Genomic DNA, 144,179 nt, shown 5'->3' on the forward strand with positions numbered 1-144,179 from the left:
CAGGATAATTTCACTAGACATACAATTTCAGGTCAAAGCAACTTTAATATGATCTTGGAAGAATTTGACTCCAACTATTGTGGATGACTTTTTGAGGGCTTCAAGACTTCAGTGGAGGAAGTAACTACAGATGTGGTGGAAATGGCAATACTGCTAGAATTAGAAGTGGAACTTGAAGATGTGAATAAATTACTACAATCTCATACAACTTTAATGAATAAGGAGTTGCTTCCTACAGATGAGCAAAGAAAGTGGTTTCTTGAGAGGGAAACTACTCCTGGTGAAGATGCTATGAAGATTGTTGAAACAAAAATAAAGGATTTAGAATATGACATAAACCTATTTGATAAAGCAGTGGCAGGGTTTGAGATCGACTCACATTTTGAAAGAATTTCAACTATGAGTAAAGTGCTATCAAACAGTATCACGTGCTATAGAGAAATCATTCATGAAAGGAGTAGTCAATTGATAAAGCAAACTTTATTGTTGTCTTATTTTAATAAATTGCCGCAGCAACCCCAACCTTTAGCAACAAGCACCTTGGTCAGTCAACAGCCATCAACCTTGAAGCAAGACCCTCCACCAGCAAAAAGATTAGGACTCATTGAAGGCTCAGATGATGGTTAGCACTTTTTAGCAATAACGTATTTTTTACTTAAGATATGTACATTATTTTTTAGACATAATGCTATTTCACACTTAATAGACTCCAGTATAGTTTAAATATAACTTTAATATGTACTGGGAAACCAAAAAATTTGTGTGACTTGCTTTATTGTGATATTCACATTATTGCAGTGGTCTGGAACTGAACCCGCAATATCTCCAAAGTATGCCTGCAATACATGGGATCAAAAAAAAAAAATCTCAAGGATGGTGTCAAGATGGTGATATAGGATGACTCTGAACTCACCTCCTGCCATGGACACAGCAAATTTACAACTACTTTTGGGAAAATTACCCCTGAGTGAGAACTGAAAATTGGGGAAAAAAAGACCCTTGCAACAAGGGACAGTGCTGACTGAGGTGGAAGAGGCAGAAATTCCTTTCTGGAGAGAAAAAAAAGCCACCTTAGTGAGCCACAGCACTTCACAGCTGGCCAGGAGAAATCCTAAGGTACAAAGCCTTTCCCAGAGGAGCAGGGGGTCTGAGCAGGGGAGCCTTAGCCCTATAAGCAGCTTTTGGACTCAGCACAACTGAGATGAGTGTCATAATATCTGGCTTTTCAGGCTACTAAGCATAATAGGGAATACCTCCAGACAAGCTATCAGACATAAGGGAAAAAAAAGCCTGCACTTAAAGGACCCATGCACAAATTCACCCATTTTGGAAAGCAACCTAAAATCACCAGAAAGAAAAGTGGACAATCCTTTGGTGAAAAGAGAACCACTTGAAAGGCTCTGGTGCATCTCAGTGAGAGGTGAACTTCTCCAGGGTCTGAGACGTTGGTGGCAGCCATTATTGTGACCTCATACAGGCATGCTGACACAGACACTGGCAGACGCCTTTGGAGTTCTTCCCCTGGCCTGTTAGCACAGGGTCTGCCCCACCTTCTAGAGCACCAATTTAATCCAGCTCAGCCAGGGCAAGCAGCCCACTCTAGGGACCGGCCCCACCCAAAAGCAAGCCCTCAGGCAACTTGTCGGATCACATAGTCAGGGTGCCAGGAACCTCTGCAACTGGTGAGTGGGTCTGCCTCTGTGGGTAGGGTGTGCACGAAGAGCAGGTGGAGTGTGTAGGACATTGGTGGGGTTTGTGGGGCCTCTGCATTGGGGTGACTGGTTCCACTTCTGTGGGGTGGGGTGTGTGCATGAGTCAGGACTGTGTTGATGGGGTGTGTAGCCTTGTGGGCAGTGGGACTTGTCAGCTGCAGCACACTTGTGTTTCTCAAAAACCACATAGGGAATTGACCCCACCTTCCACAGCCTGAAACAGTTGGGTGCTTCAATGCCTAGGGATGGCCCCACTCAGCTGCAATCCTGAGAGAGCTGACAACAGCCTCTCAGGCTGGAGGCCTACAGAAATTTTAAGCCCCTGAGTCAAGTGAGCAGCTCTGCTGGGGGCCTATTCACATAACAGAAAGACTGCAACAAGAATGTGCTCTTAGACCTTGCAGCCAACTGTGCTGGGGCTCCCCATGCCTGATAAAGTGACTGAAGTATCTATAGCAGACACTCACAGCTGAGCATTACAACCAGATAGCCAGGTGGACAGCCTAGCCTCCCCTGGCACCTGCAGCAAGATAAACCCTGACACAACAGAAGGACACATGTAGCCCACACAGGGGACACTCCTGGAACATTTGGAACTGGTAATGAGAGGGAAGCACACTGCCAGACCTCATAAGGAATTTCTTACATAAGGCCACCTCTCCAAGATTGGGAGATGTAGCTGACCTACATAATACATAGATATAAGCACAGAGAAAGAGGCAAAACAAGGAGACAAAGGAATATGTTCCAAGTAAGGGAACAGGACGAAACCCTAGAAAAGGAACTAAATGAAAAAGAAATAAACAATTTACCTGACAAAGAGTTCAAACAAAAAGTCATAATGATGCTCACTGATCTTGGGAAAAAAATGGATGAACTCAGTGAGAATGTCAACAAAGAAATGGAAAATATAAAAAATAACCAATCAGAAATGGAGAATACAATACTGGAAGTGAAAAATTCATGAGAGAGACTCAATAGCAGAGTAGATGATACAGAAGAATGGATCAGTGAGATGGACAAAAGACAAGAGGAAATCACCCAAGCTGAACAGATTAAAAAAAATAATTAAAAGGAATGTGGACAGTCTAAGGGACCTCTGGGACAACATCAAGTGCACTAACATCCATATTATAAGTGTCCCTGAAGGAAAAGAGAGAGACAAAGTGGCAGAGAATCTATTTGAAGAAATAATAGCTGAAAATTTTCCTAACCTAAGTAAGGAAACAGACATCCAGATACAGGAAGCACAGAAAGTAACAAACAAGAGAAACCCAAAGAGGCCCACACCAAAACACATTATAATCAAAATGTCAATAACTAAAGATAAAGAGAGAATCCTAAAAGCCATAAGAGAAAGACAACAAGTTACATATAAAGGAAAACCCATAAGCCTATCTTCTGACTTCTCAGCAGAAAGCTTGCGGGCCAGAATAGAGTGGCACAATACATTTAAAATGCTGAAAGGAGAAAACCTACAGCCAGGAGTACTCTACCAGACAAGGTTATCATTCAGATTGGAAAGAGAGATAAAGAGTTTCCCAGACAAGCAAAAACTAAAGAAGTTTATCGTCAGGAAACTAGGCTTACAAGAAAGTCTAAAGGGACTTATGTAAGTGGGAAAGAGAAGACCACAAATAGGCATAAGAAAATTATCAAATAAAGAAAGCAGAAAAATCACTGGTAATGGCAAATATACAGTAAAGGTAGCAGATGAACTACCTATGAAGATGATATGAAGGTCAAAAGAAAAAAGTACTAAAATTATCTATTTCCAAGACAAGAGGGTAACAGATACACAGGCACAAAAAAAGAAGTTAAATATGACATCAAAAACATAAAATGTGGGAGGAGAGGAGTAAAAGAGTGGAGCTTTTAGCAAGAGGTCAAACTAAAGAAACCATCAACTTAATACAGACTGCTATATATGTAGATTGTTATGTATGATCTTCATGGTAATCACAAACCAGAAACTTATAAGAAATACACAAAAAATTAAGAGAAAGCAACCCAAACATAGTATTAAAGAAAACCATCAAACCACACGGGAAGAGAGCAAGAGAAGAAGAAAAGAACAGAGAAGAACTACTAAAATACCCAGGAAAAAAGTAACAAAATTGCAATAAATACATACTCATCAATAGATACTTTATAATTTTTTTATTTATTTCTTTTTCTCCCAAAGCCCCAGTAGACAGCTGCATGTCACAGTTGCACATCCCTCCAGCTGCTGCACATGGGAGGCGGCCCCAGCATGGCCAGAGAAGCGGCGCGTCTGGGATCCGAACCGGGCCACCAGCAGTGGAGCACACGCACTCAACCGCCAAGCCACAGGGCTGGTCCAATAGATACTTTAAATGTCAATGGATTAAATTCTCCAATCAAAAGGCAGAGGGTGGCTTATTGGATAAACAAACAAGACCCATATATATGCTGCATACAAGAGACACACTTCATATATAAAGATATTCACAAACTAAAAGAGAAAGGATGGAAAAAGATACTCCATGCAAATGGAAATGGAAAGAAAGCTGGACTAGTAATACTTAGATCAGACAGAATAGACTTTAAAACAAAAACTGTAACAAGAGACAAAGAAGGGTACTACATAATGATTAAGGGAACGATCCAACAAGAGGATATAACACTTGTAAATATCTATGAATCCAACATAGGAACACCTAAATATATAAAGCAATTGTTAACAGATATAAAAGGAGAAATAGACAGTAAGACAATAATAGTAGAGGACTTTAACACTCCATTTACACAAATGTATGTCAATAAGGAAACATTGGCCTAAAATAACATATCAGATCAGATGCACTTAGTAGATATATATGGAACATTCATCCAAAAACCACAGAACACACATTTTTTTCAAATGCACATGGAACATTCTCTGGGACTGATCACATATTAGGCCATAAAACAAGTCTCAATAAATTTCAGAAGATTGAAATAATGCCAAACATCTTTTCTGAGCACAATGGTATGAAACTATAAATCAACTACAAGAAGAAAATCAGAAAAGCCACAAATATGAGGAGATTAAACAAAACGCTATGGAACAATGATTGGGTCAATGAAGAAATCAACAGAGAAATAAAAAAGTACCTGGAGAGAAATGAAAATGAAAATAGGACATACCAAAATTTATGGGGCACTGCAAAAGTGGTACTAAGAGGGAAGTTTATAGCAATACAGGCCTATCTCAACAAACAAGAAAAATCTCAAAGGATTTGCACCTAAAGGAAATGGAAAAAGTGCACCTAAAGGCATTGGAAAAAGAGGAACAAATGAATCACAAAATGAGTAGAAGGAAGGAAATAGTAAAACTCAGAGCAGAAATAAATGAAAAAGAGACTAAAAAAACAAGAGAAAAACATCAATGAAACTAAGAGCTGGTTCTTTGAAAAGATAAACAAAATTGACAAACCTTTAGCTAGACTCACCAAGAAAAAAAGAGAGAAGGCTCAAATGAATAAAGTCAGAAATGAAAGAGGAGAAATTATAATGGACACCTCAGAAATCCATAAGATTATAAGAGAATACTACAAAAAGCTATATGCCAACAAATTGGATAATCTAAAAGAAATAGATAAATTCTTAGAATCAAACAACTTGCAAAACTGAATTAAGAAGAAATAGAGAATTTTAATAGACCAATCACCAGTAAGGAGATTGAAACAGTAATCAAAAACCTCCCCAAACATAAAAGTTCAGGACTAGATGGCTTCTCTGGTGAATTCTACCAAACATTGAAAGAAGATTTAATATCTATCCTTCTCAAACTCTTCCAAAAAATTGAAGAGGAGGAGAAACTTTCTAACTCATTCTACCAAGCCACCATCACCTCGATAGCAAAACCAGACAAGGACAACACCGAAAAAGAAAACTACAGGCCAATATCACTGACGAACATTGATGCAAAAATCTTCTACAAAATTATAACAAATCAAATACAACAATATATTAAAAAGATCATACACCATGATCAAGTGGAATTTATTCTAGGGATGCAGGGATAGTTTAACATCTGTAAGTCAATCAACGTGATACACCACATTAACCAAATGAAGAATCAAAATCACCATCATCGCAATAGATGCAGAGAAAACATTTGAAAAGATACAGCATCCATCTATGATTAACACTCTGAATAAAATGGGTATAGAAGGCAAATACCTAAACATAATAAATGCCATATATGACAAACCCACAACAAATATCATTCTCAATGGTGAAAAAGTGAAAGCTATCCCTCTAAGAACAGGAGCCAGACAAGGATACCCACTTTAACCACTCTTACTTGACACATTATTGGAAGTCCTGGCCAGAGCAATCAGGCAAGGAAAAGAAATAAAAGGGATCTCAATTCAAAAGGAAGAAGTGAAACTGTCACTATTTGCAGATGACCTGATTTTATACAGAAAGAACCCTAAAGAATCCACCAAGAAACTTTTACAAATAATAAATGAATACAGTATTGTTGCAGGATATGAAATAAACATATAAAAATCAGTTGTTTCCATACACTAACAACGAAGTAGCAGAAAGAGAAATTAAGAATACAAACCCATTTACAATCGCAACAAAAAGAATAAAATACCTAGGAATAAACTTAAACAAAGAGATGAAAGATCTGTACAGTGAAAACTGTAAAACATTGTTGAATAAATAGAAGAGGACACAAAGAAATGGAAAGATATTCTGTGCTCTTGGATCGGAAGAATTAACATATTAAAGTGTCCATACTTCCTAAAGCAATCTACAGATTCAATGCAATCCCTATCCAAGTTCGAACAATATTTTTACAGAAATAGAACAAAGAATCCTAAAATTTATATGGAACGACAAAAGACCTCAAATAGCCAAGGCAATCCCAAGAAAAAGGAACAAAGCAGGAGGTATCACACTCCTTGATTTCAAAATATACTACAAACCTATAGTAACCAAAACAGCATGGTACTGGCACAAAAACAGACACACAGATAATGGAACAGAATCGAGAGCCCAGAAATAAACTCACACATATATGGACAGCCAATTTTTGATAAAGGGGCCAAAAATATACAATGGAAAAAGGAAAGTCTCTTCAATAAATGATGTTGGGAAAACAGGACTGCCACATGCAAAAGAAGGCAAGTAGACCATTATCTTATACCATACACAAAAATTAACTCAAAATGGATTAAAAACTTGAATGTAAGACCCGAAGTCATGAAACTTCTAGAAGAAACAATAGGCAGTATTCTCTTCAATATTTGTCTCAGCAGCATATATTCAAGTATCATGTCAGACTGGGCAAGAGAAACAATAGAAAAAATAAACAAATGAGACTACATCGACCTAAAAACCTTCTGCACATCAAAAGAAATCATCAACAAAGTGAAAAGATAATCTAACAGTTGGGAGAAGATATTTGCAAACCATGTATCGGATATGGGGTTGATAACCAAAATATGTAAGGAACTCATACATCTCAACAACAAAAAAAAACCAAACAACCCAATTAAAAAATGGGCAAAAGGCCTGAACAGATATTTCTTCAAAGAAGATACACAGGTGGCAAATAGGCACATGAAAAGATGTTCAACATCATTAACTATTAGGGAAATGCAAATCAAAACTACAATGAGATACCACTTCACTCCTGCTGGAATGTCTATAAATAACAAGACAGGAAATAAATGTTGGAGAGGAAGTGGAGAGAAGGGAACACTCATACACTGCTGGTGGGAGTGCAAACTGGTGCAATCACTATGGAAAACTGGATAGAGATTTCTCCAAAAATTAAGAATAGAACTACCATACAATCCAGCTATTCCACTGCTGGGTATTTATCCAAAGAACATGGAGACATGAATGTGTAAAGATATATGCACTGCTATGTTCATTGCAGCATTATTCACAATAGCCAAGACTTGGAAGCAGCCTAGGTGCCATTCATCAAGGGACAATTGGGTAAAGAAGATGTGCTACATATACACAATGGAATAATACTCAGCCACAAAAAACAACGAAATCTTGCCATTTGTGACAACATGGATGGAACTTGAGGGTATTACGCAAAGTGAAATAAGTCAGAGGAAGAGGGTCAAATACCATATAATTTCCTTCATTAAGTAGTAGATAATAACAACAATAAACAAACACAGAGAGACAGAGATTGGATTGGTGGTTACCAGAGGGGAAGGGAGGATGGAGGAGGGCGAAAGGGATAATTCGGCACATGTGTGTGGTGATGGGTTGTAATTAGTATTTGGGTGGTGAACATGATGTAATCTATGCAGAAATAGAAGTATAATGATGTACACCTGAAATTTATACAATGTTATAAACCAATGTTACTGCAATAAACAAAAAATTTAAAAAAATAAATAAAAAAATAAAGTGACATTCTAATTAGAAAGATTTCATAAAAAAAATAAGAAAACAAGATGTATTCAGCTCTGATGAAGAATTACTAAAGTGTGTTTTTTCTGAACGTGGATGTTTCCTCATAGATTCCAAGTGTTTTCAATAGTGTTTTCTTTTCTTGATCCTAATGTTGCACTCTGGGATTGTATTTAAATATGTCATTTCATTTTCTTAAATCCTACAAAAGGTCATAGTGGCAAGTTGCTTAATTATTTAATAGATTTGGGGCAATGAATATTTTTCATCTGAATGAAGAAATTCAAATATCAGTGAGGAACTGAGTCTATAATTTGGCTGCGTTAGATTATTATTTCCATATTCACCAGAAAAAAAAATTGTGGACCTAGTGTTATGTTTGATTTGAAGGCTTCCAGATTCAAGATGCATAATCATCATTGTTTTGTAGTCATTGCTAATAGTTTTGACTAAAGATTAACTTCCCAGGTAACACACAGAAGTTTCAATGCTCTAGCCTATAAAGCTTTGTCCTTATTTGCTTGGTATAACCTTTGGAAAAGGTCTATATTGCTCTTTCCATCTATATTCATGTAACTAAATATAGAATTAAACTGATATTTCACTTTAATATAAAATATAAATATTTGTGAACATAAAATTTACAAAGCACAAATTACTCCAAACTCCAGTGACATTATAGCAGTGTTCATGCCTACAAGTATTAGGATGTCAGAAATTTAACATGGTTTGACTCTATAAAGCCCCAAAGTATTGTAGTTAAAAAGAAAATTTATAATGTATTTGAACTTAATGTTTTAATTCATACTTTATTGCACACTAACTCTTTCTCCCTTTTATCTAGTAAACCTCTTGTGAGCCATTGAGAAAATATTAATTTTTTCAGTGGGGCATAATATAAAATGAATTTTCACATTTATTGGATTGCTTCTTAGCCTATGTGGTCATTCATTCTTATGAGTGTTTTGTATAGTACCAACTAGCCATAATGACTATACTAATACAGTTTCTAATGGCAGCTTGCATTAGGACAGTGTCCAAATTAAGTAGCTACAGTAGCGCTATGTTTTTATGTATTTTATCATCCATTTTAAACTTGAAAAAAGTCATATAGTCCCAAGTTCAATCCTTTTCTCTTTGTCTCTTTTTGTAAATGTACTGAAACACAGAAAAAATATCTATAGGGAAGATATAGCATTAGGGTTTTAATTTAGTCATGTTGCAAATTATAGACCATGATTTGTTATACAAATTACACATAATTTAGCTAATTACTAAACTATTTAATCCTCATTTGCTTATTGACAATATATAATCTTTATATATTTACATAAATTAATGTAAAAACATAAAACTAGTGAAGGTAATATTATGGAAAATTGAAATTGGAGTAGATCTTTGCTAAAAAAAATCCTTTTTGGTTAAGCTCATAAACTTATTTACATTTAATATATCTCAACTTAACATATATTTTTCAAATGTTGCATGCTTTGGTATTTAGAGAAGTGATTAGATGATAGTCTTTCAAATATATGGATAACATGGATATATGGATAATTGAAAATTAATTCAGATCAGTTGATGTGGTTAGTCCTAATTAGTGACATGTATAAATTATATAATTCATGTAAAAGTTAGGTTTTTTTATAAATTATAATTAAGCTCTAAATATGTGCTAAGCACTCTTATAAGCATTTTTGCATATATTATATAATTTAACCTGCAGAAAAACTCTAGAAGGTGGGCATCATTATTTATGTTTCATAAATGAAGAAATTAAGATTTAGAGAAATTTGATAACTTGTTTAAAATTATTTTGTGATAGAGGTAGGATACGAATACACATTTTTCTATATATGTCACTTCTTTCTGTCAATCAATCAATACATTTTGATCCTTACTATGTGCCTAGTGCTAAGACTGAAGCTGAGAATGAGACAAAGAAAATCCCTGCCTTTAGATAATGTATATTCTAGTGGAGAAAAATAAACATGCAAATAAATCTGTAGAATAATTTCAGTAACTAAATGTTATGAATAAAATAAAATAATATAATATGGCAGAGATTGACTGGCTGGGTAGCATGGCCAATAGGGCCATTCATCGAGTCATTTCAGGGAAAATGTTTCTGAAGAGTTGACATTTGATTTTAGACTTGAATGATGAGAAGGAATCAGTCAAGTAAAGTTTGAGTGGAAGAGCATTCCAAGCAACAGAATTAGAAAATTGTAAAGCCCTTTAATAAATACCTAAAGAAATCCTTTAAGTCTGAAACTTATGGAAGCAAGGAGAGAAAGAGGGACACAATTAGAAGATGTATGCTGGGGCAAGATCATATAGTGATGTGCAGACCGTGGTATGGGTATTGGATTTTATTTTGAATGCAACGAGAATCCATTGTAGAGTGTTAAGTAGGGAGAGTATGATTTGAGATTTTTAAAGATAACTCTGACTATTATGTGGAGATCTCATCTCAGGATACAAGTTGGATGGAGGGAAACGTTTTCATTCACTGAGATAGATAGAAAATATTTTCATGGTCATATTTGAGAATGAAATTATAGTTCTGTTTTAGCATTGTTGAGTTTAAGATGCCTATTAGAAATGTAAGTGGAGATCTTGGGTAAGTAGTTGCATATAATATCCAGAGAACAGGAAGAGGTCAGCAAACGAATTGTATTTGAAGCTATGGGACTGGATAAGGTAACCCAGGAAAAATGTCTAAATAGAAAAAAAAAGTCAAGGGAGTAAAACACTGAATCATTTCTAAGAATTTTGCTTGCTTATCCCGGGAGCACTCTTTTGCAAATTGGGCAAACTCATTCCCTCTAGGCAGGTGTCTAGTGTGGTAAGCAGAAATCAAATAGAGAAAATATGTGTCCCAACTTTAGGAGGAGACAGTCATGAGGGCATAGGGTTTGGCTAGCAGAATTCCATGCTTCCAGGCAGGAGTAGCTAGAGGAGGATTTGGATTCAAGGTAGTAGTAGTAGTAGTAGTAGTAGTAGTAGTAGTAGTAGTAGTAGTAGTAGTTGTAGTGTGTTTTAAAACAAATAATATGGAGGCATAAATATATGCTGATAGAATTGATTCAGTAGACAGAGAAATTGATGATAAAGAAGTGAAACGGGATAAATGAAGAAATGAGGTTCATTAAGAAGATAGGAAGGTGAGGAATTCAGGGAAAAGTGGAAAAGTTAGCTTAAATAGGAGAAGGAACAATTGTTCTACTGTGTTAGAAGGAAAGGGAGAGTATATGGGCATAGATGTGGGAAAGCTGGTGGAATAGATAATGTTAAGGCCACTGTCATTATAACCTGACTACATCTATTATTTTTCTATGAAGTTTATGTTAAGATCATTAGTGGATGTAGGTTGTTCTGACTAGATCTTTGAGGAGAAAAAAAGGATTAAAATCTTAAAATAGTTGACTTTGAGAGAGGGAAATTAAATTTTGGGGGAAGTATTGTAGAATTTTTGTCAGTGTTGAAATGATTTCACTAGAGAAATGATTTCATAAATTTGCAGTAAATCCAATCAGTGTGGTTGCGTGATTTTTCTCCAACATCTTGCAGATATTTGGTGTATCCATGGAGTTAGTAGTTGTCTGTAACGGTCCAAAAAGTTTAAAGCTGATAGTGTAGAATAGGACCATGAGATTGGGGAGCTGAAGTGGGGTGGAAGACAAGATCATTGGACGAGAGGAGGTGAAAAGCATTAGAAGCTAGGGTGCTGGGTTGCTTGTCCACATGGATGAAGAAGTTTTGAATGATAATGGAGAGGGATACAGTGATCTAAGTGTTGAACTGAAATATTTCATGAATTATGGATTGTGTCTAGATTGATAGATGTTAACAACATAGAGCAGTTGCAAGTAGTAAAATCTGATATATTTTAAAGGAGATTGTTTTTTTAAGGAAAGGAGAAAAGTTTGGAAGTGGTAGTTGGAAACAAGGAATCTGTCTATCTTACCACGAAGCCCTGACGTGATGTGGTTGAGATGGGAACTCTACTTGAGAGAGTTGCAGAAAAGGCTTTATTTTTAGGGGTGAAATAAAGTGAAAAGAGTATTCAAAGTAGAGTTGGAATATGTAGAAGTGCTCTCTGATGATTACTTTTCAGCTCCAGAAATAAAAGTGAGACATTTGGAAAGAATGTGTATGGGTGTGTGGGTGGGTCTAGTCAGATTTGATGATTTATGGACCAGTATGGGATTGACTGTCCGTAGAATGATGGTGACTAATGTATGGTGGAATTAGATATGGAAGTAGGAACAAGCAGAACACAAAAATATTGAAGTCACAGCTGGAACTACTCATAATTTCACTTATTTTCCAATAAGTTTTACTGCCTTCAAATAGGCTAAAGATGATTTTCTGGTCCTTTAAAGCTGATCTATGGAGCAAAAATTTTGGAGATAACTTTGGAGATATATATATATGTCATTTGCAAAAAGAATGTGAATTATATATAAACAATATTTTTTTACAATTGTTAAGGGTATTTGAATAATGAATTCTTGAATATTTTATACATTGGTCTTACAATTATATGTACTCAATTAATGTGCATACTTCTTGAAGGAAAGGTTTGTTAACCAAAGGCAAACTGGAGATCAGCTTCTATCCAACTTTCTTAAATGCTTCATTAGAAGATTTCAAACTAATTGCATTGATTTATTCACTTACTTTCACTCTGCATGTATATATGATTAATTTACATGTAAATTTATGTACTGGGGGCTGGCTCAGTGGTGTAGTGGTTAAGTTCATGTGCTCCACTTTGGCAGCCCAGGGTCTGGAGGTTCGGATCCTGGGCACCAACCTACACACCACTTATCAAGCCATGCTGTGTCAGGCATCCCACATATAAAGTAGAGGAAGATGGGCATGGATGTTAGCCCAGGGCCAATCTTCCTCAGCAAAAAGAGGAGAATTGGCAACAAATGTTAGCTCATGGCTAATCTACCTTACCAAAAAGAAAAATAATAAAATAAAATAAAATAATTTACTGAATGTTTGGGAATGCAGTATCAAAAGTCTCAAGAGTATTTATAATTTGGAAAAGTTTTGCATAATTACTCCTGTTTGAAATATTGTTACAACCCCAAAATTAGATGCATTTAGCTATGATAATTCTAATTCGTATGTGACAATACCTTGTTTTGGTTATATGATAGCTAACATACATTGAGTGCTTAGTAGATGACAGATGTTTATGTGTGTATTAATGCATTCATTCATCACAACCACCCTATGAGTCAGTTACTATATTTTATCTCAGTTTTAAACTCTCAGGTAAACTGAAACATAAGATTGTTAAATAACTTGACTAAGGTCTCCTCATCAACACTTGTTATTTATTTATTCATTTATTTTGATAATAGTCAATCTAACATCGTGATATGGTATCTCATTGTGTTTTGTTTTTAATCTTTTTTAATTGTAGTATAGTTGACTTACAATATTACATAAGTTTCAGGTGTACAGCATAGTGATTCAACATTTATATACATTACAGAATGATCACCACAAGAAGTCTAGTAACCATCTGTCACCATACAAAGTTATTACAATATTATTGACTATACCCCATATGCTGTACATTACATCCTCGTGACTTATTTATTTTATAACTAGAAGTTTATACTTCTTAATTACCTTCACCTATTTCACCCATCTCCCAACCCACTTTCCTCTCAAGACCAGCAGTTTTTTCTTTTTATCTATGAGTTTATTTCTGTTTTGTTTATTTGTTTTGTTTTGTTTTTTAGATTCTACATATAAATTAAATTGTGACATTTGTCTTTCTCTGTCTGACATATTTTACCGAGCATAATACCCTATAGGTCCATCCATGTTGACACAAATGGCAAGATTTTATTCTTTTTTATGACTGAATAATATTCCATTGCATATACATACCATATCTTTTTTATCCCTTTCATCTATCGATGGACACTTAGGTTGCTTCCATATCTTGGCTATTGTAAATAATGCTACTATGAATATGAACACAGGAGTACGTATATCTCTTTGAATTAGTGTTTTTGTTTTCTTCAGATAAATACCCAGAAGTAGAATTGCTGGATCGTATGTTAGTTCTATCTTGTTTTTTTTTGAGGAATTTCCATACTGTTTTCCATAGAGGCTGCATCAATTTACATTCCCACAAAAAGTGTTTGAGGATTCTCTTTTCTCCATATCCTCACCAGCACATGTTATTTGTTGTCTTTTTCATAGTAGCCATTCTGACAGGTGTGAAGTGATTTCTCTTTGTGGTTTTGATTTGCATTTCCCTGATGATTAGTGATGTTGAGCATTTTTTCGTGTGTCTGTTGGCAATCTGTATGTCTTCTTTGGAAAAATGCCTATTCAGGTCTTCTGCCAATTTTTTAATCAGATTGTCTGTTATTTTTTTATATTGAGTTGTTTGAGTTCTTTATATATTTTGGATATTAACCCCTTATCAGGTATATGATTTCTGAATATCTTCTATTCAGTAGGTTGCCTTTTCGTTTTGTTGATGGCTTTCCTTGCTGTGCAAAAGTTTTTTTAGTTTGATGTAGTCCCATTTTTAATTTTTTTTCTTTTTTTTTGCCTTTGCCTAAGGAGACAGATCCAAAAATATGTTTCTAAGACTGATGATGTCAAAGAGCTTACTGCCTATGTTTCCGTATAGGAGTTTTATGGTTTCAGGTCTTACATTTAAGTCCTTAATTTATTTTGAGTTTACTTTTGTATATGGTGTAAGAAAGTGGTCCAGTTTCATTCTTTTGCATGTAGCTGCCCAGTTGTCCCAACACCATTTATTGAAGAGACTACCTTTTCCTTGTTGCATATTCTTGCCTCCTTCACTGTTTATTAATTGCCCATATAAACATGGGTTTATTTCTGGACTCTCTGTTCTGTTCCATTGACATGTGTGTCTGTTTTCGTGCCAATACTATACAGTTTTGATTACTATAGCTTTGTAGTATAGTTTGAAATCAGGGAACGTGATACCTGCAGCTTTGTTCTTCTTTCTCAAGATTGCTTTGGCTATTTGTGGCTTTTGTGGTTCTGTACAAATTTTAGGATTATTTGTTCTAGTTATGTGAAAAATGCCATTGGAATTTTGATAGTGATTGCATTGAATCTGTAGATTGCTTTGGGTAGTATGTACATTTTAACAATATTATTCTTCCAAACCATGAGAATGGTATATTTTTCCATTTATTTGTGTCATCTTCAATTTCTTTCATCAATGTCATGTAGTTTTCAGAGTACAGATCTTTCACTTTAATTAAATTTATTTCTAGGTATTTTATTATTTTTGATGCAATTGTAAATGGGATTGCTTTCTCACATTTCTCTTTCTGATTGTTCACTATTAGTGCATAGAAACATGAAAGATTTCTATATATATTGATCTTGTATCCTACAACTTTACTGAGTATTTTTATTAGTTCTAATATTTTTTTGGTGGAGTCTTTTGGATTTTCTATATATAGTATCATGTCATCTGCAAATAATGACAAATTTTCTTCTTCCTTTGCAATTTGGTGGATTTTTATTTATTTTTATTACATAATTGCTCTCACTAGGATTTCCAGTACTATGTTGAATAGAAATGGGGTGAACTGAAATCCTTGCCTTGCTCCTGATCTTAGAGGGATAGCTGCCATTTTTTGATGTCTGGTGTTAGCTGTAGTCATATGTGGACTTATGTTGAAGTAATTTAATTCTATTCTCTATTTATCCAGTGTTTTTATCAAAAAATGGTATTGAAATGCTTCTTTCTGCATCTATTGAGATGATCATGTGATTTTTATTCTTTGTTCTGTTAATGTCATGTATAAGAGTTTGAAAAAAATTGGCATTAATTCTCAGTGAAGTCATGTGGTCCTGGGCTCTTCTTTTTTGGAAAGTTTTTGATTCCTGATTCAGTATCCTGTTTCTAATTCTGTTCAGATTTTCCATTTCTTCATGATTCAATGTTGGTAGGTTATATGTTTTCAGGAATTTATCCATTTCTTCTAGGTTATCCAATTTTTTGGCAAATAATTGTTCATAGTAGTCTCTTTCATTCCTTTATATTTCTGTGGCATCAGTTGTAGTGTCTCCTCTTTCATTTCCGATCTCATCTATTTGAGTCATCTCTCTTTTTTCTCAGTTAATCTAGGTAAAGATTTGTCAATTTTGCTGATCTTTTCAAAAATCCAACTTTTAGTTTCATTGATTTTTTTCTATTTGTTCTTTTTTTATATTTCTTTCCTTCTGCTATCTTTGGACTTAGTTTCTTCTTTTCTAGTTTCTTGAGGGGTAACGTTATGTTTTTTATTTTAGATACTTTTTTTTAATGTAGGCATTTATGGCTATTAACATCCCTCTTAGAACTGCTTTTGCTGCATCACATGAGTTTTGGTTTTGGTTTGGCTGTGTTTCCATTTTCATTTGTCTCAAAATATTTTCTAATTTCTCTTTTAATTCTTTAATCCATTTATTGGTCAAGAGTGTTAATTTCTAATTTTTTGTATGTTTTTCAGTATTTCTTCTGCAGTTGATGTCTAGTTTCATTCCACTGTGGTTGGAAAAGATACTTGGTATGGTTTCAATTTTCTTACTTTTTTTTAATACTTGATATGTGGCCTAACATGTAATCTATCCTGGAAAATGTTCAACATGTTCTTGATAAGAATTTGTATTCTAGTGTTGATGGGTAGAATGTTTTATATGTCTGTCAGTTCCATTTGGTCTATAGTGTTACTCAAGTTCCTGTTTCCTTATTGATATTCTGTCTTGTTTTTCTATCCATTATTGAAAGTGGGTGATTGAAATATACTATTACTGTGCTGCTGTCCATTTATCCCTTCAGTTATTTCAATGTTTGCTTTATATATTTGAGGGCTCTGATGTTAGGTGCATATATATTTATAATTGTTATGTGTTCTTGGTGAATTGACACATTTATCATTAAATAATGTTCTTCTTGTCTCTTGTGACAGTTTTTCCTTAAAGTCTAGTTTGTTTGCAGTGAATATGGCCATGAATGCCCTTTTTTGGGTACCATTTTCAAGGAATATATTTTTCCATCCTTTCTCTTTCAGCTCATCTGTGTACTCAAATCCAAGATAAGCCTGTTGTAGACACCATGTAGTTGGATCTTGCTTTTTTATTATTATTATTATCCATTCAGCCACTCTATGTCTTTAGATTGAGAAGCTTAATACATTTACATTTAAAGCAATTACTGATGAGAAAGGTCAGAATATCACCATTTTGTTCATTGTTTTTTGCCTGTTTTGTGGCTGTTTTGTCCTGTTTTTCATCTCTTGCTGTTTTCCTTTGTGTGTCCTTGATATTTTGTAGTAAAATGAATTGATTCTTTTCTCATTTTCTTTGTGTATATTCTATAGATATTTTGTAGTAAAATGAATTGATTCCTTTCTCATTTTCTTTGTGTATATTCTATAGATATTTTCTTTGTGGGTACCTTTGAGTTTACATAAAACATCATATAGATATAATCTATTTTAAGCTGATAACAATTTAGCTTCAATTGCATGCAAAACTTCTACTCTTACTCTTCTCCCCAACACTTAACATAATTGATGTCACAAGTTACTGCTTTTTATACTGTGTTCTATTAACATATTTTTATAGTTATATTTTTATTTTTGCCTTTTAATTTCCTTTTTTTTAAATTTTCTTGTTTATTGCAGTAACATTATATAAATTTCAGGTGTACATCATTATACTTCTATTTCTGCATGGATTACATTGTGTTCTCGTGTTCACAACCCAAATACTAATTACAACCCATCACCACACACATGTGCTGAATTATCCCTTTCACCTTCCTCCCTCCTTCCTACCCTTCTGGTAACCACCAATCCAAGCTCTGTCTCTATGTGTTTGTTTGTTGTTGTTATTATCTACTACTTAATGAGTGAGATCATACGGTATTTAAACTTCTCTCTCTGACTTATTTCACTTTGCATAATACCCTCAATGTCCATCCATGTCGTCACAAATGGCTGGATTTCATCATTTTTTATGGCTGAGTAGTATTCCATTGTGTATATATACCACATCTTCTTTATCCATTCGTCCCTTGATGGGCACTTAGGTTGCTTCCAAGTCTTGGCTATTGTGAATAATGCAGCAATGAACACAGGGGTGCATGTATCTTTACGCATTGCTGTTTTCAAGTTCTTTGGATAAATACCCAGCAGTGGAATAGCTGGATCGTATGGCAGTTCTAGCCTTAATTTTTTGAGGAATCTCCATATTGTTTTACATAGTGGCTACACCAGTTTGCACTCCCACCAGCAGTGTATGAGAGTTCGCTTCTCTCCACATCCTCTCCAACACTTGTTGTTTCCTGTCTTGTTAATTATAGCCATTCTGTCAGGTGTGAGGTGATATCTCATTGTAGTTTTGATTTGCATTTCCCTGATAGTTAATGATGTTGAACATTTTTTCATGTGCCTATTGGCCATCTGTATATCTTCTTTGAAGAAACGTCTGTTCATACCTTTTGCCCATTTTTTAATTGGGTTGTTAGTTTTTTTGTTGTTGAGATGCATGAGTTCTTTATATATTTTGGAGATTAAGCCCTTATCAGAAGTATGGTTTGCAAATATCTTCTCCCAATTGTTAGGTTGTCTTTTCATTTTGTTGATGGTTTCCTTTGCTGTGCAGAAGCTTTTTAGTTTGATGTAGTCCCATTTGTGTATGGTTTCTATTGTTTCTCTTGCCTGGTCAGACATGGTGCTTGAGAACATGCTCCTAAGACTGATATGGAAGAGCGTACTGCCTAAGTTTTCTTCTAGAAGTTTCATGGTTTCAGTTCTTACATTCAAGTATTTAATCTATTTTGAATTAATTTTTGTGTATGTTGTAAGGTAATGGTCTACTTTCATTTTTTTGCATGTGGCTGTCCAGTTTTCCCAATACCATTTGTTGAAGACACTTTCTTTTCTCCATTGTATGTTCTTGGCTCCTTTGTCAAAGATTTGCTGCTCATAGATGTGTGGGTTTATTTCTGGGCTTTCGATTCTATTCCATTGATCTGTGTGTCTGTTTTTGTGCCAGTACCATGCTGTTTTGGTTACTATAGCTTTGTAGCATGTTTTGAAATCAGGGAGTGTGATACCTCCAGCTTTGTTCTTTTTTCTGAAGATTCCTTTAGCTATTTGGGGTCTTTTGTTTTTCCATATACATTTTAGGATTCTTTGGTCTATTACTGTGAAAAGTGTTGTTGGAACTTTGATAGGGATTGCATTGAATCTATAGATTGCTTTAGGAAGTATGGGCATCTTAACTAAGTTAAGTCTTCCAATCCAAGAGCACAAAATATCTTTCCATTTCTTTGTGTTTTCTTCAATTTCTTTCTGCAATGTGCTATGGTTTTCAGTGTATGGATCTTTCACCACTTTGGTTAAGTTTATTCCTAGGTATTTTATTCCTTTTGTTACAATTGTAAATGGAATTCTCTTCTTAATTTCTCTTTCTGCTACTTCATTGTTAGTGTATAGAAATGCAACTGATTTTTGTATGTTGATTTTGTATCCTGCATCTTTACTGTATTCATTTATTACTTCTAAAAGTTTTTTGGTGGATTCTTTAGGGTTTTCTATGTATAAAATCATGTCATCTGCAAATAGTGACAGTTTCATTGCTTCCTTTCCAATTTGGATCCCTTTTATTTTTTTTCCTTGCCTGATTGCTCTGGCTAGGACTTTCAATACTATGTTAAATAGGAGTGGTGAAAGTGGGCATCCTTGTCTGGTTCCTATTCTTAGAGGGGTAGCTTTCAGTTTTTCACTATTGAGGATGATATTAGCTGTGGGTTTCTCAAATATGGTCTTTATTATGTTGAGGTACTTTCCTTCTATACCCATTTTATTCAGAGTTTTTATCATAAATGGGTGTTGTGTCTTGTCAAATGCTTTCTCTGCATCTATTGAGATGATCATGTAATTTTTATTCTTCATTTTATTAACGTGGTGTATCACACTGATTGATTTGCGAATGTTGAACCATCCCTGCATCCCTGGAATAAATCCTACCTGATCATGGTGTACAACATTTTATTGTATTGTTGTATGCAATTTGCTAGTATTTTGTTGAGGATTTTTGCATCAATGTTCATCAGTGATATTGGCCTGTGATTTTCTCTTTTTATGTTGTCCTTGTCTGGGTTTGGTATCAGGGTAATGTTGGCTTTGTAGAATGAGTTAGGGAGCTTCCCCCCTCCTCAATTTTTTAGAAGAGTTTGAGAAGGATAAGTATTAAGTCTTCTTTGAATGTTTGGTAATATTCACTAGGGAAGCCTTTTGCTCCTGGACTTTTATTTTTGGGGAGGTTTTAGACTACTGTTTTGATCTCCTTACTGGTGATTGGTCTATTCAAATTCTCCATTTCTTCTTGATCCAGTTTTGGATGGTTGTTTGATTCTAGGAATTTATCCATTACTCCCAGATTTTCCAATTTGTTGGCATATAGCTTTTCATAGTATTCTCTTATAATCTTTTGTATTTCTGAGGTTTCCATTGTAATTTCTCCTCTTTTATTTCTGATTTTACTTATTTGTACCTTCTCTCTTTTTTTCTTGGTGAGTCTAGCTAAAGGTTTGTCAATTTTGGTTATCTTTTCAAAGAACTAGCTCTTGGTTTTATTAATTTTTTCTATTTTTTTTTTAGTCTCTATTTCATTTATTTCTCTTCTGATTTTTATTATTTCCTTTCTTCTACTGATTTTGGGCTTTGTTTGTTCTTCTTTTTCCAGTTCCTTTAGGTTCATTGTTAGATTGTTTATTCGAGATTTTTCTTGTTTGTTGCAATACACCTGTATTACTATAAATTTCCTTCTTAGAATGGCTTTTGCTGTATCCCATAAATTCTGGCATGTCGTATTTTCATTTTCATTTGTCTCCAGGTATTTTTTGATTTCTCCATTGACTCATTCGTTGTTCAGTAGCATTTTGTTTAATCTCCACATATTTGTGGCTTTTCTGATTTTCTTCCTATAGTTGATTTCTAGTTTCATACCGTTGTGGTCAGAAAAGATGCTTGCTATTATTTCAATCTTCTTAAATTCATGTAGACTTGTTTTGTCGCCTAATATGTGATCAATCCTGGAGAATGTTCCATGTTCATTTGAAAAGAATGTGTATTCTTTGGTTTTTGGATGGAATGTTTTGTATACATCTGTATAGGTCCATCTATTCTAGTGTGTCATTTAAGGCCAATGGTTCCTTATTGATCTGTTTGGATGATCTATCTGTTGATGTAAGTGGAGTGTTAAAGTCCCCTACTATCATTTTGTTGCTGTCTACTTCTCTTTTTATGTCTGTTAATAATTGCTTTATATATTTAGGTGCTCCTATGTTGGGTGTATAGATATTTACAAGTGTTATATCCTCTTCTTGGATTGTTCCCTTGACCCTTATGTAGTGCCCTTCTTTGTCTCTTGTTACAGTTTTTATTTTAAAGTCTATTTTTGTGGTATGAGTATTGCTACCCCAGCTCTCTTTTCATTGCCATTTGCATTGAGTATCTTTTTCCATCCCTTCACTTTCAGTTTGTGAGCGTCTTTAGGTCTGAATTGTGTCTCTTCTATGCAGCATGTATATGGGTCTTGTTTTTTTATCTAGTCAGCCACCCTATGCCTTTTAATTGGAGCATTTAGTCCATTGATGTTTAACGTAGCTATTGATAAGTACGTACTTACTGCCATTTTTTAACTTTTTTTCTCAGTGTTTTAGTAGTTCTTCTCTCTTCATTTCTTCTTCTCTTGCTCTCTTCCCTTGTGGTTTGATGGCTTTCTTTAGTATTATGTTTGGGTTCCTTTCTCATAGTTTTTTTGTGTATTTATTATAGGTTTCTGGTTTGTGATTACCATGGGGTCCATATACAATAACCTAACTATATAGGAATCTATATTAAGTTGCTAGTCTCTTTAGTTTGACCTCTGTCTGAAAGCTCTACTCTTTAACTCCCCTCCTCCCACATTTTACATTTTTGATATCATATCTAACCTCTTTTTTGTGCGTTTGTATCCATTACCCTCTTTTCGTGGAAATAGATAATTTTTTCCTGTTTGTGGTCTTCTCTTTTCCCCTTAAATAAGTCCCTTTATCATTTCTGGTAGTACTGGTTTCTTGGTGACAAACTTCTTTAATTTTTGCTAGTCTGGGAAACTTTTTATCTCTCCTTCCATTTTGAATGATAACCTTGTCACTAGAGTATTCTTGGCTGTAGGTTTTTTTCCTTTTAGAACCTTAAATCTATCGTGCCACTCTCTTCTAGCCTGTAAGGTTTCTGCTGAGAAGTCAGCTGATAGCCTTAGGGGGTTTCCTTTGTATGTAATGTGTCTTTCCCTTGAGACTTTTAGGATTATCTCCTTATCTTTAATTCTGGACATTTCAATTATGATGTTTCTTGGTGTGGGCCTCTTTGGGTTTATCTTGTTTGGTGCTCTCTGTGCTTCCTGTACTGGGATGTCCGTTTCCTTCCTTAGGTTAGGGAAGTTTTCATCTATTATTTCTTCAAATAGATTCTCTGCCCCTTTGTCTCACTCTTCTCCTTCTGGAACATCTATAACATGGATGTTAGTGCACTTGATGTTGTCCCAGAGGTCCCTTAGATTGTCCTTACTCTTTTTAATTCTTTTTTCTTTAAACTGTACAGCTTGGGTGATTTCTAGTCTTTCATCTGGCTCACAGATCCATTCTTCTGTATCCTCTACTCTGCTTTTGATTCCCTCTGGTGAATTTTTCATTTCCAGTATTGTATTCTTCATTTCTGATTGGTTCTTTTTTATATCTTCCATTTTTTTGTTGACATTCTCACTGTGTTCATCCATTCTTCTCCCCAGATCAGTGAGCATCCTTAACACTCTTTGTTTGAACTCTCTGTAGGGCAAGTTGCTCATTTCTGTTTCATTTAGTTCCTTTTCTGGGATTTTGTCCTGTTCCCTTACTTGGAACGTATTCCTTTTCCTCCTCATTTTGCCTCTTTCCTTGGGCTTGTGTCTATGTATTAGGTAGGTCAGCTATGTCTCCTGCTCTTGAAGAGGTGACTTTATATAAGTGATGCCTTATGAGGCTCACAGTGTGTTTTCCTCAGTTCTGAATGTTCCTGAAGTGACCCCTATGTGGGCTATGTGTGCCCTTCTATTGTGGCGTCATTGTTCTTCCTTTAGGTGCCCAGGGAGGCTGAGCTGTGCCCCTGAACAGCTGTTGAAATGCTTAGCTACTTGTAGTTATTGTGGGCCCTTCAGTCTCTTTATTGGTTGTGGGGAGCCCCAGCACAGTTGGCTGCAAGTTCTAATAGCACATTTGTGTTGCAGTATTTCTATTAAGTGAGTAGTCCTCCAGTGTGTGACAGGTTGTTAGGTTCAGGGGCTTATAATTGCTATAAGCCTCCAGCCTTTGGGTCTCTTGTCAGCTCTCTGAGGGTTGCAGCTGGGTGGGACTGGCCTCAGGCATGTAAGCACCCAATTGTTTCAGGCTTTGGAAGGTGGGGCAAACCAGCTGTATGGGTCTTTGAGATGCACAAATCTTCTGCAGCTGACACGCCTCACCACCCACGGGTCCACACGCACAGTCAACACAGTCCTACCCTGTGCGTGTGCCCCAAACTCCTGAAGTGGATCCAGTCTGTTCAAGGTGAGAGTCCCACACACTCCATCACCACCCCACACTCTCCACCCACTCTTTGCACACGCCTTGCCCCACAAACGTGGACCCACTTACCAGTCTATGGTGAATCCAGGCAGCTCACTTAGCAGGCCCACAAGTTGCTGGAGGGCTTGTTGTTGGGTGAGGGCAGTCCCTAGTGTGGGCTGTCCGCCCTGGCTGAGCTGTATTAAATCCGTGCTCTAGTAGATGGGGCAGACCCTGGGCTAGCAGGCCCCAGGGAGAACTCCAATGGTGTCTTCCAGCATCTGTGCCAGCATGCCCACGCCAGGCCACAACAATGGCTGCCACCAATGTCTCAGTCCCTGGAGAGGTCTCACCTCTCACTAAGATGCACTCAGAGCCTATCAGGTGAGTCTCTTTTCACCAAAGCACTGTGCACCTTTCTTTCTGGTGATTTTAGGTTACTTTCTGAAATGGGTGAATTTGTGCGTGGGCCCTTTAAGAGCCAGTTTTACTTTCTTTGTGTACCAGCTTTTCTGGAGGTACTCCCCAATGTTTTAGTAGGAGGCAACATCAGATATTATGCCACTCGTCTCAATTGTGTTGGGACCAAAAAATGCCTACAGCAAGAACGCTCCCTGGCTCAGGGCCTCACTCCTCCAGGGAGAGCTGTGTACCTTTGGGCTGCTCCTGGGCAGCCATGAGGTGCTACGGCTAGTGAAGGTGACATTTTTCCTCTCCAGAAGGGAGTTTCTGCCTCTTACACCTCAATTAGGATTGTTGTTTGTTGCAAGAGTTCTGCTTATCCAGTTTTCAGTTCTCTCTCAGGGGTAATTTTTCCACGAGTAGTTGTAAATTGGCTGTGTCTGTGGGAGGAGGTGAGTTCAGAGTCTGCCTGTGCCACCATCTTGACTTCTCTCTGCCTTTTAATTTCTAAACTTTAATTTTATAATTAAAAGCAATTCACACACTGCCATTATAGTATTATGATGTTCTGTTTGTCTATATGTTTATCTTTACTAGTGAGCTTTATACCTTCATATGCTTTTGCTTTGTTACCTAGCATCCTTTGATTCAACTTGAAGGACTCTCTTTAACATTTCTTGTGAGTCAGGTCTAATGGTGATGCTCTCTCTCAGCTTTTGTTTATCGTAGATAGTCTTTATTTTATTGTATTTTTTTTATTTTGAAAGGACATTATGTTATGTCAGATATATTGTTCTTGGTTGGCAGTTTTTTCTTTCAGCACTTTGATTATATTATCCCACTCCCTTTGGCCCCCATGATTTCTGGTAGTAATCCAATCATTATATTATGGAAGCAGTCTTATATTTGAAAAGTCACTTTTCTCCAGCCACTTTCAAAATTCTCCCTTTTTTTTTGACTTTTGATAATTTGATTTAATGTGTCTTAGGTGGACTTCTTTGGATTCTTCCTAGCTTCAGTCTATTGAGTTTCTCGAAATGCGTATCAATTTCCTTCCCCAGATTTGGAGATTTGAGGGTGTTATTTCCTCAAATAAGTGTTCCAGTTCTTTTTCTCTCTCTTCTCCATCTGAGACTACCATAATGTTTATATGGATCTTCTTACTGTTATCTCATAAGTCCCTTGGGCTTTTTTCACTCTTTTTCACCCTTTTTTTTCTTTTTGTTCCTCTGACTAGTTTATTTCAAATTATCTGTCTTCAAGTTCACTAATTCTTTCTTCTTGATGACCATATTTGATGTTGAAACCCTCTAATTTTAAATTTTTCAGTTCAGTTATTGTAGTCCTCAGTTCCAGTTTCTTTTTGCTTCTTTCTTATGTTTTCTATCTCTTTATCGATATTCTCATTTTGTTCATTCCTCATTTTCCTGAGCTCTTTGAGCATCCTTATTATAGTTATTTTGAATTCTTTATCAAGTAATTCATATACTTCTGTTTCTTTAGTATTGGTTTGTATAGATTTATTTTGTTCTTTTGATTTGGCCATGTTTCCTTGTTTCTACATGTGCCTAGTAACTTTATGTTGAAATCTGTGCATTTGAAAAAAGAGCCACCTCTTCCAGTCTTGATGGATTATCTTCATACACAGACAGGCCTTCACCAATTACTCTGCGTAGAGATTCTAGGGGCCTCTGAAAACTTTTCTGTGTATGCATCTTCTCTGGACTTGTACATCAAATAAACAATTAGAATTATTTGCTTGTTTCTTTTTTTAGCAGCTCACAATCTCTTACTCCTTTTTGTATTTGTCTTTGTTACAGGTTTTTTGGAGCTGCTGTAAGACACCCAGCTCTCTTTTGTTTTCAATGTTTCCAGTCTTCTAGAGTATACAAGATCTCATCAGTTCTCTGAGTCAGATGAGACAGAAAACAGTCCCTCGGGAAGCCTCCTGGAAAGCTGGAACATTGTACACGTGCTACAATATTTTCTTTTCCTTGAGGGAGAGGTCAGGAAGCTATATCAGCCTCTGTCTGCTATACTACATGTCCTCTGTAGTAGCAGCTAGCTGCTTAGATTTCTTTTGTTCTCAGAGGCTCCCAGGCACCAAGAATATGCTGGATCTTGTCAGTGCCTCAAGACAGATGTGACATAAATCAGTCCCACAAGTAGTCCCCCAAAAGTCAGACCATTGCACCCGTGCTCCAACTCTTTCCCTCCCCATGGAGATACTTGGAGTTGTAGGTTTTATCCTACTCTTTCTGTTAATACACAGGAGGAGGGACTATGGCAAGTTAGTGCATGCTAGTACAAATGGTTGCCTTTGTTTTCAGCAGCCCCTAACCTGAAACTATTTCCTGTCAGTGCTTAGATTGCGGCAAGTTAAAACCAGTACTTTGGGCAGTCATATGAACAGTCTGAATGTTGGACATCTATTTCAGTCTTCTCTTTCCCTCACCAGGGAGAAGCCAGGAACTGGGAATTTTCTCCCAATCATGATGTGAACTCGGGAGGGACTATGGCATGTGAATATGTGCTTATCCAAACCATTGCCTTTATTCTTAGCAGCCCACATCCTGATGCTCTTTCCTTTAAGTACTTAGATTCAGGCAAGTCAGAAACCAGTCCCTTGGGCCACTGCCAAAAAGTCAGAGCATTGGACATACTGTCCAGCCTTCTCTTTCTTTCCCCAGGGAGAAGCTAGGAGCTGGATGAGTTTCTAATCATGTGGTGCTGAACTGGGGAGAAGACTATGGCAAATGGATGCCACAAATTTTCCCACCAGCTTTTCTGCACTGGTTTCATGCTTGTCTAGGGTGCAAAAGCCTCTTATTTGCTTTCTGCATTTATCATGAAGGGAACTGATCTGTGTTTTGCTGATATCTCCTTTGGGGGAAGGATAGTCTGGAGCTTCCTATTCACCATCTTGCTGATGTTGTCTCCTCTTTGTGTATATTTTATTTTAGTAGAGTTTGTAGATTAAATTTTTGCTTCTAAAATGTAAAGCCCACTATATATGAAATAAATTACCAATGCAAACTCCTTTTATAAAGAAAAAAATTAAATCAATTATCAGCAAAACATGTACTTCTGTTACTTTGCTGGGAACGGCTGTATGTTGGTCTCTACATTGCATCATTTACTATTGTTTCTTAAATCCTAGATCAAATACCATATCCTGTGTGAATATTTTCTCTACTTTCAAAAGCAGATTAATTGCTTCCTCTTCAATATTTTGGTTGCAGTTGATTTATAATGCTAGTATGAAACATCTATTTACAAAGCAGGTATACATATGTATGCACACAACTCTTCCATCACAGCCGTGGGCTGCACATTATAAAATGTTGTTTGAGTTGGCTAAATGAGAATTTTCTTATAAGAGATAATTTTGTAGGTTAAACCTATTTTAAAAACAATTAGGGAAGTAGCAATAATTTTGAAAATAGTATAAACATTTTGTAGGTTAAATATAAAATCACAGTATATGGTTGTTTTTAGTTTATACTTTATAGGAAAATTTGTTATATACACTGATAGTTATAAAAATCCTATCCTAAACTTTGCCATTAAAACATTTTGAGTTTAAGGGCTCAAAGTTCTAGCATACTAAATAATAGCACATAAAGCAAATCATTTATATGTTAAAATAAGTTATAGTAGTCCTAATCTTCTGGAGCAGATAGTGTGTCTTTGTGTGCTTACTTGAAAAAAAAAACCTGCCAAATTTTGTGTAAAGCCCTAGGTTTAGATAAGAAAGGCAGGGATTCATACTATTAATTCTGTTTCCTTTTGTATTTTTGAGACTTCAGTAAAAATATTTTTTTTCTCCAGCACATAAAAAAATCTATTTCATGGGAATGAAGGATAATTTTGGAAAAATGACTGTTTTCTTCAATCTTTGAGATAAAATTTTAGCAAAGGCTTTGACACATTACATCGGTTTTATTTCATACATTGTTCATAGATAAGTTAAAACAATAAAATGTGGTTAAACTGACTTAATTAAAATTTAATTGAATTAATACAAACTGTTCCTTTTGGGTTTAGATTAATCAAGGTTTATAGATTTTTTTTTATTGTTTTTCAGTAGAATTTCCCCATTTGTATGACTAACTACTTTTTTACTACTTTCATTAATTTTTAATGTTATTCTCTGTCAAGGCCATAAATTTCCACCTATCTCTGAAAATAGTACACCTTGTCTATCCTTCAATGACTAGACAAGATTCCTTGTTTCCTATCAGCCTCTGTATTGACAGGATTTCAGTTAGCTGCAATGAACAGCATACTTGATTAATACTGGATTAAATAAATAAGGGGTTTTAATTTCTCTTGCAATAAGAGGCATAAAGTTATTCAACACAGGTAAGCATTACAGTTTATTAAGAGAATTAAGGATGTAGGTGTTTTCTTTATTCCTACTCTGCCATCCTTAGCATGTGTACTTTATACTCACGGTTGCAATATGTCTGCTTCATCTTCAGCCATCATTTCTGCTTTCCAGACAGGAAGAAGGGAAAGAGGACTATGGAAAAGAAGTCAAAGTATTAAACCTTTTAAAAAAGTTTTCCTGGAATCCATATTAATTACTTTTTCTTATGTTTTATGAACCAAGCTGGATGTTATAAATGACCTTAGCTGCAAGTGAGTCTTAGAAGTTAAGTATTTAGCTTTCTATATTCTATAGAAGAATAAGTCAAAGAAAATAGGGATAAGGGAATTATGCAGGCTAGCCAATTCAAATTGCTTACCACACCTTCTCTTATGTTCTTCCCATTTGAATTTGGAAGTGATCTTTCCCTCTTGTGATTCCTACATGTATGTTATGACAATTGTCATAATAAATCTTAGTACTATTTATTCAATTCTTACCAAATGACAGAAAATACCTGAGTTATTTTGAATTCACTTAGTCTTAACAAAAGCTGTGTGAATCTATTGGATTATTATCTAGGTTATATTGAGGAGAAAATGAAGATTCAGAGCGAAAGAAATTTTCCTAGCACTCTTAGCTAGTAAGTAACAGAGCTAGGACATTTTGCCAAGCCAATCTAACTCCATAGCCCATGTTTTTAATAATTATGATATATTTGCTCCTTACCTAGCTGAGTTTTATTTACATTGTGTATCTGTATCTATCTTAACTAATAGCTCATTAAAGGTGAAACCCAGATTCATTCAACTGTATTCCAGGGTATAACCTAGTCCCATGAAGATAATAGAACTTTTGATTAAATAAATAAAATTTTTACCAGAAAGTATCTTTTGCAGTCGTTCTGATTATCTATTGCTGCATAGCAAATTAACCCAAAACTCAGAGGCTTATTAATATAATAGTCATTTGTTACATTTCACAATTTTGTAGGGAAGGAATGTCAAAAATAAACAAAGTTTGACACTAGTTAATGTGGTAAGAACAGGTTATTATCAGTAATAAATATTACAATAAGGAAAAGAGTTCAGCATGAACTGAATTCAAATTTGATCTGTGTAGGTGTGATTGAATGTTTTAAAAGGAGAATGAAAGAATAGCAAGGAGGAATGTGAGAGGCTTGAGCAAGGTCAGAGAAGTGGAAATTTACAAGAAATGGAAAGAAAGTGGATCAATTAATGTTGGCCAAGGTTGAGGCCTAGTTAAGAAGAGGGCTTAGAGGAGCCTGACTAGAGTTTGGTCAATGAGAGTCTTTGTTAGGAATTCAAGCATGGATAAGCTGGGTGATTCTTCTGTTTCATGTGATGGTTACTGAATTCACTTAGTTGTATTCAGCTGACAGATGGACTGGCATAGAATGTCCAATATATCTTCACTCATATGCCTGATATTTTGGCAGGATGGTTGAAAGGCAGCACTCAGGTTCAACTGTTGACCAGTGTGCCTATATGTGACCTCTCCAGTATGATGGTCTTATTTGATGGTTCAGGTCTCCCAAAGAGAATGCTACCAGAGATAGGAAATGAAAGCTTCCAGTCTCTTAAGACCTGGACCAGTAACTGGCCCAAGATCCCTTCCACCATATATTGTTGGTCAAATCAGTTTTAGAACCCACCCACAGCCAAGGGAAAGGAGTATAAAACCCACTTCTTTATGGGAGGAGTAGGCCATTTTTAATTTCCTTCACCAGCATTGGGAAGTTACAAAAAAAATCTTGTGTAGCGAAAGCAGCATGGTAGCCTAAAATATTTTGTCTTACTACCACGTACACCTTCTTAAAAAGACCCTGCCTACTTTATTGAGTGCTAAAAGTTTATATTTTATGATTCCTCTGATTAAAATGTTCAATTCTCTAAAGAATTTTAATGGTCAAAATATATGTTACTCACTCTAGATGAAATTATCTAAACTTTCTATTTGACAGTTGATCATGTTTGAAATAAGATAAAATTCCCAGTGATTTCTGAGTGGCCCTATATAGTATATGAATATATCATTAAAGTGGAAACATCAAACTGCATAATTTATTAGAGTTCTATACTATCTCTAGAGGAAAACACATGTTGCTTTAAAGGACTTTTCTCTGCTCTCACTGACTACATAAATGGAATGGAGATGTTTGATTACAAACTCAAATACCACTTAGCAATCAAACTGTCATAGCTGTCTATTCAGGAAATAGAACTTAAATTCAGCTCATCCCCACAAGAATTATAATCCACCAAGTTCAAACAATTAATAAATGGAATAATTTTGTTTTCAAACTGTGATATTGTAAGCAATATTATCAATCTCTCAAATATATAGTGTGAGGACCTTGATTCATTAGCAAATTAATAGTGAAAACTTATTTTATAAAAAAGTTATCTTTAATCAATATGGATAAACCAGAAATAACAGTAAGTAGTTTCTCCATCAAATTCATTCAAGTGGTAAAAATATCCCCTGGATTTTTAAACATTGGATGATTTCTTCTCAATAGTTGCACATTAGCATTTTAGAAATAATCTCCAAAATAATTCTTAAAGATTCATTATCATTTTGTATGGAAGATTCTCAGAGACAGACAAATTGTGGTTGGGTTTACAATGTTACTGAGTGAAAATTTTGCCTGAATGAGGAAGACATTATATCACCCATTAATGCAAGATATTGGGTTAAGCCTAGGAAATAGATTTTATAATTGCTGGTGTATGTGTAAGTTTATAGAAATTAATAAAACCACAATTAAGCTCTCCTGATCCTTAGAAAACTGTTTATTATATGTGGCTAAAAAGATTGTCATTGATCAAACAGATATTTTTAAAAGAATTGTTATCATTTTGTTGGAGCTCTGTATGTATATTTTATACTCACTAGAAATTTACAACATTGATTCTATGATGGAATATCCTTAAAATGATTCCTTATGATTTTCATTCATTTCAATCTGTACCAGTGCCAATAAAAATCTAAAAAATAAATAAAGATAGAAAATTCCCCCTAGGTCCACAGGCTTAAATCAATCATACACTTCAGTTTAAGGCACATTTTTCCATTGGTCTGGTTAAGGTCTCTCTCTTGTTTCATTCATCCATTAATTCATTCATTCATTTCATTTTACATTTTTCTCCATGTTTATTCTTTCTCCTATGGTAACCATTCTAATGTGTTAATTTTGGAACTTTTCTTTGAATGCATACCTGCAAAATAGATATCATATTTTGTGAACATATTTTTAATTTATGAAAACTGCACTATATTATAGATTTCATTCTGGTTTCCTAGTTCTTACTTTTTTTCAATTTAGGCTATGACTTGAAAAGGCATTGGTGTTGCAATGTGTACATCTAATCTATTGCTTCTAACTGCAGAATGGTACATGTGAAAGCTATTTAACTGCCGCTGTGACCCATTTCTTCCGAAGCAGCCAATTCAAGTGAGCAATAAAGGATGCCCCAGAGAGCTGAGCCAAGAGGTACAGAGAACAAGGCCCACTGTACTGAAAACCATCCTTCTCTGGAACACTTTCTTCCTTTGGAAGACTGCATTCCTGGGCTAGTCCTCAGCTTGGCTCAAGTAAAACTCACCTTGACTTTCTTCTCTATATAGTGGTTATTGTTTTTTTTGCATTGATATTTCTTGGCATAGTCAGCAGGATTTCAGGGAAAGCCACCTGAAACCACCTGGAAGCTACTTTGAACTGGTGTTTGGTACTGGCTCAGGCCCCAGATTTAGATCATCCTAATTTCAACTTAACATAAGTATTCTTTTTCTGTTAGTCAAATCATTCAATTATCCCAACAATTTGCAATTAAACAAAAGAAACCAGATATTACAGTGAGAACTCTTGGAGGTTTCACACAGATCTGGGATGGATACATTTGGCTTACTCCTAGCTATGGATCTTTAAGTATACCAGCACCTTTATGTTGGGAACAAAGAAATCATTCCAAACAAAATCTACTGAATTGCACTTGAAATATGGAATGGATATCCCACGAGTCATTTCAAAATACTATCATAATTAAGGAAAGTGATTGGATGGGAACAGACCGGTCTCAAAGGCCAGGCATTTATTGGGTGGTTCCTAATGGAATTCAATAGTCACATGAAACAAACATTTGGGCTTGGCTACTGCCCAGATGGCTAGGACACTGCCAAGGGAAACACTAGGTTTCCCTTGGATATGGGGAAGGATTCACCCTGAGCTAACAACTGTTGCCAATCTTCCGCTCCTTAAGACCAGATGGACTTGTTCAGTGTTCCACCTAGCAGCTCTATTTGTTCCTTCTTTATGGTTAAAAGATGTCATATCACACATAGAAGCCCTGATTAAATATATTCAACAAGCTCTTAATGATAGTCAAACCGGAATAGACTTATTGAATACTGAAATGTCTTTAATGAGAAAGGTTGTCCTTCAAAATAGAATGGCCTTAGATATTCTAACTGCATCCCAATGTGGTACATGAGCAATCATTCAAAATGAATGCTATATTTTTATACCTGATGAATCTTCCAATGTGTCATCTCTGCTAAAGCATGTGAAAAAGCAGGTGAACACCCTAAGTGATCCCACACTTAGTCTTGATTTGTTTAGTTGATTCCTTTCAGGTATAGGCAGTGTTCTGAGATCCAGATTGCAATTCCTATTTCTGTTACTCCTTGGAATTCTTATATTAATGATAATGTTCTAACTAATCACAGTTTTCTTTACTCAATGTTGTAAGACAGGCATGTAGGATAGAGTGATGATTGCTCAGTGACTTGAGATGGTCAATTGATCTTAGAACTTTGGACAAATCTCTTTTCCTGATAAAGACTATGTCTAAAACTCATTCTTCTAAACTAATCATTTTGAGTATTAAATTTATTAACATTGTTACTATATCCATCCTATATTTGTCGTAAATAATGTAATCATAAGAAGTCATGTAAAAGTGCAAGTACAACGTTTGTGTGACAATCTAAAAATAATTGACAAACTACATAACCTATGACATGCTTCCCCTGTCAGTATATACATTAATGCTTGTCCACTACATCTATTTCCCTCCAATGTGGATAACTTGGCAAATAAATGAAATAAAAGCCTAGCATTGAGGGACATGATGGACCCAGGGCAGGCAGCAGCCACCCTGACACTGAAGGACAATATCTTGATCATAAATGCTTTATATCAAAATATTATCCATCAAAAGGAGGAAATGATAAGAAATTTTCACATATTGAAGTATATGAGGAAGCTATTCTGGTTTAAACCTAATTTGGCCTGGACTGTATGTGAACCAAAGAAGCCTGACTTATGGCCTGTCAGACATACATTGTACATCTGCTTTAACTATTAAAGTAAAGGATGCACTAAGCATTATCCTAAAGTGAAGGATGCACTCTTTGAAGACATGGATGCATACTTCCTTTCCTAAGATGCCGATATCAGTACTTCTTTGAAGATATATTTCTTTTCCCAGATATCAGGGTCATGTTGACCAGCTACTCTGTAAATAAATATCTCTTTGAAATTTTGGGAAATATGTATCCTGAACATGTTTGCTGTACATTCTTTGTTCTAAAAAGGTATAAAACTGTACTGAACACCATGCTTCTCCAGAACACTTTCTTCCTTTGTGGAGACTTACAGACAGTTCTCCCTTGCATACAACTGTGTATCCAAAAGTATTTGTAAGTTCTTGAGGCTTATGTTAATTTTCTTCATTTTTTACATCAACTACTTCACGCAACATCCAATTTTCTAGAGTTCTCTTTTCAAGGTACACTAACAACCAGATTTGTGTCTACAATCAACTTTCAATTTTCTGCTAGCAGATTTTCTGCATTATAGCTCATCTTTAACAAATCTCACTTTAGCTTCTTAGAGACATTATCAACTCCACTGCTTATTCTGTTTGTTTTTTTCTCCACATTTAGGCCACATCCCAGAAAATACTGGAAGAGGAGAAATTATGTTATCCCTCATTATTCTCAGTCCACACATTCTCAAGCTTAACAAGCACAAAATGTTTAAGTATCAAAACATGTAATTACCTTCATCTGTTCTCAGGCTAAATGTGATCAATCTACGAGAAAATATTTAAAGATAAAAAAGAATTCACAGAACTATTCTTTCTGAAAGAGTAGCACACATCAGTTTGAGAAATTGTTTTTCCACAGTATGGCACGAGAAGTATGCAAATATAAGGATAGTAAAGAAAAAAAAGATGTCAGAATTTGAGTTTTATACCAAATGCAATTTATATTATCTTGTTTTAAACAAATATTGTCCTTATCATCCAGGGGAATATTAACAAATTCACTTAAAGGATAATCCAACTTTGTTGATAGACTTGATTCAACCAATGCTCTCTGAGTTACAATGTAAAGTTGCATAGTGCCACTCCAGAATATTTATTTACTTTTGATAAAAGTAGATCCAGTCCTTACTGTCTCTTCATTTTATATTTTGAATATTAAACTAAAAAATTCTCCAGAGATGCAATCCCTGATTTTACCATATTTCTATTTTTATACTTTTATATAGTTGGGCTTATCATGAAGGTGAAGCCTCCTCATAGCTAATGATAGTCAGAAAAAAATGAAAACCTTGCCAATAGATTCAAGTGTTCATTTTACTGACCAAATGAGTAAGTTTTTGGGTCATATTGGCTAAATTCTATATCTTCAAAAGATGGCAAGGCCAATTATAGCAGATCACATAGGCTCTAGGTCATTCCAAACATTGGTTGCAATAGGGTGGTATCCCCAAACTTTTCTGGGACAGGGATGAAGGATACTCATACAAGTTTCTTAGCATCCTGGGAAGTGACAGGCCAGAATTTCTCTTATCCAATGGAGTGCATTACTTTTTGAACTTCTATGTCCACAAGGATCAAGTAGGCACAGTTGTATATTACATGCATAAGCTTTGGCCAGAAAATACTTTTGTCATTTTCTGTGGAACTAACGAAGACCAAAATGTACGGTTCTCCTATCCAAGAAATTTAACATGGATTACTTGGAAATTTAGGTGCTTAGTAGGAGACATAGATCATCTTAGCAAGTTCAATGTGTTCACAGAAAACAGGAATTACTTTCTGTGTTCAGTAAAGAGATTGAGAAATTTGACTAAATTGGAGAGTGTTTACTTTAGGTTTGTATTCTACAGAACAATCTATTTCCATTTATTTTCCCTTAAAGTTGTCCAGCAGCGGGTTCCAAATAAGTAGGTTCTTATATTTCTCATTACAGTCTCTGATGACTTTTTATTTAGTAATCTAAAGAGGCTATTTCATTGGTCTTTTTTTCAAATGTCATTTTTCCTACATCCTCACATTTGAGAGCATTTCAACTAAGGGTAAAGGTTTCCCTTTACAAAGGCTTCTCTGAAAAACAATCTGCTTATCACTACATATTTGGTAACATGTCACCAGCACACTTCTTGTCTTTATATTGACATATCTCCTAACCGTTACATTCAAAATGGAATTTGTTCAGAAAAACTCCATAGCATATTTTTAATATCTGCAGGATCTTTAGCAATTTCTCTTCTTTAATTCCTGATATTGGCAAATTGTGCCTCCAGGGTTTTTTCTTAATTAATCTAGCCAGGGTTTACCAATGTTACTGATTTTAATAAAAAACAGCTTTTGTTTAATTGATTTTTTTGTTTCTTTTCTACTTTATTAATTTCTACTCTTATCTTTATTATTCACTTTGGGTTTAATTTCCTCTATTTCTAATTTCTTGAGGTGCAAATATTGATCATTGTACATCTTTCTTTTTTTGCTTCTATAAGCATTTAATCCTAAGAATTTCTCTCTATGCAATGTTTTAACTGCATTCCTAATTTTTGGTATGTTGTATTTTTGTTATCATTAATAGGATAAAATAAAATACAGTGACTGATTTCTATCTTTTTAAATTTATTGAGAATTTTTTATGGCCATTGTATGATCAATCTTGATGAACACAATATGTTTTTTTGAAAGGAACTTGTATTCTTCCTTTAGTGACTGTAGTGTTCTACAAATATCAATTAAGCCAAACTAGTTCATAGGTTTTCAGATCTTTGCCTTTGCTGAGTTTTCATCTTGTTGTTCTACCAAGTGCTGAGAGAAGGGTGTTACATTTTTTAATTATGATCACAGAATTCTCTATTTCTTTCTATATTTCTGTCAGTTTTTCTTTCATGTATTTTGATGCTCTGTTATTAATTGCAAACACATTTATGACTCTCTGTCTTCCCAATAAATTGATATGTCTATCATTATGAAATATACTGTCTCTCATAATTGTTTCTTTATTCTTTAAAATCTATTTTTCTGATACTAACACAGCCATTCCAGCATTCTTATGCTAATTTTTTGCACGGTTTGTCATTTTTCACCTCTTTCTTTTCAATGTAACTTTATTTATATTAAGTTTCTCATCTCAGAGATGATATATAGTTGGGCCTTGTTTATTCATTTGAAATATCTTGGCTATTTGATTCAGTTTTTAGTCCGTTCTTGATATGTTTGGATTTTTGTATGTCTTTTGAAATTGATTTTTATTTCTTGCATGTGTTTCTTTGTTCCTATATTCCTTCTTTAATGCCTTCATTGGATTATTTGAATATTGTATAAAATATTATAAAATTCCATTTTAATTTTATTGACTTTTTATTTATATTTATCTGCATTAATGTATCAGTGATTGCTCTATAGAGTATAACATAAATCCATAACATTTCACAGTCTAGTTACTTTTAATATTGTTCTACCTTATATAAAATGTGGAAAATTTATAACATTATACATTCATATACTTTCACCTCATCATCCATTATTTTATAGTAGTATTTTATATCTCCATATGTCATAAACCCATGTCAGTGTTATAATTCTTGCATTTAATAGACATATGTATTAAAAAGAAATTAGGAAAGAAGTATTTTGTATTTACTACAACATTTAACATTTCCAATGCTAAAGTTCCAATTGTCTAATTGGTATACTTTTTCTAAGCCAAGGGACCTTTAATTATGATACTTATTGTTCAAGTTTGCTGAAAACAGACTTTCTTAGTTTTGTTTTATCTGAAAATTTCATTTCATTTTCATTCTTGGAGAATTTTTTTCAGTCTTTTAAAGGAGTTATTCTACTCTCTACTGCCCTTCATAGATTCTAGTGAGAAAGCAGCCATCAACCAAATCAAATCTTTGTTCCTTTAATATATAATTTCTCATTTTCTTTCTTTCTTCCTTCTTTCCTTCCTTCCTTTCTCTCTTTCATCTCTCACTTTCTTTTCGTTTGGTTTTGGTTTACTTTTTACATTTTTTTTAGATTTGCTATCTATCTTTGGTTTTAAACAGTTTTACTACTATATACATTCGTATAGATATCTTTGTTTCATTCTGCTTAGTGTTTTTTGAGTCCCTGGAATCTGTATTTACTTTTTTTATCAAATTGAAAAAAAAATCCACCTTTATATCTTTAAGAATTTCTTCTTTGCTCCATTTTCTCTCTTCTCTATTTTTGGAATAGCAATTACATGTATTTTAGACTGATATTATCTAAAAAGTCTCGTGTCTATGTTCATTTCTTTTTTCTTTTCTTTCTTTCTGTTCTCTACATTGAACAACTTCTAATTTTCTACCTTCAAGTTCCCTTCCTCCTTTCTTTATTATTCCTATCATCTTCTTAAGCTTATCTAGTGTGTGTTTTTTAAATTTTCATTTCAGATATTGTATTTTCAGTTCCAGAATTTCCATTTAGTTTTTTTTAATCATTTCTGTTTCTCTGCTGATATTTACTAACAACTTTTAATTCATTGCAAGTATATCTTCTTTTACTCTAATAAGGATAGTTAAAATAACTGCTTTAAAATTTTTATCTGCTGCTTCCAGCATCTGGTCCACCTCAGGGTTAGTCTCAATGTCATTTCTCTCCCCCCTGCCACCCTTTTTGAGAATTTTCTATTTTCTTTGTTGGTTGTTGGACAATTTTGGATTCTGGTTATTTCCAATTACGTCTTGCTTAAAATAATGTTTAGTGAATATCTTTGTAAATTTATCTTTGCATATTTATGCACTTCTGCATAAATACTACAATAAGTATGAACATATTAAAATTTTTGATAGATATTGCCAAGTTGCTGTCCCAAAAGATCTTATCATTTTACTTTCCCACAAACTGTGCATATGAAGGGTGTTCATTCCCAGCCTTTTGGCATAGTAAGCTATTATTAACTTTTTAAAAATCTCCCAATTTATAGGTGAAAGTTGATATTTCATTGCATTTTATTTTGCATGTTGTGAGCACTAGAAATGTTATGAATATTTTTATATGTTTACAGTACATTCACATTTCTTATGTGAATTTCGTGGTCATATATTTTCCTCATTTCCAAACTTTTGCTTTTTATTATCAATTCTAATATCTTTATGTAAGGCAATAATGTTAGCCACGTGTCTGTTGTTCACACAATATTATCTATCTTTTGATTTTATGTTTTTGTATTTTGATTTACTGTCCATAAGTTTAAACTTTTATAGTCATCCAATGTATCAATTTTTTTAAAAAGATTTCTGAGTGTTATATCATGCTGATAATGATCTTCCTCAGTCTAATATTATGAAAATAAAATCTACTAAATTTTTGCTACTGATTTTATGATTTCAGTTTTACATTTATATACTTAATCTATAGATACGTTATTTTATTTGATTGTGGTTGGTAGGTGTGGTAAGTAGAATAGCCCCCCTTAAGATTTCCATACCCTAATGCCTAGAATCTATGATTAAGTTAGGTTGCATGGCAAAAGAGACTTTATACTTTTAAGTTTACAAAGGTTGGGCTAGGGAGATTATCCAGATTATTTGATAAACCTAATCCACTGGATAATCCAGACACAGTCATGTACCACATAAAAATATTTCAGTCAATGACATACTACATATCTGATAGTGGTCTCATAAGATTAGTACCATGTAGTCTAGATGTGTGGTAGGCCGTCTACACACACTATCATCTAGGATTGTGCAAGTGCTATAGGGGAGGAAGAAATTTTCCTCTATCCTTCTAGGTTCTTCCAGCTGATCTAAGAATTAAATTGACATGAAATAGATTAACAGGAGAAAAACAAACAAAAGTTTAATAACATATATATATATATATATGTATATGTTATAACATGTTATAACATATACATATATATATATATATATGTTTATATATGAGAGAAACCCAGGAAAACTGAATAATTCACCAAAATGGCTAAAGCTCTCACCTTAAATACCATTCTGAGCTAAAGACAAAAGAAGAGTTGGGGTGGGGAGAGTCAGAGACTTCAAAGGGAAGGAAGGCAATTCACAGGGAGGTGAAAAGGAGCAAACATTTGGAAAACAAGCGTTTAGCCACACAGAAACATAAGAACACAGAAGGGAGCCCAACAGTCAGATTTTTCTAGGATCCTTCCTGTCTACCACCTATTTCATGTTATGTTAAGGTGATAGCTCACTTCCTGAGACAGGTTTTTTTATTTGAATTCTTTTAGGCAGTTGGGGGGGTGTAACAAGAAAAGCTTTCTGAGTCTTTTCTTTCTTAAAAATAGCCTAAGATACAGGCATATCTCAGTTTGTTGTGCTTTGCTTTATTGCACTTCTCAGATATTGCATATTTTACAAATTGAAGATTTGTGGCAATCCTGTGTCAAACAAGGCTATTGGCACCATTTTTCCAACATCTGCTCACTTTGTGTCTCTTTGTCACATTTAGTAATTTTCACAATATTTCAAGCTTTTTCGTTATTATTATATTTCTTATTATGGTCTGTGATCACTAATCTTTGATATTACTATTATAATTGTTTTGGGGTGCCACGCACTATGCCCATATAAGATGGAGAACTTAATAAATGTGTGTATTCTGACTGCTCCACTGACTGGCCATTCCCTACTCTCTCTCCATCTCCTAAGGTCTCCCAATTCCAATTAATAACCATATCATCGCCTCTAATTGTTCAAGTGAAAGGAAGAGTTGCATATCTCTCACTTTAAATCAAAAGCTAAAACTGATTAAACTTAGTGAAGAAGGCATATCAAAGACCAAGACAGGTTGAAATCTAGGCCTCTTGTGCCAAACAATTAACCAAGTTTTTAATGCAAAGGAAAAGTTCTTAAAAGAACTTAAAATGCTACTACAGTGAACACATGAATGATAAGAAAGCAAAACACGTATTGCTGATGTGGAGAAAGTTTTAGTGGTCTGTATAGAAGATCAAACCAGTCACAACATTCTCTTTTTTTTTTTTGTGGAAGATCAGCCCTGAGCTAACATCCATGACAATCCTCCTCTTTTTGCTGAGGAAGACCGGCCCTGAGCTAACATCTATTGTCAATCATCCTCCTTTTTTTCCCTTTTTATCTCCAAAGCCCCAGTAGATAGTTGTATGTCATAGTTGCACATCCTTCTAATTGCTGTATGTGGGATGCCGCCTCAGCATGGCCGGGCAAGCAGTGCGTCGGTGCGCGCCCGGGATCCGAACCCAGGCTGCCAGTAGTGGAGCCTGCGCATTTAACCGCCAAGCCACAGGGCCGGCCTGCCACAACATTCTCTTAAGCCAAAGTCTAACTTAGAGCAAGGTCCTAACTCTCTTCAATTCTATGAAGGCTGAGAGAAGTGAGGAAGCTGCAGAAGAAAAGTTTAAAGCTAACAGAGGTTGGTTCATGAGGTTTAAGGAAAGGAGCCACCTTTGTAACATAAAAGTGTAAAGTGAAACAAGTGCTGAAGTAGAAGCTGTAGCAAGTTATTCAGAAAGTCTAGCTAAGAAAATTAATGAAGGTGGCTATATTAAATGAGATTTTCAATGTAGATGAAACAACCTTATCTTGGAGGAAGATGCCATCTAGGACTTTCTTAGGTAGAGAGAAGGCAATGCCTGAAATCAAAGCTTCAAAGGACAGGCTGACTCTCTTATTAGAGGTTAATGCAGCTGGTGACTTTAAGTTGAAGCCAATGCTCATTGACCATTCTGATAATCCTAGGGCCCTTAAGAATTATACTGAATCTACTCTGCTTGTGCTCTATAAATGGAACAGCAAAGCCTGGATGACAGCATATCTATTTACAACATGATTTACTGAATATTTTAAATCCACTATTGAGACCTACTACTCAGAAAAAAAGATTTCTTTCAAAATATGACTGCTCATTGACAATGTACCTGGTCACCCAAGAGCTCTGATGGAGATGTACCACAATATTAATGTTATTTTCATGCTTGCTAACACAATATCCATTCAGCAGCCCATGGATCAAGGACTAATTTTGATTTTGAAGTCTTATTATTTAAGAAACGCATTTCATGAGTCTATAGCTGCCATAGTGATTCCTCTTATGGATCTGAGGAAAGTAAATTGAAAACCTTCTGGAAAGGATTCACTATTCTAGATGTCATTGAGAACATTCATGTTTCATGGGAAAATGTCAAAATATCAACATTAACAGGGGCTTTGAAGAAGTTGATTCCAACCCTCAAGGATGACTTTGAAGGATTCAAGACTTCGGTGGAGGAAGTAACTGCAGATGTGGTAGAAATAGCATGAGAACTAAAATTAGAAGTGGATCCTGAAGATGTGACTGAATTGCTGCAATCTCATGATGAAACTTTAATGCATGAGGAGTTGCTTCTTATGGATGAGCAAAGAAAGTGGTTTCATGAGATAAAATCTACTCCTGGTGAAGATGCTGTGAAGATTGTTGAAATGACAACAAAGAATTTAGAATATTACATAAGTTTACTTGATAAACCAGTGACAGGGTATGATAGGATTGACTCCAATTTTGAAAGAAGTTCTGATATGGTTAAATGCTATCAAACAGCATCGCATGCTACAAAAAAAAAATCATTTGCGAAGGAAGAGTCAATGGATGCAACAAATTTCATTATTGTCTTATTTTAAGAAATTGCCACAGCCACCCCAAACTTCAGCAACCACCATCTTGATCAGTCAGCAGCCTTCAACATCGATGCAAGACCCTCCACCAGCAAAAAGATTAGGACTCACTGAATGCTTAGATGATGTTTATCATTTTTTAGCAATAAAGTATTTTTTAGCAATAAAGTATTTTTTTATGAAGGTATGCACGTTGTTTTTTAGACATAATGCTATTGCACCCTTAGTAGACTACAGTATAGTGTAAACATACTTTTATATGCACTGGTAAACCAAAAAATTTGTGTGACTAGCTTTATTGCAATATTTGCTTTATCACAGTGGTCTGGAACCAAACCTGCAATTTCTGAAGTGTGCCTGTAGTCATCATGTTACAGAGACCCATTTTGGAGCGGCAAATTTTGTTCCCCTTCAGTACACTCTATGATGTTCACACAAGGAAATTTCCTAATGACACATTTCTCCCAATGTATTCCTGTCATTAAGTGATGCATGTCTGTACTTAAAAGATCATTTAAAAGAAGAGAACCTTCTCCAGCTAGAAGAAGAGAGATGTAGCAGAAGGGAAAGTTAGAGATTCCAAGTAGAAGGATTTGAAGTGCTGTTGTTGACTGTAATATGTACAGGCCCGCAGTCAAGGAGTGAAAAGAAGATTCTAGGAGCTTAGAACAGCCCCTAGCTGTTAGCCAGCAAGGAAAGGGTACATTAGTCATACAGCTTCAAGGAATTAGATTCTGCCACTTACCTGAATGAACTTGGAAGCAGATTATTCCAAGAGATGCCCAATAAGAGCCTTGTAAAACCCAGAGCAGTTAACCAGCTGAGGCTGCCAGATTTCTAATGTACATAAATGTGAGCTACCAGTGCATACATAGATGTTGTTTTAAGCCACTAAATTTTTGGTAATTTGTTATGACAGCAATAGAAAATTAATACAGTATGTCTTAATTTTTTTCTTCTCCATATAGTAAAAGAAAATCCACTTCATTAATTTGGGATTCCCTCTTTTATTTTTAATTTGATGTACTATACTTTTTTAATGGAAAAGGAAACTTCAGCCATGATCATCTTGAAGCCAGATGTTACAATGCTAAATTTAGAGCCTATGTACTGAATTTAATTATGAAATGATATTAAAGGAATTGTGAGTGGAAAGTAATGTCTATATACTATCCCTCCTCCTTTTATGTTCTTTTGTTATCAGAGTATATAAAATTCTTCACAGCTGATCTCAGATACTTAGCAGGCAAGCCATCCTTCACCACTAAAACAATGCAACAAAAAATAGAAGAGCTAACACAAAAAAGGAGCTGATGTTTAGAGTAAAATCAGTTCTCTTATTAACAACAGTGGTAGCTCTATATACACAAATCACAAATTTTGTAAAATTGGGGACAAAATATTTTGACAAACATTCTGAGGAAGACATTTATAAACACTTGGAAAATCATCATACCATCTTTAGGCCAAAAAATGACTATTATTTATGTGGATACCTTAGCCGTGTTAATTTTTTGTATAAGGCAGAATGATCTAAATAAAAATAATTGGTACTCAAAAAAATATTGATAACACTAATAAAGTGGCTATAAGTTATGGGTTAAAAATTAGACCTTTGAATCTTAGAGGATACATGTTATATTTCATTGAGCAAATGTTTTTCTTTAAACCTTAGAACCATTGAAAATTTAGTGAGTGTCTTAAAATTCCAAGCTTAAATATGTTGAATAGTTTTGTGGGATAAGAATTTGATTGGTAATTAAATAAATATGTGTAAATTGAGTCACTCTTCCACAAGATTTGATCTTTATAAGACAAAAATTGGATATAAAAATATGATTACACTGGTAAATTTCTGATCCATGTTTCTAATTAATTTATGTTTATCTCATAAACCCTCTCCAATTTCAATCATTAGTGTCTTATTAATTTAGGCACATTGACTCTTCAGAATGCCCAAATAGACTTCTGTTAAATAAATACTTGTCATGAAGGAAAGCTTTTCAAATCATCTATTGAGTGTCATAAAGGCAGCAATGGTTATTTGGCTGGATTGGCCCTTTTTAACTGATTGTGTTTTCTAAGTTATGAACACATATCATGTCTGTTTCTTTGATTATATTTTTGACAATATCATTGTAGCTTAAAGCATCTTGTTTCTGTCCTCCACAATTGAGATGTAAAATTTCTTCCAAGTTGAGATTAAAGGCATCATAGTAACCTGATTTTTAAAGATCTCTTTCATTCAGATTTGAACAAAGTCTATTCCATTCCTAAAAACGGTTTCTCAATTATGCCAAATCTTTTTATTTATTCAGGCTTGTGCTGAGAGGATGACATTGGTTCTGGGAGATAAATTCTCAGCTTTCATACATGACAGCTAGTTTAATGCATAGTAAAACAACTACTGTGACTACTGATTTTGTTCCTAAGTATAACCATAAAAATATTCTGTGACAGAATCATATCAGAGAAATACACCATTGTATTGATAGATATTCTAGAGCATATTAAACAAATCTGTGCATCTATTTCTCACCTAAAATAAGATTTAAGAAAACTTACTTCATTTGCTCTGTATTACTTTAGTCTCATAAATTCTTATTAATAACTCAGATACTTTTATGCTTGAAAAATTCATTTAATTTCTAAATGTAGGGAAGAACACTTAGAAGAGCAAGAAGAGATGACAGAATATTGTTAAAAAGTTATAATATCTTCAGACACATGTGCTACCATCACGGGAGCAATGTGTTGCAAGATAAGTAAATTACTGAAGGCATGGAATAACCAGAATAAAAAAGATATTTAAAACTATAATTTTCCATTAGTTTTATAGACAGAAGATCTAAGATGACTTCTCCAATGCTGAGTAGATTTTAAAATATATTTTTCTGTGGAATTATCTTTATTTAAAAATATTTTTCTGCAATTTCTTTTTTAATAGTCTGCAAACACTTTATTATTTGCCATAAATATTACTCTGTGAAGCACTAAAGAATATTGCAATGTGGAGATGTTTCAAAAACCTGAGGCTCACAAATATATTGTAATACATAAGATTTAATTGAGACCTCATAATAGAAAGCAGAAACAAAATTATATTCATGTTATTAACACATGAATATTTCAAAAATACATCGTTTTTAGAAATTATATAAACTGAAAATTCTTGTGATTGAACACCCTGAGAACCACTTAAAATTACCCCTCAGAAGCATAGCTTTAAATGTTTTATTCTGCTACTGATTAATCTTGAATGATATCACAGTTATGGCCATCAGTGACGGAAGAGCTATTTTAACGGATTCTACAGTCAATTGGAAAATGCTTGTAGGCTGGAAATATGAGGCTCAGCCTTTATAGTTTAGAGAGTATTACACTGTTGTTGCAATGAAATTATCTTTACTTCCTAATGTGCATACCTTTGTTGTTTAGATTAAACTGATGTATTTAGTTTACATGCAGAGCCTAAAAATGTAATTAAGTCTTTTCTGTCCCTAGTGTCTCAGTGAAATAATAGCGGCTGTCAAGATGAGTTTAGATTTCTTTTTGCTGTTACAATATCGTATGTTCACTCTTAATCCTAAATGACAGCCTGAGAAAGAAGTGAGAAAAAAGAGGAAGCTTTGTCAGATTGGGCAGAAGTGCTGTAATTCATTAGACATCAAGTTTTCATAATTTATATTTCACCGTAAATTACTAATTTGTACATTTCTCTCTTCATATTGTAAATCAAGGCTAGATTTAAAAGAGACTCACAGGAAAGAGAAAAGCCTAAGTATCAAGAATATAACCTAGCAATGTTAGGGCATTATTGCTAATTACAGTGAAACATATGGTTGCTATAAGATAAAAAATGTGTTAAACTTGCTACGTGCAACTTAGGTCTTTAACAAGTTCTCCTTATCTTGTACTCCACTTATGCTGTTTTCCATCTTGGAGTTTTAATGACTGAAAAAGAGATTCATTAATATACACATTAACATTAATATGTAGCTAACACAGCCATTAGTGTCATAGCTCAGGTGTTTGAAGAATTCAAGTGTAGTATCATATCATATCATCCAAATTAAGAGTAGGACAAAGTTAGTTATCTCAGCAGCAATTCTGATGTTTTGGCAATTTTTTTGAAAGGCATATAAAATAGTAAACCAAGCTTTTGATCAAAATCAAGCTGTCATGGGTGGCATATTGTTTTGCAGGTTACCTTTTCCTGCTTTGATGTTTAGACAATGCTATAGAAGGTACAGTTTTTTTTTTTATAATAATTGCATTTGACATAGAGTATCTTTCTGTCATTGCTTGAGGAGACTGACCTGCCCCAATTTTACAAAGAAAAATTTTTCATCTGTAGTTTCAAACACATTTAAAATATAACATCATTGGGCCGGCCCCGTGGCTTAGCGGTTAAGTGTGCGCGCTCCGCTACTGGTGGCCCGGGTTCGGATCCCGGGCGCGCACCGAAACACCGCTTCTCCGGCCATGCTGCGGCCGCGTCCCACACACAGCAACCAGAAGATGCGCAACTATGACATACAACTATCTACTGGGGCTTTGGGGAAAAATAGGAGGAGGATTGGCAACAGATGTTAGGTCAGAGCCGGTCTTCCTCAGCAAAAAGAGGAGGATTAGCACGGATGTTAGCTCAGGGCTGATCTTCCTCACACACACACACAAAAAAATATATATATATAACATCATTAAATAATACATAATTAGACTACTGGTTACAGGATTCTGACAAAAATATTTACATCATTATAAAGTACCTAGAACTTCTTAATAGAAAGAAATCTTAGAGATGACGTTCTAGATAGGTGCTTATTTTTGACCTTATTGAAACTCTCATAAGATGACATGAAATTAGCATCTGATAATCTATGGCAAATTTAAATTTTAAATTTTCACAAATTGAACTGAATGGAAGGAACATTAGGCTAGTCTGAATTTCTGTAAACTAAGATATCTACACATATATATGTGGGTATATACCATACTAAATATCCATAGGATTTATTTTATTTATATTATTCATTCAATAAGAAATTGAGGGTATTAATAAGTACCTAGTATATGTCAGACATTGTTCTGATACAGAGGATACATTGGGATCAAAAGACACAAATTTCCCAGCCTCATGGAGCTTGTATTTTAGTGGAGGAGTTGGACAATAACCAAACACATAATATTGTGTCTGGTAGTGATAAGTGGTATATGACAGATGTAAGGTGAATAAATAAAGAATGAACATGGTCATATTGTAGACAGCAAGACAGTGGAAGTTCTCTATGGGGAGGTAACATTTGTACAGACACCTGAGTAAAATGAGAGAGTGCTATAGAAAATAAAACAAATAATAAATCAAGCTGCCACAGGGTTGGCATGTACAAATCATGTTAATCTGTTTTGTACAGTATAGTTTATATGCATATGAGTGATGTAAAATATTTTGTTCCCTTAAGAGGTTTAAAAATTGCCTCTGCAATCTTGTTTGTGTAGTCAATTTGTTATAGGTTCCTTTTCACGACTAAAAGACTAGAAGACTAAAAAAAATACAAATTGTATTTAAATATTGCATTTACATTAAAAGTTTTCTATTTATCTTAAGATCACAGAGTATGGAAGTTGAAAGAGACCTTTAGGACTTTAGAGATAATCTAATCCACTCCTCTCCTTTCACAGAGTGGAGCTCAGATAAACGTGCATGTGTGTGTGTGTGTGTGTGTGTGTGTGTGTGTGTTCTTGCCCTTGTTTGAAAAGAATGCTGTTTATTCTGGTGAGACTTTCCTTTTCATACTGTGTATCATGAACTTTGTCTTAGTTTACAGAACTACTCTTGAACATAATTCAGTTTCTGTTTATGGTTTTGCCACTTTTCCTCACTAACTCAAGAATATCTCTTTTAGCAAAAGCCCAAACCTCCCTACTGTGGTAGGGGCTTATTAAAAGCAGCATGTTAGCTGTGGCTCAGGAAATTGAATCCTGTTGCAATGTGGTGTCCAAACAGTAGATTTCTATGTCACACCATTTGAACTTGAAGTTCAGAGGGATATTATTTTTCTTTTCATCTTTTTGCAAAGGCATTCTTCCTTGAGATATAGGTCTAAGTTTTCCTAGTTTATAAAGAATTCTTTTGTAAAGATCCCTATAAAATTTCCATGTGCCTTCATATGTTAAGCAGAATTTCCAAAATGACTGCCCAGGGATATCCTACGTCAATTCTCAGAACCTGTGAATATGATATCACTCCCATTATTATGTTGTATTATATGGCATAGTTGCCCTTAAAATAGGGAGATTATCCTGGATAATCTGGGTGGGCCCATTATAATCACATGAGCCTTTAAAAGAAAAGAGCTTTCTCAGACTGGTGACAAGAAAAGCAAGCCAGAAAGATTTATAGTATTAGTGAGATTCAACACACCATTTCCGGTTTGAAGATGGAAGAGGCCATATAAGAAGGAATGTGAGCAGCACTAAGGAGCTGAGGGAGGACCCTGGGAGGCAGCCAGCAAGAAAAAGGAACATCTGTCCTATAATCACAAGGAACTGAATTCTGCCAACAGTTAGAACGAGCTTGGAAGTGGATTTCCCACCAGAGCCTCCATATAAGAACCCAACCTTGTCGACACCTTGATTTGAACTGTGTAATATCTTGAGCACAGAAGCCAGTCACACTTATGCCCTTGAGAACTCTGAGCTAATAAAAAGGTGCTGTTATAAGCTGCTAAATTTGTGGTAATTTGATACACAGCAATAGGAAACTAATATATTTCTCAAAATATTACTACTTTGCATAAAAATCAGTATATATTCTGGAAGACTGGCAAAATAAATATTTGTTGAGCAAGCACTGTATACTAGATACTTTCAAGTAGAGATTTCAAAGTTCCTTATCACAGTCACATTATTTCTGTTTAGTTCTCTTCAGACAGGAAGAAGCATTAATGGTGACTGTGTAGTAGCATCTGCTAGGATAAAGTATTGGTGGTGCAGTTAGAAGCGATTGTTTAAGTGTTTTCCACTTGAAATGTACACTGGTCACTTTGGTGATATTTCTGCTTTTTAAATATTAGCTATTGTTTTCTTTGGCTTATTTTCTGCTAACCATTTACAATTGCTTCTAAGTGAATGACAACTTGTTGCCACAAAGAATGGCCTCTAAAATAGAGGAGATTTTAGTTCTTTATAAACTTGGCAGGTACCTTTGAGCATATCTATTTTATCCTTGGACAACATATAGCTATTGACAAAAATTGCCTTTAATAAATCCTGCATTTCTCCTTCTCATTTGCCAATGTTTCCTTTACTGAATCACCAGTGTTAAGAGAAAAAGATTACTTGTTGATATTTTGAAGTAAGATCATATTCTCTTGCTGCTATAGATTGAATGTTTGTGTCTTCCAAAAATTCTTATGTTGAAATCCTAATCCGCAATATAATGGTATTAAGAGGTGGGGCCTTTGGGAAGTGATTAAGTCCTGAGGGCAGAGCCCTCATGAATGGAATTTAGTGTCATTATAAAAGAGATTCCAGAGACCCGCCCCCCGCACTTCTTCCACCACATGCCACAGCCAGAGGACAACCATCTATGAACTAGGAAGTAGATTCTCACTAGACATCAAATCCTCCAACACCTTCATCTTGGACTTCTCAGCCTCCAGAAGTGTGAGAAATAATTTTCTGTTGTTTATAAGCCACTCGTTTATGGTATTTTGTTATAGCAGCCTGAACAGAGTAAGGCACTTACAAATAAATTATGGCTTATAAACAATATTAAGAGATATTTACTCAGAAAATACAAATGTAAATAAATGTGTGGGTCATGTCCCTTTTGTCCAATCAGAAGAGTTTTCTTAGAAGATGATCATTTTCTTCAATTTCAACTAAACCTCTAAAAATATTAGTGTTTAACTTCAGTTTGAATTGATGGAAAACTTGCTTCTAGTGTTTTAACTAATTTTCGCTAAATTTCAATTGACACAGTGTGAAACTCTTAAACTAAATTGCTTGAGGACTCTTGAAGTTTAAGTGATCTAATTTGCACATCTCATTCTGGCAGAGTTATATATTATCATCAAGTCCATTTGAAATTAAGTTAATGACACTTTTATTATTTGCCTGTACAAAATGTGTATAATAGTATCATCTTTCATTTAAATGTTTTATATTGTGTATATTCTGTATGAGTATATATAATAAAAACATATAGATACATACTCATAATTTATTAAGCAATATGTGATCAACCACAGCAAGTAAGCAAAAATACCACTAAAATATTTTTATTTTATCCTAACTTATCCAACTTTATCCAAACTTTATTCCTAAAGTTTGATAACTGCAGTGAATAATAAATGAAATTAGTGTAGTAGTTTATTCCATCATTAATTATCTAAAAACATCTCTTATTAGACATTTAAAAAAAAAGCAAAAAAACTATACACCCTCAAAATTGTAATTGAAATGTAAGCACAGTTAAAGGACAAGACTTATACTGAATGAAATTTCCTGACAGTGCAGTCTGTTTTCTCCATTAAAAAGTTCTACCTAGATTTATTTATCCCATTCCAGCTTAGAATTTTCTCCCATATTTTTTTTTATCTTTTCCTTAGAAAACTCTTACTATGAAGCTTGCCAATTTTTTTCTGTCATTCTGAAATTCAAATTTTAATCTATTAAACACCTTAAGGAGAGGATGGTTATCAGTTTCCCTTAGAATAATCTGAAGGACTCCATATTCTCTCACTTTAGCCTTCATTTCTTGGTAATCTCTGAATACTACATAATTATATATGTATATACATATCATTTATATACTTTTTGTTTGTTTTTGCAATTGTATTGGGATATGAGGTATCTGGGATTTTAAAAAATTATTGAGATATCATAGACGTATAACATTGTGTAAGTTTAAACTGTACAACTTGTTGATTTGATAAATTCATATATAGCAATAAGAATTAGCTAACACCTCTATCACATCACATAATTATCATTTCTTTTATATGGTGGGGAAAATTAAGGTCTAGTCTCTTACCACCTTTGAAACTTATAGTTTGTTGTCTAATGCTGTGCATTAGGTCTCCAGAACTTTTTAATCTACTGGTTGCAAGTTTATACCCTTAATATCTCCCCAATTCCCCCAATCCCTAGGCCCTGGTAACCACCATTCTACTGTTTTTATGATTTCAGCTTTTTTAGATCCCACATTTAAGTTATGTCATACTGTACTTTGTCTTTGTTTGAAATATCTCATTTAGCATATGCTCTCAATTTCCATCCATGTTGTCACAAATGACAGAATTTCCTTCTTTCTCATGGCTGAATAATATTCCATTGTGTGTGTGTGTGTATATATATATATATATATTTGACATATTTTTTATCTATTGATCTGTTGATGGACACCTAGTTATTTCCTTATCTTGGCTATTGTGAATAATGCTGCAATAAACATGGAAGTACAGATATCGCTTCTATTTCCTGTTTTCATTTCTTTTGGATATATACCTAGAAGTGGAATTGCTGGATCATAAGGTATTCTACTTTTAATTTTTTGAGGAACCTCAATACTGTTTTGCATAGTGGCTGAACCAATTTGCATTCCCACCAACAGTGTACAAGGGTTCCCTTTTCTCCATATCCCTGCCAACACTTGTTATCGCTTGTCTTCTTGATGATAGCCATTCTAACAGGTCTGAGGTGATATCTTATTGTGGTTTTGATTTGCATTTCCAAGATGATTAGTGATGCTGTGTGTCTTCTCAGGTACCTGTTGACCATTTGGATGTCTTCCTTGGAAAAATGTCTGTTTAATTCCTCTGTCCATTTTTTAATTAAATTGTTTTTTCTGTTATTGAATTGTATGTTTATATATTTTTGATGTTAACTCCTTATCCAGTAATTGTTTGCAAATATTTTCTCCCATTCAACTGGTTGTCTTTTCATTTTTTGATTGTTTCTTTTGCTGTACAGAAGCTTTTTAGCTTGATGTAGTCCCACTTGTTGATTTTTGCTTTCGTTGCTTGTGTTTTTGGTGTCATATCTAAAAAATCATAGTCAAAACCAGTTTCAAGGATCTTTTCTATGCTTTCTTCCAGGAGTTTTATGGTATTAGATCTTATGTTTTTTTTTTTTTTTTTTTGTAAGAAAGATCAGCCCTGAGCTAACATCCATGCTAATCCTCCTCTTTTTGTTGAGGAAGACCGGCTCTGAACTAACATCTATTGCCAATCCTCCTCCTTTTTTTTCCTCCCCAAAGCCCCAGTAGATAGTTGTAAGTCATAGTTGCACGTCCTTCTAGTTGCTGTATGTGGGACATGGCCGGAGAAGCAGTGCCTCGGTGCGCACCCGGGATCCGAACCCGGGCTGCCAGTAGCGGAGCGCACGCACTTAACCGCTAAGCCACCAGGCCGACCCTAGGTCTTATGTTTAAGTCTTTAATCCATTTCGAGTTAATTTTTGCTAGTGGTGTAAAATAGGGGTCCAATTTCATTTTTCTTCATGTGGTTACCCAGTTTTCCCAACACCATTTTTTGAAGAGACTATTCTTTCCCCATTAAGTGTTCTTGTCTCCCTTGTCAAATACTAGTTGACCATAAATGCTTGTGTTTATTTCTGGGCTGTCTATTGTTTTCCATTAGTCTATATGTCTATTTTCATGCTAGTACCATACTGTTTTAAGTATTATAGCTTTGTAGTATAATTTGAAATGAAGAACTGTGATGCCTCTGGCTTTGTTCTTCTTTCTCATGATTGCTTTTACTATTCAGTGTCTTTTGCAGTTCCATACAAATTTTGGGAATCTTTTTCTATTTCTGTAAAAAATGCCATCAAAATTTTGATAAGGATTGCATTGAATCTATAGATGGCTTTGGAAGGTGGATATTTTAAAAATATTAATTTTTCTGATCTATGAACACGAGATATTGATCCATTTGTTCATGTCTTCTTCAATTTCTTTCATCAAAGTCTTATAGTTTTCAAGGTACAGAACTTTCACTTCTTTGGTTAAATTTATTCCTAAATATTTCATTGTTTTTGATGCTATTTTGAATGGGATGGTTTTCTTTATTTCTTTTTCAGATGTTCCATTGTTAGTGCATAGAAATACAACTGATTTCTGTGTGTTGATTTTATATCCTGCAACTTTACTGAATTTGATGATTAGTTCCAACAGGTTTTTGGTGGAGTTTTTAGGGTTTTCTATATAATATTATGCCACCTGCAAATAATGACAATTTTACTTCTTCCTTTCTGATTTAGATATCTTTTATTTCTTTGTCTTACCTAAATGTTCTAAGACTTCTAGTACTATATTGAACAAGAAGTGAAAATGGGCACCCTTGTCTTGTTCCTGATCTTAGAGGAAAAGCTTTCAGCTTTTCAATATTGACTATAATGTTAACTGTGGGTTTGTCATATGTGGTCTTTATTATGTTGAGGTATGTTTTTTTCTATGCCCAATTTGTTGAGGGTTTTTATCATGAAAGGATGTTATATTTTGTCAAATGCTTTTTTCTGCATCTATTGAGATGATCATATAATTTTTATCTTTCATTCTATTAATGTGGTGTATCAAATTTATTGATTTGCATATATTGAAAAATCTTTGCATCACAGGGATAAATTCCACTTGGCCTGGGTGTATAATTCTTTTAATCTGTTGTTGAATTCAGTTTGCTAATATTTTGTTGAAAATTTTTGCATCTATATTCATCAGGGGTATTGGTCTATAGTTTTCTTGTTTTATAGTATCCTCATCTGACTTTGGTATCAGAATAATACTGGCCTTGTAAAATGAGTTTGGAAGTGTTTTCTCTTCTTCAATTGTTTGGAAGAGTTTTAGAAGATGTGGTATTAATTCTTCTTTAAATGTTTAATAGAATTTGCCAGTGAAGCCATTTGGTCCAGGGCTTTTCTATGTTTGGAGTATTTTTATTAAAGATTTAGTCTCCTTACTCATTATTGGTCTGTTCAGATTTTGTGTTTCTTCCTGATGCAGACTTGGTAGGTTGTATGTTTCTAGAAATTTACTCATTTCTTCTAGGTTATCCAGTTTGTTGGCATGTAATTGTTCATAGTAGTCTCTTATGATCCTTTGTATTTCTGTAGTATCAATTGTAATGTCTCCTCTTCCATTTCTGATTTTCTTTATTTGCATATTCTCTCTTTTTTTCTTAGTTAGTCTAGCTGAAGTTTTGTGAATTTTGTTTATCTTTTCAAAAACTAACTCAGGTTGATTTTTTTCTATTTTTTTTCTGGACTCGACCTCATTTATTTGTGCCCTGATCTTTTTTATCTCCTTCTTTCTGCTAACTTTGGGTTTTTTTATCTCATTCCTTGAGGTTTAACGTTAGGTTGTTTATTTGTGATCTTTCTATTTTCTTAATATATGCATTTATTGTTACAAACTTCACTCTCAGAACCAATTTTACAGCATCCTGTAAGTTTTGGTATATTGTATTTCCATTTTCATTTGTTTTGAGATTTTCTAAATTTCCTTTTTGATTTCTACTTTGATTCATTGGTTTTTCAGGAGTGTGTTGTTTAATTTCCACATATTTGTAGATTTTCCCATTTTCCTCTTGTTGATTTCAAGTTTCATACTACTGTGGTCAAAGAAGTACTGATATTTCAGTCTTGTTAAATTTTCTAAGACTTATTTGGTTTCCTACCATATGTTTTATTCTGGAAAATGTTGTGTGTGTATTTGAGATCAATGTATATTCTGCTTCTGCTGGATGGTATGTTCTATAAATGTCTGTTAGTTCCATTTGATCTAATGTATGTTTCAAGTCCAATATTTCCTTGTTGATTTACTCTCTGGATGATCTATCTATTGTTGAAAGTGGGGTATTGAAGGCCCCTACTATTAATGTATTGTTGTCTATTTCTCCCTTTAAATTTGTTAGTATTCACTTAATGTATTTAGGTGCTCCTATGTTGGGTGCATATATAATTATGATTGTTATATCTTCTTGATGAATTGTCCCCTTTATGATTGTATATTGACCTTCTTTGTTTCTTGTTATCATTTTTGGCTTAAAATTTATTTTGTCTGATATAAGTGTAATTATCCCCACTTTTGTTTGGTTTCCACTTGCCTGAGATACCTTTTTCCATTCCTTCACTTTGAGCCTAAGTGTGTCCTTAAAGCTGATGTGAGTCTCTTATAAGCAACATGTAGTTAGGTCTTTTGTAATCCATCCAGCCACTCTGTGTCTTTTGATTGGTGAATTCAACCCATTTTCATTTAGAGTTATTGATATATAAGGACTTGTTAATGCCATCTTATTTATTGTTTCCGGTTGTTTTGTATTTCCATTGTTTCTTTTTCCCTCTGTTTCATCCTACCTTTGTAAATTGATGATTTTCTGTGGTGGTATGCTCTTTCTTTATTCTTTGTGCATCTACTCTACATTTTTGCTTTGTGGTTACCATGAAGCTTACATAAAGACGTCTCATAGATAAAACAGTCCAATTTACCCTGATAGAAACTTAACTTTGATCCTGTATAAAAGCTTGACCCTTTTACTCCCCCTTTTCATATTTTTGATGTCATTATTTACTTCTTTTATATTGTGTATTTGTTAACAAATTATAGTAGCTATAATTATTTTAAATATTTTTTGACCTTTATATTATAGTAAAGTGGTTAACACGCCATCCTATTACATAATTGGAGTTTTCTAAGTCTGACTGTATATTTATTTTTACCGGTATACTGTATACTTTTGTATGTATGTTTTTATGTCAGTGTTAGCATCTTTCATTTCAGCCTGGAGAACTCTTTTCAACTTTTCTTGCAAGGAAGGTCTAGTAGTAATTGACTCCCTCAGCTTTTGTTTGTCTAGGAAAGTCTTTATTTCTCCTTCAATATGAAGGATAACTTTGCCAGATAAAGTATTATTGGGAAGTGATTTTTTTTTTTCTTTTAACACTTAGAATGTGTCATTCCGCTCTCTCTTGCCCTGGAGGGTTTCTGCTGAAAAATCTGCTGATAGTCTAATGGGGGTTCCTTTGTAGGTTACAATTATTTTCCCTGACTCTATTTTAGAGTTATTTTTTTATACTTGATTTTTGACAGTTTTATTATAATGTGTCTTGGAGAAGGTCTTTTAGCATTGAGATGACAAGGTAATCTATTAGCATTGTGAACTTGGATGTTCAAGTCTCTCTCCAGGTTTGGGAGGTTCTTATCTATTATTTCTCTAAATAAACTCTCTGCGTTCTTCTTTTACTCTTCTTTTGGAATATTAATTATTCTAATATTTGTTCTTTTGGTGGAATGCCATAGATCATGTAGGATTTCTTTGCTCTCTTTCATTCTTTTTTCTTTGTTCTCCTCTAACTGGGTTATTTCAAAATTCCTATCCTCTAACTCACTTATTCTATTTTTATTTGCTCTACTCTACTGCAGATACTCTCTATTGCATTTTTCACTTTATTCATTTGTTCTTCAGCTCCAGAATTTCTGCTTGATTATTTTTTGCTATTTTTATCTTTTTGGTAAATATCTCTTTTTGAATTTGTATTTTTTTCAAAATTTTGTTGAATTGTCTTTCTGAGTTTTCTTGTAGCTCATTGAGTTCCTTCAAAATAGCTATTTTGAATTCTTTATCAGGTAGATTGCAAAATTCTGTGCTTTTGGGCTCAGTTATTGGAGAATTATTATTATTATTATCTTTTGGTGATGACATGTTACTTTGATTTTTCATGTTCCTTATAGTTTTGTGTTGCTACTTTCACATTTGAAGTAGCAGACACCTTCTGAAATCTTTGGTAGTTGTGGTGTTCTGTTTGTTGGTGGTGTTATTGTCTGAGGTTTTGTTGCCTTTGTATGGGTACTCTTGTTCCACTCTTCTTACTCTCCCTTGTGGCAGAATTCTTAAACTGGTATGTTGTCTTGGGTTCTTACAACTCACCAAACTGGCTACTGACATTCTCTTTTTTGTTTTCCAGAAGGTGGTGCTATAGCTCTAGTTTGTAGTTTCTCCCTTGCCCACAGACCCTGGCCTATTTTCTGAGCACACTCACTGTCTATTGGGGTTTGCTCTCCCCACCACTCTCAGGAGTACTCACAAGGAGCCAGCCAAAAGGAGGTTTGGTTTTAGCATTCTAGGCATTGGAGGTGCCTGCAGACCCAATAGGGAGATCCTTGGGTGTGGTACTCCCAGAGGCTCATGGGTGGACTTCCTGTTTAGCATAATCAGCAAATACCACAGTGCTTTTAATGCCCTTTGATAATCTTATCTGCCTCTTTCTTGATCTCCTCTCTCCTCCAAGTTATTGAGGTCCTGCCTCAGTACTCTGGGTGCTGCTGCAGAGAAACAGGTTTCTCCAGCTGTCCCCCACACCACTAGAGTAGCTGAGCACTTACTGCTCTCTTTTTCTCCTGTGGGAGATGTCACTGCAGTCTGATAGTTCAGCCTGGGCAGTGTTGTCTTGGGAGAGGGAAGTGGTGCTGGTAAAGTTCTTACTGTCTCCAATGGGTCCAAGCTCATTTTTTTTTTTTGCTCCAATGACATGCTGGAACCTTCCCTCAGGAAAGCTGGACTTCTGCTATTTTTCTCTCATCTGTGAGTATCTGCCCAGGTCAACACTCTTCAGCTTTTCTCCTGACCGTGATGAGAGGGGTTAGAGCAGGTTCACTGCTCTGCTGGTTCCACAGCCCATATCAAGGTCTGTCTGCCTATTACTGGATGCAAAGGTGGATGAGACTCCTCCCAAGTCCTTTGGCATATGGTGCTGGACCCACAGCTCCCAAAACAGTGCTTTTGTTTATGGATGTAAGTCTAATTCTTTGTTGATAAAGGAGGAGAAAAAGGAGAAATATCTTATGCCACTCTGAGATGTGAGCTATACAATTTAAATATGTATAGTTTTTATTACATAATATTTTTAAAAATTTTATTTCTCTCTCCTCAATGTACTCAGCCCTGATGTGTCATTCATTAACTCTATAAACAATTATTACAGGATGGGGAAATAACTCATGTGTTGGGGTTTCTTGTGATGGACTTCATGTGTGTCTGGGCATATCTAGGAAACTAATAGAGTAGCCAGGCAGTGTGGAGGAGTCTTCCATAAGGAAACTAAGCCTACAAGAAAAATTAAGAGAAGAGGCTCTCATGTTTGCTACAGCAGCATAATCTGGCAAAATAGGAAAGACTACATGAGAGTAAAATATTTGTGAAGTGTCATGTGAGCTTTCCTTAGCCTATTCCTAAGAATACTGAGTGAGAGGTACTTTCCAGGATTGTAATGTCTTATATCAACTTTTTAGAGTTACAGGACCAGAGAAATTATGTTTATGAAGATTAATATTTCCTTTTTTATTGACACAAGGCCTGTGTAATATGGTTGTTAGTATAGGTCTGTAAACGAGTGGTCAAATTTTTGTTGCAAGAATAATATCTACAGCTGTATGAAAAATAGACTAGAGAAAAAAGAATTGGTAGCAGAAATATAATTTATGAAGTTATCATAGTTTATAAGAAAAAATGAGGGCCCAAACAAAGAAAATGACAGTGTGAGTAGAAAGGAGAGTGAAAGTCAATAGACATGTCTAAGATTTATCCAGAGCACTTGGTAACCAACTGGATAAGAAAGTAAAGAACAGGAAAATGAATATGGTGGGTTATGATAAGAATTAACTCAAATACTGTGTGCAAAGTACTAAGCAGATTGCTTGGCATATAGTAGTACTTCAATAAATACCTGTAATAGTAATAATTATTGTTATAAATATAGTTATTGAAATAAATACAAAAATTATATTTGTTGGTGGTGGGATGACATTAGGTAAAGAGAAGGGGACGTAAGGATATCCTTAAACATCTTGTCACTGTTGCCCTAGCAATATGAAATACTTGCGTCTTCCTGAGAAACATTCCAGACTCAAAGATAGAAAAACAAGTGAAGATCAGGATATGATCAATAATTGAATTTCCTTTGCTTACTTAGATCTTCCTTCCTTTTCTTCTATCATTGCATCATTATTCCTGGTTGCCACTTTCCTTTGTTTCTGCTTCTGCTTGCATTTTTCTCCACGGTGAAGGTTCCTAACCAAAATTCCTATTGCTGCTTAATCACCATTATTTTCTTTGCATAATAAAAATATTGCGGAGGACAATTTTTGGAATTTTGCATTTGCCACTAATTATCCTAGTTGAGAAAGATCAAAATTTTGTTTTCATTTTTTCCTAGAAAAATATATCTTCATTTAAATTGCCCTCTGTAATTGGTTTCAGAGTGATTTTTTAAAAAACAACCAACAAAATGACTTCTATTCTCTATCTATAATCTGCAACATAAAGTCCAAATTTCTTCTGTGCCATATAAGACCCCTTCAGTAATATGAAAACCTGACTTATTTGCCCTATCTTCAAATATTGCCTCCGTTGCACCTCCTGCCCCAGCTACAAATAATTCTTTCCTGTTCTCTGAAAAAGTCATATTCTTTAATGATCTACTCTTTGCACATGCCATTTGTCTGCCTGGGAAGCCCTTCTCAAACTTATGTATTGCAATCTAATTCTGGTACCTCAGCCAAACTAAATACCATTTCCTTTGAGATGTCTTCTTATTTCTTCAAAGCGTGAGAGTTTGTCTTGCCATAGAGCTTTTTCAAATCTCTATCATAAAATTTTTCATACTGTAGTTATTTGTGGACGTGTCTGTCTCTTTAAGATTGAACTACTAGAAAGAAAGGATGGCATTCTGGTCATTTATATATTCCCTGGAGCACTCGTCAGCATGATTGACAAGTAGAAGTTGCTTAGTAAATGTCTGGAAGTAGGAAGAGTGAATGAGTGAATGAATGAGTAATTTAATGAAGCCTTATGACTGACACTATGATAGACACTAGGCTTTCTGTGCTGCTCTTTCAGTGCATAGTCCACTTTCTGTGTAGGGCATAATTGTTATTAAACTGAAAAAATATGTAGGGACATCTAAAATAGCCAATAAATCCTTCCAAGGAGATCAAAGAAATATTCTTATTTAGGGCCTAGGTGAAATGCATGAGACTGGAAGAATGATGAAATGAGAAGATCAGTCAGCCAAGTGTGGGGAAGAGTAAGTAGGGCTGGCGAAGAGTGGCACTATTAGAATAGAGAAGATTGGATTGGAGAATATTAAGCGTTTAGAAAATAAAAAGATTATGGCAGGAATACTTTATCAAAGTCGAGAGGGAGAGAAATTATAGACTAGGACTGAGTTTATCATAGCTCAAGACAAGGAGTAGGGACAGACTATAAGCAACAGTATTTATCGAGTCCCTACTGTGTGTACCAAGAGAAGAGTATAACTAGGCACTGGATAACAAAGAAAGAAATGATCATGTTAGCTGACAAATAGCAACAAAACTCTAAAGATTTAATTTGACTTATCTTGCACACAGGCTTTGCAGTAGCCCCAAATGTAATTTTTTCAGAACTGATTTGTGGCAAAATATGGTCTTGTTCTTTGTAGTTACAGATATCGCTACTGAGAATAATTTCCTGTGCTGAATTTATCTTTGCCCGTCCCAGAGCTTTAGAAAAATGAGTATTTGTTGTTTCTAGATGGAGTTGGGTGTGGAGCAGAGACTAACACTATACTCACCTGCAAATTTTAAGTGCTAATGAAAGAAAAGCTCTTTGAGGGAATTACCACACTCTACTGTCTATCATTTGTCCTTTTAGTTTAAGGCAAATATTTTTTAAACCCCTTCTAGGAGCTATTCAGAATAATAGTAGGTATATCAGTGCCCCCATCAACTGTGAAATAGAGATCCACATTCAAAATTTAGCCTAAATTGCTTAGAATTCTATTATTTGCTATTGTGAACACTGAGACACAACATAGATATATCCTGCTTAGGAATTCTCATATTCAAGTATCTAAATTTAGAGATTATGAGAAGAAAACTGTGGATATTTTCCCATTATAGAAGGAGTGTTAGCTGTGCAAAAGCATTCACTAATGAGTGTCTTAAGCTCCCTGAGTGCATTTGAAAGATATGTAACAAACATTACACAAACTATACACAATTTTCAAGGAGCATATATTCTACAAAAAAGGACTATCTATCTGTAATAATATATACACTAACTAAAGCATCAGCATGAATTGATACCAGAAAATTCCAGATTATACTTTTAGTCAGGCAATTTTTTCTATAAGGAGAATTGAGCTGAAAGAGTAAAGGAAACATAATTGCCATGTTATGTGATATCTATTAGGTGATGTCCTCTTGAATTAATAGCGCTTACATGGCAGCAGTGAAGCTGAAAACAGGGAAAATGCAAGCAGGTTGTTAAAGTTGGTATATCTGGGGCTGATGAAGAGATCGATGAAGAAGAGCCAGGAAACAGATAAAGTAAGTGGACACTGTTTTAGAAGCAGTGATCTGTGCTCTAAGGCCTTCTTGAAGGATCAACAGCCTTACTCACACAGGCATGCCATCCTTCATTGGTATTAAAGGTGCATACCTGGGACTTGACATGGATATTTGAGAAAGATAATTTGATAATAATTGTAAGCACTCAAAAATTGGTTTTGTAAGCTTCTATTTTTAATGATTCCTGGATAGAAACCATTGCTGCTCTTTTTTTTTCACTGAATATGTTAAGAAATTAATGGAAATGTTGTTTGAACAACAGTTTGCTACACCTTAAATCTAATTAAAAGCATTCTTTCATCACATATGTTCACTTGATCCTGAAAGATGATTCTCATCTTTACAGATAAGCAAAAAGCACACAAAAGAAAATTAGATGACTGCCAATGTACATCAGAGGTAAATTACTTTCATCAAGAATTACTATAAAAGAGAACAAACATTGTGTAGTTAAATATTTAGCTTTTCATTTATCTTGAAATACCAGTGAATTTCTTTTCATTTTGGCACAAAACTTGATCATCTCTTCTGGCTTCTAAGAATAGAGCATGCACTGATATCCATTGATTCTTGTTAGTATTCTTTAAAGCAGACTATTATTTGAAAGCATTCTGATAATTGTCAAGTACAATTAAAATTATTTTGGTTCACTTTGCAGTGGAAAAGGAAATGCTGTACTAGAGTATTTGGAAAAAGAAAAGTAAAAAGTGGTAAGAAAGCACTTTTATAACAATGAGTGTTAATTTCAACAAGATTATGAATAAAATGAGCATGCCAGAAGAAAATTTAAAATAGGCATCAAGTGTCAAGATCTAGGTTATAAGAAGCTCTTCTAGTTCACCAGCTTCACCAGTTCTTGTCTGTGAACACCACTTACCACCAGATGTAAAACATCACATCATTTATCAACTCTACCGTAGAAAATATTGAATTCCCTGGATGCCCCTTCCCATTCTAACATTAAATTTTGAGGAAAGAAGGGAGATTTGTGACTTTTACTTCAAAATGAAGGCATTTTCCTTAAAAAATAGTTTTTCTTAATCAGGGAGGCCTTTCTGAGGTGTCTCTGTATGACCCCCATAAATTGCACATATCTTCGCCTCCCCAACTTCTGAACAAACTGAGAAATATAGACACTGCTGTTTAAGAACCAAAATATCACCTTTTATAGCTGATAAATCCCAAAATTGTAGATGCAGTTTAGCATAAAATCCTACTCAACCTCAGGACTAGAGAGATTTACCTAGCCAGTGGCAAGCAGTATTGGAACAGGGCCTTCCTGATATGTGTTAAGGAAGGGACTACTTTGGAAGAGTAGTGAAATTCCAGGCGGAAAATAATTTGAAACTAAGTTATTATTCTCAATTTTACTAGTTAGTTAAATCACTCCACATTGCCTGGTGGGGCAGAGCAAGGAAAGGAGCAAGTCAGTGCTAGAATTGTGTTTAAAAACAATGTGGAGAGGGATTAGCAAAATAAATAATTTGAGAGAAGGGTAGGATCATCTAATGTTTAATAGAAATAAAGTTTCCTGAGACATTTGTGGTCCCTTTAGTAAAAATACAGAATTTAGCCTAGTCTGAATGAAATTAAAATCAAATAAGAGTAAATTAGATCATACTGCACTATTAGAGAGAGAAAAAGATGATGAAGATTTTTTAATTTGAAAGTTCCAAAGTTTAGACTAAATCTGAGTTTGGGCTAATAAGTTGACAATAATCAAAAGAGGTCTACAATAGTAAATCTCAAGGTCCATCCATGCTATTGCCACTTTAACCGGGAAAAAACTTAAGTAACAAAGAACTGAAGAAGAATTAAAATTAAAAAAAGCAATGTTAATCAAAATAGTATCAGCACAATGACATACGAATAAAAATCAAGCCTTACAGAATTCAATAAGAATGTTCACATAAAAATAGCAGAAATTGACAAAAATGATCAATTGAAAAAGACACTGATGACAAATATAGTGGGAAATTCCAGAAATAATGGGGACTTCAACTATCTAGGCAAAACATATTCAGTAGGAGATTTAAAATATTATCAAGTCCTTCATGGCAGGCAGACTTCTTACTAAACATAGAAATCGAGGGGCCGACTCCGTGGCTTACCGGTTAAGTGCGCACGCTCCGCTGCTGGCGGCCTGGGTTCCGATCTCGGCACGCACCAACGCACAGCTTCTCCAGCCATGCTGAGGCCGCGTCCCACATACAGCAAGTAGAAGGATGTGCAGCTATGACGTACAAATATCTACTGGGCTTTGGGGGGAAAAAATAAATAAATAAAATCTTTAAAAAAAAAAAGAAAGAAATTGAGTGATATGTAAAGTAATTTTTAATTTTGAATATTACATTTTTAATAACCCTTAATTAATTACTTTAATAGTCTTTATTCACATGAAAAATATAAAATCTATGAAATTGTGCATCATTTTCTTGTAAATATGGGAGAAAAGACTTGAACTTTTGGATTTAATCCTGAGGTATTTAATGGACTCTCATGGTCCACCTGTGACGAATGGATGTTTTGATAATATCGTCTAGAATATAAAAATGCTCAACTACATCATCAGAGTGTCTAACAGAGATCAATAATCAGTAAATAAACAAAATCTTAATTCACAAAATAGGAAGAAGATGAAAATATCTAATAATTTTCAAATATACTATACTTCCTCAAAACACTGAGAACAAAATGTTATATAAATTTGCCTCAAAAATACATTGGGTTTTTCTTCTGTAGTTATTAATAAGCAATTAGTTATTTCAGATACAGATATATTTTTACAATTGTTAATGAAATTGATGTTATATACATGTATCATTTCATAATTTTAGAGAAGCAAGTCCACAACTTGCCAATTGATCAGAAATCCTTGACATAATAGATTGCAATTTTTTAAATTAATAGACATTTTTTGAACAGTTTCAGGTTAAAAAAAAACTGAGTCAAAAGTACAGAGTTTCAATAGACCACATGACAATCCTCTCAGCAATTTACCCTATTATTAATATCTTGCATTAGTGTGGTACATTGGTTAGAATTGATTAGCCATTATTGGTACATTGTTATTAACTAAAGTCCATAGTTTGCATCAGGTTTCACTCTTTGCATTGTACATCATATGAATTTTTACAAATGTATAATGACTTGTATCCCCCATCTAGTATCATACAGAACAGTTTCATTGATTTAAAATTTACCTGTTCTTCACTTATTCATTCCTTCCTGTCTCCCCCAAACCCCTGACACCACAGACCCTTTTACTCTTTCTACAGTTTTGCCTTTTCCAGAATGTCACATGGTTGGAATCATAGAGTATGTAGCCTTTTCAGTTGGCTTCTTTCTCTTGGCAATATGCCTTTGGGGTTTCTCCATGTCTTTTTGTGACTTGACAGTTCATTTCTTCATATTACTGAATAATGTTCCATTGTATGAATGTTCCACAGTTTGTTTTTCTTTCACTGAGTGAAGGATATCTTGGTTGCTTCCAAGTTTTGGCAGTTATGAAAAAAGTTGTTATAAACATTTGTGTGCAGGTTTTTATGGATGTAAGTTTTCAATTCCTTTGGGTAAATACCTAGGTATGTAATTGCTGTATCATATGGTTAGAGTATGTGTAGTTTAATAAGAAACTGCTAAAATATCTTCAAAAGTGGCTATATCATTTTGCATTACCACCAGAAATGTACACAAGTTCCAGTTGCTGCAAATCCTCACCAGAAGGTGGTAGTGTCAGAGTTTTTGATTTTAGCAATTCTATTAGTTGTGTAAAGGTATCTCATTGTTTTAATCTTCAGTTCCCTAATGACGTTTGTTGGTAAGCATCTTTTCATATGCTTCTTTTCACATCTGTATATCTTCTTTGGTGAGGTGTCTGTTTCAGTCTTTGGTCTATTTTTTAATTGAGTTGATTGGGGTCTTGTTGTTGAGTTTTAAGAGTCCATTGTATATTTTGGATACCAGTCCTTTATGTGATATGTGTTTTGCAAAGATTTTTTTCCCACACTGTGTCTTGTCTTTTCATTCTCTTCAACAGTGCCTTTTGCAGAACAGAAAATTTTCATATAAATAAAGACCAACATCATTTTTTTTTCTTTTATAAAGTGCCCTTTTGCTGTGTGGTATCAGGGCCAAATCCAAGGTCATCTAGATTTTCTCCTATGTTATCTTCTAAAAGTTTTATAGTTTTCCATTTTATGTTTATGTCTATGATCCTTTTTGAGTCGTTTTTATGAAAGGTGTAAAATCTATGTCTAGATAACTTCGGGTTTTTTTTTTTGCATGTGGATGTCCAGTTGTTCCAGAACGATTTATTGAAAGGACTATCCTTTCTTCATTGAATTGCCTTTGCAATTTTTTGGTCAAAGATCAGTAGACTGTATTTATGTTGATCTATTTCAGGATCTCTGTGTCTATTCTTTCACCCATACCACACTTTTTTGATGACTAGCATTGCAGTAAGGCTTGAAGTTTGTTAATGTCAGTCCTCCGACTCTTTTCTTTTTCGATAATCTGTTGGCTATTCCAGATCTTTTGCCTTTCCATATGAACTTTAGGATCAGTTTGTCAATATCAACAAAATAACTGGCTGGGAATTTTTTAATTGGCAGGCCTATGTTTGCTTGTTTGTTTCCTTATTTTATGTTCTTCACCTCCCCCCCACTCACATTAACAGGAAAGTGAGTGATAGATGAAAAGTATATTAATTAGGGAAAATAAATAAAATTACTTTTTCAAGAACTTTTGAAGGGTAGTGTCTAGATTTCTACCTTGCTATACAGGTTTTGCTAAATTATAGGAGAGATGATCTAATATAATACTTCCTAGGGAAGAATACATACTTTGGTATTTATGTGTATGTTTTAAAATGCTGTTATGAAATATAATTGCTATTTTGGGGGGACAAAAACAATATGTCAGCTGAGATTAGTTGATCTGGCAAAAAAAATTGTATCAATACAGAATTCATTTTTAATCAGAAGTGATCTTATTCAGACACTACTTTGTGATTCTGCTTTATTTTTATGCTGTGGAAAATTAGTTGTGGAGTTCTTCCCAACTTCTAGTGAGATTTCATATTACATTTAATGAAAATATTCAGGCAAATATAAATATATAGGGACATATTTTACTGTAATGTCAGTTTCTTGCCGTTTTGGCTGCATTTGTTGGTAAATAATTATATTTTATCTTTGCTAATCTTTTGTGTGTATGTATTTTTTTCCTTCACTGAAGTTCTTTGCAGTTCCTGTTAGTATTATTTTCTGCTTCCTATTTGTCATTTGAATTTTGAATAAAGTATGATTAATTATAGCAATACCAATTACACCTGAAATGGATGACCAAATACATTTCAATCAAATACAAGTTTCTTGTATGCCTCTACAAAATTTGGAACTTTAATAGTGTTTCTAACCAAAAAATTAGCTCTTCTTGCATCATATAAATTCAGTTGTTAAAATAACCTGTAGATTGTATTCCTGTCAACAAATTGAAAATATTTGTCAAGAGTTGGCAGAAAGAAACTAATGACCGTTGTTATCCGGAATTTTTAAAGCTAATATCCAGTCTTGTCTTACTTTTAGTCAGGCTAATCTTTGCTTCAAATGAATGAAAACAAAAACAAAAACAGAACACACTTCTTAAATCCAGAGCTGCAACTGAATGAAATTGTTATCTTAAATATAAAAACACTTTGCACATCTTCATCTGATACTAAGAATGTATACTATAAATATTCTCAAATGATGTTACGTAATGGATTTTGCAACTACACAATTTTTATTTCCCAAATTGCTTTTATTTTGTCCCTTAAGCACACAGTTGATTCCTATTTAGAAGGTGAAGCTTGAAATTTTGTAGGTTTTAATAATAATGCATTATATCTCCATAGGGCTTTATAATTTTCAAAACAATTAATGAATTAGAAGAAATGAAAGCAACAACTGCTAAATAATATCATTTTATATTTGAATGGATGGATAATTATCAGCATTATGTTTGAAGCACTTGGAAAAGAGCTCTGCATTGGAATCCCATCTTCTCATCTATATATTTTTTTGTGTGTGTGAGGAAGACTAGCCCTGAACTAACATCCATTGCCAATCCTCCTTTTTTTTGCTGAGGAAGATTGGTCCCAGACTAACATCTGTGCTCATCTTCCTCTACTTTATATGGGATGCCACCACAGCATGGCTTGACAAGAGGTGTGTTGGTCCATGCCGGGGATCCAAACCTGTGAACCCAGGGCCGCCGAAGCGGAGTGCACGAATTTAACTACTATGCCACCAGGCTGGCCCATCACCCTGTATTTTAAAAATAGAAAACTTGTGGTATATGATACCTAGCAAACATTAAGACAACCATAAGGCAACATTGATTTATTCAGAGGATAAAGTAATTTCAAATAGTTATAAATTTGTTCATTTTGTAAAACAAATTCAAGTGTGTCATGATATTTTAGTTAAAACTAAATCTCCAATTATGAATCTACTAATTTTGTGAGTCAGGCTAACTTTATGCATTGTCTGTAATTCAAATATATAATTCTTAATAAGACTTCCACTGAGTTGATATAATTAGATAAGAAACAAAAAGATTAACTTATGATTAAAGGTGTGATTTTTTAAATGTTTTTAGCGGATAACAGGAGAGGTCAGATTTTAGTCATGTGCGTTCTAGTAAAATAAGGGTTTAAGGGCATCATTCTGTACTTGTTCTGCCATTCCCTAAAATCAGAAAATATTTCTATAGCTTAGTTTAATCCATGTGCATCAAGTACATATCCAAAAGAACATCAGTTCATGTCAATGTTAGTGATACAAATATGTCCTACTTGAGCTTTTATTATTTTCAGATTTGTTTTTGTTTTCTTTTGGGGGGCTTACAATACATGTTTTCTATGTATTCCAGCGAAAATTATTGTGTGACCAAATGATGCATAAACATTGCTTTCTAACTGCTCACTCTTTTCCCTCACTTGCAAATATTCAAACGTAGAGATATAACTTGGTATCCTAAAACTATGTCCAGGCTCATGTTTATTAGTGTTCTTAAAGAATTAAAAGTCATTTATTAGAATTTAGAAATTTTATTAGAGAAAATATATTTAATTCTATAATGTATCATATTTAAATTATATGAGCAGTCAATAACAATAGAAGGAATATGAGTAACCTACAGGATCCTTTGAACTTAGTATTACGTGTACAAAATGTTTAAAATACAATTTTTCAATATTTTCCAGCTCATAAATATAATATAACATACCATATTTATTATGTAAGTTATGACCCAATATTTTTACTTTTGTATGGCTAATTTTCAGAAATAATAAAAATAAATAAATCTCTTGAAAGCTAAACTGAAAGCTCAGGGTTTCAAAAATAGTGCTTTTGGTTTAGAAATTAAATATAATTGAACTGTTTTCAAGAAATGTAAGAATAATGTTGGGTTAGCAGAACCAAGAACTCTCCTCTCACAAATGAATCTAACTCTGAGTAATCAGCCACAGTAGACTACTGCTGGGGGACAGTAAGAACATAGTGAGTCTCCCATACAATTGATACAGGTGTCCAGGTACCTTTGAAAGTTGAATTTAGAGCAGGAACATTGAGAAAAACCCTCCAACACTCCATACTTCACACTAAGCAAAAAGTAGCAGCAGACCCACTCCTGGAGGAATTTTAATCTTGTGGTACAATGAAAGTAGCCATTGCAACCACAGAACCCAAAATTAGCTCAACTCTGGATAAGATTGAATCAATCTGCCCCAACCCCCCCAACCTATGTGCATGCACACACTCACACATGAAAGACACTAAAGGCTTGACAGATGAATACACATCATTTACCATTCAGTTGTTAAAAAGATATACTTGTCACAGCAGAAAGATATAACATATTTATTTAACACAATAACATTTAACGTTCAGGCATATGTTATGCAGGCCTTCCTTTTTACTTTTGCTCCATGTCTACTATTGCACATGTTATGAGTAACCCTGGAATTTAGGAAGCAATATGGCACCAATAGCTAGCATGAGATTGATATCATAAGGTATGGCGGTTATTCATAAATTTGAATAGGCATCTGGCTGAGGAAGTTTGGAAGATGGTGGCATAGGAGGACTCTGAACTCACCTCCTCTCATGGATGCAACACACTTACCACTATCTGTGGAACAATTTCCTCTGAGAGAAATCTGGAAACTGGATAAAAAGAACCCTCACAACAAAAGACAACGTTGACAGAGGTGGAAGAGGAAGAAATATACCTCTGCTGAGGAAAAAAACTGCATCTTAGCCACAATGCTTAATGGCTGGAAGAGATCTCAAAGGTACAGACCTTTTCCTGGCAGAGCAGGGGATCTATGCCACAACAGGCATCCCAGCCTTTAGATCCAGCACAACTGAGACCAGATCCCATAATATCTGGCTTTGTTGGCTTTGAAAACCAGCAGGGAATACCCCCAGAAAAACTATCAAACTTCAGAGAAAGAAAAACTTGCTCTTAAAGGACCCACACACAGATTTACCCATTCCAGAATCCAACAGAAAAACACCAAAAAGAAAAGTCCATAGTCCACTGGTAAAAGAGACTCATTTACTAAGCTTAGAGAATATCTTGGAAAGGCAGGAGGTGGCTAGGCACACATGTTCAGAGACTGAGACACTGGTGGAAGCCATTATTGTGACCTAGTTCAGTTGTGCTGACAAAGATGCTGGCAGCCACCATTGGATTTCTTCCTCTAGCCTGTTAGCTTAGGGATTTGCCCCACCCACTAGATCACCTGAGGTAAATCAAGCACAGCCAGGACAGACAGTCCACACCAGGGACTGGCCCCACCCACCAATAAACCTGTGGCAAACTTGTGGGCCCACATAGGCAGGGTGTCTGGGACTTCTGTTGCAGGCCAAATGAGTCTACCTCAGAGGGGCATGCATGCAGGCCTGCTTTGATAAGGCATATTGGCCTGTGGGCAGTGGGGTATGTCAGCCACAGCAGACCTGTGCTGTGGGCCATCTCAAACATCCATACAGGAGATCTGCCCCACCTTTCAATGCCTGAAACCTGACTGGGGCCAGCCTCATCCATCTGTGCTCCTGAGAGAGCCCACAACAGATGCACACTGCACAGAGCCACATGAGAGGCCTGCAGCAATTCTAAGTCCTGAGCCTAGCAAACAGCCATCCTGGGGGCCTGACTCCCTTAACAGCAAAACAGCAGTAGTTGTGTGCTATTAGACCTTGCAGCCAGCCATGCCAAGGCATGCCCCACCCAATAAAGTGATGGTAACACCTGCACAGAGCTGAACCTTATGACCAGACAGCCCAAGGGCCAGCCTAACCTATCCATGTGCCTGCAGCAACAGCAATCCTGCCAGAGCAGAAGGGCACACATAACCCACACAGGAGACATTTTTGGAATATTTGGCTTAAGTGATGAGAGGGGAGCATGTTGCTGGGCCCCATAGGCATCTCTTACATAACGCCACATTTCCAAAATTGGGAGATGTAGTTGATCTACTTCATGCATAGATATAAGCACAGAGAAGTAGGCAAAGTGAGGGGACAAAGGAATGTGTTCCAAATAGAGGAGAAAAAGAGTTAAATGAAACAGTGATAAACAATCTACCTGATAAAGAGTACAAACTAATAGTCATAATCATGCTCACTGATTTTGGAAGAATAGATGAGCACACTGAGAATTTCAATAAAGAATTGGAAAAAATAAAAAAGAACCAACCCAAACTGAAGAAAACAATAATAGAAATGAAAAATTCACTAGAGGGAATCAATAGCAGAGTAGATGACACAGAAGAGTGGATCAGCAAGCTGGATGAAAACATAGAGAAAATAACCCAAGCTGAACAGAAAAAAGAAAAACAAACTAAAAAGGATGAGCACAGTCTAAGGGACCTCTGAGACAACATTAAGCTTAATAACATCCATATTATAGGTGTCTCAGAAGGAGAAGAGAGAGACAAAGGGGTAGAAAACCTATTTGAAGAAATAGTATCTGAAAACTTCCCTAACCTGAGGAAGGAAACAGACATCCAGGTACAGGAAGCACAGAGAGCACCAAACAAGATGAACCCAAAGTGGTCCATACCAAAACACATTATAGTTAAAATGTCAAGAATTAAAGATAAAGAGAGAATCCTAAAAGCTGCAAGAGAAAAGCAACAAGTTACATACAAAGGAAACCCCATAACCTCAGCAGGAACATTATAGGCTAGAAGGGAATGGCACAATATACTCAAAGTGCTTAAAGGAACAAACCTACAGACAATAATACTCTACTGGGCAAGGTTATCATTCAGAATGGAAGGAGAGAAAAAGACTTTTCCAGATAAGCAAAAACTAAAGAAGTTTATCACCACTAAACCAGCCTCACAAAAGACGTTAAAGGGACTTATTTAACAGTAAAATAAAAGACCACAAATAGGAGTAAGAAACTTATCAAAGAAAAAATATCACTAGTAAAGGCAAACATACAGTACAGGTGGTGGATCAACCACCCATAAAGCTAGTATGAAGGTAAAAAGACAAAAGTACTAGAATTATTTATTTCCATGATAAGAGGTTAAAGGATACACACAAAATAACAGGTAAAATATGATATCAAAAACATAAAGTGCAGGGGGGTGGGGGGGAGTAAAAGTGTAGGACTTTTAGTAAGAGGTCAAACTTAAGAGACCATCAACTTAATATAGACAGCTATTTACATAGATTAGTATATATGAACCTCATGGTAATCACAACCAAAATCTTATAATAAATACACAAAAAATAAAGAGAAAGGAACCCAAACATAATACTAAAGAAAGACATCAAATCACAAGGGAAGAGAGAAAGAGAAGAAGAAAGGAATCAAGAAGAACTGCAAAAAGATCCAGATAAAAAGTAACAAAATGGCAATAAGTACATACTTATATCAATAGCTACCTTAAATGTCAATGGACAAATGCTCCAATCAAAAGACACAGGGTGGCTGAATAAAAAAAAAAAAGACCTGTATATATGCCACATACAGGAGACACACTTCAGACCTAAAGACACTCACAAACTGAAAGTGAAGGGATGGAAAAAGATACTCCATGTGAATGTCAATTAAAAGAAAGCTAGGATAGCAATACTTGTATCAGAGAAGGTAGACTTTAAAACAAAAACTATAATAAGAGACAAAGAAGGGCATTACATAATGATAAAGGGAAAAATACAACAGGAGGACATAATGCTTGTAAATATCTATAAGCCCAACACAGGAGCACCTAAATATATAAAGCAATTATTAGCAGACATAAAGGGAGAAATTGACAGTAACAAAATAATAGTAGAGGACTTTACACTCCACTTACATCAATGGATAGATCAGCCAGACAGAAGATCAATAAGGAAATAGCCTTAAGTGACACATTAGACCAGAAGGACTTAGTGGATATATACAGAACATTCCACCTAAAAACTGCAGAATACATTCTTTTTGAATGCACATAGAACATCCTCCAGGATAGATCACATATCAGGGCACAAAACAAGTGTCAATAATTTTAAGAAGATTAAAATAATACCAAGTATCTTTTCTGACCACAGAAGTATGAAACTAGAAATAAACTACAGGAAGAACACTGAAAAAGCCACAGATATGGGAAGATTAAACAAAATGCTACTGAAGAACTATTGGGTCAATGAAGAAATCAAAGGAGGAATCAAAAAAAATGCCCGGAGACAAATAAAAATGAAAATATGACATACTAAAATTTATGGGATACAAAAAGTGTTACTAAGGAGGAAGTTTATTAGCAATACAGGCCTACCTCAAAAAACGAGAAAAATCTCATATAAACAATTGAACAATACACCGAAAGGAACTAGAAAAAAGAAGAACAAATGAAGCACAAAATCAGTAAAAGGAAGGAAATAATAAACATCAGAGTGGAAATAAATGACATAGAAACTAAAAACTTAGAAAAAAAATCAATGAAACTAGGAGTCACTTCTCTGAAAAAATAAACAAAATTGACAAACCTTTAGCTAGACTTACCAAGAAAAAAAAGAGAAGGCTCAAACAAATAAAATCAGAAACAAAAGAGGAGAAATTATAATGGACAGCACAGAAATACAAAGGATTATAGGAGAATACTGCAAAAGCGATCTGCTAACAAATTGAGTAATCCAGAAGGAAGGGATAAATTCTTAGAATCATACAACCTTCCAAAACTGAATCAAGAAGAAATAGAGAATCTGAATAGACTGATGACTAGTAACAATATCAAAACAGTAATCAAAAATCTCCCAAAAAACAAAAATCCAGCACCAGATGGCTTCCCTGGTGAATTCTACCAAACATTCAAAGAAGACTTAGTAGCTATTCTTCTCAAATTCTTTCAAAAAATTTAAGAGGAGGGGAAGCTTCCTAACTCATTCTATGACACCAACATTACCCTGATACCAAAACAAGACAAGGACAACACAAAAAAATAAAATTACATGCAAATATCACTGATGAACATACATGCAAAAATCCTCAACAAAATATTTGTAAATTGAATACAACAATACATTAAAAGGATCCCATCGTGACGAAGTGGGATTTATTCTAGGGATGCAAGGATGATTCAACATCCACAAATCAATCAATGTGATACACAATATTAACAAAATGAAGAATAAAAATCACATGATCATCTCAATACATCCATAGAAAGCATTTGACAAGATACAGCATCCATTTATGATAAAACTCTGAATAAAATGGGTATAGAAGGAAAATACCTCAACATAATAAAGGCCATATATGACAAACCCACAACTAACCTCATACTCAATGGAGAAACAGAAAACTATCCCTCTAAGAAAGTGAACAAGACAACGATGCCCACTTTCACCACTCTTAGTTGACATAGTATCAGAAGTCCTAGCCAAAGCAACCAGGCAAGAAAAAGAAATGAGATACAAATTGAAAGGAAGAAGTAAAACTGTCACTATTTGCAGATGACCTGATTTTATATATAGAAATCCTTAAAGAATTCACCAAAAAACTCTTAAAAATAGTAAATGAATAAAGTTGTAGGGTACACAATCAACATACAAAAATCAGTTGTGTTTCTTTACACTAACAACAAAATGCAGAAATAGAAATTAAGAATACAATCCCATTTAAAATCACAACAGAAAGAAGAAAATGCCTTGGAATAAATTTAACCAAAGAGGTGAAAGACCTGTACACTGAAAACTATAAAACATTGTTGAAACAAATTGAAGACAATCAAAATGGAGAGATATTCCCTGCTCACGGATCAGAAAAATTAGCATAGTTAAAACGTTCATACTTCCTAAAGCAATCTACAGATCCAATACAATCCCTGTCAAAGTCCCAATGACATTTTTCACAGAAATAGAACAAAGAATCCTAAAATTTATATGGAACAACAAAAGACCCAAAATCGCCAAAGCAATCCTGAGAGAAAAGAACAAAGCTGGAAGTATCACACTCCCTAATTTCAAAATGTACTACAGAGCTATAGTAATCAAAACAGCATGGTACTGGCACAAAAAGAAACACAAGGAACAATGGAACAGAATCAGAGCCCAGAAATGAACCCACACATCTATGGACAGCTAATTTTCGACAAGGGAGCCAAGAACATACATGGAGAAAGGAAAGTCTCTTCAATGAATGGTGTTGGGAAAACTGGACAGCCACATGCAAAAGAGTGAAAGTAGACCATTATCTTATACGATGCACAAAAATTAATTCAAAATGGATTAAAGACTTGAATGTAAGACCTGAAACCATAAAATTTCTAGAAGAAAATGTAGGCAATATGCTCTTTGACATCAGTCTTAGCAGCATCTTTTGGAACACCATGTCTCACCAAGCAAGGAAAACAAAAGAATAAAATAAACAAATGGGACTACATCAAACTAAAAATTTTCTGCACAACAAGGGAAACCATCAACAAAATGAAAAGATAACTTAACAATTGGAAAAAGATATTTGCACATCATATACCCGATATGGGGTTAATATCCAAAATATATAAAGAACTCACACAACTCAACAACAAAACAACAAACAACGCAATTAAAAAAATGGGCAAAGGATCTGAACAGACATTTCTCCAAAGAAGATATACAGATGGCCAACAGGCACATGAAAAGATGTTCAACATCATTAACTATCAGGGAAATGCAAATAAACTGCATTCAGATGTTACCTCGTGCCTGTGAGAATGGCTATAATTAACAAGACAAGAACTAACAAGTGTTGGAGAGGATGTGGAGAATAGGGAATCCTCATACACGGCTGGTGGATGTGTAAACTGGTGCAGACACTACGGAAAACAGTATAGAGATTCCTCAAATAATTAAGAATGGAACGACCATGTGATCCAGCTATTCCACTTCTGGGTGTTTATCCAAAGAATACGAAAACATGAATGCAAAAGATATTTGCACCTCTATGTTCATTGCAGCATTATTCACAATAGCCAAGACTTGGAAACAACATAACTGCCCATCAACAGATGAATGGATAAAGAAGATGCTATGTCTGCACACAATGGAATACTGCTCAGCCATAAAAAAGATGAAATCTTGCCATTGATGACAACATGGATGGACCTTGATGGTATTAAGCCAAGTGAAATACAACGGATGGAGAAAGTCAAATACCATATGATTTCATTCATAAGTGGAAGATAAAAACAGCAACAGCAACAAACACACACATAGATATAGAGATTAGATCATTAGTTACCAGAAAGGATGGGGGAAGGGAGGAGGGCAAATGGAGTAAAAGGGCACATGAGTACAGTGACGGATGATAGTTAGTCTTTGGGTGGTGAACATGATGTAATCTACACAGAAATTGAAATATAATGATGGACATGTGAAGTTTACATAGCGTTATAAAACAGTGTTACCTCAATAAAATAAAACTAATAATAGGCATCAGAATCACTTGAGGAGCATACTAGAAATTCAGGTTGCAACATACTACTCCAGAACTTTATGTTGTATGAGACATGTGCTAAGAGTCAGTAATATGCTTTTCTCTCTCTTAACTCCAGCATACAGAATTGTGTTGTTCATATTCTCTATTTTTATATTTAGATAGATAGTAAATAGATAGATGATAGACACATTGATAGATTTGTGGAAATATGAAGTATTGGTTTTATGTCTTTTTAATATGGTATTTTGCTATTATTTTCACGCCTTACTTTTTTTTCACTGAATATTATTCTACAACTTATGCATGTTTCATTGTGTAGTTTTAGTTTAGTGCATTACAATCCGTTGTATGAACACTTCATGCATTTGTTCTGTTATAGATGGACATCTAGATTGTCTCCACCCTTCTGTTACTGTGGGCTACACTAACGAACAAACTAATATATTGCTTGTTATGCACCTGGGAAGATTTTATTTTATTTATTTTGAATATATCCCCCAGACGAGGAATTGCTTAATCATAAGCATCCTCAATTTTACTAAATATTGCTATAGTGCCTTTCAAAACATCCACAGCTGTTTAAATTCCTACTGACTATATATGAGGGTTTATGCATCCCCAAATTGTTACCAAAGTTTTAAATTATTTGACCTTCAAGTTTTGCCCCCTAGTAGTTCTAAGGTGGCGTGTCAGTTTTGCTTCACTTTTAATCTCTCTAATTACTAGTGAGGTTCATCATCTTTTCATATAGTTGTTGGTCATTTGTCTTTTGTCTTTCTTCTTTATTCACTCACTATTTACTGAGTGATTGTTTTGTGCCAGGCACTGCATTAGGCATTCAGTGATCAGGGAATGGCTTTTTCATATTGTTGCCTGTTTTTTGTATTTTATTTTCTATTGGATTTCCTGTCTTTTTACTGTTGATTTTCAGGAGTGCCTTGCATGATCTAGATACTAATCTTTTGTAGGTCATAAACATTGCAAATAAATTTCCCAGTCTCTTAACTCTGACCTTTTATTTGATTTTCTTCTTTGAATAGCAGTGAAATCATCATTTTTAAGTACACGTCAGGTGATTCCAATGCAGGTCGTCCCTGGATAAAAGCTGGAGAACTGTTGAGTCTGGACTTGTTCTCATTTACCCATACTTTAGAGAACATGAGTATGAAAGTAGTATATTTATTTATTTATTTATTTATTTATTTATTTTTAAAATTTTATTTATTTATTTATTTTTCCCCCAAAGCCCCAGTAGATAGTTGTATGTCATAGCTGCACATCCTCCTAGTTGCTGCATGTGGTACACGGCCTCAGCATGGCCAGAGAAGTGGTGCGTGGGTGCGTGCCCGGGATCTGAACCCAGGCCGCCAGCAGCGGAGCACGCGCACTTAACCGCTAAGCCACGGAGCGGGCCTGAAAGTAGTATATTTAGATGTTAGTGACAAAAGTTTGTTTTCTATTTGAAGAGAACAGAATCTCTCTGGAATACCTAATGCAAAGGATCCTGCACTACAAAATTTTGTTATATTCAACCAATTTTTCTTATATATTGAAGCAAGGACAGGTTGCAATATAGCATAATAAGTGCTGTATTTTTTTAACCTCTAATGTAATTACATTGCCTTTATAGTCTGAGGACATGTCTTTCTTTCTTTTCTTTTTTTTTGTGAGGAAGATTAGCCCTAAGCTAACATCCGATACCAATCCTCTTCATTTTTTTTTGCTGAGGAAAACTGACCCTGGGCTAACATCCATGCCCATCTTCCTCTACTTTATATGGGATACCACCACAGCATGGCTTGACAAGTGGTGTGTCGGTCCATGCCCAGGATCCAAACCTGTGAACCCCAGGCCGCTGAAGCTGAGTGCGCGAACTTAACCACTACACCACCAGGCCGGCCCCGACATGTGTTTCTTTTAAATCAAATTGACTCAGTATAGTTGTGTCATTAGCTTTCTAGTCAGTGGATCATCCAAAAAATTTTATAGCCTAATATCTAAACCAGACAGAGGATAGCTTCCTCAAAGGTCTATCAGGGCATCTAAAATCTTCATATTATTTTGGGTTTTATTTGAGCACCACTATTCCTTCAGGCACAGTTTTATTTGAAGATTAAGATAGAAAGGCCTTTCTTTTGATAATTAAGTTATAAAGACCAATTTATTTTGTCCTTAGAGGAATTTTTTACATCTTCTACATACATATTTCTCTGATTCTAGCCCTAATTTATACAAAGAAAATATAATTAGGAGGCAAATAAATATAATAATTAGGTGGTAAGATTTCTTAAACTTAATTTTTTATTATAATCATTATCTGACATTAAAAGTGTCAAGTCCCCCCTTCTCTCCTGAGATTAGGTCCCTATAATCAATCTCTTCTCCATGATGTGTTTTTAAGCAATATGTTGAAACAATACTGTAGCTGTTAAAAAATCAATTTGAACTTAGTAGAAAAGGCAGTTGAATTCTATTAAACAACTTCTGTTTGTATCTATTTAAGTCTAACTGATAAGTTTAACAGATGTGTTTACTCCTCTTCAGTTATTTTGGTAATGTTTATGTACAGCCAATATTTACTTTTTAAAGTTGTTTGTTTAAGCCCTAGCTAAAGCTCCTTCAAGGTAAAAAAAAAGGAGACATTTTCACTACCAGATGTCCTAGATTCATCTCCATTTCTATCAGTCTGCCTTTTGCCTTAATGTTTCTTAGGGAAAGCAAGCATCAACAGCAGTACCAGCAACCTGGGGTCCCTTAGAAAGGGGGGCTTATAGTCCTATATCCCCTAGAAAGGACTTATAAGTCATTGGCTTATAAGAAAATGGAAGCAATTTTTGTACTGGTCATTGTCCTGAAACGCTGTTGAGATACTTAAGCATGAATAACTGAACATAGAAATACTAAATTGATTCATAATATATCCATTAGTTTTCTTTTTCCATTGTAACAATGCACACTCATTCTGTGTAACTTAAAACAACAGCTATTTTAACTCTTTATTGTGCAGCTCAGCAATTTGGGATGTTCTCAGTTGGGTGTTTCCCCTTGGGCTCACCCTTGCATTGTGATCAGCTGCTGGGTTGTCTAGGGGCTGGCTGCTCTAGGAAACTCTGAGCTGGGAGAGTGCTTCTGTTTTATGTGCTCTCTCATTCTCCAGCAATCTAACCCCCAGGCTTGTTCACATGGCAATTGGGCAAAGTTCCAAAGAACAAATGGAAGCATGAAAAACTTACAGCTAAGGCTCAGAACGGCAACATTGTCAATTATACTGCATTTTATTGACCAAAGCAAGTTACAATGCAGACTCAGATTCAAAAGAAGGAAAAATAGATTATATCTCTTGATGAGAGGAGCTGCAAAACAGCATTGCAGAAGGTATGGACACAGAAGGGAATGAAGGACTGTGGACATTTTGCCACTTATCATGGGAGCTAACAATTTATTTACTTTACTATTGAAATAATTTCACAATTTGTTGGTTGACACAGTATTTCATCCATTAAAAGACGCAGATAAATCACCTGGCAAAACGGGTGTATATATTTTAAAATTATAACTATAGTCAGCTACCATTGTTAATAAACACTAAATACGCCACCTGCTAGTATAATGTTTATTTCACATTTAATTCTTATTTTCTAAATATACAATATTAAAATGGCAGGTCAGTTTTGATGATTAATTTTATCACTGCTATTAGTACATTCATAGTAATCAATATAAAATCAACAAAACTTTCAACTGTGAGGAAATTTTATAACCTAGAATAGTAATTAAAACTGATTTTTAGGCAGGAACGTCTGGAACAAATATTTCTGTGATTATTATATGATGACATACCAGCTACTTCCTCAACCCTCTTCTATTTCCCAAAGGAGCTATCTTGGTTTTTTTTTATTCATTTTTTTCTCTGAATTACTGTAGTCCTGACATTTTAGTCTATAAAAATCCACAACAGACATTTCCCTCTTTATTAAAAGATTGACTTCCAGAAACTTGGGACTATACTGGGAAAAAATAAAGTTTAGTGAGAAAAATATCCATGTCTCTGACATACACTGTCAGACAACAAATGACTTTTTGCTTTGGTATTGAAAAGTAAGCAGGTCAACCTTGTTTCTAAGCTGCAAACAAAAACCAAGTGATAACATACACTCATAGGGGTACCCTGAAGGAGCCAAGCAGGCAGGGTCCAAGGTGAATTACTCTAGAACATCACAAAGAAACCCTTTGGGGCATGAAGTTGAGCTGGTTCACTTTGTCCTTCAATACACAGCAAGCAGAGACCCACTGCTTTTTCCTCTATAAATCTTTTGTTGATAACCATATATTTGTATAATATACACTCCAAAACACCGGTAGACAAGTGTTCAGAGTCAAGCATTTGTGACATGATTTATTTGAAGATAAACTAAGTTCTCAAAATCACTGGAATAATTTGCTTTTCTAAATACAAGTTTGAGCAGGAGAGAAAGAAATTCTCTATGCTTAACAAGAGAAAAACAAATATACCCAAGAATGTTCCTTTTCACAGAAAATGAAAACCAAACATGGGTATTCCAAGTTGTTTATGTTTTTCACTGTAACAATGCACATTTAAGAACTAAGCATTATTTAAAAAATATAGCTGGAAGCAGGATATTTCTGAATTGAAAGTTAATGTGTTATTTTTTCTTACATCTATGATTGGTTATTTCATATAATGAGGGCATAGTATTGGTGAACTCTTGTGAGAATTATTGAAATTCTCATGGAAACTTAAGCCCTGTCAGCCATTTTGCAGAGAGATTGCATAAATGAAGTAAGTTAAGACTGGATCAGTACAAATACATATCCACTACTAGAAAACAAGTTAAATCTCACATCTTTATGACAGTTTTTGGGTAGAGTCAGCTGGTTTTAATATAGATAGTATAGCTGTCCCTTGAAAGGATACTTTTTTTTTAAAATTCAGCCATAGATGTAATCATGTGAACGCTCTATCTGGATCACGATTAGGGATAATACCTATAACTTGGTGTTGTTTGGAATTATGGGTTTCAAAAGGCTTTGAAAATTAAAAAATTGTTTTAAAAATGCAGGATAGTATATAATAGATTGAATGTGAAGAGTATATATTTATTTGCTGGATCACAACCTGTCATTTATAAAGTTACATTTTATGTAATATTTTCTCCTAAGGTAGAAATTTGTGCTAGGAAATGTACAAATGGAAGTTCATATTCTTTTAAATCCAAGCCTTCTACTGAAAATCAGTTATTGGAAATCAGTAATAATAGTACACTGTCATAAGGGAGGTTAACATTTAAGCAATTAGGTGCCTTGAGCCAATAATAGAAGAACCAACCTAAAAGTAAACATTAGTTTATTTGTTAATTTTTGCTCCCTTCTTGAGGGGTATGTGCTTGAACCTTGGAATAACCATGCTATATATAAAGTTGGTGTTAATTCATATGCCATCAAGAACATGATCTATCCCCTGCATCTTAGGACCTCAGCAGCCAAATTGACACTTTTAATTATATAACTTATTGATTCAATCAGGAAACATGCATGTGTCAAATCCTGTACTAAGTACTAGAAATTCACCGAAAAGTTCTTTATATTCTCCTTTTGCCTAAGCAATTCATGTATAGGCAGACTTTTACATCAGACTACTTGACTAACAAATAGCTGATATTTATGTTTGCAGTGAGTTTTAAATGACGAGAAAATTCTCAAGATAGAATACTATATGAAAAAGCAGGCAACAAAATTGAATCCATTACATAATCATACACACACACACACACACACACACACACACACACATATACACACACACACACACACACACACATACACACATATAAATTATATGTGACTAGAAATGAAGGTGTTTCTCAACTCTCTCCTTCCCCCACCCCAATTCCATTCGTTTTAATATGCAATTATTTAACTAACTATATGTTTTGGACTTTATTCATCTATAGTCTCAGGATCTAAAAATTCTTCTTAATGCATTTTCTAGGACTCATCCTAAAAAAAAATCCCTAATTGCTGAGAGTTGTTTTGTTTAAAAAGTCAATTAACATAGAGTTAAAGTCACCCTTTTTAGTGTATAGTTCTGTGATTGTATACAAATGCATAGAATCATATAACCACCACCACCATCAAGATATGCAGTAGTTGTCTTGCCTCCCCAAACTCCCACATGTCCCTTTTGTAGTGATTACTCATTCCACTCCAAACCCCTGGGAAACATTGATCTGTTTTCAGTCCTTATAGTTTTGATTTTTCCAGAATATCGCATAGAGTCATACAGTAAGTGTGTAACCTTCTGAGTAGCTTCTTTCACTTACCATAATGCATTTGAGATTTATCCATTTTGTTCAGCGTATCAGTAGTTCACTTTTAGTGCTAAGTGGTATTCTATCGTATAGATGCAACATAGTCCATTTATTTACCAGTCGAAGGACAGTTTAGTTGTTTTTGGTTATGGGTAATTATGAATAAAACAACTACAATATTTGCCTATAGGTTTTTGTGTAAACATTAGTTTTCATCTTTTTAGTGTAAATATCTAGGTAATATCTAGGTAAGAGTATGTTTAACTTATAAAGAACTGCAAAACTTTTCAAACCAGCTGCACCATGTTGCATTTCCTTCACAATGTATGAGTTTCAGTTGTTTTGTATCATCATCAGTAGTTGGGATTGTAAGACTTATTTTTTTAAGCCTAGCCCTTCCAGTAGGTGTGAAGTGGTATCTTATTGTGGTTTTAGTTTGCATTTCCTGAATAACTACTGATGTTGAGCATTTTTTCATGTGCTTTTTTGACATCCATATATCTTCTTTACTTAAGTCTCTGTCAACAGTGTTTTATTAGATTGTTTTCTTATTTTTAAGAGTTGGGAGTTCCCTATATATTCTGAATACAAGTCCTTTATGATATATTTGCAAATATTTTTTCCTTGTCTGTGGCTTCTCTTTTCACTTTCTTAACAGTGTCTTTTCAAGAGCAGAAGTGTTAAATTTTTATGAAGTTGAATATATGTTTTTTCTTTCTTTTATGGATTGTTTTTTTATCATTATTTTGAAATGGTTGTTTAACTGAAGTTTACAAAGATTTTTTCCTATTTTTTTCCTAGAAGGTACACAGTTTTGGGATATAAATTTAGAGCTATGATCAATTTTGAGTTGATTTTTTTCTTTTTTCTTTCTTTTTTGTTTTTAAGAGACTTTAGTTTTTAGAGCACTTTTAGCTACACAGCAAAGTTTAGCAGAAGTTACAGAGATTTCCCATATACCCCTGGCCCTTACACATGCATAGCCTCTCCCACTATCAACATCCTCCACCACAGTGGTACATTTGTCAAAATTGATGAACCTACATTTACATGTCATTATCATCCAGAGTCCATAGCATACATTAGAATTCATTCTTGGTGTTGCATACTCTTTGGGTTTGGAAAAATTTATAATGACATGGACCCATTATTATATTATCATATGGTGTAGGTTCACTGCCCTCAAAATCCTCTTGCCTCTGCCTATTCATCTCTCCCTCCCGCTAAACCCTAGCAAGCACTGATCTTTTTACTGTTTTCATAGTTTTGCCTTTTCCAGAGTATCATATAGTTGGTATCATACAATACGTATGTAGCCTTTTCAGATTGGCATCTTTTACTTAGTAATATGAATTTAAGCTTCCTCCATGTCTTTTCACAGCTTAGTTGATTATTTCTTTTTAATGCTGTATAATATTCCATTCCACAGTTTATTTATCCATTCACCTACTGAAGGACATCTTAGTTGTTTCCAAGTTGACAATTATGAATAAAGCTGCTATAAACATCTGTGTGCAGGTTTTTGTGTGAACGTAAGTTTTCAACTTCTTTGAGTAAATACCAAGGAGTGAAATTGCTGGATCATATGGCAAGAGTATGTATAGTTTTGTAAGAAGTCACCAAACTGTCTTCCAAAGTGGCTATAAATTTTGCATCCCCACCGGCAATGAATGAAAGTTCCTGTTGTTCCACATCCTCACCACCATTTGGTGTTATCAGTGTTGTATTTTGGCCATTCTAAAAGGAGTGTGGCAGTATCTTATTGTTGTTTTAATTTGCCATTCCCTGATGACATAAGATGTTGAACATTGTTTCATATGTTTATTTGCCATCTGTATGTCTTTGTTAGTGAGATGTCTGTTAAGGTCTTTGGCCCATTTTCTAATTGTGTTATTTGTTTCCTTATTGTTGAATTTTAAGAGTACTTTGTGTATTTTGCATAACAGTCTCTTATCAGATAAATCTTTTACAAAAATTTTATTCCAGTCTGTGGCTTGTCTTCTAATTCTTTTGGTAGTGTCTTTCACAGAGCAGAGTCTTTGATTTTAATGAAGTCTAGCTTATCAATTCTTACTTTTATGATTGTGCCTTTAGTGTTGTTTTTAGAGTTGATTTTTATATGAGGTGGAATGTAGGGATCTAGGTTCATTTTCCTGCATATGGAATCTAATTGTTATAGCACCATTTCTTGAAATGATTATACTTTCTTCATTGAATTGTCCTTCCAACTTTGTTGAAAATCAATTTATTATATTTGTATGGGTCTACTACTGGATTTTCTATTCTGTTCCATTGTTTAGTTTCTCATCAATAACACACTAACATAATTATTTTGACTTCATAATAATTCACAAGTTTTGTGCATTTTCCAATTTTTTTCTTCTCATATCAAAACTGTTTTGGCTACTCTATTTCCTTAGCTTTTCCATATAAATTTTAGAAAAAGTTTGACAAGTTTCAAAAAAATCATACTACAATATTAATTGGAATTGTGTTGAATCTATGTATCTATTTAGGGAGCATTAATACCTTAACAATACAAAGTCTTGCAATCAATAAACATGATATATTGATGTATATTTCTGCACTTACATAGATTGTCTTTAATTTCTTTCATCAGTGGTATGTTGTTTTCAGCATGCAAGATCTGTATGTGGTGTGTTAGATTTAAAATAAGTATTTTATATTATTTTTGAGAGAATGTAAATGGTATTATATTTTAAATTTTGGTGTCTAGTTGTTAGTTGCAAGTATATACAATTTTTGTATGTTTCTTTCTCTCTTTCTCTCTTTCTTTCTCTTTCTCTCTCTCTCTTTCTTTCTTTCTTTTCTTTCGATGAGGACTACCCCTGAGCTAACCTCCATGCCAATCCTCCTCTTTTTGCTGAGGAAGACTGGCCCTGGGCTAACATCCTTGCCCATCTTCCTCTACTTTATATGGCATGCTGCAACAGCGTGGCCTGACAGGTGGTGCATCAGTGTGTGCCCAGGATCTGAACCTGGGCCTCCAGCAGCGGAGTGCGTGCACTTAACTGATACACCAGGGGGCTTGCCCCGAAAACATGTCAATTTTTTGCTGAAAAAAATATATAAACATGATATTGATGATGATGATGATGATGATGATGTATCTCATCTATTGCATGCTTATTTAGTAATTGTTAGTGTTATAGGCAATTCATATGCAATATTTTATTTAATTCTAAAATGCAAACTTGAGAATTTGGCTTTATTATCTATTTTCATATGCCCACGATCTCACAAGTAGTAAGTAGCAGAGCCTGGATGTGAACATAGATCAGGCTGACTCAAAAATCTAGCTTTAATATACATTACATAAATTTTATTTGGATAGGCTAGGGACCCATTCTAACTTTGTTTCTGGAGAAAATACATATATATATATTTTTTTTTTTAGCTCCAAATTTTGATTTATAAATATGTTTTATTAATATTTTCCATTTATAAAGTTGGGGAGTTATGAAATCACATGTGTGTTATTTCTAGGTTGCTTGGTGATGTATAATTAATGATCATCTAACTGGCCAATTAATAAAATGTGTCAACAATTGTGATGTTTTACATAATAAAATTAAACTAAAGAAACTATTAAAAAACTATGAAGTCAGAAACAAATAAATATTATCATTTAATAGAAGCTAGCAGATTTGATATGAAAATAAGCTTTGCTATATTTATATTGGTTTTATTCACAAAAAAGTTACTTTTTTTGTGTTGACTGTTATACTCTGTTTAACTTTTCTTCTAATGCAAAGCGATAACAAATTTAATGGTTTTCTCCTTTAATTGACACTTTGTATGTCTGTTTTTCAAGTTTATAAATAATAGAGCTCAATATTTTGTATAAAAAAATTTTTAACTGACTCTTTGTAGTCAATTTAATTAAATTGACTTCACATTAGTTTCACATTAGTATATTAAAATAACATATAAACAGTAGGAGAGTACCAATTTTGTGTGTTTCTCTGTAGCAGTGAGAAATCAAAATGTTGCAATATTCTTCTAAAGTTTATTGTTATATTTTTAATCTATTAGTTCTCATCTAGGAAAAACTCTTATTTTTCACATGTTTTTTGCACTCCTTCAATTTTTTCCAGGTAAAGTAGTCATATTTTCACTTCTAAAAACCTACATTTTAAACTAAAACCACATTAGGCATGACAAAATGTCAATAACAACTTTTGTATCCATTTACATTAAAATATAATATTTGGAATTCTTGAATTTGTTGATATACAAATATAATTTAATATATTTGTCTGCAGTGTTATATACATTCATAACTTATACATGGAAAATCATGTTATGGATAAAATTTATTCTCTCCTTTTATTCATATAATATTATTTCTGATAATTTTTCACGTTTAAAATTTTTTGTAGATATGTCTACAAGTGGCTGCATAGTATTTCATCCAATCCATGTCTCATTATATATATATTTTCCCTAATTTGGACACGTTTATTTCCAATTTTGATTATGATAAACAATTTGTAATAAAAACGTGTATGTGTGCATATGCACAGGAGTGTGTGTATGATCTTTTCAAACAATTTTCAAAGAATAGGTTCTTAGAGGCAAAATTACTATGCTAGGAATTAAAAACAGTTATAAATTTCTTGCTTTCTTCAGGAAGCATGTGGCTAATTTGAAATGGAAATAAACATTTTTAATATGGAAATCTTGAATAACATTATCCACTAGTGAAAATTAGAGTTTGATTGATCAAAATTAATGCAGCAAGATATATTTAAAATTTTAATTAATTTTTTCATGTTAATATCAGGTAAATTTAAAATTCTTAAAATTATTTCACTATATTTTACCACCATCTTTGTTTCTCTTTATATATTTTATAGCAATGTTGAAATGTTTGTAAAATAACTGTTACAAGAAAAATAAATTAAAAATATGTAAGAAAACACAACCATAGGTTATCCTATCATATTCTTTGCATTAGTTTATTCCCTAAAAAAGATGATGTTTAGATGTTAACAGTCAAAATCTTTTTGTTGTACCAGATTAGGCTTATATGTCTAGTTTACATAATTATACTTCCACTTTTGTAAGTCTTTGAGATGTTATATATTTGACAGTAATCATAAATAATATGAGAGTAAAAAAAAATGGTCCATAAGGTAAATACTCATGCTTTAATTCTTCTTATTAATCTACTTCATTGTTTGTGGTTAATTACTGCTCTACCCAATAAGATTTAATAACCCTGTTGTTCTTACCATTATCTATATACAGGATTTCAGTCAATGACAGTTATTACTTAATGACCATGTCATGAAGGGTAGACCCAAAGAGAAGTGAACAAATAAATCACTCATTGCAGTTTTGATTATAAGTTATCAGAGTTTCCTGCAGTTTGGTTTTACCAACATCTTCAGTAGCAATCAGCTTGACCAGATTTTTGAGAGTGCTAGGAATCTTGAATAAAATTTGAGTCTTATCTGCATTACTTCTTTCAAGTACATAGGTGAGGGGGTCATTTCAAAGAACTGTGCCAGAGAATTTGGAAGAACTGGGTTCATATTTTTGTCTAGAATTCATTAAATGAGTAAACTTAGATGAGGGTATGAATTTCTCTGAAGTTCATTTTCCTTATATGAAATGGGGAAAAAAATTCCTAATTATTGAGTTCATAGTGAGAAATAATCTAACATCAAGTGGCCAGTAAATGGTAACTGTTGTATTACTAATTATAGGAGACTTTAGTCATTACCACTTGGACTTCTGTTTTATGTCAATCTCCTAAAATTTTTGTTTCCTCATTTCATATTCCCTACATTTCTGTTGTGTGTGTGTGTGTGTATTTAAAAACACATACGCATTTCAACATATTAGGTCTTCTAAATTTTAAACAGCTAATACTGCAGCTCAAAAGTCACACTAAAATTAGTTTATGACATTAAAATGCATAAGCTTAAATGAAGTATTTTGCTGTAGTTTTATTGGCCTTTTTACTGTCATTTACTTATATTTCATTACCTCCTGAAGTTAAATGTTAGACTCAATGAACCTTCAGGGAAAAGTTCTAGGTTGAGGTGATTTTAGGACATTCTATACTTAGGACTGAGTATCTTTGTTCAAGAAAATAAAATAAAATGAAACGCTTTACACTCTGACAATTTCAACCAAGTGTATTGGCCAACTGAATATTCCAACAATAAAAGTAGATTTTGAATTCTACGTTTATGAAGTTGGAATATCCTACTGTTCATTGTGCAAGTAGATAATAACAGGTAGAGATCACCTAGCCTCTTCCAGCCACTTGCAGCTATTTGACAGAAAGAACAGTGGGACAAAGAACATACAGCTGTTCTCTTGGTGTATAAATTGATCTCATTTGGGGGATAATGTTCTTTTAAGTGGTAGTGAAAATGTTTTCTAGTCATAATATTAAAGATACAGCCTTGGGAAACATGACTTTTTGAATTTTAAAATCAAATCAAATAATATTACATAAAGGATACCTCTAATGGGCATTGCTTCAACAGGAAAGCATCAAAATATCAAATATATGATTTATGGTTCCTGCAAAAGTAAGTTCATTGACTTCTAAGTAAAGGTTTATATAAATCTTTAAAGTTTTCACATGCTTCACATCATTGTAAGATGATATGAATAAATAGCAGAGAACACTTTCAATGAAAAGTGATTATACTAATTTGCTTTACTATCAGTAAAATTCATTTTTAAACAATGGCATTACTAGTTAATCGTGACTGACTTTTATAACTTGAGACTATTTTCTCTCTTTGGCAAGAGAAATCTTGCCATTCCATTACATCTAGACTTCTGACTAAACTTTAAAATATTCTCCTCCAACTAATATCATCTCAGGATCATTTCTTATCAGTATCTAGCTCATAGTCCTAGGCCAAAACCTAATGTGAGGACCTACTCCTCATCTGTCTCTCAAACTGAAACTGTTCCCTGACCTAATTATTATCATATAAGAAGAAGCAACATAGTTAACCTTTGTTTAATTTGCACATTTGTATCATCTCTATATTTTTATAACCAATTTTTATTTAATGGATAGTCTCTTTCTGAGTGTAGTTTTGTCTCTAATGTGCCTTATCCTCTATTTGTAGTTTCTAATCTTATACGTATGCTAATTGATACTAGCTCTTGCCTCTTTCCTGAGGCCTCTGCTTTGTATTTAATTTTCTGTACCTGGTACCCGGCTCTGAGTATGGCTGAATCTGCATAATGTTTTTAAAAAATTTAAAAAATTCAAGAAGGTGTCTGCTTTTGTGCAGAAGAACTGGATATTTTCTCTACAAAATATTTTCTACAATTATGAGCTTTAAGGTTCTTGTTTTTGGCCTAAGATCAGGGCTAATATGTTCTGTTGACTCAAATGCACATGCTCACCTCTGAAAATATCTCATTTTTGGCAGGAGTTATTTGACAGTTGTTCATACATATAAATATTCACATAATGTTTATATATGCATATACACATGCACACAAGGAAAATGAGAAACTTTTGATTTAGAACAAAATGTACAACATTATTTTCAACTTCTAAATGTCTAGAACTGGCACCATAAAGCACTATTAAATAAATGTAATAAATCATTTCACTTTCATATATTATTATGGCTTAAGAGAATGAACATGAGGAAACAAAAAAAGAAATAAAGAGAATTATCAGCACAATCTTTATTTCATTTGAGGTTCAAATACAGCCAACACACTGTAGATGTGAAATATCTAAACTTGGGCTGCTATAGCCGGAGGAAAGTGTTTAGTGTTATAAACCTAGAAGTGCCATAGCAGCCTTCTCTTTTGTACTCTGTTTTACTCTACTTATAGTAGGAAGGTTACTTTTTCTTATAAAACAGCTGAGATATGTAAGCACCTTCTAATTATGTAGCTATCTCAGAGGCAGCAGTTGGAGAATTAGAAAATGGAAGTGAGCATCAAATATAGAAATAAATCATTCTTGGATAATAGGGAATAGGGAACAGACATTTAGCCCAATAAACTAGAGGAAAACAGCACTCTTCACATATAGTTGCTGAGACCTGTGTGAACTTTGAGCAATTTCTAAAGGATACAGTATTTTCTACAACTGTGCATAAGGACCCAGCAGAATGATGTGGCATAAGTGCAACTTGAAAATCTTAATTAAAGAATAAACAGAATCTGGATGATTAAAATGGAATTTGTACCAGATGAGGTAATTTCCTTAGCTAGATCAGAGTATGCATTCCACCAATTTATAGTGAGAAGGAATTAATAATTTAAAATTAGAACATTGGTATTTATTAATAATTCATTGCATATTATTACACTTACATAATTGTAAACTACTGCTTTTTCTTTCTGATTTTTGTCTCCCTCTCTTACCATATATGTGCATGTATTTCTATATTTATATACAGAGAACAAATAGTCACAAACACAGCAGTCCAGTGCAGCAATTAAGCAAGAAAGTTCTGGCAAAAGCCTTCCTGGGGAGTTAATCTTGTCTCTACCACTTACTGCTGAGTAACCATGGGCAATGTATTAAAATTTTTTCCCTAATTTTTCTCCTTTTTCATCTGTGAAACAGGAATGGTAATAACTACCTCATAAGATTGTTCTGAAGATTAAATGGAATAATTCCAGCAAACTCTGAGATCAATGCCTGCCTGACAGTAAGCACTTAAAAATGATGTAACTTACTATTGTTACATACGTTTTATTCCATTTTTTAATCCATCTCTCTTTTTGTGTATATAAAGTACTGAGTTAAAGAAACATTTCATGTATTGAAGGAAGAAAGTAAGGGAGAGGGAGAGAGGAAGGGAGGCAGAAAGTGGGAGAAAGAAGGGAAGAAATAAAGAAGGGGAACAGGAGAGATCAGATACTCCCTAAAATTAAAAACAACCAAAAAAAAACTGAAGTGAGATAAGTTTCCACTTCTGAAATAATGTAGCAGATGTAATTTAGCCTATTTCTTCTGCTAAGTACAACTAAAAATCCTGGATATATATATACATATATACATAAGTATATACATACATAAGTATATATGTATATACACAACATAAGAAGACTGAAAGGTGAAGAGAAGAAGAGTGATTGGCTAAGGACCTTGGTCCCCAAAGAATGACATGATAGTGAGTTCTCTAGGTTTTCTTTTGCCTCATATATCCCATACTTATAGCTGAATAAATCAACAACCCAGAAATGCCAATGGGAACAGACAAATAAGCCCCAACGAAAGCCTGCTATCTCTAGCCATAGGACCAGGAAAAGGGCAGCCTAGCAAGACATAAATCATTCAGGCAATAAATGCTCTACTCCAGCCAAACACTACAAACACACAAATTCTGTGGTCCCATCACCACGCACACCAGCAAAGACTGAGTGGGGAGCTAAGATTTCCACTCTCACACTCTAAAACCCTGCTGGGGTGGTGTCAGAGAAGCTGGGACTTTCCATTCCTGCTAGATGTTAATGAGCCTCCCCTCAACCAAAGTGTCCTCTTGGGAAGACCACATTGGGAGCCTGGACTTCCACTCCCATCCAGCAATAATGAAGTATTCTGCCCCTCCCCACTGGGGTGGTGCCAGAGGAAGCTTAATAGAGAAACAGGACTTGTCATCACTGCCTAGTGGTAACAAAGCCACTCCTCAACCCCTGCAGTGTCAGTGGAGCCCACAGGGTAAACATTAAAGAGGCACTCCTACCCCTTCCAGCCACGGAGGTATCAACAGAGGCTCAGCAGGAGTCAGAGCAATGAATTCCCCACATTGGGTGTCAATGGAGACAAAGAGGGGAGCTGGAATTAAATTCCCACCTGGAATAATAAGAAAACAATTCCTCCATCCCTGACTAGATTGGAGTTAGATGAAGCAGATTAAACAGAAATTTAAATAAGCTACAGACTTTCATAATAACCAAAATGTCCAGATTTCATTGAAAATCATTTGTGATAGAAAGAAACAAAAAAATCTCAAAAATGAATGAAAAAGACAATAGGTGACACCATCAATCTGACAGAGATTATAAAGCAGCTGTGATAAAAATGCTTCAATGAGCAATTACTAACATGCTTTAAACATGCAAATATATAAATCCTCAGCGAATTAATAAAGTCTCAATGGAAAAATATAAAAGATGTAAAGAAGAAGCAAATGGAAATTGTAGAACTGTAAAATGTAATAACGAAAACAAAACAAAGAACAAACAAACAAAAACTCAATAGATGGGCTCAACAACAGAATGGAGAGGCAGAAGAAAAAACTGGTGAACTAGAAGATAGAATCATATAAATCACTCAGTCAGAACAACAGAAAAAAAATAGAATGAAGAAAAAGAAAAGTACTCAAAGAAATAATGTCTGAAAACTTCCCAATTTTGCCAAAGATATAAATCTATGAGTTCATGAAGCTGAGTAAACCCCAAACAGATAAAGGCAAAAAGAAAAAAATCACACCAAGACATATGGTAGTGAAATATCTGAAAAATAAAGACAAAGAAAAATTGTCGAAAGCAACAAGAATGACAGGACACCTTACCTATAGGAGGACAACAATTTTAAGGACAGCAGATTTCCATCAGAAATCATGGATGGCAAAAGGAAGTGACACACCTTTTTCAAGGGCTGAACGAAAAGAACTGCCAACTCAGAACCCTATACCCAGAGAAAACATTTTTCAGAAATTTAAAGGGAAATCAAGATAGTCTCAGATGAAAGAAAACAGAAAATTTGTAGCCAACAAACTTACTCTAATAGAATGGTTAAAGGAAGTTCTCTATACAGAAAGAAAATTAAAAACAAAAGAATATTGGTATATTAGGAAGAAACAAACAACATAGTAAGCAAAACTATGGGTAGATACAGTAAAGTTTCTCATCTTGAGTTTTTAAAATTATATTTGATTGTTGAAGCAAAAATTGTAACGCTGATGTGATTCTAAATGTATGTAGACAAAATATATAAGACAATTATATTATAAATAGAAGAGAGTAAAGAGATGTAAAGATGCAAATTCTATACTTCACTTGAATTGGTAAAATGACAATAACAGTAGACTGTGATGTTATATATAGATAATGTAATACCTAGAGCAACCACTAAAAGCTAGACTGAAAAGTATACTCAAAAACCTTATAGATGAATCAAAGTAGAACTCCAAAAAATGTTCAAGTAACCCATAGGAAGACAAAGATATGACTATAAGCTCCAAATCTAGCAGGACAAATTCCATTAGACTTTAAGGCTTAACAGTAATCCTCTTTGGATCAATGCTCTGTTCTCCAGGCCCACCAGTGTGGTTCTCACCTCTTGGCATCAGTTCTGACCCCTGGCCCATGGGCCTGGCCCTCTAAAACAAAAGAGGTGGCCCCATCCTCTAGAACTGAGGAGGAGATAGTCCCACTCTCCAGACCTGTGCTTTCTGGGCCCATGGTGGCAGTGGCAGCCCTGTTGACCTCTGAATCTCCTTTGGGCTCATTCTTCCCTTTCCTTGAAAGACAATGCATGTTTGTAGCCAGATAGCTCTATTGGTCCATTCTATACAATCCCAGAAGTCGAATAGCCTTCTTTCATTTCATCCCATCTCTTTCTTCTTCATCCTAGGCTGTCAGCATTTCTACTGGTATAAAATTCTCAAAAACCTTGTTAGCCTCCCATGCAATTCATGAGGGTCAAAGCCATTAGACAAGAAAGTCCTTGACAGATTTTTTTCTGGATAACTGTATCTCTATCCCTAGCTTATGCTGAAGTGGTTGATTGGGTTCATGTGTAACACTCATAATCTCTGTGGCAAATATGGCCACACCCATGATATTCTCTCCAGAATATATTTTCCCATGTTTTGCAATATAGATAGGCTGAGAATTTTCCAAATCTTAAAGTTCTGTTTCATTTTTTTCTTAACAACTGCTTCTTCAATTTATCTCCTTCCTCTTGCATTTTACTAAAAGGAGCAATGAGAATCCAGACTACACCTTCAACACTGCTTATAAATCTCCTCAGCTAAACACCCAAGTTCATCACTTACAAGTTCTACTTTACACACAATTTGACCCAATTTTTTCCATCATTATAACAAAAATGACAAATCATTTTATAACAAGGATCTCCCCTTTCCTCTAGTTTCCAACAACATGGTCTTCATTTCTGTCTGTGACCTACCAGAAGTATCTTTAATGTTCATATTTCTATCAACATTCTGTTCGTGATGATATATGTATTCTCAAAGAAAATAAAAGCTTTCTCTACAGCTCTTCTCTTTTCTTTCTGTGATCTCACCAGAATTGCTTTTCACCTCCATATTTCTACCAACAATATCTTCAAGGAAATCTAGGCTTTTTCTAACATAAACATCAAAACTCTTCCAGTCTCTACCCGTTACTCAGTTCTAAAGCTGCATTTACATTTTTTAGATATTTGTTACAGCAGAACCCCACTCCCCAGTACTAAAATCTGTATTTGTTTTCCAGGGCTTTCATAACAAGGTACAAAAAACTGTTAACTTAAACAACATAAATTTATTTTTTCACAGTTCTGGAGGCTAGGAATCTGAAAACAAGGTGTTGGCAGGATTTCTTCTGAGGACTATCTCCTTGGCTTGTAGATGGCTGACTTCTCCGTGTGTCTTCATATGGGCTTCTCTCTGTGCCATGTTTGTCCAAATTACCTCTTCTTATAAGGACATGGGTCATATTGGATTAGATCTCACCCTAATGATCTCTTTTATATAAATTACCACTTTAAAGACCTTATGTCTAAATACAGTCAAATTCAGCCGATAGTACATAGATTTATTTAATAATTAAGTCATAAGAGAAAAGAAACTTTTCACCCTAAAAGCTGTTCTTTAAATATACCTCCCAATCATTTTGCTATCTATTCCCCTGTTCAAAGTTGAATTTTGTTCCTCAAAATTCTTATGTTGAAGTTCTAACTCCTAAAACCTTAGAATGTGACTGAATTTGGAGATAGTGCCTTTAATGAGATAATTAAGTTAAAATGAGGTCATTGGGGTGGGCTTTAATCCAATATGACTGCTGTCCTTATAAGAAAAGGAAATTTGGACATACTCATGGACAGAGTGAAGACCATGTAAAAACACAGGGAGAAGGCAACCATCTACAAGACAGAGAGAGAAATCTCAGAAGAAACAAATCTCACTAACACCTTGATCACTTCTAACCTCCAGGATCATGGGAAAATAAATTTCTTTTGTTGAAGCTTCCCAGTCTGTGGTACTTTATTATGGCAACCCTAGCCTACAAATACACCCCTCCAAACATCTTTCTGATTTCCCAGTAACTGAAAGATTTTTATTAGCAATTTAAAAATGTGTAAGTACAATTTCAAAAGGTGACATTTTTCTCTTCTCCTTTAAAACTAGAAAATCTATTTCAAAGAATATATATATATGAATCTTACTGAGGATAAACACACAATACTACAAACTTTTTAAAAAAATAATTTTTTTTTCGTACTAGAATCCTGTAATATTCTTAGTTGTGGCAAATGTTTATTGAAAATAAATAAACCTAATAAAAATATATTTTGTCTTTGTAAATACTCTTTAGAAAAGACTTTAGTTATGTATTTTTCAAAAACTACAAGGATAGCATCATTTATAGTATATTTTTTAAAATTTCATTTTATTACATAAAGAACACTTAACATGAAATCTACCTTCTTAGAAAATTTTTAAATGTATAATAAAATATTGTTACTTATAGGCACAGTGTTGTATGGCAGATCTCTAGAACTTATTGATCTTGATCATTGAAACTTTCATGCCCATTCATTAGCAATTTTCATTTCTCCCTATCACTAAATTCCTGGTAGCAATAATTTTACTCTCTGATTCTATGAATTTGATTATTTTAGATACCTTATATAAGTGAAATCATGCAGTATCTGTCCTCCTCTGACTGGCTATTTCAGTTAGCATATTATCTTCAAGGTTCATCCATGTTGTCACATATTGCAGGATATCTTTCTTTTTTAAGGCTGAGTAATATGCCATTGTGTGTATAAACCATATTTTCTTTATCAATTCATCCATAGATGGACATTTAGGTTATTTTCACACTTTGGCTATTGTGAATAGTGCTGCAATGCTCCCTGAACACCAGGGTGCTAATATGTCTTTGAGATCTTAGTTTTAATTCTTTTGGATAAATACCCAGAAATGGGATTGCTGGATCATATGGTAGTATTATTTTTAATTTTTGAAGAATCTTCATATTGTTTTCCATAATGGCTTCACTATTTTGCATTTCCACTAACAGTGCACAGTCGTTTCAATTTCACCACATTCTTGCCCACACTTGTTGTCTTTTTCTTTTTTGCAGGGGAAGATTTGCCCTAAGCTAACATCTGTTGCTAATCTTCCTCCTTTTTTTTTTCTCCCTTCTTCCCCCACCCAAAGGCCCAGTAGATTGTTGTGTATAGTTGTAAGTTCTTCTATGTGAGCTACCACCATAGCACAGCTACCGACAGATGAGTGACGTGCTTCTGCATCCGGAACTGAATCCAGGCCATGAAGCAGAGCACACTGAACCCTAACTGCCAGATCATTAGGGCTGGCTCTGTCTTTTGCTGTTTTAATAATAGGCATTGTAATAGGTGTGAGGTGATATCTCATTGTGGTTTTCATTTGCATTTCCCTAATAATTAGTGAAGTTAAGCATATTTTCATACACCTGCTGGCCATTTGTGTATCTGCTTTGGAGAAATACCTATTCAAGTCTTTAGAACATTTTTTAAGTGGCTTTTTTTTTGCACATTGTTCTCCTGACTTCAGCACGCATCTTTATGATGATTATTTCAAGTTCTCTGTCAGGTAAATCATACATCTCCATTTCATGACAGTCTGTTTCCAGAGATTTATCTTGTTCCTTTGTTTGGAAAATATTTCCTTGTTTCTTTTTATTTTTCTTGACTCTCTGTGTTGGTGTCTGCACATTAGACAAAAGAGTCACCTCTCCTACTCTTCACAGACTGGCCTGTACTTGAGAAGATCCTCACCAATCAGCCCAGCTAGAGATTTTGTGGTCCTCTCAAAATTTCATGCTAGTCCAACCCATTTTCTTTATTCTTAGCAATTTCCAATTGTGTAAAGTATACCAGGTACCATCAGCTCTTTGACACAAGTGAGCTAGAAGCCAATTCCTCAGGCAGATAATCTGGGTCATTAAATGCCTGGTAGACATCTTTCCCTCTCTTTTTAGAAGCTGTGAACTGAGGTTCTTCTGTGTGTTCTATGCTCAGCCAGAGTGAGTGGCTATGGCAAATGACAGCCTGAATTGCCATCTCTGTTCTCATTGACCCCAGGTGGCCAGAGTATACCATGTTCCATATCCCGTCAGTGATCTGAAACAGGCTAGACAGAAGGCACTACCCTGGGTAGCGCCTGAAAAATTTGGGGCATTAAAGGTGCAGTACACCTTTTTCCCTTCTCAGGTTCTGTCCTGATCATATGACACTGTGCTGGGAGGAGGGATTATGGCAAGAGAGTCTCTCAAACTTCCCTATTGGCCTTGATGTAGCTGGTTTCATGTTCACCTGGGGTGCAGGAGCATCTTAACTGCATTCTGAATTTCTCACAAATGTCATTTGTCAATGAATTGTTGTTGAATCAGTATGTTCTTGGGGGTAAGAGAATCTAGGGCTTCCTGTTCAGCCATCTTGCCAATGTCACTCTCATTTATGGCATTTTTAAATTATCTTATACTGGAATTTTTTCATGTTTACAACTTTTAAATATACAACAGATTTTTGGGGATATAATCCACATACTGTACAATTCACACATTTACAATGTAAAATTTAATTTTTTTAGTATATTTGCAAAATTGTGCAGGTATCATCATAACCAATTTTGGACCATTTTTACCAACCCCAAAAGAAATTTCGTGCCATTAACAGTCATTCTCCATTTTCCCTCAATCATCCCCTCACCCTAGCCCTTAGTAACCATTAATATACTTTCTGTTTTTATAGACTTGCCTGTTCTGGACATTTCATATAAATTGACTCATACACTATGTGGTCCTTTTTGACTGGTTTCTTTCGTTTAGCATAACATTTTCAAGGTTCGTCCATGTTGTAGAATGTATCAGTAGTTCATTATTTTTATTATCAAATAAAATGTCCCACATTTATTTATCCATTCATCTATTGATCGGCATTAGGCTTATTTCCACTTTTTGGCTATTTTAAATGATGCTAAAATGAATGTTTGTGAACAAGTTTTTATGTGGACATATGTTTTTAACTGTCTTGGGTAAATACCCTAGGAATGTGTAGAGGGTTTAATAGTGTCCTTTAAAATTTATGTCCACCAGGAATCTCGGAATGTGACCTTATATGGAATAAGGGTCTTTGAAGATATAACTATAAGTTAAGGATATCAATGTGACATCCTAGATCAGAGTGGACCCTTAAGCAATTAATGCGTGTCCTTATAAGAGATACAAAAGGAGAAGACATGCAGTGACACAGAGAAGGCAATGTGGTGACAGAGGCATAGATAAAAGTGATGCAGCTACAAGTCAAGGGACACCCAGAATTGCCAGGGGCCACCAGAAGCTAGGAGGGAGGCATGGAATGGATTCTCCTTCAGAGCTTGCAAAGGGAACAAACTCTGCCATCACTTTGATTCCATACTTGTAGCCTCCACAACTGTGAGAGAATAAATTTCTGTTGTTTTAAGCCACAAAGTTTATGGTAGTCTGTTATGATAGCTCCAAGAAATGAATGGAGTAGAGTTGCTAGGTCATATGGTAACTCTATATTTAACTATTTAGGAACTGCCAGACTGTCTTCCAAAGTGGCTGCACCATTTTGTGTTCCCACTAGCAGTGCTTGAGAGTTCCAATTTCTCTACATCCTTGCTAACATTTGTTATTGTCCTTTTAATTTTTTTATATTCTATATTTATAAGTTGTGAAGGTGTATCTCTTTGTGATTTTGATGTTCATTTCCCATATGGCTAATGATGGTGGTCATCTTTTCATGCACTTGTCATTTGTATATCTTCTTTGAAGAGCTGTCTATTCAGATCTTCTGAACAATTTTGAATTGAATTATTTTTCATTTTATTATTAATTTGTAAATGTTCTTTATATATTCTAGATACAAGTTCCTTTACCAGATATGTGATTTACAAAAATTTTCTCCAGTTGTGGGTTGTGTTTCCCTTTCTCCATGATGTCCTTTGAAGCACAAATGTGTTTAATTTAGATTAAGTTTAATTTATCTATTTTTTTAATGCTTTTGGTGTCATATTAAAGACGGTTTTACCTACTAGTTGCCAATTTTTTTTAACAAAAAAAGTTATTTGAGTGAACCAAAATAGTTCTATAATTGATTTATTTTATATATTTATGTTATAAATATATATATTTATAACTCAATAACCAAAACTAATCTCTTTAATCATAAAGAGAATCTCTTTAATCAAAAAGAGAAATTGCTAATCTCTTTAATCACAAGTGACTAGATGCAGAGTGTCAACAGTGCTCCTCAATGTCTTAATCCTTTGCCCCACCCCCAAGTTGTCTTTCTATATTTCATTCTCTCAGGCAAGGCTGGCCTCATGGGCAGTTAGACATGACTCCATTTTCAGAAGATCTTGGCACTCAGTATATTGCTCTACAGTTACTCTCTTCAAAGTCTTAATAATTCTTTGAATTTGTAAGTAAAGTTTCATAGGCTAGGAGCATGCCTAGGGTTTTGGAGCTTGAATTCACACATGGTCCCACCTCCTGCCTATTTCCAAAAGATGGGTCCTTACTTTCCCATTCCCCATCTTCTGATGCTGCCTCCCCAGGGGGTGGTGATAGAATCTTCTTGGTTGGTGAAGTCCCATAGTGAGGAGAACTATGGAGGATTGGCACAGGGAGTGGAAGATCAATGTCAGGCATGTGTTCCTTGTCATCAGAGTATGGGGTAAGGCAGTGAATGTCCCAACCCAGGATAGAAGCACCATGGTACTTTCTTCGGGAAAATCAGCAGGTGCTTCTTTTCTACCCTTGATCCGGGTACCAAGTACATCCAAATGCAGAGGTTGAAATCCTTTGAGAGTTACCCATTGGACATAGGTTAACGTGGAGAAGCCCCATATAAATGGGAGATTGACTGATCCACCCCCAGCTGGGGCCCACATTTTCATTTTGCACTGGGCTCTGCAAATTATGTAGCTAGACCTACCCTCAGGGTTCTGCTCTCTGCTAGATAAATAAATATGCTAATGAAATTAGCTAGATTACACAGAAAATGGTACACTTTATTCATGGTGCTCTGGAAATAGTACTGATCAGAACTCAGAACTCAGTTTAAAAATAATCTCTACTAAAAAGAATTTTCAATATTTTTCCCCTCAGTTTCTTAATATATTATATTAGAGGAGGTGTGCTAGATGACTTTTAATGTCATCCAGTTCAAATACTCTGTTTCTGATCTGTACCTCCTTCTACATATCATATGTTTTAATGTAGTAAATGCTTATGCCTCAAGAAACACACTAAGAAATAAATTTTAGGATGCAATAATGATGATGAACTAAGTCACGTGACAAACCAGCTCTACTCGAATACAAAATGAATGCATAGATATTAATAGTACAATTTTATATGACCATATTTCCTCAATTTTGACAGCATTGATTTTAGTGAGATATAGAAAAAAGAATAGTACCACATAAACTATTTATACTTATTGAAGATGCATCCCACATAGAAAATTTAAAATCTGAAAAAATTGGGATCTTAGAATCAGAAAAGATGATAATTTTCTTTCCTGATTGGAGCAAATGAGCTGTTATAAATCGCCCATAGGTCATGATGACAGGCAGTCTAGGGAAGACTAATGAATAATGGAAGCTGATAGTGAGAAATTTGGTTCTAAAATATACCTTGAGGGGCCGGCCTGGTGGTGCAAGCGGTTAAGTGTGCTCGCTCCACTGTGGCGGCCCCGGGGTTTGCCAGTTCGGATCCCGGGTGCGCACCAATGCACCGCTTGTTAAGCCATGCTGTGGTGCTGTCCCATATAAAGTGGAGGAAGATGGGCATGGATGTTAGCCCAGGGCCAGTCTTCCTCAGCAAAAAAGAGGAGGATTCGCATCGGATGTTAGCTCAGGGCTGGTCTTGCTCACAAAAAAAAAAAATAAACAAATAAAAAAAAAATAAAATATACCCTGAGATGGAGTGATTGTAGATTTTAAGCAGGTGATAATATAAGAAGTAAATGGTGAAAAAAAAAATAGAGCTGTGATACTTCCTTACTTGTATACACAATTATTTTTCTCATAACTCAATTCTCATTTTTATAAATTTATTTATTTATTGTCATTTAAACAATTGATTTTGTCAAGAGGCACATTGCTGTGAATTCCATACTATGAAATTTTTGGGGCTATGCTAATAGGAGATCTCCAGGGATGATCTGAGACATGTAATCTAACATTACTGCTATTGTTATCCTTCCCACAGTAATATTTGCTTTGACATAATTTGGGATAATATTTTTGTAAGTTCTCTTAATGATGATTGTGGATATCATTTTGGGGTGTGAGTGGAGCCAATTCTAAATTTCCTATCATTTGGAATTTTATTAATTAATATAATGGTACTCAAATGGGATTGGGAGATGGAGTTTTATAGAATGCGAAAATATTTAAAGGTACTTAAAAATCTTTATAAATGGAAATGAAAAATGTTGTGAGTTGAATTGTGTTCCCTATGAAGATATGTTTAAATTCTAACCCTCAGTACCTCAGAATGTGACCTTATTTGAAATAGAGTTGTTGTATATATGATTAGTTAAAATGAGGTCACGCTGGAGCAGAGTGGGCCCTTAATCCAATATTGACTGGTGTCCTATAAAAGAAGAAAATGCCATGTGATGAGAAAGACACAGGGAGAATACCATGTGATGACAGAGGCAGAGATTGGAGTTATGTTGCCACAAGCCAAGGAATACCTGGGGCTACCAGAAGCTGGAATAGGCAAAGAAGGTCCTCCTGCAGGGGCTTCTGAGAAATTTGGTCCTGTGATCACTTTGATTTCAGACTTCTAGCCTCAGAACTCCGAGAGAGTAAATTCCTGTTGTTTTAAGCCACTCAGTTTGTAGTACTTTGTTACAGCAGCCTTAGGAAACATACAAAAAGCAATATTTTATTTCTCATGCACTTTTTGTCAGGAAGCCACTGGAAAAAAATCCTTCACCAAAATGAAGGGATAAACCAAGAAACAGGAAGACAAAAGTTCCAACACAGGAAAGAAGCAAAGGCAATTTTTTTTGTTGTTGGTAAATGGAAATCTCATCATAACCATTGTGAACCAGGTATGAAGCACAACCAGTCTAAATTAGAGCAGTATATTTCAAGAATCAAGAATGATAAGGACTATCAATAACATGACTTCTGCCATTGCACCATGTTTTCAATCTGAAAAAAATATTGAAAGTCCTATGGTGATGGATGGCAACTAGACTTTTGGTAGTAAACACGATGTAGTCTATACAAATGTTGAAATACAATGATGTACACCCAAAATTTGCATAAAGCTATAAATCAATGTTATCTCAATAATAAAAAAAAATATAAGAAAAGAAAGTCATACTCCAATGGAACAAAAGTAGTAAAACAATAGAAAGAAAGCAAGTTCCAGGACACGGTGCATTTGATTTGAGAGAAAAGCAGAAATTCCAAGAATGAAAACAAAAACCAATTCCTAGTAAGAGAGATTCACTGACTTAGAGACCAATGAGTACAGAAAGAGGCAGAATGTAGGTTCCTGGCAAGGATATCTCTAAGATATATATTTGAACTTATAGATACTCGATGCAATTCACTTTATGGAAAATTATACTGAGAAGATATTGCAAAGTTTGGTAAAATTTGTGAGCAAGTGCAAAGAGAAATAAGTAACTGGAAAACAAGGTTATAATAGTACCTTCAGAAAAAAAGTAAGATAGGAAATATTATAATGCATTACAATGCTCAAATGGGAGTATAGGCACAGGCAATACGAACATTACATTATGACTAACCAAAAATAATACGTTACAAGACTGGGGGAGGATGGATAGAGGAGCTAACAGTGTAAGAATGTTAAATTCTCACTTACCATAATAGGAATCCAATATTTCATTCCTAAAACAGATAAAGAATAAAGATTTATAAATGCCAGATGGAAGGGCTAAAGAGTTGAAAGTGGTTGGTTCTGGAAACTGGGTAGACTTGTGGCAGTAGAAAGAGATGGTGCAGAGAATCTCTTATATTTTCTAGAATCCAGGTCTCCCAAGTGTAATTTTCTAATTAAACTTGATTAACAGTACCATGTTTCTTTAGCAAAATCTATAAGGGAGTGGGGGAAATTTTTTTACTTGCATTTTTGTTTTGTTTTGTTTTTTTAAAACTATTTTTTTAGAGTAGTTTTAGGTTTACAAGAAATTGAGAGGAAGGGACAGAAATTTCTCATATATACCTGTCCCCACAATCACAGCTGCCTCCTTATCAACTTTACTCACAAGAATGGTACACTTTTTTACTAAAGAGGAACCTACAGTGACATATCATAATGACCCAAAGTTCGTAGTTTACTTTTGGGGTTCACTCTTGGTATTGTACATTCTGAGTTTCAACAAATGTAAAATGGCATATATACATGACTATAATAACATACAGAGTATTTTCACTGCCCAAAAATCCTCTGTGCTTTGCCAATTTATCTCTCCCCCTCACCACACTTGGCAACTACTGATCTTGTTTCTTGTCTCCATAGTTTTGCCTTTTCTAGAATGTCATATAGCTGAAATCATAGAGTAGATAACCTTCTCAGATTGGCTTCCTCCACTTAGTAATATACATTTAAGATTCTCCATGTCTTTTGATGGCTTGATAACTCATTTCTTTTTAGCTCTGAGCAATATTCTATTGCCAGTATGTACCACAATTTATTTATCCATTCACCTACTGAAGAGCATTCTTGGTTGCTTCCAAATTTTGACAATTATGAATAAACCTGCTATAAACATCTATGTGCAGATTTTTGTGTGGATGTAAGTTGTCAACACTTTGGGGTGAATACCAAGGAGTGAGATTGCTGGATCATATGGTAAAAGTATGTTTACTTTTGTAAGAAACTGCCAAACTGTCTTCCAAAGTGGCTGTACCATTTTGCAATCCTACCAGCAATGTTTGAGAGTTCCTGTTACTCCACATCCTCACCAGTATTCATGTTGTCAGTGTTCCAGATTTTGGCCATTCTAATAGGTATGTAATGGTGTCACACTATTATTTTAATTTACATTTCCCTAATGACATATAATGTGGTACATCTCTTCATAAGCTTATTTGCTATCTATATGTCTTCTCTGGTGAAGGGTCTGTTATGTCTTTGGTCCATTTTTTAATTTAATTTTCTATTTTCTTACTCGTGAATTTTAAGAATTCTTTGTAATTTTTGCATAACAATCATTATCAGATGTGCCTTTTGCAAATATTTTCTCCCAGTCTATGGCTTATCTTCTGATTATGTTGATAATGTTTTTCACAGTGCTGAAGTTTTTAATTTTAATGGAGTCCAGCTTATCAATTATTTCTTTCATGGATAATACCTTTGTTGTTGCATCTGAAAGGGCATTATCACACCCAAGGTCATCTAGGTTTTCTCCTATATTATCTTCTAGTAGTTTTTTGGTGTGTGTGTATGAGGAAGATTAGCCCTGAGCTAACACCTGATGCCAATCCTCCTCTTTTTGCTGAGGAAGATTGGCCCTGGGCTAACATCCATGCCCATCTTCCTCTACTTTATATGGGATGCCGCCACAGCATGGCTTGACAAGTGCTGCATCAGTGCATGCCAAGGATCCGAACCTGTGAACCCCAGGCCGCCAAAGCGGAACACGCAAACTTAACCACTACACCACCAGGCAGGCCCCTCTTCTACGAGTTTTATAGTTCAGTGTTTTATATTTAGGTCTATGATACATTTTGAGTTATTTTGTGAAGGGTATAAGATCTGTGTTTAGACTAAATTTTTTTATGTCGATATCTAGTTGTCCCAGCACCATTTTTTCAAAAGATTATCTTTGCTCCACTGCATTGCCTTTGTTCCTTTGTCAAAAATCACATGACTATATTTGTATGGATCTGTTTCTGAGCTCTCTTTTCTGTTCCATTGATATATTTGAATATTCTTTCACCAATATCACAATGTAATGATTACTGTAGCTTTATAGTAAGTCTTAAAGTCAGGAAGTTTCAGCCTCCAACTTTGTTTTTCTCTTTCGATATTGAGCTGGCTACTCTGGATCTTTTGCATCTCCATATAACCTTTAGAGTATATTTGTTAATATCCGTTAAATAACTTGCTAGGATTTTGACTGAGATTGCATTGAATCTATAGATCAAGTTGGAAAGACCTGCCACCTTGACAATATTGGTTCTTCATATCAATGAACATGGAATATTGCTCCATTTATTTAGATCTTCTTTAATTTCTTTCATGAGAAATTTGTAGTTTTCCTTACATAAATCCTGTACATATTGTGTTTAGCTAAGTATTTCATTTTTGGGGGGTGCTAATGTAAACAGTATTATGTTTTTAATTTCAAGTTCCATTTTTTTATTTTTGGTATATAGAAAAGCAATTGACTTTTGTATATTAACCTTGTATACTGCAATCTTGCTATAACTGTTTAATAGTTTGAGGAGTTTTTTGTCTTTCTTCCCTATTTTCTACAAAGGTGATCACGTCATCTGCAAATAGAGTTTTGTCTTCCTTTCCAATCTGTATACTTTTTATTTCCTTTTCTTGCTGTATTACATTAGTAAGGAGTTCCAGTATGCTGTTAAAAATGAAGAGTGAGAGAAGACATCCTTGCCTTGTTCTTGATCTCAGTGAGAAGGCTTCAAGTCTCTCACCAATAAGCATGATGTTAGCTGTAGGGTTTTTGTAGGTATTCTTTATCAAGTTGAGTTCTGAGAATTTTTATAATAAATAAGTGTTAGATTGTGTCAAATGCTTTTCCTGCATCTATTAATGTGATCATGTGATTTTTCTTCTTTGATATGATGGATTACATTAATTGATTTTTGGATGTCTAAGCAGCCTTGCACACCTGGTATAAATCCCACTTGGTTATGGTATATAAATCTTTTCATACATTGTTGGATTGATTTGCTATTATTTTTTGGAAGATTTTTACATCTGTTTTCATGAGAGATATTGATTTATAGTATTCTTTCCCTGTAATATCTTTGCCTGGTTTTGGTATTGGGGTAATGCTGGCCTCATAGAATGAGTTAGGAAGTATACTCTCTACTTCTAACCTCTGAAAGAGATTGTGGAGAAGTGGTTTAATTTCTTCCTTAAATGTTTGGTAGAATTCACCAGTGTACCCATTGGGGCCTTGAAATTGATTTTATGGATGCATTTTGCTCTCTCTATCTGGCTTTGTTTTGACCTATGTCAACAATATCACTTATGTCTCCTCAACTTCTGATTTGCAGAAGTTGGTCATTTGTTTAGAGTGTCTTCTCTGGACTTTGGAGACAGCCTGTTTAGGTTCAAGTACTTTTTCTACCACTACTTGGCTATTTGACCTTGGATGTGATACTTAGCTTCTCTGTACCTCCATTTTTGTTTTGGTTTTTGTTTTCTTCATCTGTAAAATAAAAAAATAATAAGACTTACAGGGTTGTTAAGATGCTTAAATGAGATAATGTATATAAAGTACTTAGAACCATTCTTGATACACAACAAATATGCCATAAATGTTAGTTACAATTCCTGCAGTCAAGCATGTTTTTATTTAAATTGTTCAATTGGTTAGTTGCATAAAATATAATTATGTAGTTATTCATTTCTTATATTTGCTAGCAGAGCTTTTTCTAAACTAGAGTGATTTTCTCCTCAATTAGGTAATTGCTGAGGTTGATCTAAGGTTAAATCAAGCTAAAGACTTAAAAGACAGTGGAAATGAGAGACATGAGAGAAGAAGGTAATGAATGTAAATTTAAAATGCAAAAGTGATTCAGGTTAGGGATGAGTTTAAAGTTCCCTAAAACCATCTAGTCTTTTCATTATTATGGGTGGGCACTTAATGATGGAGTTGAATAGTCTTAGGCAAAACAAACAAACAAAAATACCTCTTAAGCCAGACTTACACTAAGAAATAGCTTGCTGGGAAGCTATGAGCATATTTTCAAAATAAGGATGCTTCAATAGCAAGGATACAGTAAAAGAATTGACATTGCATTTTTTAATCATTCAAACTGTTATCTGAAAATGTCTTTACACATTTCGCAAATGAAGGGAAAGATACCCAGAATAGTGAATGAAATGGATGATAGAAAAAAATGGAGGAAAATGAATCCTTTGAGAGAAAAAAGTAAGAGAAGATCTAGCTTTTGATTCATTCGGATTGGTTCTATGCCATCTAAATTTGTTGTGTAGTGGTCCTTTTGCATTTGATATTCCACTGCTTTGAAACTGTCTAATTAAAAATATACCCAAATATGGCCCAAAAAATAAAACATGACCTAAGATCAAAATATGCCCTACAAAGAGGAAAAAAAATTATCCATGAAATCTTTCAAATTATTATTAAAACTGTACTTTTTGTGCACAAAAGTTAATAAAGTTTTAGAGTTTACATAATTGAATTGTGCTGCCTGGGTAATTTCTTAAAAAATCATTAGTAATATTTTATATAGGCTTTCCTAGATAAATTTATAGACTGTCGTTCTTAGTCTTCTGCATGCATAAAAACACTAAAAAGTACATAGGTATTAAACATAGTTTGTGAATAGCATTTGGCCACTTTAGTATATGTCTTTTGAATATCCTACATAGCCCAAGTGACCTTTATGTAGAAAGTAGATAGTTTGCTTTACTAAATCTATGCTAAGTGCCTATAATATCTTTGTATATATATCATTAAATGAGCACTTAACAAATTGGGTGAGACTAAATTAAAGGTAAAAATAAAAGGAAGACTGTTAAAATAATCAAGCTCTCTAACTTGCCTAAGAGTCTTTAAATGGCCTCATTAGGAATTGTGTGAAGATTCAGCTTACATCTATTAGGAAACACAAATGGACCACCAACTTGTAAAACTTGCTCTTGTAGAAATAGAGGGTATTTCTGTACACACTTGCTGACATTCCTCAAAAAATATGTCATTTCCCTGAAAAATTAACCTCGGCATTCTGTAAAATAAACTCTATTTTCCCAGGGAACTTTTAGTACAGAGTAAAAAGTATATTCCCTCGGGAAAAAATAAAGACTTTGGAGAGTATTAAAGTCACACTGAAGTATGGAACAAACCTTTTTAAAAACACACACTTTAAGGAGAAAATAATGCTCTTAGGAAAAGTATTAACCAATAAAGTCACAATATAAAAACACAACCACTAAAAATCCTGGAAGTTGTGGCAAAGCTGATTGGTGGTGTAAGTACATGTGGAGATATATTTAAATATCTTCAAAATTTTGCTAAACTTTTCATCTACTTCAAATTACTCTATCGCTTGTGTTTTTACCTATAAGTGAATTGTCCTATGTTTGACTTAATGATTTTCACACATATCTAGTCCTAACAACATGCAGGCACTTTGGGAAGAGATAGGAAATAAAATAAAGAGCCTTTACTTAGCCTATTGTCTGCAAATCCCTCCACATTTTGTTGCACTTTTTCCAATTTCTATTTGGTTAATTTGTCTCCATATTATTCTTATAAATAAATACATGGATGGTTCTTTGTAAATAAGTATGGCATTATTGAACTACAATATGTTAAATACTGGATTCTCTCTTAATAGGGTTGTTTAAAATATTCAGCCTAATCCTTATATCTGGTCCTCTCTTGATAACTGAGATTAGAAGTGCTGGTGGTTACTGCTATGGAATTGTTAAAATCAGACTGTCCTTCATGGATTATAATCTATTGTTTCTAGAAAAATGTTTTCAATACATTTCTAACATGTTAAACCTAATTTACAGCTTAAGTTATCCAGCATACATTTTTTAACTTAATATGAAGTTTGTAAACTGTTACAATACTATGAAATTTGCTGTTATAACTTCCTTGTCTATCATAGGGGGTTCCCAATTTCTCTTTGCACAATGATTATTTATAAATTACCAGAAAAGTGATTATATAGAAATGTTACTATACCTTGTGCCTAACTTGTGTGTGATCAAAAGACCAGAACAAGTTCCTAAGTATTGTTAGCAACTTCCATTCACCGCTTATTTACCTGCATGCTATGTACAAAGCCTATCAGGAAACCAGCTGTAGAACTCAGTTGGAAAATGTCCTCATCTATTAAATGTCCTTATTCAGAGCAAGAAAAGAGCACTAATTAACCCAAGCTAGAAATATACTTGTGTCTTAGTGACAAATATTAGTTTTTATAATGGGTGAAAATTGGTAAAAAAGAAATCATAATGGTTTTCTAAAATCTATATTCACATGTCTTTGTGTGGAATAAATGGAAACTAATAAAAATAAGATAATTTTAAGAATATGATGTCATTTGTTCTTGAATTTTTTAACATGATTTTTGTCTTAAGCCAAAATTTTTATGTACATATGTATGTTTATTTATTCATTTGTTTATTTTTGTATATATTTGACCTGAGATTTTCTACTTCTGGAGTAATGGAAGAACATGGTGCAGATTTAAGTAAAATCAAGGAACCTTACCAAAGGCTGATAAAAATAGGAATCACTGATCCATTTCTTTAATCTTAGTGAAAGATAATCTACAACCCAAGAAGGCAAGTAGAACTAGTTGAGATTGGTATCACAAATAAATACAATTAAAAATATATTTTTTTCTGAATTCTGAAATTGGGCTACAAATTATTAAAACATAGATTTTTTTTTAAAGAAAGAGCTTTATCATAGTATGATTCTAAGAATCCTTTACTATTTTTCCTTATATTTAAGTGTGGATTTGAATAGTGAAAGTATATTTCTTTTATTTAGCTTTTTGAACATTAAAGATACGTCAGCACTCAAGTATATTCTGCCAGCATATCTTTGGTGCAAGCCAAGTTGTTATTGAAGCAAAAGAAGTATCAGGCACTTAGCATTCCCCTGGCATCAAGTGTTTCTTTGTCTGGGTTCCAGTTCAAGGTGGCAATGTAGGAAGATCCTGAACTCAACTCCTCCCATGAACACACTGAATCTACAGCTATGTATGGAACAATTTCCTCTGAAAAAAACCTAAAAACTGACAACTTGACTCCTTCACATCAGGCAAATGAAAGGGAAACCACATCGAAGTGGGTAGGGAAGGCTGAGAACCAATGTCACCATAAACCCCAGCCTCAGCAAGGTAACCTGCAGTAGGGAGGAAACTCACAAACCTGGAGCTTCTCCCTGAGGAGCAAAGGGTTTGTACCCCACATTGGGGACCCAACTATTAAGACTGGAACCTGAAAGTCAAGTCCTCAAAACATCTGGTTTAGAAGATCAATGAGGCTTGTGCTCACGATCTGCAAAGCAGCAGCAAATGGAGAAAGGGCTCTTAAAATGCTAGTGCACAGATTCACCCTCACCAGGGCCCAGCACAGAAGCAGCCCTTTGAAAATCGCCCAGACTTTATGTGAAAGAGGCTCATTTGCTAATTTTAAAGTATCGGTCTGAAGGGCAGGGGCCTGCTGGGATACTCTCTGGGAATGGAGGCTGGTGGCCACCACCTTCCTGGTCTCCCTCTGCATTGCTAAAGCTGGTGGGTGCCATCTTGTATGTTTGTTTGTTTTTCTTCTTGGCAGGAGTCATTTCTTTTCCGCAGGCTCCATCTTCTGCCATGTTCTGCGCTCTCTCTTTGTCTTATTAAAGCTGGTGGATGCCATAATTCTTTTTTCTTTTTTTCTGTCACTTTTCTTGTTTCAGAGTGGCATCTTTGCAACCCCTTCTGCCTTGCTCCAGCCAGTGAGTGACATCTTTGTGCTCTCCCTCTGCCACACTCCAGAGCACCAATATCTCCCAGAGGGGAGCTCCTCATGTCTCATACTCCAGTTTTTATGTCTGGTGATCTGCTTTTTGCATCTTCCACCCAAGGGATGCCCCTTCATTGCCTAACTCTGTAGGCCAGGGGAGACTTACATTTCTGGGTCTCATTGGACTGTAACAGTCAGAGAGACAATTCTTGGAGGATTAGCACTCCCAGGGCACCACACAGATAGAAGAATAAAACACACCTCCAGTCTTTCTGTGAAAGAGGCCTATTTCCTTGCCAAGGAGCTTTGGCTTGTTGGGCAGACTTTTGGTTTGGCACACCTATAAGGGTCTACAGAGGTGCTCTTAGGAAACAGAGGCTGGTGGATGCAACCTTTGCACTCTCCCTCTGCCTTGCTTTAGCTTGCTGGTATCTTCCAGAAAGAAGTTTATAACTTTGTCTGGTGCCCTGATTTTTGTGGCTGCTGCTAGGGGACACTTCCATATCACTTGGCTCTGGTGATCAGTTAGGTTTATGCTTGTGCTTCCCACAGGAACATAATCAATGGAGAAAGAATTCTTAAATAGCTACCACCCCCAAGTCATAGCAAAAAGCAACAGACTCAGGAGCCCAGTCTTTCTGTGAAAGAGGCCTATTAGTGTATCATCATAGCTGCAGCCTGAGGGGCAGGCTTCTAATTAAAGACACATCTAAAGGCTGACTGTAAACCTTTCCTGAGACTTTGGAGGGTGGGCACTATCTTTGCACTTTCCCTCTGCTGTGCTCCAGAGGGGAGCTCTTATATGTGTCTTGGAGGGGAGCATCTCTTGGAAGGGAGCTCTTATATGTGTCTTGGAGGGGAGCATCTCTTGGAGGGGAGCTCTTATATGTGTCTATTGCCCAATTTTGGCAACTGGTGACCTGGTTTTTGTGGCTCCCATCCAGGGGATACTTCTTGATTGCCTAGCTCTGGTGGCCAGGGGGACTTGTGTTCCTGGATCTCATGGGACTGTAACAATATGAAAGACAGGTCTTGGCAGGCTAAGAATCTCCAGGGCACTACACAGATAGCAGACTGAAATATGCCTCAGACTTTCTGTAAAAGAGGTCTACTTGCTTGTACTGGAGCTTTGGTCTTAGGGACAGGCTTCAGGTTTAGTACACATCTAAGGGCTACAGAGGTGCTCTTAGGGAATGTAGGCTGGGGGATGCCATCTTTGCACTCTCCTTCTGCCTCATTAAAGCTTACTGGTATCTCCTAGAAGGGAAATTATACACTTGTCTGGAACCCCAATTTTTGCAACTGCTACCCAGGGGACACCTCCAGATTGCCTGGCTCTGCTGGCCACTGAGGCTTATGCTTGCAGTCCTACAAGACTTTATATATTTGCATTCTTTAAAAGCTGCTACCTGAGGGTCTGGCTTCCAATCAGCCTGAATCTAGGTGCTGACTGAAATCTTCCCCTTGGGCACACTGACTGGTCTTAGCACACCCTAAACTACTGCTAGAAAATAAAAATAAAATAAGCTGCTTGGACAATCACAAAGGTTTGGGAGGCAACTAAGAGCTCAGGCAGGGTTGAATGACAAGGTTTGTCTCCTAGACAAGGCCAACCCTTCAAGACTGGGAGTAGTAATTGTTACATTTACTGAATGGAAATCAACATAGAGTCAAACAAAATGAATAAATAGAAGAATATATTCCAGATGAAAGAATAAAATAAACCTCAAAAAAAAAAAACCTTAATGAAATGGAGATAAATAATTTACCTGATAAAGAGTTCAAAGTAATGGTCATAAAGGTGTTCACCAAACTTGGGAAAATAATGGATGAACAGAGTGATAACTTCAACGAGAGATAGAAAATATAAGAAAGTACCAAACAGAAATCACAGAGCTGAAGAATACAAAAAGTGAACTGAAAAATACACTAATGGTGTTCAACATCATATTAGATTAAGCAGAAGAAAGGATCAGTGAACTCGAAGAAGGGGAAGAGAAACTCACCCAATTAGAGTAACAAAAAGAAAAAGAATGAAAAAAAGTGAAGATAAGCTTAAGAGACTTATAGGACAACATCAAACAGACTAACATTCACATTATAGGAGTCCCAGAAGAAGAAGAGAGAGAGAAAAGGGCAGAAAACTTATTTAAAGAAATAATCGCTGAAAACTTCCCTAACCTGTACGAGGAAAAAGACATCTTGATCCAGGAAGGCCAGCATTCTGAATAAGATAGAGACCTATACCAAGACACATTATATAATTTTATTTATTTTTTTTTCCCCCAAAGCCCCAGTAGATAGTTGTATGTCATAGCTACACATCCTTCTAGTTGCTGTATGTGGGACACGGCCTCAGCATGACCGGAGAAGCGGTGCATTGGTGCGCGCCCAGGATCCGAACCCAGGCTGCCGGTAGCGGGGCACACACACTTAACAGCTAAGCCACAGGGCCGACCCCCAAGACACATTATAATTAAAATGTCAAAAGATAAAAATAAGGAGAGAATCTTAAGACCAGCAAGAGAAAAACAACTTGTTATATACAAGGATACCTCCATAAGACTATCAGCATATTTTTTAGCAGAAAATTTGAAGGCCAGAAGGGAGTGACATGATATATTCAAAGTGCTGAAAGAAAAAATTTCCAACCAACTTATCATTCAGAATTGAAGGAGAGATAAAGAGTTTTCCAGACAAGGGAAAACTAAAGGAGTTCATCATCACTAAAGCAGCCTTATAAGAAATGTTAAAGGGACTTCTTTAAGCTGAAAAGAAAAGAAGCTAATTAGGAACAATAAAACATATGAAAGTAATAATCTCACTGTAAAGGTAAATATATAGTAAAAGCAGTAGATTAGTCACTTATAAAGCTCATATGAAGGTTAAAATACAAAAGTTTTAAAAATAAATGTAAATTAGTTAAGGGATACACAAGATAAAAAGGTGTAAAATGTGACAGTAAAAATATAAAACATGGAGGAATCATAAAAATGTATAGATTTAGAATGCATTAAAATATAAGTTGTTATAAACTTAAAATAAACTGTTATAAATGTGACTTGTTATATGTAAGCCTCATGGTAATCAGAAAGCAAAAATCTATAGTAGATACACAAAAGATATGAGAAAAAAAATCTAAGCATACCACTAAAAAAGTCATAAAACCACAAAGAAAGAAAGAAGAAAGGAAGATAGAAACTACAAAACAGCCAGAAAACAATTAACAAAATGGCAATAAGTACATACCTGTCAATAATTACTTTAAATGTAAAAGGACTAAATTCTCTAATGAAAAGACATAAAGTGGATGAATGGATAAAATAACAAGACCCATCTATATGCTGCTTATAAGAGACTCACTGCAAATGTAAGGACACACAGTCTGAAAGTAAAGGGATGGAAAAAATATTCTATGCAAATGGAAATCTAAAGAAAGCTGGGGTAGCTATACTTATAGCAGACAGACAAAAAAAAAACACTGTAATAAGAGACAAAGAAGGACATCACATAATGATAAAGGGGTCAATCTGACAAGAGGATATAACATTTTAAAGTATTTATACACTCAACATAGGAGCACATAAATATATATAGCAAATATTAGCAGACCTAAAGGGACAAATAGCAATACAATAATATTAGGGGACTTTAATACCCCACTTACATCAATAGATAGATCATACAGACAGAAAATCAATAAGGAAACATTGGCCTTAAATAACACATTAAACCAACTGGACTTAACAGATATATACAAAACATTCCATCCAAGAGCAATAGAATATACATTCTTCTCAAGTGCACAATGACCATTCTCCAGGATATATCATATGCTAGGCCACAAAATAAGTCTCAACAAATTTAACAAGATTGAAATCATACCAGCATCTGTCCAACCAAAATGGTATTAAACTAGAAATCAATTGCAAGAAGAAACCTGGAAAATTCACAAATACGTGGAGATTAAACAACATGTGACTGAACAACCAATGGTTCAATGAAGAAATCAAGAGAAATAAAAAAAAAATACCTTGAAACAAATGAAAATGCAACATACTAAAACTTATAGGATGAAGCAAAAGCAGTTCTAAGAGGGAAGTTCATAGTGGTAAATGCCTACCTCAAGAAATAAGAAAAATCTCAAATAAGCAACCTAACTTTACACCTCAAGGAACTAGAAAAAGAAGAACAAACTAAGCCCAAAGTTAGTAGAAGGAAGGAAATAACAAAGATCTGATCAGAAATAAATGAAATAGAGACTATAAAGACAATAGAAAAGATCAATGAAACTAAGAGCTGGTTATTGCAAAAGATAACCAAAACTGACAAACCTTTAGCTAGACTCACCAAGAAAAAAGAAAAAAGAGGACTCAAAAAGTCAGAAATGAAAGAGAAGATGTTGCAATTGATATCACAGAAATACAAAGAATCATAATAGACTACTATGAACAATTATACACTGACAAATTGGACAACCTAGAAGAAACAGATAAATTCTTACAAACATAAAACCTTCTAAGACTGAATCATGAAAAAATAAAACCTCTGAACAGACGGATTACTGGTAAGGAGATTGAATCGGTAATCAAAAGTCTTCCAATAAATAAAAGTCCAGGACCAGACAGTTTCACTGGTGAAGTCACTGGTGAATTCTATCCAACTTTAAAGAAGAATTAGTACTAATCCTTCTCAAAGTCTTCCAAAAAATAGAAGAGGAGGGAACAGTTCCAAACTCATTTTATGAGGCCAGCATTATCCTGATACCAAAATGAGACAAGGACACCACAAGAAAAGAAAATTACAGACCAATATCTCTGATGAACATAGATGCAAAAATTGTCAACAAAATATTAGCAAACTAAATTTTACAATATATTAAAAGGATCATAGACCATGATCAAGTGGGATTTATTCCAGGGATGCAAGAATGGTTCAACATCAACAAATAAGACAATGTGATACATCACATTAATAAAATGAATGATAAAATCATATGATTTTTTATGATTAAAAAATAATATCACTTTCTCAATGATGCAGAAAAAGAATTTGGCAAAATTCAACATTCTTTTTGATAAAAACTCTCAACAAGGTAGGTATAGAGGGAATGTAACTCAACATAATAAAGGCCATATATGGCAAGCCCACAGCTAACATCATACTCAATGGTGAAAAGCTGAAAGCTTTTCCTCGAAGATCAGTAACCAGAAAAGGATGCCCACATTCACCACTTTTATTCAACATATTATTGGAAGTCCTAGCCAGAGCAATTAGGCAAGGAAAAAAAATAAAAGGCAACCAAATTGGAAAAGAAGTAAAATAGTCACTATTTTCAAACGACTTGATACTATATACAGAAAATCCTAAAGACTCCATCAAAACTGTTAGAACTAATAAATGAATTTGGTAAAGGTAAAGGATACAAAAGCAACATACAGAAATCTGTTGTATTTCTATATGCTAATAATGAACTATCAGAAAGAGAAATTAAGAAAATAATCCCATTTACAATTGCATCAAAAAGAATAAAATACCAAGGAATAAATTTAACCAAGGAGGTGAAAGACCTGTACACTGAAAAATTATAATGTATTCATGAAAGAAATTGAAGAAGATGCAATGAATGGAAAGATATTCTGTGCTCGTGGACTGGAATAATTAATATTGTTAAAATGTCCATACTACTGAAAGCAATCTACAGATTCAAGCACAATCCTTATCAAAATTCCAATACCACTTTTCACAGGAATAGAACAAATATTCCTAAAATTTATATGGAACCACAAAAGACCACAAATAGCCAAACCAATCTTGAGAAAGAAGAACAAAGCCGGAAGCATCATGGTCCCTTATTTCAAACTATATTACAAAGCTATAGTAATCAAAACAGTATGATATTGGCATAAAAACAGACACATAGATCAATGGAACAGAACAGAGACTCAGAAATAAACCCACACATATATGGTCAATTAATTTACAACAAAGGAGCCAAAAATATACAATGGGGAGAGGATAGTCTTTTCAATAAATAGTGTTGGGAAAATTGGACAGTCATATGTGACAGAATGAAATGGGACCACTGTCTTAGACCATACACAAACACTAACTCAAAATGGATTAAAGATTTGAACATAAGACCTGAAACCATAAAACTCCTAGATGAAAACATAGTAAGCTCCTTGACATTGGCCTTGGAAATAATTTTTTAGATTTCACAACAATAGCAAAGGCATCAAAAGTAAAAATAAATAAGCGGACTACATCAAACTAAAAAGCTTCTATACAGCAAAAAAAAAAAAATCAACAAAATGAAATGCAACCTACTGAGTGGGAGAAAATATTTGCAAATCATATATCTAATAAGGGGTTAATTTCCAAAATATATAAAGAACCCGTACAACTCAACACGGAAAAAAAAAAAAAATCCAATTAAAAAATGAGTAGAGGATCTGAATAGACATTTTTTTCCAAAGAAAACATACAGATGGCCAACAGGTACATGAAAAGATTCTCAACGTTACTGATCATCAGGGAAACACAAATCAAAACTACGATGAGATATCACCTCACACTTGTTAGAATGGCTATTATCAAAAAGAAAAGAGATAATAAATGCTGGTGCAGATGTGGAGAAAAAGGAATCCTTGTGCACCGTTGGTGGGAATGTAAATTGATGCAGCCACTATGTAAAACAGTATAGAGGTTTCCCAAAAAATTAAAAATAGAGCTATCCTTGGGGCTAGCCCGGTGGCATTGTGGTTAAGTTCATGTGCTCCACTTCTACAGCCCGGGGTTCATGGGTTCAGATCCCAGGTGTGGACTTACATACTGCTCATCAAGCCATGCTGTGGTGGCATCCCACATACAAAATAAAGGAAGATTGTCACAGATGTTAGCTCAGGGACAATCTTCCTCAAGCAACAAGAGGAAGATTGGCAACAGATGTTAGCTCAGGGACACTCTTTCTCACCAAAAAAAAAAAAATAATAATAAAGCTACCATATGATCCAGCAATTCCACTTCTGGGTATTTATCCAAAGAAAACAAAAGCACTGACTAGAAAAGATACATGTGTTCCCCATATTTATTGTAGCATTATTTACAATAGCCAAGATTTGGAAACAATGTAAGTGTCCATTGACAGATGAATGGATAAAAAATGTGGTATGTATACACAATGGAATATTATTCAGCCATGAAAAAGAATGAAATTCTGCCATTTTGGGCAACATGGATGAAACTTGAGGGCATTATGCTAAGTGAAATAAGTCAGACAGAGGAGGACAAAAAACATATGATCTACTTATATGTGGAATCTAAAACATACAAACAAAAACAAGCTTGTAGATATGGAGAACAGATTGGTGGTTGCCAGAGGTGAGTGGTGGGGGTGGTGGGCAAAATGGGTTAAAGGGGTTAAAAGATACAAACTTCCAGTTATAACATAAATAATTCATGGGGATATAATTTACAGCATGGTGGATATAGTTAATAATACTGTATTGCATATTTGAAAATTGCTAAGAGAGTAGATCTAAAAGTTCTCATCACACACCCTCAAAAAATTCTGCAGCTATGTATGGTGATGAATGTTAACTGCACTTACTGTGGTGATCACTTCACAATATATACAAATATCAAATGATTATTTTGTACACCTGAAACTAATATAATGTAGTACATCAATTATACTTCAATAGTAAAAAAAATTTCCTGTCTTTTCAAGGAACTTAGCATGTCTCTTTTTTCCTATGTTAAATACTCTCTGTTGAGAAACACATACATACAACAAATGTACACTAGAATACCAATATCTGTTTGTATTGCAGCAAATATTTCCTATGTACCTATTTAGGACCAGGCCTTGTGATAGAATCTGGGTATTCAAGAATGAATAAGACAAACACAGTATCTCACCTAATGGAAGTTACATTCCAGTGGGAAACATAAACCTTAGCCAAATAATTACATAAATATTTCTTAATGATATCTGTAATAAGTGCTTCAAATAAAAGGTAATTTGAGCAATGAGAGTATATAATTGCAGAACATAACCTATATGGGGCAAATTTTTCATTAATAGTTTGTTACCAGATGTTCCTGTGAAATTTTTTTTTTATTTTTATTCATTTATTTATTTATTTTTTTAAATTTTTTTTTTTTAATTTATTTTTCTCCCAAAGCCCCAGTAGATTGTTGTGTGCCATAGCTGCACGTCCTTCCAGCCGCTGTATATGGGACGCGGCCCCAGCACGGCCGGAGAAGCAGTGCCTCGGCACCCGCACGGGATCCGAATCCAGGCCGCCAGTAGCAGAGCATGCGCACTTAACCGCTAAGCCACGGGGTCGGACCTCCTGTGAAATTTTTTAATTGCATTTTCTCCCTATATTACATATGGTTCTGGGAAATATAAAAGCATTAGCTGAACAACAGATTTAAAGGGATTAGCATGATAATTCATGAAGGTTAGATGAGAAGGTGAGACAAAACTTTTTTTCCCCAGTTTATGCCAATTTCATCAAACAGAAAGAGAGTAACTGTGCTGCTTTGGTTCTCCCAACAGTGAGGATATTTTATGGATGCTATTGAGTAGCTATTACCTATTTGTTACTCCAATCCTTGATGTTTTTCTTTTTTTTTTTTTTAATTTTTTATTTATTGCAGTAACATTGGTTTATAACATTGTATAAATTTCAGGTGTACATCATTATACTTCTATTTCTGCGTAGATTACATCATGTTCACCACCCAAATACTAATTACAACCCATCACCACACACATGTGCCGAATTATCCCTTTCGCCCTCCCCCCTCCCCCCTTCCCCTCTGGTAACCACCAATCCAATCTCTGTCTCTATGTGTTTATTGTTTTTATTATCTACTACTTAATGAAGGAAATCATACGGTATTTGACCTTCTCCCTCTGACTTATTTCACTTTGCGTGTTTTTATTAATGTACATCTACTCTAAAAAAACATGAAATACTTATGTACAAGTAATTAAAAATTTCTGGCAGCTTTTTTTTTGTTCTTTACAGTAGAATGATAGATTAATTTACTATAAAGAGAAATATTTAGGTCTAAATATTGAAAGAAGGCTTCACAGCATAATGAACATCTTGATTCTTACAGTGAGTTGGAATACTGAGGTGATTAACAAGAACGATACTGAGGACCCACTAAGTGACAAGAGTAACACATAATGGGTTTTAAATTTGTATGCGAAAGACATAAAACAGAGTTGAAATAAGTACTAATCTATGTGAGCACTTAGAATCATAGTCCCCATCTGTAGGACCAGGACATCAGAGCAGAAATATACATTATAGCATGATGACGTTGAAATTTAAACCAGAATTATCAAGTGGAAATGGTTTTTGATAAGGCTATGTCATTATACTGCATCCAGACATGAGAAATTGATGGATCTTGATTTCTTTAGTTCTCTGTATCCATTTAAAGTGTATTACAATTATGCTCATTTTTATTTGAATGCTAGGGAGAGAAGAAAGACTCCCTTACTCATATAACTTACTTCCACATCAATGGTGAATGGAATGATGTTTGAGGAGATTGAACAAGAGCCTTAGACCATGAATCCTGGGAAAGGAGTGATATTAAACAGTGAGGACTGATAAAGAGAATCAGGTTTCCGCTGATTGATGATACCTCCCTGAAGTGTGGAGCCACAGACATCATTTGAAAATGGGCTATATGGTTTTTTAATGTTTCTTCCTCTTTTTCATCTTATCATTTTATATCGGGTTTATTCCATGGTTGTCTAGTCTAAGGAATCAAGTTAACATGGATGACACATTGCATATTACATTTACATGAAAGTATAAAGCACCAACTTATAGCTTAAATGTTATGACAAAGGGGTCTCTCCTCCATGACTCACTAACTGGGAGTCCTGTTCTGCCACCCTATCCTTCAAGTGGTTATATTCTAAGAAGAGAAACAGCCTCTTTGCATCATTCTATCAAGGGATACGCCAAAAGTTTTAAACTTAGAAAACAATCTTACTAAATTCTTAGGGTTTTATGTTGTATTTATTTTTTAAAATATTTTTTTAAATGTAGTAATACTGTAATTTGAGTTTATTTTTTACATATAATCAGATAGATGATTTAAAATCCTGACTCTGCCAGTTTCCTATGTGTCCTATAGAAAGTGCTTAGCTTCTCTGAGCCTTACTTTATTCATTTGAAAAGTGGCAATAAAAATGTGCAACTTTTTGAAAAGTCTCTTTTAAAGATTAAATTAATGTGTGTAAAATGTTTTGTACAATGTTTAGCAAATCATAAGCCCTCAGAAAATGTTGCCATTAAAGCTATTACAAAATTTTGCCTACTTTTCTATGTTTTAAGGGAGAATCAGGAAGTGCCATTTTAGGGAAGGCAAGCAGGTGCATAATTTTTGCCACAGCCAGGGGGATCTAAGTTTCTTTTCTCATTTAGAGGAGCCTAAAACACCTGACTATCCCTTGCCACAAAAGGTAGTCATTCAAAGAGAATTGATAGATCTGCATATATAAAATTTCTTTTTGCATATCATAAAATTCACTGTCTATGCTTTTCTTGAGTTATTCTTTGTTTTGTTCAGGAGATAAGTAAGGACGAACTAAAGAAAACTCAACAGAATGACCAAAACAATATTATCAACTGTTCAGTCCCTGTATATATATTACACATGTACATATATATACACATATATATACACATATATATGTACATGTGTAATATATACATATTAAAAGCTATTGTTACCAATCCCCTTAATTATTTAATGTAGATCATTCCTCCCAATCAGCCCAAAGCTCTGTGACTTTTTTGAGGAAAATTGGAGATCTGAAGTTTGAAGACCACAGTTTATATTCCTCCTTTGCTGCTTAGCAGTTGGGAGACTTGAGAGATGGTGGGTCTCTACTAATATCATTTGGATTTATTTAAACAGCATATATTGTCATTTCACTAACTAGATTTTTCAATATCTCCTATTATCTTCAAGATAAAAGTCATGTTCTTCAGTATGACATAAAACCCACTTCAAGGACTTACATGGCTCTCTAATTGTCAAGTTTTAATTCCTGCTACATCTCCAAATGTGCATTATGTTAAAATCATAGTAAAATTGTGCATTGCCCCAAATATGTCATTCTTTTATTTCTCAATGTTTGTTAATGTTTTCTTTGTCGTGGAATATCCTCTAGTCCTCCAATCATACTTTACCCAGATGATTTCCTCTACATGTTATTCAAGACTTAATTCTCCAAGAAACTTTTCCTACCTTGGCACCAATATGAGTTTGGTGTCCTTGCTCAGTGTTCCCATAACTTCCTCTCATACTTCTATCATACCATTTATCACTCTTGATTAAAGTGGTTTCTTTGTATGTCTTTTCCACCAGAATATGAGCTCCTTCAGGGCTAGGATTTAAATTGATTCATCTTTGTACACACAGAACTTAATAATATCTGAACGAAATGGGGCTTGGATAAATATACTTTAAATGAATAAGCTTAATATCAGGATAATGCTTTATGGAATAATTAAATTGAGCGTATCTGTAACAATGTTTTGCAGAATGTCATATAATAGGTTCTCTATGTGTATGTTTTTGAAGTATGAAATAAGTAGCATACTTAGCAAAGAGCCCTCAATGAAATCTTTGCAAAGTGTTGATTCTAGGACACATAAATATGTGATGATACACAATTTTTCTGAATAGATCTTTGTAGGTTGGCATTGTTGAGGATCCTCAATTTAATGATTAGAAAACATTTTTTTATCACCTTGTCCCTACAACACTCATAAATAAACAGAACTGCCTCATATTGAGCTAAAATTTATGCAAACATTTCCAAGTGCACAGTCTACAGAGCTGGAAACTATTGGGGAAATCTTGGAAAAAGATTTATCATAATCAAAGACATTCTTTCCATCGAATTTTCCTTCAAAATTAATAGTGATTCTTATATAAAAATAAAAATGAGTGAACTGCTGCAAAATACAACTTGTATGAATTTTGCAAACATAAAAATGAACAAGAGAAGGCAGATACAAAATGATATGTTCTGAATGATTCCATTTATATAAAATTCAAAACCAGTCCAAACTTATCTTTAGTGTTGGAAGTGAGGAGAATTGTTATTTCTAGGCACGAGATGTAGAGAGAGTAATGCTTGGAACAAGACACATACAGCGGCTTCTGAAATGCTGGTTCTATTTCATAATCTAAGAGATGGTTACATGGGTGTACTCACTTTGTGATAATTCATCATGCTGTTCACTTACGATTTGTGTAGTTTTCAATATGTATACTTTAATAAAAAATTTATTAAAAATTAACGTCTGTCAAAACTTTGTATTTTAACTGCAGTGAAAGCCATAAATAAAATCTTTTCATTTTATAACCTCATTTTTATTATGAAAGTGATAACTCATAAAAAATGGATACAGAAGAGAATGAAGAGAATTCAAAATAATAAAAAGGTGATTATCAACCTAGGCTTCTGGTTCACTTTACATGGAAAATAGTTGCTTTTGGAATATACTACCTGTGGAGTCCTTAAGGCAGAGCCTGTGTCTCATCCATTTGTATCTTCCAGTAAATGTTCAATTAATGTTTATGTGTTGAACAAATAAATTCCTAAATATATAATCTTTTTCTCCTGGTCCACCTAAGGTATCTTGGTCTTTGACTTGGCTTAGCAACTTCATTTGTCACCTGCCTCCAATCAAAAAGCTGAGCAACAGCCCTGATTAGTCCTTTCAACATTCATGGAGTTAATACATCAGTATAGACAATATTGCTAACTTCTTGAATTTTGTGATATCAACAGAGACTTCTCTATTTTTTTGTATAATTCCTCCTTCTTGCAGATACTACTACAGGATCATCAATTGGTATCCAGCACTGTTTTCTTTTCTATGGCAAAATACAGAACTCTCAAAAGTACTTTGAGAGAGAGAGAAAAATAGAGAGATGGAGATGAAAAAGAGACAGTGTGCATTTTGGCACCTGTCAGAGAAGACAACAGTGGTCAAATTACAGCGGTATCAGTTGAGGAAGAATTTGCCCTTTTCATAGATTTCTTATCTTCTCCTGCCCTTTCCTCATGGGAAAAGGTAGAGCCAGGAAACCTTAAGACACTGTTCCCTGACATTTGAGTCTGAGTTGTAGAAAAGAGAAAATAAATTGAATGAGAGATAAAAGCTATGATTTAGATTGGATTTGAATTCTTGAAACATGTTTATGGGGAGATCTTGGAGCCCAAAATGACAAAAAAGCCATGGGTTCTACTGGAAATGATGTACAACTAGAAGAGATGGGCAATATAATAGATTTAAGGTGTCAAAGAAAAGTAAAACTCTTGAATGTTTATGTCCTGTTATGTTCTGTACATTTAATAAACTCCTTACTTTAGAAAAATAATCAAGGTAATGTGGAAGGTCCCACTCACAAATACTTGTTCTGATATAAGCAAACTTAGTATTACTGATGAACTAGAGCCACAAAGAATGACACTCATACAATTCTGAAATGGCTTCCAGTTTATGGGTTAGGCTTGGGGGTTGTTAGGACAGAACATCAGAAGAAGCACTAGTCTTTGAATTGTTTGATTTCTTTTTTAAAAAACAGATTTATTTCGATATGTCACATACTGTACAATTCACATATTTAAAATATATTAATCAATGGATTTTAGTATATGCACAGATATGTGCAACCATCACTAGTCAATTTTAGGACATTTTCATTACCATAAAAAGAAATCCAGTACCCATTAGCAGTCACTTCTCATTTATTTCCCACTGCAACACACTCTCAGCCATTAGTCTATTTTGTGTCTCTATGGATTTCTCTATTCTGGAAAATTAATTACACACAATATGTCTCACTTTGTGACTGGCTTCTTTCGCTTAGCATAATGTTTTGAAGGTTCATCCATGTTGTAGCAAGTATCAGTATTCCATTTCTTTTTACCGACAAATAATATTCATTGTATAGATACACCACGTTTTATTTACTTATTTGTCTATTGATTAACTTTTGGATTGTTTCCACTTTGCGGCTATTTTGAATGATGCTACAGTGAACAATTGTGTGCAAAATTTTGTGTAGAAGTATGTTTTCATTTCTCTTAGGTATATACCTAGGAGTAGAAACGCTGGGTCATATAGCGACTCTATGTTTAACAGACTGAGGAACTGCCAAACTGTTTGCCAAAGAAGCTGCATCACTTTACGTTTCCACCACCAGTGTATGAAGGCTCCAATTTTTCCTCATTCTCTCCACCACTTCTTATTATCTTTTTTATGATAAGCATTCTAGTTGGTGTTAAGTTGTATCTCATTAGGCTTTTGATTTGCATAGCCCTAATTGCACAATTTCCCAATAGCATAATTTGATGGATTTTTTTTTGTCCATTTGTATATCTTCCTTGAATAAATGTTTATTGAGATCTTTTGCCAATTTTTAAATTGGGTTATTTGTCTTTTTATTATTGAGTTGTAAGTGTTCTTTATATATTCTAGGTACAAGTCTCTACCAGATATGTGGTTTGCAAAATTTCTCTCCCATTCTGTGCATTACACTTTCCCTTTCTTGATAGTATCCTTATAGAACAAATGTTTTTAATTTTGATAATGTCTAGTTTATCTGTTTTTCTCTGTCTTTTGCTGTCAGATCATGACACCATTACCTAATGGAAGGTCATGAAGATTTTACACCTATATTTCCAAGAGTTTTAGAATTTTAATTCTTACATTTAATTCTCTGACCCATTATGAGTTAATTTTTGAATAGGGTTTGAGATAGGGATCCAAAATCATTCTTTTGCATGTAGATATCCGGTTGTTTCAGCACCATTTGTTGCAAAGTCTATTGAATTTTCTTGGCGCCATGGTTGAAAATCAATTGACTGCAAAAGTGAGGATTTCTTTCTAGATTTTCAATTCTATTCCACTGATCTGTATGTCTATCATTGTGCCAGTACTGCACTCTCATGAATATTGTTGCTTTGTAGTAAGTTTTAAATTAAGGAAGTGTGGGCACAAGGGATGCATTCATATGGTGACTGACAAACAATAATGTTCAAGAAAAATTTCACAATAAAGAAAAATAAATAAATTAATTAATTAAGGAAGTGTGAATCCTCCAACCTTGTTCTTTCTCAAGATTGTGTTGGCTATTCTGGGGCCCTTGAATTTCCATTTGAATTTTAAGGTCAGCTTTTCAATTTCTGTAAAGAAATCAACTGGAAGTTTGACAGGGAATGTATTGCGTTTGTAGATCAATTTAGATAGACTGCCATCTAAACAACATTAAGTCATCTGATCTATGAACACAGGATGTGGATTTACCTTTATTTAGGTCTTCTTTAATTTTTGTCAACAATGTTTTGTAGTATTCAGAGTAAAATTTTTGTAATTTTTTTGTTAAATTTATTCTTAATGATTCTTTATGATTTCTTTTTGACCCATTGGTTATTTAGGAGTGTGTTGTTTATTTCCAAGTATTGGTAAAGATTTCAAGTTTTTTTTCTTTATTAAATTCAAATTTTGCTCCATTGTGATCAGAGAATGTACTTTGTATAATTTTACCTATTTTAAATTCATAGAGGCTTTTCTTTCATCCTAGCTAATGGTCTATCCTAGATTTCTCAATATGCTCCAAAATCAAACTTGGCAAAAATACTATACTAGTAGGAGGCTTCAATACCCCACTTTCAATAATGGATAGAACAACTAGACAGAAGATCAATCAGGAAACAGAGAACTTGAACAACACTGTAGACCAAATGGACCTAACAGACATATGCAGAACATTCCACTCAACAGTGGCAAAATACAGATTTTTCTCAAGTGCACATGAAACTTTCTACAGGATATTTCATGTATTAGGCCACAAAACAAATCAACAAATTTAAGAAAGATTGAAATCATATCAAGTATTTTTTCTGACCACAATATAATAAAAACAGAAATCAGTAGGACAAGGATAAGTAGAAAATTTACAAATATGTAAAAATTAAATGACACTCTTGAATAACCATTGAGTTAAAGAAAACAATAAAAACCACAACATACCAAAACTTATGAGATACTGCAAAAATAGTACTAAGAGGCAAGTTTACTGCAATAAATGCCTACATTAGAAAGAAGAAAGCTTTCAAACAAAAAACCTAATTTTACACCTTGAGGAGCTAAAAAATGAAGAACAAACTACTCCTAACATTAGAAGAAGGAAGGAAATAATGAAGCAGAAATAAATGAAATAGAAAGTAGAAAAATAATAGAAACAAATTAAATTGAGGTTTTTTTTTTTTAAAAAAAGATTAACAAAATTGACAATCCCTTAGCTACACTAACTAAGAATAAAAGAGTGAACAGTCAAATAAATAAAATATGAATTGAAAGAGGAGACTTTACAACTGATGCCACAGAAATAAAAAGAATCATATGAAACTACTATGAATAATTACATGCCAGTAACCTGGATATCCTAGAGGAAATAAATAAATTCCTATAAAAATACAACTGACCAAGGGAGAATCATTAAGAAATATTATCTGAACAGACATGTAACTAGTATGGAGATTGATTCAATAATCTAAAATCTCACACAGAGAAATGCCAGGGACCAGGTGGCTTCACCGGTGAATTCTGCAAAACATTTAAAGAATTAACACCAATCCATTTCAAACTCTATCAAAAAATTTAAGTGGAGAGAACACTTACAAACTCTTTTTATGAAGCTAGCATTACCCTAATACCAAAGCCAAAGACACCACAAGAATAGAAAACTATAGGCCAATATACTTGATGAATACAGATGCAAAAATCCTCACCAAACACTAGCAAACCTAATCCAACCACATATTAAAAGGATTTTACATCACAACCAAGTGGGGTTTATCCCTGGGTTTATGTTGGTTCAACATAAGAAAATCAATTAACGTCATATGCCACATTGACAGAATAAAGGATAAAAATTACATGATCATCTCAACAGACTCAGAAAAATCATTTGACAAAATTAACACCCTCTCATGATAAAAACTCAACAAACTAGGAATAGAAGGTAATTACCACAACATAATAAAGGCCATATATGAAAAGCCCACAGATGACATCATACTCAATGATGAAAAACTGAAAACTTTTCCTCTAAGATCAGGAACAAAGCAAGGATTCCCAGTCTCACTGGTTCTATTCAACATAGCACTGGAAGCCTAAGTCAGAGCCACTGGGCAAGAAAAAATAAATAAATAAAAGGCATCCAAATTAGGAAGAAAGAAGTAGAATTGTCCTTGTTTTCAGATGACACGATCTTGTATATAAAAAAACTTTAAATATTCCATAAAAAAAAAACACCTGCTAGAACTAATAAACAACTTTAGTAAAGTTGCAGGATATAAAATCAACATACAAAAGTCAGTTGCATTTCTATACACTGATAATGAACTATTTGAAAAAGAAATTAGGAAACCAATCCCATTTACAACAGCACCAAAAAGAAATAAAAATACTCAGGAACAAATTTAACTAAGGGGGTGAAAGACTTGTATATGGAAAACTACAAAACATTGATGAAAGAAATTAAAGAAGACACAAACAAGTGGAAAGATATACCATGTTTATGCATTTGAAGACTTAAAATTGTTAAAATGCTTATACTACCCCAAATGATCTACAGATTAAATACAATCCCTAGCAAAATATCAATCAGATTTTTAACAGCAATAGAAAAACAATTCTAAATTTTATATAGAACCACAAAAGATCATGAATAGCCAAATCAATCTTCAAAAAAATGACACAAAGCTGGAGGCACCATACTTCCTGATTTTAAAATATATTACAAGGCCACAGTAATCAAAACAGTATAGAACTGTCATAATGATAGACATATAAACCAGTGGAACAGAACAGAGAGTCCATAAATAAATTCACATACCTATGGTCAACTATCTTTGACAATGACGCAAATGGGAGAAGGATAATCTCTTCAACAAATGGTGCTGTGAAAACTGGATATCCACATGCAAAAGAGTGAAATTGGACCCATACCTTGCAACATACACAAAAATCAACTCAATATGAATTAAAGACTAATCGTAAGACCTGAAACTATAAAACTCCTAGGAGAAAACATACAGGAAAAACCACATGGCATTGGTCTTGTCAATCATTTCATCAATATAGCACCAAAAGCCAGGCAACAAAACCAAAAATAAACAATTGGGACTATTTCAAACTGAAAATGTCAAACATCACTAAGCACTGGGGAAGTCAAAATCAAAATCACAATGAAATATCACTTCACAGTTCTCAGGATAACTATTATCAACCAAAAAAAAAGACAAAAAATGTTAATGAGGATGTGGAAAAATTGAAACCCTTGCACACTGTTGGTAGGAATGCAAAATGGTACAGCCTCTATGGCAAATAGTATAGATATTCCTCAAAAATTAAAAATAGGACTACCATATGATCTAGCAATCCCACTTCTGTGTATTTATCTAAGGAATTGGAATCAGGATCCTGAAGAGATATTAGTACTCCTCTGCTTATTGCAACACTATTCACAATAGCCAAGAGATGGAAACAACCTAAATGTTCATCTGTGGATGAATGAACAAAGAAAATGTTTTATACACATACAATGTAATGCTTAAAAAGGCATCAGCCTTAAAAAACAATTCTGTAACATGCGACAACACAGATGAACGTTAAGGGCATTATGCTAAGTGAAATAAGCCAGTCACAGAAGGAGACATAGTGCATGATTGCACTTATATGAGGTATATAAAATAGTAAAACTCATAGAATCAGAGTGGAATGGTGGTTACCAGGGGCTGGGGTCAGGGGTAGAATGGGAAGTTACTAATCAACGAACACAAAGTTTCAGTTAAGCAAGATGAATAAGTTCTAGAGATCTGCTGAACATTGTACCTATATTCAACAACACAGCATTCTACACAAAAATTTGTTAAGAGGGTAAATTTTATGTTAGGTGTTCTTACCACAGTAAAATAAAAGTTTTAAAAAGTAGTATTCCGAGAAAAGGTTCATATACTTTTACTGACAAAGGGGTTTATGGGACAAAAAAAATGACTAAATATAGGTCCTGTTTGGCAGACCCTCTTTCATGGCTCCACTCTCACTCTGTTTCAATATCATCATTTCTTCTTTTTTGTCCTTTCAGAACTCATGGTGGCAATGACTTCCTTCTATTGCTAGTTGGCATGTTCCTCACTCTGCCTTGTTGGTCCTCTTAATCCTGCCACAAAACTGTGAAGAGTCCCTTCATTGAATTCTCTTTAAATTCCCAGCTGAATGGGTCTGCTGTTTCCTTTGAAAAATAGTAGCATATATATTATCCTGCCTTTTAGGGACAGGATTTCAACTTAGGCAAAATAGGCAGGGAAGGTAGCCTTATACAGTTTGATGTAAGTTGTGACAGTACAGAGCTCCTTTGCTAGATATATACTTACTTGTATAATGAAATTCTAACATTATCTGGTAACTTCTTTTAGACAAACTAGCACCCTTTTCAAAAGTTTCTCATTTTAAAATTCAAGTGTTCCCTGGAAGTCTAACATATTCAGTTCCTTAAAGAGCAATATGATTTTTCTTTTACTGGCCAGAAGTTTTGCTCCTTTATCAGTGAAATTGTAAGTACTGAAAGAGGTTAAAGTGGTACAGAAAGGAGATGTGATTCCGAAAGGTAAACTCCCTCTTTTCTCTACTTTTCTATTTTGTCATGGGCCATCTATGTCATTATTTCTAAAGGAAATATAGGAAGTTATATTTTTTCTTCTTTGAGTTTTAGTGAACAAATTACAAATCCTGTATAGAATAATATATAAGCATATATGGAGTTATGCCCCTATATTCTGGTTTCTGCTTGTGCTTGGATGCAGGAGGAATTGCAAGACATGGGAAGAGGATGTGTACTGTCCTCTAGAACATCACTGGTCTCTGCTAGTGTCTCATCATGTTTAGTTTGTGGTGCCACCGTTTATCCCCGCCTTATCTGTTTTGTTGCAACTGATCCTGCCTGAGTTTTGGTCATGTGCTGACATTGACTGCTGATATCTCTGGACCCTGCCATGGTCTCTATTCTTAAGGACCACAGACTTCGAGCCCTGTTTGCCTTAAGCCCAGGCATATTTTGGCCATCAGCTCTGTTAACACTCTTAGGGCATGCAGAAACACTTTTACATTTTTAGAGCATACAGAAACTTCTGGTTCTCCCTCATGGCCTACGAGAACAGTGTGAAACTGAGAAAAGAATCACCTCAGATAATCTTTTACCTAAACAGGCAACCCCTCCAATGGTACTCTACTGTATAGCTGACATGTTACACACTGTAATGATGTCTTTTCCCAGAGTTCCAAACAAAAAGTGATACAAAAACTAATTGTTTTTTTGCTCACATTCCCAATCATAATTCTATCTTTCCATATGACCAATGACCAGGAGACCTAGTCTTGTCTGCTTTGAATGTTTTTATCTCCTCCCTGTGCCCATAAAGTCTTTTTCCTACCTCCCTCCATGGTAGACATTGCCCTTCTATCTTGTCTAATGTCCTCTAATTTATGGTGAACTTGAATCAATTCTACATTCTAGTCCTTCAACCTTAGTCACTGAGATTTTGAAGCACAATATTTGGACAAATTAGAGAAAATAATTTTCTCTCTCAATTGCTCAGCTCTTGAAATTAAAGCCAGGATTTTCACGACAATTTTCTCCATTTTTTGCTTTTATAAATAGTCTATTTTGGAGTTTAAAAATGAGCAATGTTTTCTTTTTTTATTTCCCTTTATATCCTTTCTAGACAATCTTGGTATTCCTTGAGACAGTGGCTCTGGCTTAATGGGAAGAAGAAGAAATTCACATATAAGAAAAAATTTTAAGAACTCTATTTCAATAACTCTTATTTCAAATAAGTTATTTTGCTACATGTTTCATGGGTGTGGGTTTCCTTGGTCTCTTCAAATTATAAGTAAAATGTAATGTATATTAAAATAGATTTAAAAAACCTTATTCTTCCTAATTATGTGTATATGATTGAGAGTTGAGAGACTGAGAGTTGTTGATGTTATATTGTTTAAAGGGATAATTTGATTAATGTGGCATGTTGATCTAGAACTTGAGAAAAGGTAATTTTTGTCAAAATATAAAGGAGTTTAGGTCTGAATTATAAAAAAAAAAAAGTACCCTCATGGTTCTCACATTCTAAAGGGGGAGAAGGACAATAAACATAAGCTATATGTAAACAATATAGAATGTGAGAAGATGATAAATGGTATGAGAGAAATGGCATGGCATAGCAGGGTAAGGGGCATCAGAAATGTGAGGTCTTACAATGTTCAGTTATCAATACGGTGTTCAATGACTTGAAAGAGGTGAAGGATTTAGCCATGTGGAAATTTGGGAGAAGAGCTATAGAGTATGTAGAGGGTACGAATAATAATAACAACAAAAGCTTCTCAAAAGGCTGTAAGGGGAAAAGATAGAGAAGTAGGAAAAGAAAGAGAGAAACAACAAGAGAACTAGCACAAAAACTTTATGAGGAAGAGGTAGAAGTAAGGTATAAATAGAGGAAAGGTAGAAGTACAGGGTAGGTAGAAGGGAAAAGCCAGTGCAAAGACCTTAAGACAAAAATGTGCCTGGCATTTTAGAGAAACAGTAAGAAGGCAAGTCAAGGTTGAGTACAGTGATCAAGTGAGAAAATAACAGGTGCTGAAGATAGAGCGTCTGACAATAAGACCTTTTAAACCATTGCAGAGACTTTTAATTTTACTTAGAGTGAGATAGAAAGTCATTGGAAAATTCTGAGCATAAGAGAGGTATGACAAGACTTTTTTGGAATGATCCATATGGTTTCATTGCTGAAAGTAGACCATACTGGTGGTGGTGGCCGAGATAAGAGACTAATTAGAGGCTATTGGCATAACACTTGAAACAAGCATAATGAGTGATAATGGCTTGGAACAAGGCTGTAGCAGCTGAAATGAGGAAAAGTGGTCAAATTTTTAATGCATTTTTTTATGGAAGAGATGACAACATTTTCCTATGGGCTGGGAGTAGGGCATAAGAAAAAGAAAGGCATCAAAGATAATAAGGAAGAGAATGCTGGTTGCTTACCATTTTCCCCTTCTTCCTTAATAACAAAATCTCCTTATTATTGGAGGTGGCAGTGTTTTCAGGTTAAAAGGAGAATGAAAATGGGAAGTGGAAGAAGAGGAGGAATTACGTTTCTTACCTTCTGTTTCAAATAGAGGTGACCAAAGAAATGCAAGGTTAAAATTGTTGTGTGGCTCTTCAAGAAAAGCACTTTAAAAAGAATTGGCTCAGCTAAGAGGTATACCTTATTGCCCTTGTACCTTTTTCTTTCTGCTTCCTGGAATGTGGACAAAAAGGCCAAGATGATTATAAAAACCATATCTTAAGCTTTTAAGCAAATAATAGGAGTTGCCCATATCTAAAAATATTTATTATATTGGAAAAATAATCCTTATATGTTTACCCATGCAATCAGGTCTCTGTTACTTATATTTTAGCTCAATTTCTAACTAATGCAAATAAATTCAAGGTTTTTGCCTAAGTAGCTAAAATAACAGCATTGCCATTTACTGAGAAGGGGAAGATCAATGGGAGGAGCAGATTTAGCGGGAAAACCAGGAGCTCAGTTTTGCATGCATTAAGTTTGAGATGCCCGTTAGATATCTAAGTGTAGATTTTCACTAGGTAACTGGACAGATGAAGTCTGAATATCATGGATGAGGCTTAGATATTGACTATGGCAAGTGCACAGATATCTGTGAGTAATGTCTAAGGCCAGGGCAAACCCCATAATTTCTAAATGTTTTTGATTCATTTAAAACAAAATTTGTTTGAAATTGTTACCTTTGATTATTTCCTTTTATGTGCAATGTGGTAAATTGCAATTGGGTTCATAATTAATTGATAAAAAATGGAAAAATATCCTTTCTGTCTTTTCTCTTTCATCATAATGGCATCACAATGGAAGTTTGCTAAGAAAATAAAATTTTTAGGTAACATCTTCAAATATTTGTAACATTTAAGTGCCAATTATTTAAATTAACTTGGAAAGAAACGATTTTTAGTATAATAAATAAAATACTAGTAAAATCAATAATTCTATTACTTAAAATTTATTTTTGATAATGTCCATTTGTACCAAAATAATCATATATACGTATATGTTTGTATATATACATAAATTTGTTTTTGTATTTTAAAATATGAAAATAATAATCACGCACAAAAATATTAACAGTTCTATTAAAATACAAAAAGAAAATATTACCATATTTATGACTGCTGATTAACATAACCAGCCAATAGATACTCACCTGAGGTTTAGGAATATATCAAGAAGGCAAATAGTAACGAAAGTAGCTATGAAGATATATTGCCCATTGAAGTCCATCCAACCTAAGCAGCAATCTTAGTATTGCTGATCTAGCATTGTTAGAGAAGCATAGGCGATTATATTTCCAAAGGTTCTTTCTCTGAAAACCTTGCTCTGCACAAGCAGAATGTCAAAATTTCCATTCACATTTTAACGCTATAGCTACATGTTTCTTTGCTCTCACTGTAATTACTTAGAGGAAAATTAGTACCATAAAGTTGCACATTTATCATCTTATGGTAGTCTTCCTGTTTTTGATCCTGAATTTATGAGCTTGCATTCAGCCAGGAGTTTATTATTATCCATTTATAAACAGCCAACAAAATAGTAAATTATGTATTTGAAAGCACTGCTGGCTGACATTTTTTAAAGTTCATTGAACATTTTTTTTTTCTGTAGTAGAAATGTGCTACAAGCACTCAAGGTCTGAAATCTGATTCCCATTTAGATATTGTTGAGAGATAAGTGCAATGAGTTCTCATTAATTTTTCATGGCCTAAGTGTGCCATACTTTGACACTGCCATCTTGTAGTCATTTGTCCTACATCTAAAGAGCAACTCATAATCAGATAGGTGTAATCTGATACGTGCATTAAGCTTTATTATGCCTCACTTTGTCTTCACAAAGATAATTGGAAGTGATGTACTAATTAATTTGCAAGTGCATTCTGTTTATTCTGTATATAATGTCATGGACAGCATTAGGCATATGACAATTTGCCATTAGGCCTAAAAATTAATGATATGCTTTCCCAATAATTATGAAACACTTTCAAGAAGTGACATATGGTTTTTACATTTATGAGAATCCAGAATATTATGCTTTAAAATGTTATTTTTTCATAAATGACTCATTAGCTTTCTCATTGTTCTCATATGTAAAGCTGTAAAAAGTAACTTTTGTTTCCTTGTCTGTTATGAAAAAATCTTTTGAACTCAACGAAAGAATTAAAGCATTAAGAATTTGTGCATGATAGCAATATTCAAAACATTTTATTCTGCTTGTGATAAGTTGTCATGGCATAATCAAGAGTAAGGAGGGAAAAGAAAAAACCAAATAGGGTCAGCCTATAGTTATGCCCTCTGACTCTGAATATGACTAATTGCATCTTTGGATTTGTTCTTGAGTTCTTATTTAGAATAAGTGTTGGAAAGCATTCTGCAGGAACAATGCTACTCATTTGTTCTATTTGCTTCTTTTAACTCAGTAGCACATTTAATGAAATCATACATTTTAGCAAATTTTTAAAAACATTTTTTTTTGTTCAAGTTAAGTGGAGTTTTTATTTGCTTTGCTTTGGTGAAAAAAACAATTTTTAAAAAATTTATTTCATAGTTTTGCATTTTATATGTTGTTTAGGATATTAGTTGGGAACACAATTATCAAAGCAACATGGATGCTTATGTTGAAGACTCCCTGATCTCCTACTCTTAGTCTTTTTAAGTTCATGGAAAAGACTCTGACATTTACACTGGAGTACAGGTTTCTGACAAACTTTCTGATCATAAAACTGAACTGGGTAAAAAAATTATAGAAATCTGATAGAGAGACTGATGACTTCATGAAGCTGCTAACAAAAAGATTGAGATCAAGAATAGATTACACAGGATTGAATGAACTGATAAGGATGATTATAATTTTTATGATTTTTCATTTGAAGTATTGCTGAATTTTTAATGTTTTGTTTTTTCAGATTTAAGGAAAACTTTTTCTCTTTTCTGCTGAACTAGCTATGACATAACAATTTGGTAAATGATACTTTTGTAAGTAAAATAAAAATATTTATCTTTTTCTCTCTACCTGATCCCTCCAGGATTTGGAAACTCTTAGTAAGTGAGTATTGTTGTTTTCATGGCAATATAGTTATTTGCATAAGTTCAGTAAAAATCTGTTCTCCTTATAACAGGACACAATTGGAAACACTGGTTATATTACCAAGGTTGTGACTGGAACATCATATTTGCGATATAACCATACAGCTTTTGAGGAATGAAGATTAGACTTTATGGAATAAAGCCACGTAGAAATATTGGCCTGGTACCTTATGTTCCAAGCAGCACTTACCAGGATAAGTAAAGAATGTCACTTATCTGGCAGGTACAAGGAACCTCGAAATATTTGGGGGGAACCTCGGAGGAGAGGAATTCACCCAAATCTGTAGGTATTACAGGCAAAGTCTGATGACAAAATCCTTGGTTTGGCTTTCCTGGCCTCGAGAGGCTTTTGAAGTTCAATCTGAGATTCCTTATAAAAAGTTCCAGCAAAGCAGATTTAAAAGAGCCTATGTGATCAATTGCTATTCTTGCTGTACTTATGTAAATAATTGTGCCAACTCTATTGGAACTAGACTTATTTTGCAAACTAGTTAGTTTTAATTTGGCTATCAATAAAAATGAGGGTGATTTTAGAGAGAAAAATTATATTTCAGTAAAAACTCTAGTATACATTTGCAGATATTAGATCCTAGTTTTGTTGTCTTTTGAGGTTTTTGTTTTATATCTGTTGACTGGACTGGATCCTGATTTCTTCTAGTCTCCTAAAATACCTGGCTACAGACGTCCAAACTAACGTTTTTGATTTTTTCCATCATTTTCATTTGAAATCACTGAAAACTGAACCTGCCCTTTTTCCTGAAGCCTTACAAACTGAAGCTGATGGACTTGATATAAACTTGAGATGACCTGACGACACCATCAGAGACATTTTAAACTGCAAAAGATGCTTTGACGCTGACATCTAAAAATCTTCTTAACTGGCTGTCCTCTTATCTCAAAAACACGTTTCCAATTTGCTCCAACCATTAACCTTGTTTTTCTTTTGTTTCCATAGAAATGCTTCTATTAAATACTTGATTGCTTGTTTCCACAATATAGGCGTAACCTTGAGAGCCCACCTGCATCACCACCTTCCAAAAGGAACTTAATTGAACTGATCTATTATCAGGACTAAGAAATGTGTTCAGTGAGATGAAATAATCTACCAACTCAGCTTCTGGACTATGAAACTTCTTTAAGTTTCAAAAGGACTGTGAAACTTAGTTTCAAAGGCGGGACTGTGGGAGATCAAGATTTGGCCACCCTGAAATTTATCTCTTTACCTTGATTGTTTTCTCTGAGGGACATTTGACCTCCCCCACTAACTGCCTAAAGAATTTGACATGGTGGCTCCTTCCTGGAACAGATCTTCTATCATGATGGCTATAAAGATAATGTAGGATAGAGGTTACAAAGCAAAGGCACCAAGCCTCTTTTATCAAAAAACTCTGTCTCTCCCTGACCACATTATCTATAGATGACCCCAAAAAGAATTGTCCTCCTGCCCTCTGAAGTCCCAGGCCACTACCCACCCCCAACACGCTCCTCGCCTTTAGCTGCAATACTTAAGTAAGCAGCTTAGACAGAGGGATGAGTTGCTCATTTCTGAGTTTCTCCCATGTATACATGTTATTAAACTTGGTATTATTTTCTCCTACTAACCTGTCTTGTTGATTATTTGGCCAGCCAGAAGAACCTTAAGGGAAAGGGCAGAGGGAGATACTCCTTCTTCCCCCGACAGAATCAAATATACCTGAAAATTTTCTTTCCCCTACCAAACTGTACTCAGGCTCCTCTGAACTCTTTTTAACTAGGCTGTGACTTTTGGTCTTTTGGCCTTCCATGTTCATCTATGGATTGTCCAATTTTAGCAAAAATTTTGTGAAGTCAGTTTAAGCAGAATCCCCCATCCTCCATATCTGATCGCCCTCAATATCTAATCAGGTTTCTCATCCTCTGTCATTCCTTGTGTGATATCTAATCACCCTGGCCTGCCTTCAGCAAGAACCCTGTTAGGTCAGTTTAGCCAGAATCCCCCCCATGTTCAATGTTTTCTGTTAGTAATTTTCCATCCACCAACTCCCACCCCGCTTCTTAGCTATAAATTCTCACTTGTCCATGCTATACTTAGAATTGAGCCTGGTTCTATGCTGAGGTCTCTTTTCCCTATTGCAATAGTCATGGATAATACCTGTTTTTACCACTTTAACTACCATCCAGCTCTGTTTCTTTTTGAAACACCTCTACCATTTGATCTCACATTTCATCTTCAAATGGTATTATATGGCTCTACTAGACACATATTATTTTCTCTGCCTAAACTCCTATCCCTACCATTTCTTTAAGAAGAGCAAAATTTTTTTTCTGGGAACTGCCCATCTCCCCACCTCAATCCATATAGTTTCTCCTTGAGCTGCAACCTCACTTCCTAGATGCCTGTTGCTCCATCTTGGTGTGAGCAACTTGCCCTAACTGGGTAATCTTCCCTTCAATTAGCACAGCTTTGTTGTTGAGTTACCTAGGAAAGAATGAGGGATTTCCAACCTATTAAGGAATTTTTCATGGTGGTGATGACAGCTCTATTAATATGCTAATATAAAGCTTGAAGGTTAGGCTTGGTCACAGGAATAGTTTCCTTTTTTCAAGAATCATTTCCTGAATAAACACATCAGAAAATATTTCAGTATTTATGGTGCTGTCTTAGCTTTTCTCTTCTATTTTCAAAGACTTTTGATTGCAAGTGACAGAAAACAAAATTAAACACAAAGGGAAATTTATTGGAAGTATCTCAGGAACCTTACAAAACAAAGTATGGAAAGGGAAAGAACAAAGGATGGCCAGTATTCTATCAGTACTCTTTATCACTTGTCTCTACTCTCTATATGTTCAGTATTTTTGTCTCTCTCACTTCAGAATAATTTTCTATACAGAGAAGAAAACATATTTAAATCTCATATTATGTCTTGCCACTGCAAAAGCCCAGAGAGACGCTGTCAAATTTACTCAAACCCAACTTTTAAAATCCTAGAAAAATATTGAAGGAAAGATTGACCACCAGTCATGAATAAACAAATGCTAGTTACGTAACTTATCAAAATGATTACAGAAGAAAATATATTGTCTTAGAGATGGATTAGTGTTAAATATGTGCCAGTACAAAAAACTGTCTCCTCTGTGTAAATTTAATATATATCGTTTTCTTTTAGAGGAAAGGGAGCTAATAATAGTTTCTACAGTTGCTATTACTTTTTCACAATGCAGCTAACTTTAAAAAAATTGGGAAATCTACACACAAATAAAAACTTCTTTTAATTAAGAATATTTTGTGTATAATATCTTGTCTTTATGTTCAAAGTAATATTATTATAGGACATATATAAATTCCAATTTTAGTTGTATTATCTCACATGTGTTTTTGGTCATTGTAGCAGAGGAAGAACTATTCCTCTACCCTCCAGGGCCTTCTGGTTGGTCTAAGAATTAAATTGACATGAAACAGAATAACAGGAGAAAATCAAACAAATTTAATAACATGTATACATGTGAGAAACCCAGGAAAACTGAGTAACTCACGCAATGGCCAAAGCCACCACCTTAAATAGCATCTTTATTTAAAGACAAAGGAGGCTGTTGGAGGTACTGGTTTGGGACTTCAAAGGGGAGGAAGGCAATTCACATGGAGATGAAAAAGCAAACGTTTGGTAAACAAATGTTTTCTAGGCCATCTATAAACAATAGGACCTGAGAGAGAACTTTGATAAAATAGGCCTTGCTAGGTGCCTTCTTGCCTATCACACCTAGAGTTATCTAGGGTGATGATAGCTTTTTTTGGGGGCCAGGACTTCTATCTTAAATTCTTTTAGGCAGTTAGGGTGAGGGTCAAAGTTTCTTTCTGAGTCTTCTGTTTTAAAAATAACCAAGTCAAAGAGATACATTTTGGGATGACAAATTCTGATTCCCCACATCATCAATACATACAAAATAATCCTATTGTTTGGAGTTGCAATATTTTACAACTGACATTATAAACAGCCACTGAACATGTTATCACTGCTGCTTTTTGATGTATATCAGAGCATGTAGAATGAATTTGGAATTTAGTTTAATTTTGTTCATTGTTTTGGCGTCTGCACATGGCCTTTCTTTAAGCTATATTAAGATTCCTTTTTTGGTTTGTAGAAAGACACAAATGGCACAGTATATCAATTTAATACCTTGAAATTGATACTACTAAACAAACTTGTTGATTATATATACGGCCTCATCCAGTGAGGAAAAATGTAATTTAATCACTGTCTTTAGTTATTATTCTAAATTTACAACTGAGAATTAACCTAATCTGTCTGTTGTCAACTATTAATATCCATTATAACAATTATTTCTAATATCTCAGGGAAAAAGAAGCAACTTAACCACAAAAGGGCAATTAGATATGTAATTCAAATTTACAGGAGTAATTGAAATATTAATTTTAAAATGAATTACTCTCATGTTTTACAGTTATCATCAGGACCTTGTGTTCAAAAGTAATAATAATTCAAGATTTTTTCTTACTTATTTTAAATCTTTAGGTGAAACCTACAGATATAAATGTTGTACTGAGTGCAAATATTAATTGGAACAATTTTTGACTTTTGTACAAATTAGAATGGGGTGTAATGAGTGGTTATAACTGTTGGATTCTGACTTCTCACATCTGTACTTGATAACACCTCCTTGGTTTAACTTGATTCAGTTACTTAAGATTTTGTATCTTACTGGACGCATAGCTAAATTGATAATGTAACTTAATTTCCTTGAAAACTTAATAAAGTTTAATTAGTGAACTTATAAGACAGAAAGACCCTAAATTGACATGAAGGATTGTTGCAAGAGATTTTAATACCTCACTTGAAAAATTTCTTGGAAAAGAAAGAAAAAAAAATATACGTGAATATAATTTTTTGTATTCTCTCAAGATTAATTGCTCCTTTATTTTCTGATATTTAAGTCACTGATTTTGAAAATTGAAACTGTATATTATATGGGAAAAGTTATATTTCAAAAGAGTATAATTCTACCAGTTATTTCATTTACACAATACTCACAATTATCTTTCTGTATGGAAGGATTCAAGTTACAATAACCTGATAAAAATACAACTGGTAGTTTTAATAAATTAATTGAAACAACTAGTAAGCATAAATAACATAATTACTATGGAAGTACTCTAAGTATTTTGAAAACCACAAGGTGATATATAAATATGAGGTGTTGCTATTATGACTCAATACAGTATTAAGAAATACAATATTTGTTTTTATTCAGGCTAATTTGGAAATTCGGTTTATATACCATCTTTTTTTTTTCCTGAGGATGATTGGCCCTGTGCTAACATCTGTTGCCAATCTTTCTCTTTTTCTTTTTTTCTCCCCAAAGCCCCAGTAGATAATTGTATATCATAGTTATAGAGTTGTAGCTCTTCTATGTGGGACACCGCCCCAGCATGGCTAGATGAGCGGTGAGTAGGTCCATGCCCAGGATCTGAACCAGCAAACCCCAGGCCACCAAAGCAGAACTTAACCACTACACCACCGGGCCAGCCTCTATACCATCTTTTAATATGATTAATATTTTATTTTTTATTGTAACAGGATCATTTCTTAACTAGAGTGATATAAAGACTTTACTCCATATTATATTCATAGTAACATGATATTTTAAAACAAAATTTAAAATCTATTTAAATAGCTAATACTAATAGGCCATTTATACTATACTGATTAAAAAAATCAATATCAATTTTTTATATTCAATATCATAGGAGGCTACTTATTATAATATTTAGTTTTATATTTTCAGTCATAAAACAAAAATTAATGATTGATTTAACCTGATTCATACCACTTTTACAATTAGAAAACAAAATAACTCAAAGTGGTATGGACTTTCAGGAAAGTTTAAGTTCAACAGGCTATTTCAACATCCTGCTCCACAAATCAAAAGTAATTCTTTGGGGATCTGTTTATTAAATGTGTCCCATTTAATAGGCTGTGATCTTTAAAAGTTATGAAAAACACAGTAATGTTAATGGGATAACTAGTCCAAGGAATGATTTATCTTTGCTATGGACCCTGAAACTGACCTTGTGGAATATGTTTAATGCATATGTAATAAAACTACCATATTTCTCTTATTCACATGAATATTCACATGAAATAGTATAGTCTTAAATACATATTCAAGAAGGATAATGGAGAATATTTCTTTCATTAGACTTATCCATTAGGATTGAAAGCAAAAATGTTTTATATACTTGCCTAAAAATTGTGTCAACCTATAAAAACAGAAATCAGTTTAAGAGACAAAGTGTTTATTTGGGATCAAATAATTGCTATATGAGGATCACAGATTCAGGTAGAAACCCAAATAGTATCCTGCTAGGGAGTAAAAGTCAGGGGCTTTTAAAGGCAAAAAAAGGAGGTTGTATTACAAGGAATTTTAATTGGAGTTGGAAGCAGAGAGCTAGCCTAGGCTAATCATTGATTGACTATTGAGTGTCTCTTCAGAAAGTCCACAATCATCAGTCTTTGTGATCAGGATGTCCATTCTCCTGCTGACTTCTCCAACAATTGCTTGTAAAACATTTGCTGTTTTGGCCCAGTCCAAAGATATTGTTTCCACCCAAGAGGGGTCTTCTGCTCGCTGTAAGATGTACCAATAGTCAAGAGGCAAGGTGGTAGGAAAGAAAGGAC

This window comes from Diceros bicornis, chromosome X, assembly GCF_020826845.1.
Source record: "Diceros bicornis minor isolate mBicDic1 chromosome X, mDicBic1.mat.cur, whole genome shotgun sequence".
Classification (NCBI taxonomy): domain Eukaryota; kingdom Metazoa; phylum Chordata; class Mammalia; order Perissodactyla; family Rhinocerotidae; genus Diceros; species Diceros bicornis.